General features: G+C 43.3%; 1 protein-coding gene across 1 annotated transcript; it reads left to right on the top strand.

The window, feature by feature from the left end:
* The first annotated feature begins 14,337 nt into the window (after window positions 1-14,337).
* Window positions 14,338-119,153, top strand: SYTL5 (synaptotagmin like 5). The gene is made up of 16 exons (XM_047765812.1): window positions 14,338-14,805; window positions 37,246-37,455; window positions 56,226-56,341; window positions 60,621-60,726; window positions 64,510-64,644; window positions 76,738-76,879; window positions 82,241-82,373; window positions 84,800-84,906; window positions 88,115-88,207; window positions 92,929-93,107; window positions 95,102-95,201; window positions 97,269-97,430; window positions 111,454-111,562; window positions 113,181-113,316; window positions 116,384-116,592; window positions 117,979-119,153. Exons 1-16 carry the CDS (start codon window positions 14,687-14,689, stop codon window positions 118,119-118,121), a joined length of 2,199 nt encoding a protein of 732 aa, XP_047621768.1. The 5' UTR covers window positions 14,338-14,686; the 3' UTR covers window positions 118,122-119,153.
* The last annotated feature ends 2,743 nt before the right edge of the window (window positions 119,154-121,896 follow it).

Genomic DNA, 121,896 nt, shown 5'->3' on the forward strand with positions numbered 1-121,896 from the left:
TCTTCCCGGACTGGTCATGTGTACTCGTGCCTGTTCATATTTATTGTCTTGCCATCCTACGGTGACCCCCTTTGCTTTTCCTAATTTCCTTTTCTTTGTGTTTTCAAAGCCAGGTTGGCATCTATGACTGGAGTGTTTCTTTCTTCCTTTTTCTTTTTTTTTTCCTTCTGTCTCCACTGCAAAGTAGACAAGCTCTTTGGGAACAGAGCCCATGCTTTCTACATCTGTGCGTCCCCTAGACCCAACAGTTTCTTGTATGAACATTTATTTCCTCTGTAACCCATTGCATCTGTTCTTTGGTTTTATTTTTTTCCAGACTGAACATGCCGCAGTGAATTAATCGTTACTTCAAAGATACATTTATTAATCACAAAACTGTATGACTCTACTGCTGATTTTCTTTCCTGTTCAGTAGTCACGCATGATAATCAGTGGATATATGCATTGCGTATCATGACGTATGAAGTTAAGCTAGTATGGCTAGAATGTAGTTTTAACAGGGATGACATTTGCTATTTTTTTAAACTGACTTTGTAAGTAATATGTCTGCATTGTAGAAACATGGAAACAAAGACAATTGCAGAGAAATTAAACTACAGCTATAATAATGCTGAGATAAACCTAATATTTTGACTTCCATTCTTCTTCTATAATATTTAGGTGTGTATGTATTTTCTTTAACACTTTTGGAATCATACCGTATAAGTAATTTTATATACCAAGTGTTTCCACTTACCTTCGTGTTATGAACCTTACAGCATGTTATCACATGTAAATGAGTCTTAGCATCATTAAAACTTCTGTTACTAGTAAAAATTGTGGAGTTCCTAAGCAATGGCCAAGAAGTTTGTAAATTCTTTTAGTCTTTTTAGGGCCACACCCACGGCATATGGAAGTTCCCAGGCTAGGGGGCCAACTGGAGCTGTAGTTGCAGGCCTACACCGCAGCCACACCAACGTGGGATCCAAGCCGCATCTGCAACCTACACCACAGCTCATGGCAACACCGGATCCTTAACCCACTGAGCAAGTCCAGGGATCAAACTCACATCCTTATGGATACTAGTTGGGTTTGTTACTGCTGAACCATGGCGGGAATTCCAGATTCTTGTTAGAAAGCCTAGGAAGCTAGAGAGAGACCTTTGGGTACTCAGTGAATCAAAAGGAATGGAGATATGTTTTTACGGATCTATTTTAATGACATTGCTAACTTCAGTGTAAGACCAGAAAGGACGGAGGGGTCTCAAAAATCTTTTGAACATCTTTTATGTGCCAGATACTGTGTTAGGCACTTTGCATGCACTAATTCATTTTAAGATTCACAGTAAACCAAGAAAGTGTATTTTAATATTCCCATATCACAGATGAATAAACCGAGGTACAAAAATCTATAGTAGCTTGTCTGTATTATTTCCTCAGGGAAGTAGAATTAATCCCATGAGTTTTCAAAGTCCCACATTTTTTGTCCAACACCAACTCTGAGGGGCTACATAGAGAGAGCGTGTGATTTTGAGGGCTTCGTATCAGCAGTCCTTTACCCTGTGGACCCTAAACCTTTGGGTGACTCCAGTTTACAAACTCCTAAAGTCACTGCCCTTTTCTGTTAGAATCTATATGTTTTTGCAAGGTGAACATACGTGTATTTTTTCTGTAGTCATGGTTGATCGTCTAAGGTATCAGCTGTCCTTCAAAACAGTTTATGACTCTCCTGCAAACGATGAGGCATCCACTCATCTTACAGAAATCTCTGAGGAGCCTTCAGTTTTACTCATCAGGCCCTGCATTGGGAATATTTTCTTCTCATGCTCTATTACCCTTTCCTGGGTCCCCGGAACCCGTGGAACCAGTTTTCTCCCAATACCCACCAGTACCCTGTGCTCCCATTTCACTGATCTGTGTGGAAAATAATAATGACTCTTAGTATTTTTCTCTCTTAACAGCTGAGCATCTGCAGCCCTGCTTACATCTCTTTGTGTGGTTAAAAGTGCCCTACACTTGTACTAGCCTGGAAACCAAAACCAGGGAATCCTGGCATACACACAGTTTTTTCCATTCCCATCAAAAATTGGGAGAACACATGACCCTTGATCTTCAAGTTCCTGGTAACCACAGCCTTACACATCCTGTATCTGAGGAAGTGAGATAAGTGATAAGTGAAGTTTAGTAAATTAACATAGCCACAAATTCTTTTTTTGTTGTTGGTGGTGGTCTTTTTACCTTTTCTTGAGCCGCTCCCGTGGCTTATGGAGATTCCCAGGCTAGGGGTCGAATCGGAGCTGTAGTCACCGGCCTACACCAGAGCCACAGCAACACGGGATCCGAGCCACGTCTGCAGCCTACACCACAGCTCACGGCAACACTGGATCCTTAACCTACGGAGCAAGGCCAGGGTAAAACCCACAACCTCATGGTTCCCAGTTGGATTCGTTAACCAGTGCGCCACGACGGGAACTCCTTTTTTTTTGTCTTGCATAGCCACAAATTCTTGACTTATTCTCATTCCTTTGGAATCTAATTCACCGCCTTCCTTCTGGGGTGGCTTTCGTGATTTATGTGACCAGTAAAACATGGCTGTAGTCATGTTCTGGACGTTCCAACGCTAAGTCCTCAGCTGTCTTACAGTCTCTGCCTGGGTTCCACTTGCTCTGGGCAAAGCCAGCCGCCGTGTAAAAAGCCTTGACTACCCTGTGGCCACCACGAGGGAGCAGCCACTCATAGGCGCTGTGGTCCCAGCCTCAGCTGCCAGTTATCTGAGCACGTTTACCCTTAACCCCCCACCCAGTCATAGGACTTTCAGCCCCACCTGCCGTCTGACCACAGCCTCCCAAGAGATACCAAATGCGTGCCTCCCAGTTAAGCCCAGTCCACCCACAAAACCGTGAAAGATAATGCTAACAGTTTTGTTTTAATTTTTTTTTTTTGGTCTTTTGTCTTTTTGTTGTTGTTGTTGCTATTTCTTGTTTCTTGGGCCGCTCCCGCGGCATATGGAGGTTCCCAGGCTAGGGGCTGAATCGGAGCTGTAGTCACCGGCCCATGCCAGAGCCACAGCAACGTGGGATCCGAGCCGCGTCTGCAACCTACACCACAGCTCACGGCAACGCCGGATCGTTAACCCACTGAGCAAGGGCAGGGACCGAACCCGCAACCTCATGGTTCCTAGTAGGATTCGGTAACCACTGCGCCACGACGGGAACTCCTGTTTTAAGCTACTAAATTTTGGGGTGGGTTGTTACTGAGCAACAGATAACTGAAACATGAAGACATGATTGTTTGAAATGAATAAGCTTCCCTTTCATAGAAAGTTTCCAAGGAAATGTTGGTCATTGCTCTTCTTCCTGCATCTTAGGTGATGGATCCTTCTCTTATTCTCATAGTCTCCCTGGTAATTTTTTTAAATGAAGGGAAACAGGTTTTTCTATTTATTTTGCATATATTTCCTCTAAAGGTGGCAGTCGAATGGAATTCTGTAATACAGAATTATTGGAAGAGAGAAGCTACTGTAGGTTGAGAATCAGGCAGCCATAGTAAGGAGGTCACCCTAATACTATGTCAGGGGTCCATTCCACTCTAATTCCACTGGTACCACAGTGGCGCCCACAGAGCCGCAATATTGTTCAAATTCTTCATCTCAAGCATCTTCCCAGAGTTTCGTTTCCTTTTTCCACTTTCCACTCTGTCTCGGCATAGAGCCTGACCTCAGGCTGATCAGCATTCTCTCCAGAGAGGAGGTGCTGTGTGTTCTCATTTTTCTTGTAGGTGTTCCTTTTCCAGGGTTTGTTTTTTTGTTTTCCTTTTTTTCCTTGTTTTAGGGCTGCACCTGTGGCATATGGAAGTTCCCAGGCTAGGGTTGCAATCAGAGCTGCACTTGCCAGTTGACACCACAGCCAGAGCAATGCAATATCCGAGCTGCTTCTGCGACCAACACCACAGCTCATAGCAGTGCTGGATCCTTAACCCACTGAGTGAGTCCAGGGCTCAAACCTACATCCTCATGGAAACTAGTCAGGTTCTCTTTTTTTTTTTTTCTTGCAGAAATAATTTATTTCAGGTCTCACATTCTTTGCTTTAAAATCTACCATTTCGTAGTTCCCGTCGTGGCGCAGTGGTTACCGAATCCGACTAGGAACCATGAGGTTGCGGGTTCGGTCCCTGCCCTTGCTCAGTGGGTTAACGATCCGGCGTTGCCGTGAGCTGTGGTGTAGGTTGCAGACGCGGCTAGGATCCCGCGTTGCTGTGGCTCTGGCGTAGGCCGGCGGCTACAGCTCCGATTCGACCCCTAGCCTGGGAACCTCCATATGCCGCGGGAGCGGCCCAAGAAATAGCTAAAAAGCCAAAAAAATAAATAAATAAATAAATAAATAAATAAAATCTACCATTTCTTTTTTTTTAAATTTTTTAATTACTCAAATGAATGTATCACATCTGTAGTTGTATAATGATCATCGCAATCTGATTTCACAGGATTCCCATCCCACAGCCCAGGCACATCCCCCCACCCCCCAAACTGTCTCCTCTGGAGACTCAGTGTCTGTGAGTCAGCATCTGTTCTGCAAAGAAGTTCAGTCTGTCCTTTTTTCAGATTCCACCTGTAAGTGACTAGTCGGGTTCTTAACCCACTAAGTCAAAACAGGAACTCCCAGTGTCTATTTTTTATTTTATTTTTTGTCTTTTTAGGGCCACTCTCTCGGTGTATTTACGTTCCCAGGCTAGGGACCAAATCGGAACTGTAGCTGCTGGCCTACACTGCAGCCACAGCAATGCCAGATCCGAGCCTCATCTGCAACCTACACCACCACTCAAAGCAATGCCGGATCCCTAACCCACTGAGCAAGGCCAGGGATCGAACCCACATCCTCATGGATATCAATCAGACTTATTACTGCTGAGCCACAACAGGAACTCCCCAGGGTATTTTTTTTTTATCTCATTCATTAGAACTCTGAAATAAGTCTTGTGAAGCTAAAGTCATGCAGTTGGCCATGATTATATTTCTTCTGGAGGCTCCAGGGCAGGATCCATTTCCTTGCCTTTTCCAGCTTCTAAGAGCTGCCTGCATTCCTTGGCTCATGGTCCCTTCCTCCATCTTCAATGACCTTCACTCCGACTTCTGCTGCTTTCCTTACCCTTCCTTTTCCGACTCTGCCATCTCCCCCTCGTAAGTGCCATTGTGATGACTTTGGACACATCTGGCTGATCCACGGTGATTTCCCTGCCCAAGGTCCTTCACTCGGTCCCACCTGCAGAGGTTGTGGTGAGGAGGACAGGATCGTCTTTGGGGCCATTATTCCGCCTCTTACAGATCCCTGAGCTAGTCGCAGAGGCATTGAAGCAGATAGTTGTGGCTATTTAGCCGTGAGTGGATGAAGGGGGCAAGGGGAGCGTGTTCCACGTGGAGAGTCTTGCAAGTAGGGACGTCTGGACACGAGGAAGATCGTGGATTCATTAGGGGAAGGAAGCGTTGAGTGTGGTTATGAGAGAGAGGGCTGGGCAAGAAGAAATCCAGGCGTGAAGGATTTTGTAACCAGATTAAGCAATTTGAACTTCCAAGGGCAAAGGAAAGACACCGAAGGACTTAGGCCTAGGTGTCACAGTCATTTCATGGGTGTTTTGGGGGACTCCGACGGAGGACCGTAAGAATGGAGGAGAGAAACGGTGATGCTGGAGAGCCCGGAGGGTACCGCCGCCCAACTCACGACCTGTCTAAAACCACCACCAGTTATTACCCACCCAAACTAGCATGTTTCCCCAACTCCCCTCTTGCTGGCAGTGTCACCTGCACTCTTCTATGATCAAATTCTTAACATTATTTTTGGCTTCTCTCTTGTGCTTCTAACGCTATCCGTTCCTACGCCTTATCGTTTCTTAAAAATGTTAAAAGACATAAATCATATAGCATTATATGAACATACATAAAATAATCATCAATGTGGAAATAAGCCCCTTTTCATGCCTCCTGCAATCCTTGGCAGTCCAGCTCCCATCTTTATACCGATTAACGGATCAGTATGCGTCACTCTGTGCCTCTTTCTTTATAGTTACATGTTTTATGTATGTATATGTATATTGACGACATTGCATTACAGACATATGCATTTATTTCTTTACTTATTTTAAGGCCGCACCTGAGGCATATCCAATTCCTGGTCTGAGGGTTGAACTGGAGCTACAGCTGCTGGCCGATATACCGCAGCCACAGCAATATTGGTTCCAAGCCGAATCTGTGACCTAGGCTGCAGCTTTCCCCAATGCCAGGTACTTAATCCACTGAGTGAGGCCAGCAATGGAACCTGCATCCTCACGGACACTATGTTGGGTTCTTAATGCACTGAAATCCCTACATACAAATGCATTTATTTATTTGTTTATTTTTCTTTTTTTATACCTATGCATTTAAAAGCATAAATGTCTGTGTCCTTTTAGCGAACAGTGTAGGTTAGATCCTTCCATGTCAGTCCTTTTTTTCTGGCCGTGCACACAGCAGGCAGAAGTTCCTAGCAACCTGTGCCACAGCAGTAACCAGAGCCACAGCAGTGACAACACCAAGTCCTTAACCCACTGAGCCACCAGGGAACGCCAAGTCAATACATATTGAAGTGAATACCTCACTTCAATATGGGACCATGGTATTGCTGTAACTTGAGGCTGTCTCAAAATTTTCACTCTTGATGCTTATTCCGCAGTGCGTATCTATACATTACCCTCTCATGTACGCAGAGGTATTATCTATAAAACGTATTCTTAAAAGTATCCAAAAGCAGGGAGTTCCATTTATAGCGCAGCAGAAACGAATCGACTAGGAACCATGAGGTTGCGAGTTCGATCCCTGGCCTCACTCAGTGGGTTAAGGATCTGGCATTGCCGTGAGCTGGGGTGTAGGTCGCAGACGTGCAGCTCGGATCTGGCGTTGCTGTGACCCTGGCATAGGCCAGCAGCAACAGCTCTGATTGGACCCCTAGTCTGGGAACTTCCACATGCCACAGGTGCGGCCCTAAAAAGACAAAAAAAAAAATCCAAAAACATTAAAAAGTTAATTAAAAGAACTTTATCGATGTACAATTGACATAACAAAGCTGTGTAGTTAATGTATACAAATTAATGAGTTTGGGGATAAGTACCCACCTTTGAAACCACCACTTCAGTGCCATAAACACATCTATTACATCCAAAAGTTTCCTTTCATTTGATTTATGTATGTGTGTGCGTGTATATATATATATGTGTGTGTATGTGTGATAAGGACACAGCATATTTTTAAGTACACAATGCAGTATTGTTAGCTACAGGTACTGGGCTCTACAGTAGGTCTCTAGGACTTATCTAGCTAGCATAACTGAAACTTTGTACCCATTGACCAAATTTTCCTTAATATAATAATTTTTTTTTTCATTGTAGCTGTTTTATAGTGTTCTGTCAATTTTCTACAGTATGGCATGGTGACCCAGTTACACATACATGTATAGATTCTTTTTTCTCACATTATCATGCTCCATCATAAGTGACTAGATATAGTTCCCAGTGCTACACAACAGGATCTCATTGCCTATCCATTCCAAAGGCAATAGTCTGTGTCTATTAACCCCAAGCTCCCAATCCATCCCACTCTCTCCCCCTCCCCCCTTGGCAACCACAAGTCTACTCTCCAAGTCCATGATTTTCTTTTCTGTGGAAAGGTTCTTTTGTGCCATATATTAGATCACAGATCTAAGTGATATCATATGGTATTTGTCTTTCTCTTTCTGACAGACTGCACTCAGTATGAGTCTCTAGTTCCCATCCATGTTGCTGCAAATGGCATTATTTTGTTCTTTTTGATGGCTGAGTAGTATTCCACATCTTCTTGATCCAGTCACCTGCCTTTGACCAATTTCGAAAGATTCAATTCATCCTCTAAAAAAGGTTGACAGGAACCATAAAGGCTCTAAGATTTTACCCTACTTTTCAAGCTACGAAGTAGGCCTGTCACAGTTTCATGTATGACAGTCAAAGATGTGCAATCTTGAGTCAGATAGGTGGATTTTCTTACTCATAGCACAGCAAGTCTCATCAGCTTCATCTTTGCCTTGGTTCCCCTTGCCCTCAAGTGCCCAGGTGGAAATTGTGCACGTGGTGGAGTGTGTAACAGCCGAGGGCCCCTGAACACAGGGAATCCAAATTTTTTTACAAGGGACTGCCAGCCAAGCTGCCCTCTACCTTTTAGGGAGAGTTTTGCTCTATGAAAGAAATCTTCTCTTGGCTCCAGAGAGAGACATGCCAAGTCTTACTGGTCACTATACGAACATTTCTGGAAGAATTGTCCACAGCAAAAGGCCAGTTAGTGCTTCTGCTCACGAGACATGTAAATATGGAAGAGACCCATAGAGAATTCTCCTTTGACTGAGGGTGGGACCTATTTCCGCTTCCACCCATGGGCCATAAACCTGCCCATTTCCACACAGCCTTACCCAACACTGGATGATAATGGATTTTTGGTTTTTCACATTTTCCTAATCTGATGGGGAAACTAAAAACAATTTTTCTTGCTATAGTTTGCATTTGAATTACCAGTGAGCTAAATAAGCATCTTTTCATGTTTATATGAGTTGCTCGTGAATCGCTAATTCTGTGGGCTACCTCTTTGTATTTTTGCCCCTTATTTTATTGGTTCATTTTCTTATATTTGGTAGGAGCGCTTTATATTTTCTAGATATGAATCCTTCTTTTCTGCCTCATATGGAACAGTCTTACTTTCCCAGCCTGTCTCTTGTTTCTTTTCACTTTCTTTTCGCTGGCTTCCTCAGGACAGATATTTAAAATTTCTTTATGGTCTGTTCTGTGGGACTTTTTCTGGCAATGTCCAATTTCGGAGGTCTTGGTAGTTAAAAAAATCATGCCGGGGAACGAACAGATATTATGACATAAGTGTGTCCTCTGATTTTTCTTTCAGATCTTTCTCGAATTTATTTAGGTTTTCTCCTAACCATTTTTTTTTTCCTTTTTTAAAGATAGACCTAGTCTTTGGTTTGAAAATAACAAAATAAGTAATGCCAAGATTAATGACCAAGAATAGTTTTCAAAACCTAGGGATCTGTGAAGGTTCACAATGAATATCAGATTATGAAGGATTCTGAGAAGTTGTGGGGTCCCGTTGTTCCATGGACGCACTGAGACACCATCACAAGACAGTTGGAGGCAGGATCCTTGAAACCAGACTGCTCTGAGTTACTTACTGGCTGTGAGACTTTGGACATAGTAATTTTTCTCTCCCTCAGTTTTCTCATGTATAAAATGGGGGGTATTAAAATTTATTTTGCAAGGGGGTCCTAAGGATTTGTTGAATTATCTTAGTATTAGCTCTCATTACTGTGGGACATTCTGAGGATACTGTTCCTGAAACATCATTATAAAGCTGGTGGTATTGTTAGTTGGCCTTCCTGTTATTGTTTGGGGAATCAATACCTTTGTGAAAGAGAAATTCAACTACTGCACTCCCATAGGCTATGCCACATAGAATTGCCCATATGAGAAGAAATTGCTCTGATGAAAATAAATGCCTGCAATTTCATAGCATCGACCCTTAAAGTCTTTCAGCTTGGGATTCCTAGTAAAAGAGCTATTCATTTTCCTCCTCACAGCATCTTTATCTCTCTGGCACCTCTCACCTTTTGACAGTGACATGTAGTCTTGCCTGCTCCTCTCTTTAAAAGACACTACCAAGTGAATTTTGTACCTGCTCTTTAGCTGGTTATTCTAGGCATCCTAAACATCCCTCTCAGTGTGCTGAAAATCCAGCGAACTGTTGTGTTGTCACACAGTAACAGGCAAACAAGAAATCAATTTTATTCGTGTTAATTTCCTCTTAAGAGCACTTAAAGAAACATTCTATTTTTAAAGCTGCATTTCAAGTACCCTATAATGAAGTACATTCAGATATACCCTTTCCTTTGACTGAATTATCAACCTCTATTAATTTTAAGTGTATTATACAAATCAGATGCTTTTAAAAAAAAAAACTTATGCCTCTGTGTGATGCTGTGAGAATTTTTGATGATCGCATCTTGTGTGATGCTGAGCACAGTTACTGACCTGTCCTGAGCCATCTATGCTCAAAGGCAGGAGAATGACATACAGACTACCTTGTCAGCTTTTCAAGTATTTTAGCTCAGTTCAGTAAGGCTTCTGGCCAGAGAAGGAAAAATCTGTATCTGAAATGTTCAAGGGAGAGAGATTTAGATCTGCTTAAGTGGTGGTGTTGGAGAACAAAATAAAAATGAATTTGTCTCAATCTAACTAGTGGTTCCTGGGCACATTTAACTAATAGAATGAGAATCACCTCTAGGTAAAATGTACTCATGCTTATTTGTACTCAAATTTTTTCCACTTGATAAAAGTGTGTACATAGTAGGTAAGCGATTCAACAAGAAGGGCTATGAACTAGCTGGAAAGAGATGTCAAAAAGTAGTGCATCTGATTATACTTTAAAAAGTAAAAAGATTAGGAGTTCCCGTCATGGCTCAGTGGTTAACGAACCCGACTAGCATCATGAGGATGTGGGTTCGGTCCCTGGCCTCGCTCAGTGGGTTAAGGATCCAGCATTGCCATGAATTGTGGTGTAGGTCGCAGATGCAGCTCGAATCTAGCATAGCTGTGGCTGTGGTGTAGGCCGGTGGCTACAGGTCTGATTGGATTCCTAGCCTGTGAACCTCCATATACCACAGGTGCAGCCCTGAAAAGACAGAATTTTAAAAAAGTAAAAAAAATTACACTTTAATAAATTTAAAAAGCAGCAGAAGTTGACAGAACATTATAAATCAATTGCACTTTATTATTAAAAAAAGGTACATACTTGGAGTTCCCTTGTGGCTCAGCAGGTTAGGAACCTGGCATGGTCACTGCTGCAGCTCGGATTCGATCCCTGGCCTGGGAGCTTCCACACACCACAGGTGTGGCCAAAAAATAAAAAGTACATACTTAAGTGAACAAACTACAACCCAGATTCTGGTGCTTCGAAGGCTTTGAAAGGTGATTGGGTCAGCATACCGAGAACGGGTCAAACATAGGTTCCGGCTAAACCAGACACAGAAGATTCCGTTGGCATCCATCCCTGAAGGGAGACCAGGACATCCACCCTTGAAGGGAGAGCTCTCGAGGAAGCCAACCTACAACTAGAAGAGTTCAGAAGGAAGGAAAATTCAAGCAAGAGGAAAGAGTTGTATGCTTTGAGTGATGAATCGCATGAAAATTTGCCAGATGGAGGCTTCATCCTCCAACATGGATCAGGTTTTACTGAGAACAAATAGGTTATTTTCATTTTGAGGCCCAGAGGCTTATGCCCTTGTCAGGGTCTGGGTGGGCACCATCAGCTTCTAGCTCCTTGGATCTTCTTCTCTGCCCAAGCTCATTGTCCCCTCTTCTCCATCCTGTGTTTTTCCAGAAGGACTGGATGACCATCATTTAGATTCCATGTCACTAAATTACACTCCCAGTCCAGCCCTGCCTTCTGGAGATACATCCTGATTTTCTTGATAAAATTTTGTCTATTATTGATCTCCTTGGTCATTCATTTACAATTTAGCTCTATGGGTCCACGTATAGAGGAATAAACATCCATTTAGGGCTAATTTTTCTTTTTCCTTTTTTTTAGGGAGTTTTAAAGGGCAAAACTATACAGCCAAGGTAAGGACAATCATAAGGTTCAGGTCAAGCATTTTTAGAGCTCCCAACCCTTTGAATACATTCTAAATACAATTCTTTTGAACAATCACATAAGATATTCTGCATCTGACATTTCAAATACACCTTATGTCTATTTTTTTTTTTCAGGGATGCACTCATGGCATGTGGAAGTTTCCTAGGCTAGGAGTTGAATTGGAGCTGCAGCTGCCAGCCACAGCCACAGCCACACGAGATCTGAACCACGTCTGCGACCTACACCACAGCTCATGGCAATGCTGGATCCTTAACCCACTGAGCCAGGCCAGGAATTGAACCTGCATCCTCATGGTTCCTAGCCGGGTTCACTAACCACTGAGCCACGAAGGGAACTCCATCAGATATACCATATGTCTTACGTGAACTTGACTGTAATGATAACATTCATTAACTCAGCTGCCAAGTGGTTTTTCTCTTTCTGCATGAAACCAAATGAGACATAGGGGTAGGAAAAATAGCTGCATTCTTTACCTGAGACAGACTGCAATCGATGCTGATATAAAAACGAAACCTGCCTGTGCCTGTGGGTCTGTTTGTACTTTGTAAATAAGTTTGGTTACCAGTGGAGAGGGCGAGGGGAGGTAAGAGGATGGGCTTAACATATACACACTACTGCATGTGAAACAGACAACCAACAAAGACCTCTTGTATAGCACGGGCAACTCTACGCACTATTTTGTAATAACCTATATAGGAAAAGAATCTGAAAAAGGATATATGTGTATGTATACACATAAATAAAATATACATATATATATAAAAAACACGGTCTACATGTATATACATATATAAAACTGAATCACTGTGTTGGACATCTGAAACTAACATGACATTGTCAATCAGCTATGCTTCAATTAAAGAAACAAAACCCAAACCTTTATGAAGAGCCCCTGCTGCTCTTAACCTTGGGGCTTCCTCTCGATGTCAACCTTGGGAGCCTCTGGCCCCTGCAGCCTCTCGGACTTTGGATATGGAGGAAAAGGCCTGGAGTAGATGTAGCGTCTTCGCTCTCTGAGACCTGGCCAGTTTCCCTCCCAGGGGGATAGCTCTTGGTCTATAGGAAGCAGTTCAGTTCGGAGTCATTTCAGCAACGTTCTGGTTTCCTGTACAATGTAGCGAACAAACACACGGGGACTTTGGCAAGTTAGAGAGGTCCTGATAAAGAGTCTGTCTTTTCAGATAGAAGCATTTGAGGTCGCCTTGACCCTATGGTAACTTGAAGGCCCCCAGAGTAGCCTTTGAGTAAGTATCTAGTTATGCGTAGAAATTGGGCTAGAACCAACTAAACCAAATGTTAACTTGCCTGCAGATTGTAGTTAGAGTCCTGGAGGGAAGCCGAGGGACAGTGTCATGGGATGATGCCAAGTCGTAAAACCCAGTAGGTCACGCTAAGAGCCATCATTCTTTTTTTATTTTTTTTATTTCTTGGACTTTTTGTCTTTTTAGGGCCGCACCTGTGGCATATGGAGGTTCCCAGGCTAGGGGGTGAATCAGAACCACAGCTGCCAGCCACAGCCACAGCTCACGACAATGCTGGATCCTTGACCCACTGAGCCAGGCCAGGGATCGAACCCACGACCTCGTGGTTCCTAGTCGGATTTGTTTCCGCTGTGCCAAGATAGGAACTCCAGAGCCATCATTCTTAAAGGGATGCATAGGGAGAATCCAGGTACCAAGCCAACGAAAGAATGTGCTTAAGAGTTAATATGAGGGAGAAGGCCTGGTGAGCTTATGTTGACAGAAGGGTAGGGTTTTTTTGGCTGCACCCGCAGCATGCAGAAGTTCCCAGGCCAGAGACTGAACTTTTGCCACAGCAGTGACCTGAGTTGCTGCAGTGACAATGCTGGATCCTTAACGCACTGCACCACAAGGGAACGCTGCCAGGGGGTAGTTTTAAAATAGCTATTTTGCAGTATCTAATACAGACCTGGAATAATTCACAAATAGCCATGTACATCATAAGATCTAAACCTATATTGAGAATAAAACATCACCCAGTGGGTGAAGTACCTGTGTTCTCTCCTCTGAGTGCATCTCTGTGACTTTCCTATGACTTTTCTTATATTATGCTACACATGTATGTGGGCTTAAATTAGAGGTAAGTTTTTTGAAGGTTGTTTCCTTCGTACATGTGTTATTGTGCTGCATGAATTCTTCTGCAACTTCATTTTTTTCATTGAGCATTGTATTTGTGAGAGAGATTTAGGTTGATACATGCAGCACTGGTTCATATTTGCTTTGCCAGCAGTGCTTTTTTATGCAGTCGTTCTAGTAGGGGGAGGGAGGGAGGGCAGGATGGAGCCACCTAAGGAACCTGTCCTGCTGTGGACAGTCCAGACCGTGCACCTAGAGTCCCAGAGCAGTGACCCATGTCACCCCTGGGTCAGCTGCCAGGGTGGTGATGGGGTCTGGCTGGTCGAGGAAGCTCATTATAGTGGAAGCAACTGAATTGACACAGAGAACCTGGAATCAGTGAAATCTCACTACTATTTGATGGTAATAAATGCAATGATGATTTCATAAGTCCATGTTTTTTGAGGTAGATATGTCACTGTTTCAAAAATTAGGCACTCTTACAAGTGCTGTGGGGGAAATGGCCTAATTAATCTTTCTCTCCTTTGTTTTCTCCATCTTTTCAGTGTTTCCTGGATTCTGTGCCAGCGGGTCTGATTCCTGCTCTGCAGCTTCCTGGATGAGAGTTGAGCATCATTAGGGAAACTCAGCTGCCACCAGACTACACAGCACTGCAAAGGCTGTGGAGATCTTTTTCAGTGAAAACAATAATGACTGTCTTGAAATGTAATCCCAGGAGAACCCGTTTTCTGTGCAGCCTGAAAGAATCCCGACCTACCGTCAGCAGCTCTTCGGAGACCTTCTAAAAGCCTCCCGGCATCAAGCACCTCGAGCGACTGGGTAGTTCAGGGGGACCTTAAGAATTGTGGACATCGATCCACCTGAACAGTTGAACCGCTGCTGCTCAGAGCTGCTGCTGAACTACCATGTCTAAGAACTCGGAGTTCATCAACCTGTCATTTTTATTAGATCACGAGAAGGAAATGATCCTGGGAGTCCTCAAGAGAGATGAATATTTGAAAAAAGTAGAGGACAAGAGAATAAGGTAAGGTCCTTTCATCTTGTCTGCCTTCCTGGACTGCTTTCTGTTTGTTTGAAGCGATTTAGATCAGAGGTGGAGCACCGGCAACCACACCGCAGACAAAGCATTGGTCACTGACTCCATGGGTTCCCGGCAGCAGCGCAAACATTCGAAAACATCTTGGGCACGTTATCATTTAGCCAGAAGGAAGGATGGATTTGAGCTGTAAATATGGTGTCGATGGGAATGCCTATTTGCCAGTGATATCATAACTGGTAGTTAAGGGGAAGGACTCCCGGGGGTTGAGTACCAGCTCAGGGATGTACTAGTTGTGTGGTCTGGAACAAGTGACTCAACTTCTCCACGCCTTGGTTTCCTTACCAATAAAACAAGGATAATAGCACTCATCTAACAGGGTTGTTACAAAGATTAAGGAAGATAATACACGTGTAGTAGTGCTTGGTACTTATGGGCACAATAGATGTTAACTGTCACTTTTGTATAATGCCGTTCTCAGGTCAGGCTTAGTGGGAATTTGCCTCCACCAGAGCTCAGAGAGGAAGGGGCTCTGGAAAGTGAAAAGGTCTCATGAGATCTGAGAAATCATCTGAATTTCTAGAAATAAGTTTCTGTGTGAGCAAAGTTGAGTAACGTGGGCAGAGATGGGGTTCATTTCCATTGTAGGCAAGGCTGCTATTTAGCTGGATCTCCAGGTGTGACCTCACCTATGTTCCAGCCAGCATCCCTTCTGATTGGTTACACCATCTGTTCTGAATGATCCCAGCATCATTCTGATTGGTTGCCACATCCTTTCTGACTGGTTGCTGCCTGTCTTGTCCTGCTTTTCAATATACTTGGTTATTACCTCTCGCCGCGGAGTAGAGGAGCAGAAATAGAGCTCCCCCCTCGGTTTACCTGTCCTCAGTCACTGCATGCTGTGTAACATGTAGCTTGGTGTATTATGTCTCTTTCAAAATTGCAATCAGAAGCTTACATTTATTTTACTTGAAGAGAAAACTCATCATAAGATTATCTTCACACGTTGAAAAAATATTTGGTGCGCCTAAAGGAACTACGATGTTTAGAATTGGAAATATGTGGAAATATTCTTGATTGATACGTACTTCATAGTTAAGAGCTGAGAATATTCATTTCCATCCTTCCGAGGTTTATTCAGCCGATCTTAAATGCTTTGCTTAAAATTATTGCACTGTTTTTATACCTAGAATTCAGGTAGCAGTGAAATGCATTAATGACTTTAAAGAAAGCAGAAATGATATTTTTGCCAATGGTAGTCCAGTCATGAAAAGTGACTAAATTTTCTAATGCACTGTGTAAACGTATTTGTTTATGGGAGCAAGGTACTAATCATTTATTTATTTATTATCTTTTTTAAGGCTGCACCCACGGCACATGGAAGTTCCCAGGCTAGGGGTCCAATCAGAGCTGTAGCTGCCGGCCTGCAGCATAGTCACAGCCACGGCAACACAGGATCTGAGCCATGTCTGCGACCTATACCATAGCTCGTGGCAACGCCAGATCCCTGACCCACTGAGTAAGGCCAGGGACCGAACCTCCAACCTCATGAATACTAGTTAGATTTGTTTCCGCTGTGTCACTATGGGAACTCCTACTCAGTTACTGATAACATTCACAGGGGAATTAACAGTCATGCTGTTCAGGAAAAAAACAATTTAATGACCAGATCCCAGGGAAGACTAAAGTATAATAAATAGGACATCGTTCAGAATATTTGTTTCTGGAGTTCCCGTCGTGGCGCAGTGGTAACGAATCCGACTGGGAACCATGAGGTTGTGGGTTCGGTCACTGCCCTTGCTCAGTGGGTTAAGGATCCGGCGCTGCCGTCCGTGAGCTGTGGTGTGGGTCGCAGACGCGGCTCAGATCCCGCGTTGCTGTGGCTCTGGCGTAGGCTGGAGACTACAGCTCCAATTCCACCCCTAGCCTGGGAACCTCCAGATGCCGCGGGAGCGGCCCAAGAAATAGCAAAAAGACAAAAAAAAAAAAAAGAATATTTGTTTCTGTCATTCTCAATAACTTTTGGTAATCACCTATTATGTACTCTTTTCTTATTTCTCTATTTTTCTTTCCTTGCCTGCTTTCCTGTTCTTTGTAACAGAATTTGGCCAAACCATGTAATACACAGCAGAGCTAGCAAGAACAACGTTGTTGATTTTCTGATCCTTTAAATGTTTTGAGGATGGCAGAAGAAAGGCTTTTACAAATCTAAGACATACTTTTATAGAAAATAGATGTTTTTAAAGCTGCAATGGTCTGCTCCCTTCTTTCGTTATTTATTTATTTTTTTTCTCGACAAGGCTCTTTACTTCTGCAGAAGGGCGCGGGCGCTCCAAAAAGTGTGCGCGCCGAACAAAGGACCCTCCCCGCTTCATCCCTAACGCCGGTGATGGACCTGTCCCCTTCCCCATGGGTCGGGTCAGGGCACACATTCTTCCCCCTTGGCTAATTTGAAACACGTTGTTACTGGGAGAAGAGGGAAGGGGGGGGTTGCAGGAAGGCATTTCAGCAAACTGGAGTCACCAAGGTTTCCTTTGATAGAAAAGACATTATGTTACTTTCCACAGTTCTCCCCTTTCATTTCTGATCAAATATTCTTTGCTTCAGACTCTTTGAGCAGGGTTTGGCTCTCATGTTCTATTGTGTTCATCAGGAGTATATTGGCTTGGTGGGGAGGGGGGCCCAGTTGCTTTGTTAGGGCAGTTTTTATTAATTTTTGAATAAGTCCTCTGGCACAAGGAATTATATAACATGTAACTAAGACATGAACACTGCAGCAATTTGAGGGGTAAAGATTTAGGCTCTTAGTCCATTTCATCATTTTTTTTTTTAACCAGTTTTCTAAAAGGTCTGTGAAGGGGTCATTAATACCAGAATTTTCTGAAAGCTCCTCTGCTAAGGTTATCAGTGCACATAGGGCCTTGGTGATGGTGCTATCTGGGGCAGTGTTGCTGGGAATGAATGTGCAGCACTGGATCTCAATCAGTACACAGGCTCCACCCTTTTCTGCCAGCATCCTGCTCCCTTCTTTATTAATAACACTGGATAATATTTAGTGCAGGTTTTTTAAATTTTCTTTTTAAGGCCGGATCTGAGCTGAATCTGCCACCTATGCTGCAGCTTGAGGCAGTGCTGGACCCTTAGCCCACTGAGTAAGGTCAGGAATCGAACCCACATCCTCATGAACCCTATGTTGGATTCTTAACCCACTGAGCCACAATGGGAATTCCTAGTTAGTGCCATTTTTTTTCTGTACTAGCTTTGTTAGTTATGATGTCTCATTTTGTTCTGAGCTGCCAAGGTATGAGCAAGGCCAAATGACACAAGCTGTGCTGCTCTTCACAGCTGCCTGTATTGAGAAGCCACGCCTAAGTGGGTGGCATGGTGTTTCGAGTGGATTGCTGTCGAATCACCCATCTGCATCTGTTGATTCAAATCTTAGTGACGCTAATGACATCTCTGTGTCACTTTAGACAAATTGCCTCTGGAGATCAATCTAGTTTTGTCATTTGACAAAACAGAAATAATAATATGAACTACCTCATGAGTTCATTGCAAGGATGAAATAAGCTAATAGTAGCAAGAGTTGAGAACAGTGCTTGGAGCGGTAAGGACTCGGTCATGACTGGCTAAAACCATTAGGCTTATTGTTGGTTTGTTTTGCTCTTGATTGATTTATTGATTTATTTTTGTCTTTGGAGGGTTGCACCCTTGGCATATGGAGGTTCCCAGGCTAGGGGTGTAATCAGAGCTGTAGCTGCCAGACTTCACCACAGCCACAACAATGCCAGATCCGAGCCACATCTGCAACCTACACCACAGCTCAGGGCAATGCCAGATCCTTAACCCCCTGAGCGAGGCCAGGGATCGCACCTGCGTCCTCATGGATACTAGTCGGGTTCGTTAACCACTGAGCCACGACAGGAACTCCCTGCCCTTGATTTATGAGTCGTAGTGAACATTGGCTGTGCTCCACTCCAATCCTTTAGGGTCCCGTTGTTGGTTCTGTTCTCATCTCCCAGTTTCCAAGTGTTTTATTTCTAAGGGCTGGCACCTACTTCCGACTTGAGAGGACTACCTTTGGGTCGGTGGAGTTGCCCACAAGTGCCAGATAAACTTGAGTTTCTGTCCCTACTGGGCAGCCCCAAGCCAGTGGCTGATGGGTACAGAAACCCCTTGCCTCAAGGCAAGACAGACAATGCAATGCACACTTCTGCCTCAGAGCTCCCCATGGGATCCTGCCCAGGCTGGCCTTCAGCTGAAGATCACACCCTTCCTTAGCCCCCCGCCCCTTCCCTCTCCTGCCTCCCTTGCTTCCACCTCCCCTACTCCCTGACGGCTTCCTCCTAAGAGCACTTCATCAATCACTTGCACAGGAATCTACACCTCTGGGTTAGTTTCTCGAAAACTCAACCAGGAGCTTGTCAGACCAGGAAGGAAATGGAGTCCTTCTTCCTTGATATCCTCCCAAATCATCAAGAATTTCTCGCGTAGCAGATGTTATTGTGAAAGTGAACTGCCGCACTAGTTATGGCGACTGTGGTTTTCACTGTGCTACCAAGGCGTAGGTTGATATTTTGGGGGAGAGTGGAGGAATAAGTAAGTTATGATAAATAAGATAGAAATTGGGAGTTCCCGTCATGGCGCAATGGAAACGAATCCAACTAGGAACCATGAGGTTGCGGGTTCGATCCCTGGCCTCGCTCAGTGGGTTAAGGATCCGGTGTTGGTATGAGCTGTGGTGTAGGTTGCAGACGCGGCTCGGATCTGGCGTGGCTGTGGCTGTGGCTTTGGTGGAGGCCAGCAGCTACAGCCCCGATTCAACCCCTAGCCTGGGAGCTTCCATATGCTGTGGGTGCGGCCCTAAAAAAAAAAAAAAAAAAAAAAAAAAAAGATAGAAATCGAAGGAATGGTTGCACAGAAGAGGTAACTTTTGGACTTAGCCTTGAAATGGGAAAAGGATTTTGACCTTGGCAAATACAGATCAACTGTGTTTCAGCTGTTGGTGAACCACAGACTTGCCTTCCAGGTCTGCTAAGAGGCTTCAGAAGAAAATGGAAGCCAACGACAGTTTTTAAGAGTTCTGATGATTACAAAGAAAACACTCATCTGGAAAGTTAGTGAATTGGAGTTGCTTGAGTAGGTGTCCTTAGAGATGAATGGATCCATCAAAGTGTGTAACAATGGTGTTGAGTCAACATTTTAGGTCCGTGGCCCAGCGGAGCTCCCCCGTCCGCATAGCCACTGAAGTATGGCGTTCCTTAAGGTGGGACTGGCCTCTGGGTGCTTCTCAAGGTGCTCTGCACACAGAGGCACGTGAGAAGCCCGATAATTACCTCTAGGCCTGAATTGTAGGCTAGGGAGAGACATCTACCAGAGCATTCTAGGCTGATCCGAGAGGCTCATCTCTATTTATTCTTCTCCTTGACACCAAGTAGGAAGGAGTATAGGAGATACCTAGACATAGGTTTCAACTCTGAGTCAGTATTTTAAATATTCTCTGTGGAGAACCAATCACTTAGATTTATCAATGGCTTTAATGCACTGCAAAGAGAGGGAAGCACTGCTGTAAAGAAAACTGAGCTATCCACAGGGATCGCCCGTAGCCCAAACCACCAAGCATTCAAGAAGTACAACGTGCAAATCTTTGTTGATCATTTTGGTCCTTAGGTATTTCTAACTTTGTAAGAACTCATCCTAACATATATGAGTACATGCCTCATCGGATCTATTTCCCCCCTCCCCCCAAAAAAGAAAGAAAGAAAACAAAAAAAAAAAACCTCATTAACAAATTCTCACTCTACGGGATCTTCTAAAAAAAAAAACCCTAAAAACAAATACTGTGAAATGTCCACTTTGTGGTATTGGCCTATATAAGAAATCTTCAACTTAAGCGACTGTTCATTTCAGCAGTTCATTCGGGGGCTCTATCCTCACTAAGAGGCTGTCATCTCCACTTGGCCACGATGCAGGAAAACACAGGTGGCCTTATGTTCTCTTGGGCACCTCTTCCTGGACTTGGGTCAGTGGTGAACTCTGTGCTTGTCTTAGTGCATACAGTTTTCTTTTCTTCCTGCCCAGTGAACTCTTAGTTTTTTGCTCAGCTCCAGCAGTGGAGTTTTTTTTGAGTGGTCATCCCTTGACTGGGATTCTGGCAACGATTATGGGTCTGTAGATGGACATAGGAACAAAGCTGACCCAGGCAGATGTACAGCCCAATTTTATGGAATTGTCTTTCTCACTGGAGGTTCAGTGAATTGTGTTATCCCAGTTGCCGTTGCATGTGAAAGGCAGCACAACAAGGAAACTGAGCCAAAAGACTGCAGACAATTGTTGCCAGCATCCTGATATACTAGAACCTGCCACACTTCTGGATTTCTTTAAACAATATATTTCAGTGATGTTTATAGCAGTTTGAATCAGATTTTCTGTTACGTTCAGCCAAAAGCATCCTACAATCGCCAAGATGCAGAAGTAACAAACACTCGTTGAGTACGTTCTATGAGCCAAGTGCTGTGTATCTATTGTTAGAATAATGGAGACGAATAGAGACACAAACTTAATGCGTTTTAGGTCCATAAACATAAAAAAGTTTGCAGTCATGGATCAGACTTTATCTGTGGTGTAGACCAAGGCTCAGCAAACTTTTTTTATAAAGGGCCAGATAGTGAATGGTTTAGGCTGGACAGGCATATGCTCTCTCCTGTGACTGTTTCACTTTGTCATTGCAGGATGGAAGAAGCAATAGACAATTTGTAAACAAGTGGGTATGGCTGTGTTCCAATAAAACTTTCTTTATAAAAACAGGCAGTGGGGCTAGATTTGGCCCCCGGGCTGCAGTTTGCTGACCTTTCATATTGAAAACAACACCTTGGAAAGTTCAAGCCTTGGAAATAGCTGCAGACACTGGAAGGCGCAATAAGCCATCTCAGGGAGAAGCAGGCCATTTATAGTCTAAGAGATAAGATGAGGTTGAACTAGAAACCATCAGCTGTCAGGGGTGGAGCATGGGATTCTGTCTCGAGGTTAGGTGATGTCACAGAGCCCTTCCGTCTCTAGGAGATTTTGATGCCTCACCCGATTTGTAGTGGTTCATGTGCTGAGACAGCTGCAGTGTGTTTCATTGCCTCTAGAGAAGGACAACAGGATGAATCTGGAGTTCCTGTTGTGGCTCGGTGGGTTAGGAACCTGACTAGTTACCATGAGGACGCAGGTTCGATCCCTGGCCCTGCTCAGTGGGTTAAAGATCCACCTTTGCTATGAGCTGTGGTGCAGGTTGCAGATGTGGCTTGGATTCTGCATTGCTGTGGTATAAGCCTGCAGCTGCAGCTCCGATTGGACCCCTAGCCTGGGAACTTCCGTATGCCTCAGGTGCAGCCCTAAAAGACAAAAAGAAAAAGACAAAAAAATAAATAAAATACCAAGAAATAATGGGAGGGTCTACAAAATTGCAAGGGACAGATCACAACTCCATATTCTCAAAGAGATGACAAGTATTAATATCCTCATTTATAGATGGGGGACCTGAGGTGCACAGTTCAAATAACTCATCCGAGATGGCATATAGCTAGTCAGTAGCAGAACTGTGGTTTGCGTCCCCTGAGTCTGGCTCCAGAGGCGAAAAGTGACTCTAAGGTCACTTTTAGCCGACCTTTCAAGAGGACAAGAAAAACTCCCTGGTGCACCTCCCACCAGAGAATGGAAATTCACAGATGGAGCCTCATGTAACACCCCTCCCTGTCATCCCTGAGGTATAGATACTATGATAATGGACTAGAGCTGTGGCAACCAAACCTTAGATTAAATAATTTGCCCAAATGGTAAATATCAGAGCCTAGGTCCTCTCATTCCATATTGCTTCCTTTTTTGGTTGGTTGGTTGGTTTTTGTTTTTTGGCCACATCCTTGACACGTGGAAGTTCCCCAGCAAGGGATCAAACACACCTGCACCAAAGCAGCGACCCGAACCACAGCATTAACAACGCCAGGTCCTTAACCCGCTGAGCCACCAGGGAACTCTCCACATTGCTTCCTTTTCCTCTTGGCTGGGCTGCTGATCTGGTAACCACACCTCTTGAGACCCTGTCGAAAGCAAAGCCCACCCATGGCTCTCGGAGACTCGGACCAAAACAGAAAACATTTATTTAGCCTGATACTTACTGACAGCTCTGACCTATGAGCTGTGTAACATTATCCAAAGTTATTGTGACTTTTATCGAAGTGTTGCTCTTATAGACTGAAAACTGACAAAGAGTTCCTTATGCTGTTCTACCCTTTATGCTGACTGGAAACCCAAGTGCAGGTGTATTATGATGTTTGTTCCACGCAGCTCACTCAGCTGAGATGGGCTAGTAAGCAAACCAGAGGTTAGGATCCTTTAAGAGACCTGGGAGCCCAGCCTGGAAGCCGCCATTCACCTTACGGCTGTGTCTTTAACAGCTGGACTGGGGAGGAAAACGAAGGAGGGAGAAACAAAAGGGGAACATGCATTTAAATGGGCCGTAGATAAGCTAAATATTTGTTTCAAATGGCTTTGAAGTGATTTCATGAATTCCATTCAGCCCAGAAGTAAAGGCAACCAGTAAGTGACAAACAGTAATATCCTCTTAATACTCTGCAGATGTTGGATCTGTGAGGCTGCTTGTGTTTGCAAATCTTATCCTTGCCCCAAAGACCAAAATTGGTTCAGCCTTCTCAAGAGCCTAAAGACTCTCTGTCCCCATAAAACAATGTGGAGAGTTCCCTGGTGGCTCAGCAGGTTAAGGAGTGGACATCTAGTTTGGGCAACACCTTGTTTTAATCCTAATAGAATTGCCATACAGTTTCTTAATGGATTAACAGCAACTCCCAGCATGAACATACTTGTTCTCTAATAGAATCCAAACTCTTAGTGAGTCACAAAGACATGAAAAAAAATTACGGCTATGCCTTAAATGAATTCAAAACCCTAGGGATTTTCCCAACATAGACCTTACTCATTTCAGTATCGACACACACATAGGGAAACTTAAATTTTGATGCTATAGCATTTTCCTTGAAGTGATTCTTATTGTAAGTCTCAATAGGCACAGGGTCCCAAATACCTGATAGCTGGTGACATTTCAAACTTGGGATTGTCCAAGTAATTAACCTTATACTTGCCATTCAGTTTTTTGCTTGTTTGAAATAATATCATCATCATAGTCATGAGTAAAACGGTTACCTAGGTGTGTGTATTGTTCCCTGGTGGCTCAGCAGGTTAAGGATCTGGCATTGTCACTGCTGTGGCTCTGGTCCCTGCTGTGGTTTAGGTTCAACCCCCCAGTCCAGGAACCTCTGCATGGTGCAGGTGTGGCCCCCTCCCCCGAAAAAAACAAAAAAGTGTGTGTGTGTGTGTGTGTGTGTGTGTGTGTGTGTGTGTGTGTGTGTAGACAGTTGACCTTTGAACAGTGTGGGAATTAGGGATGCTGACCCTCTATCCAGTCAAAAATTGGCTATAACTTACAGCTGGCCCTCCGAATCGGGGGATTCAACCAGTTGCAGATCCTATAATATTGTGGTATTTACTACTGACAAAAATCCTCATATAAGTGGACTCCTGCAGTTCCAACCTGTGTTGTTCACAGTCCAGCTGTAGATCTCTTTGATTCTTCTCCAAATTCCCCTTTTATTGTCCTTTCCTTGTGTACTGTCTCCAGCCAGAATCGGTATAGAGGACTCTGCCTTTAGGCAGCAGGAATGAATGTAGTCTGGTCCCGGAAACTACCTTTTTTTTTTTTTTTTTTTAAACTGTAAATTGAAGAAACACAGAACTATCAAGTCCATGTCATCTACCACACAGCTGAATACCTGTGGGGTAGGATGTGCAGGCTGGGAGACTCATCTCCCAAAAGTAGATCCATTCATAAGAGAAGATCTAATTAAACAAATACCAACTATATTCCTAGGGAAATGGGCACTTTATTTCTAAGGAAATATAAGTGGAACTTCACTAACAAAATGCTACCTCTGGAGTTCCCATTGTGGCGCAGCAGAAACAAATCTGACTAGGAACCATGAGGTTGCAGGTTCGATCCCTGGCCTCGCTCAGTGGGTTAAGGATCCAATGTTCCCGTGAGCTGTGGTATAGGTCGCAGACGCGGCTTGGATCCCGCATTGCTGTGGCTGTGGTGTAGGCAGGCAGCTGTAGCTCCAATTAGACCCCTAGCCTGGGAACCTACCTATGCCGTGAGTGCGGCCCTAAAAAGAAAAGAAAAAAAAATGCTACCTCTAACATTTTAAATTTCAGGTATATGACCAGTTTGTATCAACAGTTTGTATGAAGATTCCTATATTAATTAAGAGTTAGGGTTTAATTGATTTAAATCTGTAATAAGATTAGGTTGGCATGCATTTAATAACTTTTCTAATCATTCTATCATTGCAGAGTAATTAGGCATAACTGGTAAACATTTCATGCAAATATCTAAAATTGATAAAACTTTTGCACAGCAAAGCATTTAAGTTACAAACTCATAATGTGCTAGGATCTATGAAGGGTATCAATATCTACAATGGTTTTATATCATACATTCTTAACTCACAATTAAAGAAATATTTACTATCTTATACATTTTTCTTTATGGAAGTAGTTGTGTTTATTATGGAAAATTAGAAAATACATATATGAACTTTAAAAACTCACTTGGAATCCCTCTTCCCATATGTAGTTTCTATTTTGTTGAATTTCTTTTCTATTACTTTTCTGTGTTTATATGTAATTTTTACATAATTGGAACCACATTATATATGTAACTTTGTATCCACTATCTTTGCTTAACATTATTTAATGAGCATTTTCGATGTCTTTAAACATCCTTTCGGGAGTTCCCATTGTGGCTCAGTGGGTTAAGAACCCCACCAATATCCATGAGGATGTGGTTCTGTCCCTGGCCTTGCTGGGTGGATTATAGGAGATGGCATTGCTACAGGCTGTTTGCGTATGTCACAGATGCGGCTCATATTGGGCATTGCTGTGGCTGTGGCATAGGCTGGCAGCTGCAGCTCCAATTTATCCCCTAGCCTGGAAACTTTTCGTGTGCTGTGGGTGCGGCCCCAAAAAGCTAAAAAGAAAAAGAAAAAGAAAAACTGTTTTCCAGAAATGTGTCAATTTCCTTTTCACTAGAATATTTTTTTAATAATATCACTGCCAACATCAAAATTATTAGTTTGATAAAGCAATATACTATATTAATTTGTATATATGTGATTATTACTGCTTTTATATGATTGTTAGCCATTTGTAGGCTCTCTTCCGAGAGACTTTTGAAATTCATTTTGTCTGTTACTGTTGGATGTTAGTATTGTTTCAGCATTTGAAATTCACTTTGTCTGTTACCGTTGGATGTTACTATTGTTTCAGCATTTATTTGTATGAATTATTTTTGTCATATATTTGGGAAATACTTTCCAAGATTCAGCAGAAACTCATTGAGTACTTAATTATATGCAAGACATAAGAAATGGAAAAGAATGAATTTCTAATTTAACAGAAGCAAAATTATATTCTGTTGGATTGTGCAAAATCTCCATTTTCATAATCACTTAAATTGATGTATTCTTTGTGTGAAATACAAATAATATACATCTTTGTCAGGCGCTCTACAATTTGTATTTTAAAGCCAGGATTTGCAATCTTCTCTTCCTCTGTGATAGTATCTATATTATTTATGGGTATGGAAATTAGGGTAAGTTCAGCCCTGAGTGTCAGAAAATCAGAATACAGAGTTCCCATTGTGGCTCAGTGGAAACGAATTGGACTACTATCCATGAGGATGCAGGTTCGATCCCTGGCCTTGCTCAGTGGGTTAAGGATCCGGTGTTGCTGTTGCCGTAGGCTGTGGTGTAGGTCGCAGATGCGGCTCGGGTCCTGTGTTGCTGTGGGTGTGGTGTGGGCCAGCAGCTACAGCTCCCATTTGACCCCTAGCCTGGGAACCTCTATATGTTGCAGATGCGGCCCTAAAAAGACCAAAAAAAAAAAAAAGAAAATCAAAATAACAGTGATTTAAGTAAGAGATTTCACTGTTTTTTTGGGTTTTTTTTAAACCTCGATGAAGTCACAAAGGAAACAGTACAAGACTGGTAATGGTGGCTTCACGCTCATCAGAGGCCTGGGATCCTTCTGATTGGTTGGTTGCTCTGCCACCTTCAACATGGGCTAACAGCTGTTAAAGTAAAACAGTATACTGACAATTATTAAAATGATAAGGCAGACTCTATTCAGGACTACCTCAATAGATTTTCAAGACTATCACAAAAAATAAAAGAAGTAAAAACAAAGACTGTGCCAGTAGGGGAGAGAGATCAGATTCAATGCCAAATGCAGCAAAAGCAGCTGGGGGCTTATGGTCAATGGGTAGAGCAAGGGGGTCAATGAATGGAAAATGACTAAGAGGGGACATTGATGGTAAGCGGATTCTCCTTGCTGAAGGCAGGCCAGAGCCATATCAGATAACAAGGTTAGGGATTCTTGGGAGTTCCTGGCGTGACTCAGTGGTTAGCGAATCCGACTAGGAATCATGAGGTTGCGGGTTCGATCCCTGGCCTCGCTCAGTGGGTTAAGGATCCGGCGTTGCCATGAGCTGTGGTGTAGGTCACAGGTGCGGCTCGAATTCTGCATGGATGTGGTTCTGGCGTAGGCCGGCGGCTGCAGCTCTGATTCGACCCCTAGCCTGGGAACCTCCATATGCCTCGGAGGCGGCAAAATTAATTAATTAATTAATTAATTAAAATTAGGTCAAGGAGAGAGTCTGAGTCACACCTCCTGGTCCAAGTTTCCTGCTCCAGCACCCATCATTATGTCCTCATTCCATTCAGCAAGGAGAAGGGCAGAGGGCAGGAAAAAACCCAGGTTCCCTTTCCTTAGGGACATTTCTTAGAAGTTTCCAAGATGACCTGGTTTACATCCTGTTGGCCAGAATGTAGTCCCGTGATTCCATTTAGCTGCAAGGGAGTTGGCATCCTTAACTGGGACATGTAGTTTTTACTCTGGGTGACCATGTGACCAAGTCATATTTGGAAGTTTTATTGGTTTAAAAGAGCCAAAGTAATGTTGGGAGACAACCAGAAACCTGAGAAAATGGGTACAATTAAGATCATCTTATTGATCTGCTTTGTTTATTGCTCAGCACAGATCTCATCTTTTTTATGGACTCTGAAAGGATTTAGTTGGTAGAGATGGTTTTTTCCTTTTTTTTTTTTTTTTTTTGAGATATTGTGGAATTTGGAAATGCTTTTTCCAAATTTAAGACTGGAGGTGTTTTTTTAAAATTTATATTTAATAATTTTTTTTCTTTTTAAGGCTGGACCTGTGGGTTAGGGATCAAATTGCCAGCCTACGCCACAGCCACAGCAATGCAGGATTCGAGCTGCGTTTGCAACCTACACCACAGCTCACAGCAACGCCAGATCTTTAATCCACTGAACAAGGTCAGGGATCGAGCCCGCATCCTCGGCAGTGATAATTTTTAATGAAGCATTTGAGAAAAAAACCATAGCACATTAAGAACATGGATATTCATCTTCAGTGAATTTCAAAGAAATGGTGATTTGACATTGCTTGTACCATATACTGACTCTGAAAACTAGGGCAATGGCTGCAAGTGCTTTTTTTTTTTTTTTTTTTTTGTCTTTTTGCCTTTTCTAGGGTCCCTCCAGAGGCATATGGAGATGCCCAGGCTAGGGGTCTAATCAGAGCTGTAGCCGCTGGCCTACACCACAGCCGCAGCAACTCTGGATCTGAGCTGCGTCTGTGACCTACACCACAGTTCACGGCAACCCCGGATCCTTAACCCACTGAGTGAGGCCAGGGATTGAACCCGCAACCTCATGGTTCCTAGTTGGATTCATTAACCACTATGCCACGACGGGAACTCCTGCAAGTGCTTTTTGTAATAATCTTTATCTGTGAAAATATGAATTCCCATGAGCATCACCTAGAGAGCTAAATGGGAAAAATTAAGTACTGATAACTGTCTTTGCTGTACATATAACTCCTTCCTCCTTGTGGCATTTAAAATCATTTAGTTTACATAAATTCAATTTGGAGACCTTTAAAAAGTAGACTTCAGGTATCTGTTTATAAAAATGACAACTAGTATGTACCTGTATTCAGCAGCAAAAGTGGTTTTAAGGAATTTTTTAAGGGCAACATGTTCTCCTGAAATTATCTTTTTCGTGTATGAATGCCCAATTTCCTCCCATCAAGTCAGTTCTATCCTTTCATTGTCATGGCAGTAATCTTTCAAAGCCCAGTAATTTATCCTGGTTTTTTTATTTTTAAGAAATGTGGTTTTCCTGCTTCTTGCTGTACTGGTTGGATCTCTACCCCCTCACTTCCTGCGTAACTTACTATGTGCCTAGCAGGACTTGCTACTGTTTTTGATACTCAAGAAAGGTGTCCTTGGGGTTTCAGATTAGTAGAACACATATGTATTTGTTCCTTGTCAGGCCAGGAAATTGAGATGATATTTATTGTTCCCGGATGGAAGTCTTGGTTTGCAAATTACAAACAAGGTCCATGGCTGCTAGGATTTTTAAGAGGATAGTTGATCAACCAGTGGCTGGCTCTTCCCGTGGCTTGGTGAGGTCTCCTGTTCCTATGAGCCAAGTGTTTTCTTAGCGGAAAGCGCTTGGGGTCATCAGCAGACATAAGTGCCCTCTTCCTTGAGACAAGTTCTAAACACATTACATTGGCGCAAATCGCAAGGCATCTTTATCTTAGACCAGTGCTCTTTCAATTCTATTCCGTATTACCTCCGCCGAAGTATTGTTCTATCTGAGCAGAACTTTCCTTCGGGTATTGGACGGTCTTGATTCTTTGTAATATCCTCTGACATGAAAATGAATCAAAAGCTTTATCAAGGAGTTCCCATCGTGGTGCAGTGGTTAACGAATCCAACTAGGAACCATGAGGTTGCGGGTTCGATCCCTGGCCTCGCCCAGTGGGTTAAGGATCCGGCATTGCCGTGAGCTGTGGTGTGGGTTGCAGATGTGGCTTGGATCCTGCGTGGCTGTGGCTGTGGCTGGTGGCTACAGCTCCGATTCGACCCCTAGCCTGGGAACCTCCATATGTCGTGGGAGCGGCTCAAGAAAAAGGCAAAAAAAAAAAGCTTTATCAAGTTTAGAGCCGTGTTTGTTGAGGAACAGCTCTGTCGGAGAATATTTGTCAGGAGAGACTTTGTGATAAGAAGCTGTGTGCGCAGATGGCATTTGGTGGGAGAAGCAGAGCGAGCCGAAGAAACCTTTCATGTTTATTGAGGCTTAACTTTATGTTCAGCCTGGCCATGCACAACTAGGAAAGCAATAGCAGTTGTGAAGATAAACACAATATTCCTGGAGTTCCCAGTGTGGTACAACGGGATCGGTGGTGTCTCTGCTGCCTCAGGATGCATGTTTGATCCCTGTCCTGTGTTGCTGCACCTGTGGCATAGGTTGCAACTGCAGCTCAGATCTGATCCCTGGCCTGGGAACTCCCTCTGCTGAGGGGTGGCAAAAAAAAAAAAAATTTTTTTTTCTGAGCAACACTTTTTTTAATAATGATTTTTATTTTTTCCATTATAGCTGATTTACAGTGTTCTGTCCATTTTCTGCTGCACAGCAAGGTGACCCAGTCACACATACCAGAGCCACGCTTTTAATTGTTGGTGATGCCATGAGGGAAGTCTGGTGAGGGGAAAAGTATAGATTTGGGAATACAAAAAACAGGATCTGAATCCTGACTGCATTAATTAGTAGCCCTGTGGCACTTCCTCTCTGAGATTCCACTTTCTTTTTACTTTTTTTTTTTGGTTTTTCTTTTTTAGGTTCATACCCATGGCATATGGAAATTCCTATGCCACTGGCACAGCAATGACGGATCCGAGCCACACCTGTGACCTGCACCACAGCTCATGGCAGTGCCAGATCCTTAACCCACTGAGTAGGGCCAAGGGTTGAACCCACATCCTCATGGATACTAGTCAGTTTGGTTACCACTGAGCCACAATGGGAACTTCAGATTGCACTTTCTTATCTCCAAAGTCAGAATCATAAGGTCTTTCTCCTGGGTTGCTGTCCATGTTTAAGAGCATGACACGTAAAAGAGAGTGCCTGTCATTATTGTGGCTAAGTGTGGTGATAGTTAGGTTTTCATCAGAGGTTCTGCAGGTAGATGCTACAATCAAAATGAAAAAAGTCATAGTTTTATACTCAGAGTACAGAAAGGAGGTCTGTTCACACCTGGGTTTCCCTTAGACAAATAGGCAATAGCTCCTGTGTTGATGTGGTTGCCTCTGGTTTTGAATAAACGACAGGAATGCTGGGAGGCATGTAGCCATTAGCATCAGGCCGCTGTAATATTGGTCTGTCTACATATATTGTTTCAAGTGCTTTCTGTCTCATTGTTTCTGGCTTGACAGTATTTTTCGTCTGTCACTGTGGTTTTGCTCTCTTAAAGGAATGTGAAACTCTAGCTCTAGCCAAGAATTTAGCTTGCAGACCCTGCAGCGGAGGCTGAAGTAGAATCTGATAGCAGCATCTCTGCAAGTAGACAATAAAAAAAAAAAAAGAGCTCATATTTACTGAGTTCTTTTTGTGCTTGTTGGGAAACAGGTTTGGCTGTGGTAGCAGAGACACATGAATGTGATGGCTTAAACAAGATGGAAATACATTGCTCTCTGATGGAAAAGTCAGGGTTGGTTGGCAGCTTTGTGACATTGTCGTGGCGGCTCCATGATAGCATGGGTCTGGGTACCTTGTCTTTTGTGGTTCTACCATCTTGAGGGTTTGGCTCTTGATCCAAGAAGGCTCACCCCTCTGTTCCCACCCCAGCCTCTGGGATCAAGGGGCAGGGGGTACCCTTTCCCATTAGAGGCACGACCTAGAGGTTGCCTCTGTGATTTTCGATCACATTACCTTGGCCAACATTTAGTCTCACGGCAAAACTAAGTGCAGGGGATGCTGAGAAACATGCAGTCTTTACTCTGAGTGGCCATGAGCCTAGCTAGACGTTCCACTAATGGAGAAACGGAGACCGCATATTGGGAGACATACCAGAATTATCTATTCCACAACTGCTGTGTGCCAAGCTGTGCTCACACCATGCTAAAACTCATGATATCATCATCTTACTTAATGCTTAAGGGTTGTCATCAACCCCTGAGACTGGAACTACTGTGGGTTTGTTTTGTTTTGTTTTAACAGAGAAAGTATTTTGAGACAGAGAAGTTAGGTCTTTTCAAGTCTTGAGACACAGAAAGGTTAAGTAATTTTCTTAAAGTCACACGTAAGTGGCAAGTCCAGGATTTGAACCCAGGGAGTCTAACTTCAGAAGCCTTATGCTCTGGACCGCTCTGCAGTCCTTGCTTGCTCATTGTTTCTCTTGAGCCTTGATGTGTTCTTCTGGATGAGATTTGGGATTGTTTTCAAGGCATCCAGGAATCAAAGAAGCTTTGTGAAGCTTCTATGGCTTCCTATTCCAGGCAGCTAATTGCTTCCATTCTAAGATTCCTAGCTTATTTGATGCAAAATGGTGTTCAATACAGTTGGTCTAGACGGGGTAACAAAAGAAAAATAATGCCACACACAAGTGACAGGAATTTTAATGAAAGCAATTCCATTTCTTGAAAGGAATGTGTCTGTGCAGTGCTAAAGCAAGCAGTCTTTGTAACACATTGAATATTTTTGATGATGAGATAGAAAAAGAATGAATTCAATATATCTCTGGAATATAGAAATGAAAATATTCTATCATTCAACAACAGTTGAGATAGCTCATCTCTTTAAGATTTCAGCTACATGTAAGTCATGAATTCACATGCATCTGTGTAGCAACAAGGTAACTTAAAAAAAATAAAACTGAGTTTTATCAGTTTTATTTAACTGAGTTTTATCAGCTTTATCAGTTTGTTTTAAACACCCTGAGTTTATCTCAAATGAAAATTGGTATTAGGTGGAATTAAATGTCTTCAACAGCTTTTTTTTCTTTGTCTTTTTTTCTTTGTATTCTTCTCTTTCTAACAGTTTATTTGGGGCCATATTTATCTCAACTACACTTTTGCATCCATCTCCCATATTCTTTGTTTCTCTTCAGATGAGGACAACGAAAATGGCGAGGTTTTTCATATTTTCAGGAATCAAGATAGTTTTGCTTTCTGAACAAAAGCGTAGGTATGAGATTAAGGAAGATGGAAAAAGTTCTAGAAATCCTTGAGAGTGCTCTGTAGTTTTCTCAGGCTTGCATTACTTTTTCGAAGTGTATTTGATCTCAGTCTTAGCCAATTTTAATGTGACTTTACTCTTAGCAGATCCAACACTGTACATTTTTTTCCTCCTCGCGTTCTCTTTTGAATAATTACGGCTTCCTATCCTAAAGGCCTCTATAATTCACGAAGCACACTCCCATTCTTAATTGCTTCTGGCTCTCACAAACCCCCTCGGAGGAAGATAGGGAAAGAATTACCATCTTCTTTTTGAAGTTGAAGTAACTGAGACCCAGAGAGATTACCTGGGATGCCCAGCGATGCCTAGTATTGAAAATGAAAGCACTTAGGACTTGAACCTAGCCAGAACTCAGATCGGGACTTGAACCCATGGTCTTTAAATTAGAATCACTTACCTGGTATCTGTGCAATTCCTGTGTATCCTGGCTCTTTCCGTACCTCTAGGGGGCGATTCCTCAGAGCTCCCTGAGAGGCTGCCTTCCGGGCTTCAGTCCTCAGAAGGTCCATCAGAAAACCCTCATTTCTCGACTTTTAGGTTGTGTATTTTTTTCATTCTGCTTAATATTTTGTGTCAGCCTATGGAGTTCTGCCCAGCTTTCCCCACATATCTCAGAGATGGCTCTCAGAACGTGTGGAACAGTTAGCACGTGGACAATTAGTTGCCTTAAGAATTCCCCAGTTGGTGCATTTGGCCTTTCAATTCTTGCTGGCCTGTGGCCTGATTTATATTGAGTCTCGAGTCTTTTCAGACGCTAGAACTGGAAGCTAAGTGAAAGCTGATTGCTAAATAAAGTCCTGTGAATAGAACAGAAAGAAAGATGCAATATAAATGTTTGACTTTATGGCCATAATTTCTCCAAGTGGTCTCACCCGCTCTAGTTTAAGGAGCTACTAAATGGTTAAACTTAGGCCTCTGATCATGGCATTTTGTTTCTAGAAGAGAATTTGCCACTGGAGCATCCTGGAATACCCCTTTCTCTTAGTTTCTTGTTCTTTGGCCCACCAGCCTCCTGGGATAGAACTATACAGTCTAGGATTGTTCTTTGTTCTCTTCATTCTGATCACTTTGTTTCTTCTTCATTGTTGCATGAATTGTTACAGATTTTTGAGTAGGCACTGCTTTATTTCTTGAGTGCCCTGAGGCGTTTAAAAGTCTGTTATGATTCTCCAAATGATATCATTATAGTCTTAAGATTCTTTTTCCATATAGATGATGACATAATATTGGGTAGAGTTCCCTGTGCTGTACAGCAGGTCCCTGGTGGCCAGTCATTCCATGTACCACAGGGTGCATATGCCATTCCCAAACCCACAATCCACACCCCCCCCCATATGTCCCTTTTGGTAACCATAAGTTTGTTTTCAAAAATCTGTGTGTCTGTTTCTGTTGGGCAAATAAGTTCATTTGTGTCCTTAAAAGAATGGGGTGTGTGTGTGTGTGTGTGTATATTTAATGGAATCACTTTGTTGCAGAGCAGAAATCATAGCATTGTAAATCAGCTAGATTTTAATAAAACTTTTAAAATGAAAAGTGAAATCCCAACACATGCAAAAAAATGTGATTGCAGTCTTCCAATGAGAACTCATCTTGTTATTTTAAAACTTGTAGCTTTTACGAGGTTTTGAAGGTAAATTGTGTGGAGCTTTTCTTACCCTCAATTTCACGAGCCAGTTGCTCATAGGAAAAAAGCACATAAGGATGCTTTGTAAGCTCTAAATCGGGGGATTAGAAAAGCATGTGTTCTGGGTTCTTGTCATTTGAGTTCAGATGTCTTCTTCTTGACTGGCACCACAGATAGTGGGAGCCCTTCGATGTCCCGTTTTGACTCATTTTTGTATCTGAACACCAGAATGACTAGCACACAATAGGCGCTCAATAAATGCTCGTTGGGTGAATGAATGAGACAGTGAATCACAAATTTTGGAAACCTTATTCCTCACTTAAAAGATTCCCCATTTAGGAGTTCCCACTGTAATGCAAAGAGTTAAGAATCCGACTGCAGCGGGTTGCTGTGGAGGCGTGGGTTTGATCCCCAGCCCAGCGCTGTAGGTTAAAGGATCTGGAATTGCCAGATTCAATCCCTGGCCCAGGAACTTGCCTATGCTGTGGGTGTGGCCACTGAAAAAAAATTCCCCATTAATGACTTTCTCATTAGACTAGGAAGTAAAAGACCTAGTTTCTGGTTTTATCTCTACTACTTATCAGCTTTAACATGAGGCTCATAACACCTCACAGATTACTCTGAAGGCCCTAATGAGATCATCAATAGTTTTAAACATTTAAGTGCCTTATAATCTAGCACAGAATTGGGTCCTTAGCAGTATATATAGCTAACCAAAGTCATCATTCCTACCTTTGGGGAGATGCTAATCTAGCTGGGTATAACAAAGCACAGTACCACAAATGTATGTAGTATGAGATGTGTGGGGTGATTCTGGAATGTTTGTTTTCTGGAATGTAGAAATATTCTATTGAGGAAGGGATTGGAGCTGGATGAATAAAGGAATTGCACGTCTGTGAATCATTTAAGTAGAAATGAACCTGTCTTATAGAGTAGTGTTTTCCAAATCTGGCCATATATTAGCATATATAAGGAAGCTTTTAAAAATACCATTGCATAGGCTACATCTCAAACCAACTGTATCAGAAACTGTGGGGATGACACTTGAAAATCAGTATTTTTTTTAAAAAAAATTCTTCCCGAGTGAGTCCAGTATTGAGTCAGATTTGAGAATAAATGCTCTAGAGCTGTGTTCCTCAGACTCTAAACACCTGGAGATTTTGTGCAAATGCAAAGTCAGATCCAGTAGGTGTGAGGTGGAGCCTGAGATTCTGTGTTCCTGACAAGCTCTGAGATGACGCTGATGCTCCTAGAATAAGGGCCATACACTGAGAAGCTCTTTTCTAAAGTGTTTATAAATAGATCACATGTCAGGTAGTAAAAGAAGGGACATGGAAATAGCATTCATTTAGTGCCTCTGTGCCAGGAATCATGCTGGTATCTTTGCATATATTATCCTGTTTAATCTTAAAAACAGTCACGTGAGAATGTTCTTACTCCCATGTTAGAAATGGAGACCAAAGTTGAATGCAGAAATTGTTGTTGAAGGTTGGGCAGCTAATTCATGATGGAACCTGGATTCAAACAAAGGCGTATCTGACAGCAAAGCCCACGGTTCAGTAGAAATTGTTGGAAATTCTCAAAGGCTAAGCAGAAGTGTTTCCATCTGAAATGGTGGGCCAATGGCTCTGTAACAAACTCTTTGTTGATCTTTGTTGGATCCAGCAAGGATAGTGCCCACGTTGCCAAGTTGGATTCACACTCTTGCCTCATGTGATCTATCTAGGCAAGTAAAGAACGTGGTATTGTGCGTTCCTGTAGAGTGGGGTTGTGTTCCAGTGTTATGTTATCAAAGATACCCTGGAGAAGTTAGAAAAGAATGTAAATAAATCCTAATAGCAAAATAGTAGTGCCAGGGGAAGATAGCAAAATTCAAAGGTAAAACAAACATTGGTTTTCAGCTATTAATATCAAAGGATTATGGATTCAAGAGAGAGAAATTACTTTTTTTTTCTTTTTACAACTGAACCTGTGACATATGGAAGTTCCCGGGCTCAGGGTCGAATTGGAGCTGCAGCTGAGGCCTACACCACAGCCACAGCAACACTGGACTCTTAACCCACTGAGCAAAGCTAGGAGATCAAATCCGAATCCTCACTGAGGCAATGTCGATCCCATTGGGAACTGAGCCACAATGGGAACTCCAGAAAGTACATTTTTTGAAAGTAATTTGACTCTTAACTGCTTGATTCTTTCAAATGTTCTTCCAAATGAAAATATTCCTTAAATAAAGAAAGCTCTGCTTCTCTCTCTGGTTTGTTTTTGTTTTCTTCTTTTTCTTTTTTCTTTTCTTTTCTTTTTTTTTTTTCTTTTTGTGGCTGCAGCTACAATATATGGAAGTTCCCAGCTGGGGTTGAATTGGAACTGTAGCTGCCAGCCTACACCACAGTCATAGCAACATGGGATCCAAGCCGCATCTGTGATCTACGGTGCAACTCATGGCAACACCAGTCCCTTAACCCACTGAGCAAGGCCTGGGATCAAACCCATATCCTCATGGATACTAGTCTGATTCTTAACCCACTGAACCACAACAGGAACTCCTGGTTTGTTTGCTTGAAGTGATTTTTGCTACCCCTCTTCTTCCAGGAAGCTGAAAAATGAACTCTTGGAAGCAAAACGTAGAAGTGGGAAGATTCAACAAGAGACCAGCAGAGTCTGTGCTCACTGTCAGAGAAACCTGGGTTTAATATTCGACCGAGGAGACCCGTGCCCAGCCTGCTCGCTGAGAGTGTGTGCCCAGTGCCGGGTCTCCGGCCTTGATGGCAGCTGGAGGTGCATCATCTGTGCCAAAGTCGCGTGAGTTTCTTGCCTTTGTGTGGGAAGTCAACTTCGATGATTCAAGGGTTTGGAGTGGCGACAGCAAGAAAGTCAAAGAGAGTTTAGAATATAGGGATCAATCACTTTGGGGTGATACAAATATTCTAAAATTAAATAGCAGTGATGGTTGCACAAATCTGTGAAAGTACCAAAAAAAAAAATTGACTTGTACATTGTAAAAGGCTGAATTTTATGTTACGGGAATTCTATCTCCACAAAGCATTGACTGAAAAATTTCAATATAGAAGCATACACAGAAATTCTTGACTTAGTTGAAACACTAAACCAAAAGTAGAAAAACATTTAACTACATAAAAAAGAATGTATCTAATATATTCTTTATATATATATATATATGTATATAAAGTTATGTATAATATATATATATACACTGTAGGGATAGAGAATTTAGCCCAACCATACCTTGGCAAGGTGGGATGGAGGGGGCGGATGTGAGACAAAGACAGAACAGTATTTAAAAAAAAAAAAAAACCTATAAAACACAGTGAAATTGGAAGGCTCACAGAACGTGGTCTCCTTCTGCATCCGAAAACCACTCTTGTGCTCTCTTCTCTTAGCGCCCCATTTGGCTCCACATGGCTTCTCGGAAGGTACAAACTGTGGGCCTGAGACATTCTTAGTCATTCGGGGTGACGGGCAAGCTGAGGATGCAACCTCCAGTCTGCTCTCCACATCAGCTGGAGTAGTTCCTGCATTTCCTCAAAACCTGCTTCTGGAAACAGGGTGGAGGGGGGCGAGCCTTTTCATTGTCCTCCGTGTTTAGCCTGTGGGGCTGTCCTGGGCAGGATGCAGATCAAGAATCATTGTTCCCTAAGCTGAGTCAAAGTGGAATCCAAGCAGGGGGAAGTTTCTGCTCTTCCTGGGGCCTCCTGAACTCCATGCTTTTAAGATCTCTCCCCCTGAATTAAACTGGTTTGTCTGCTCCCTCTCAAGGTCCTTTCATCTCATCTGTTCTGGGAGGCGCCTAATAAGGTCACCTCAAGGCCCCTCCATGTTGCGCTTTCTTTCCTATAGTTGAGGCGAGGGATGCTGGCATCACATCCCAGGTACTTGGTTTGGTTTGCTTTCTCTTGTACCGTCACTAACTCATCCTCTTAGAGGAGTTGAGGCTGTCTTAGGAGGAAAAGTGGATAGTTTAGTAGCAGGAGTGAGTGACCTTCCATTTCCAGCTTCTCTGAATGAGCACGACTGTGTTCTATTGATGCCTATATTAGGAGTGTATTATTTAACCATTGCTATTTTTTTCCTATCCTTTACATCAAATTGATCCTCAATTGAGCAATTCATACTCTGTTGCCACACTCAGTTGAGATAAGCAGCTCTAAAGAAATGAACCATTTAAGTTCTTTCATTACTTTCTTTGGATACCTAAGTATCCAAATCCATGCTTGATTTCCTTAAGCAACCATCTTTCTTTTCCTGTGTGGGATTAGTGGGCTTATTTTCTGTATCCTGTTTTAAAAAAATATATAGAAAACTTGAGTCGCCTGGTGGCCTTACCGGGGTCAGCTTTGTCACTGCTGTGGTGTGGGTTCAATCCCTGGCCCACTTGCACATGCTGCAGGCGCAGCCAAAGGCAAAACAAAACAAAAACAAAAAACTTTGCCCAACTCCCAAAGGATGAAAAGGTTCTCCCATGTCATCTTCTATAATTGTTAATGTTTTAGCTTTTACCTTTTGACTTGCAATCTACTTGGAACTGATTTTTGCTTATCCTGTGAGTTAGCGATTCATTTTTATATTTTAATATGGATATCCACTTGACCAAGGAACATTCATTGAAATGACCATCATTTTTTTCACTGCTGTACGTTGTCACCTTCCCAAATCAAGTGTCATTTCTGACCTCTCCGTTATATGGATAACATTGTGCCAGTGCCACATTATTTTAATTAGTGTAGCTTTATAATAAAGTTTTCTATCCGGTAGACTTGCGACTTGGTTGTTTTTGCTCAAAATGCCTTGGCTATTATTGGCCTTTAGTATTTTCAAACTTATTTTAATTTTTAAAATTTTTAGTTTTATTGGCATATAGGTGACTTACAATATTGTATTAGTATCAGGTGTACAGCAAAGTGAATCCGTCACAAATATAAATACATCCATTTTTTTCCCATGTAAGCTATTACAAACAATTGAATAGATTTTCCTGAGCTATGTAATAGATTCTAGTTAATCATCTGTTTTATGCAGTAGTGTATATATGTTATTCACAGTCTCCCAGTTCCTCCCACCCCACAATGGTTTCACCTAAGCTAACATAAGATTCGTTGTTTAATCTGTGAGTTTTGTTTCTGATTTATAAGTAGTTCTTTTGTATCATTTTTTATTAGATACACATATATTTGTAGATGCCATATATATCTCAAATGATATCTGTCTTTTTGTCTTTTTGCCATTTCTTGGGCCGCTCCCGCGGCATATGGAGGTTCCCAGGCCAGGGATCCAATCAGAGCTGTAGTCACTGGCCTATGCCACAGCCACAGCAATGCAGGATGCCAGCTGCATCTGCGACCTACAACATAGCTCACAGCAACGCCGGATCTTTAACCCACTGAGCAAGGTCAGGGATCAAACCCACAACTTCATGGTTCCTAGTTGGATTCGTTAACCACTGAGCCACGATGGGAACTCTGATATCTGTCTTTTTCTGAATGACTTCACTTAGCACAATAATGTCTTGGTCCACCCATGTTGCTGCAAATGGCATTATTTCATTCTTTTTTATGACTGAATAATATTCCACATCCTCTTTATCCATTTCTCTGTTGATGGACATTTAGGTTGCTTCCATGTCTGGCTATTATAAATAGTGCTGCAGTGAACATCGGGTTGCATGTATTGTTTTGAATTATGATTTTCTCCAGATAGATGCCCAGGGGTGGAATTGCTGGATCATATAGTAGTTGTATATTAAGTTTTTGGGTTTTTTTTAAAACAAATACCAGGCTTGTTTTATTCAGTATATGGTGATGCAAACCTTTGATTTCTTTCTGGCTTTCTGCTTTTGTTCAGTTCTTGACTTAGGAGGAGGGAAGGAAAGGAAGGAGGAAGGAAGGAAGGAAGGGAAGGAAGGGAGGAAGGGAGGAAGGAGGAAGGGAGGAGGGAGGAAGGAGGACGGGAGGGCGGGGGGGGAGGGAGGGGGGGGAGGGAGGGGGAGGGGAAGGAAGAGGAGGAGAGGAGGGAGGGAGGGAGGAGGAGGATGGAGGGAGGGAGGAGGGAGGAGAGGATGGAGGGCGGGAGGAGGGGACGGAAGAAAGAAGGCAGGAAGGAAGGAGGAAGGAAGGAAGGAAGAGGAAGGAGAGTAAAAGGGACGGAGGAAGTGAGGACTGACATGTTCCGATTCCGGTAAGGGCGGGAAGGGGGAATGTAGTAAGGTATTCCGTAGGCATTGTATTGCTGCATTTGTCCTTTCTTCCTTTCTCCTTTCTTCCTTCTCTTTCTTCCTTTATTCCTTTCTTTTTTTTCTTCTTTATTCTCTTTCTTTTTTCTTTCTTTCTTTCTTTCTTTTCTTCTTTCTTCTTTTTCTTTTTTTCTTTCTTTTTTGCTTTTTAGGGCTGCAACTGTGGTATATGGAAGTTCCCAGGCTCGGGATTGAATTGGATCTACAGCTGCCGGCCTATGCCACAACCACAGCAATGCAGGATCTGAGCAGAGTCTGCCACCTACACCACAGCTCACAGCAACACCAGATCCTTAACCCACTGAGTGAGGCCAGGGATTGAACTCGCAACCTCATGGTTCCTAATTGGATTCGTTTCTGCTGCGCCATGACGGGAACTCCTATTTTCTAATTGTTGATGTGTAGAAATACAATTGATTTGGGTAGTCTAACCTCATATTTAAAAATCTTTTTAAATTCACTTAATTATAACAGTTTCTGTAGCACTTAACAGATCTTATTTATACACAATTGTATCGTCTTTTCTAATGTTTCTTTTTTCTTACTGTATTGCATATCTGTTTTCATTTTTATTGATTCCTTTCTTGTTTCTTTCTTTGGATTTATTTTTTGTTGATAATTTTTTATTCAGATGTTTTGATACTTGATTTTTAAGCCTTTGTTCTTTTAACATATACATTTAAGGATATGAATTTTCTTGTTTTCAGCTGCAGCCCACACATTTTTTTAATCTGTTATTTTTATCATATTCATTTCATTATATTTTCTAATTTCCAGTATCATCATTTTCTTTAACTGTGAATTATTTATAATTGTCTTTCTTAATTTATAATTTCATGGGGATTTTCTGTATCCTTTTTTGATATTGATTTCTAGCTTAATTCCACTGTGATCAGAAAACATACTCTGTATGATTTCAGTCTTTGAAATTCAGCCCAGAAAATGGGCAGTTTTATCATATGTTTCCTATTTCCTTGAAAGAAAATGATCTATGTTTATTTTATTGAATTAAATCATATTCGATATTTAATTAATTGTATTGATTTATGTCTTTTAATGATCTTTGTTAATTGTATTGTCCAAATATTCCATATCTACTGATTTTTTTAATCTACATAGTCTATCTGATATTGAGAGAAATATGTACTAACCCCTCTCAATAATGATTGAGGATTTTCTATTTTTTCTTTTAGTTTAATATTTGCTTTATATCTATATATATATTGATTTAAAGTCTTAAGTGCTTAAATATTTAGAATTGCGAGATTATTATGGATGTAAAGAAACCTTTATAATTATGAAAAGTCCTTCCTTTTCTTTAGTTATGATTTTTTTCCTTGACGTTTACTTTGTAATTAGTACGGTTGCAACAGCTTTCTTTTGGTTGATGTATGTTTGGTAAATCCTCTTTATCCTTTACTTTCAACCCTTCTGTGTCCTTATGTTTAAGATAAGTCTCTTATAAGAGCATATAATTGCGTGCACACGTTTTAAATCTAATCTGACAATTGGCTTTTAATTAGGATATTTATTCCATTTGTAGTAATGAAAGTACTCACATATTTTACTTAAAATCAACCACCTATTTACTCGGTCTCTTTCTGTCCCATCTATTCTGTTCTTTTACCTCTACTTATTTGCCTTCATTTAGGTTGTCCAAGTATCCTATTTATCTCCTCTAATATTTATACATTTTTGATCATTCATATAAAGATTACGCAAGAGATGATAACATACATCCTTGACTTGTTAAATCCCAGTATTAATTAGTACCTTTGGTTGTTTCAAGACAATACAAGGACCATAAAACCCTTTAATTCCTTTTACTCCCCTCCTGATGCTACCATTGTATATTTTAAATATCTGCACATCTATCTATATCTAGGTACCCTTGTATGTACACACACATGTATTTATACCTATAGATATATATTGTTTATTTTAGTTCATTCCAGAAGCTGTAACAGAATACCATGGACGAGGTAGCTTTTAAACAACAGAAATTTATTTTTTACAGTCCTGGAAACTGGGAAGTTCAAGATCAGGGTTCTGGCACATTTGTTATCTGGTGAGGGCCTGCTTCCTGGTTCAGAGACAGGAAGACAGGGCACATAGACAGGGCACATCTCACTGTGCCCTCACATGGCAAGAAAGGGCAAGGGAGCTATCGCCTCCCAAAGGCTTCACCTACAAATACCATCACTGGGAACTATGTTTCAATTTATGAATTATGGGGGGGGGGACACATTCAATCTGTGCCATACTTAATCCCACAAGATATTATGTTATAGTCAGTATTCACTTAGATTTACTACATAGTCACCCTTTCTATTGCTCTATATTCTTTATTAGTACATCTCTGTGTTTTTATCTGGAATAATTTTCCTTCGGCCTAAAGGGTACCCTTTAGTGTAGTTCTCCTACTGATAAATACTCTCAATTTTTATTTTTCCTAGCATGCCTTTATTTCACTCTTAATTCCAAACATGTTTTTGCTGATTTATTGAATTCTAGGTTAGAAGTTATTAACTTTCAGTAATTTGAAGATATTATTCCTTTGGTTTCTGGTTTCTAAGGTTTCTGTTAAAAATATCAGATGTCAATATATTAGTGCTCTTTGGAAGGAAATATTTTTCTTTGACTGCTTTTAATATTTTTACCCTTGCCATTGGATTTTTAACTGTTGCTATACCATAGCTAAGTGTGATTTTCTTTGTATTTATCCATCTTGGGGTTTCTAGAGTGTCTTAAATCTGCATCTATTCATGTCTTCTTGTCATATTTGAAAATTTCTCAGGTCATATCTCTTCACATATTGACTTTTCCCCATTCTCTCCCTCTTCTACTTTAGATACTCCAAATATGTATTTTACTTCAATTCAATACCTTCCGTATATCTTTTATACTCCTTTCCATATTTTCTATACTTTTATATCTCTGAATTCATTTTGTGTATTTGTGTCTGGTCTACCTTTCAATTCACCAATCCTGTCTTTCTCTATGTCTGATTTGCTGTTAAACTCCTCTACTTAATTCATAGATTCAGTTGTCTTTTGCAATTTTAGAATTTTCATTTTGCTTTTGTCATGTTTTCTAATTCTTTGTTGACTGTCTTATTCTTTTATTGTAATTTCTTGTATAAATTACTTATAAATATTTTAAAGTATATGAATTAATAGCTTTGTTATCTGCATCCCTTATGAGACTGAGTCTGTTACTGATATTATTTGTTGTTTCTCTTGATTTCTTGTTTTCTTGTAAACCTAGTAATTTTTGATTGATGAACCAACTATGGTTGACCCTTGAACAATACGGGGGTTTCAGGTACGACCCCTCCCCCTGCCACACAGTTGAAAATCAGTGTATAATTTATACTTAGCCCTCTGTATCTATAGTTTCATATCCCTGGATTCAACCAGCCATGGATTGTGTAGTACTCTAGTATGCATTTATTGAAAAAAATACAGGTTTAAGTGGACCTGTGCAATTCAAACTCATGTTGTTTAATAGTCGACCCTATTTGAAAAATTGTGAAGCTTTTAGTGAGATTGTATAAAAATATGTGTCGACTGAGAATGTACTTTTTTTTTTCCTAGCAGGGAAATAGGATAGGGCCTCTGAATATTCAAGGTTACCTTAATCAAGTCAGGATTTGAGCTAATTTCACAATTGGAGCCTTGGTCCCTGAGAGGGAGCTGATCTGTTTTTGGATCACATTTTTTCCTAGAGAATAGCCGTACAAGGTCTCAACATATACCTGTTAGATAAGAGAGGCAATTGATTTTATGTATTATAAATAGTGGAAATAAGAACACTTAAGAGGTTAAAATGTGTGTTCATAGACTAGAAATGAATAAGTATCAAAATTTGTTTTTTTCACCCACCTCTTTTCTTACTAGACTCTGCCAAGGTGACATTTCCCCTTTCAGGGCAATGAAGAAGGAAATGGAATTTTAACAAATGACTGAGAGTCTGAGGACTTATAAGGAATTTCGCAAAAAACGATTTCTCCAGTTCCTATACAGTATTATTTTATTTCATCCCTAATATTTAATCATTTCCATTTTTTATTCCATTCCTGTTTACCTCTTCTCTACAACCTAGACCTTCGTTTGCTCAGACACGGGTAACTAGGGACTGTGACTCATGAGCCTTTCAATCAATCAGGAGTTGCCTCAGGCTTCTCTGTATTGGGAGAGGAATTTTGTCTTTAATTTCTAAATGCCACTTGTAATTACTGACGCATACTTTTCAACACAAGACCCAAGGTGTTGTGTATTCATGTATTGCTCGTTGAAAGTTCTGCTCTCACCTCATCTGCTAGTTAGTATTGATGGTAACTGCAGGTCTCATTCACACAGAATTTCCCTTAAGTCTTAGCAGATCAGCATTAGGTTATATACATAGAAACGTTTAATGTGTTAGGTCAGTGGAATTTGGACGTTGTTTACAGTTATGGAAGTTAACCTACCCAAACTAATATAACCCCATCCTGTGTTTTTTTCCCCTTTACATTTATATGCTATATCCTTTACTTGTCTGGTTTATTATCTTTCTTCCTCCACTAGAATATAAGCTTCACAACCATGAGGGCAGGGATTTTCTCTACAATGTTCAATGAAGTAGTTCCAGTGCCCGAAAGAATGCTTATAGTAGGAACCCAGTGAATAGTTGTTAAATTGATTAGATGGATGGGTGAATAAACAAATGAATGGATAAATGATTAGATGGCAGGATCCCACTTAAATCATTTCAGACTTAAGCAAGTTACAGAACAAATGTGGTTTTCTTCTGTCAGGAGCTTGGAATTAACACACACACACACACACACACACACACACACACACACGCCATGCCAAATACATTTGCCTTCTAAACTGAGTAACCTTCCCGCTGACACAGGAAGATATAAGACAAGTTGTCAGAAGGGTATCAAAATAAACAATAAATTGAAAGTTCTGTGTTTTCCTTAAGAGATATGAATGCATCAGTAGCAAAGTTCCGCATCACTTGTACTTCTTTTGTTGGTATAACAGTGACTTAACAGTAAACCCAACCACCCACTTGTCCAATTGATCTCCTCTTTGACCCATCCATCCATCTTTCCTACAGCATTTATCACTAACCTGTTGGTAGTACTAGGGGGTAAGGATACAAAGGTGACGAAAATATGGGCTACCCTCAATAGTTTCATAGTCTAAGGAGGAAGATATCATTGTCCCATCAGTACAGAAAATTCCATATTCATGCAGTAAAATGTCCTGAGGAAGAAACAGAGCTTTCAGTGTGTGCTTCTTGTATCTCTGTTTGTTTATTTGCCACACCTGCAGCATGCGGAAGTTCCTGAGCCAGGGATTGAACCCGCACCACAGCAGCAACCCAAGCCATGGCAGCCACGGTGCCAGATCCTTACCCCATTGCACCACAAGGGAACTCTAGCTTTTTATACGTCTTCGTCAGCAACTTATAGTTGTAGCTTCTGTGACAGCTGGAAATTTACATGAGTGTTTAATTTGATATAAACAACATCCCGCCTCATTTTTAAAGCTGAAAACAGAAACCATTATTTCTCCAATATTCCAGCTGCTAGTCTGTGTGATCTCAGAGAGTATCTGTCAATGTTGGAAGTATCTTGTTTGCTATTCATGGAGTGGTTTTCGAAAAGGAAGCGTGAATGATATTTTATTGGCAGCGAACACCCTTTATTTGTTGCCAGAGAATGCTGCAGTGCCAGTGGGCTGTCTCAGTGTTCAATAGACCATAAAATTGAAATTCCCACCCTGACCTCTACGAGATGAGATGAGTCAGAAAGTGACTCATTCTCTAATCAGTTGGAAGCACAACCGTTATTGTCACTTACCTTGGATTGGGTAAAAGTAAAGAGATTTTATTGCTGCAGCACTGAAAACGATTACAGCAAAGCCTGATCGAGGGAGGTACCTGTTACAATGGGCTGAGCAGCCCTTGACATTTTCTCCAGCCCCTTCCGGTTCTAACAGGTTGGCTGCTGTGGGTCTGGTTTTAAAACCAGCTCTATAGAAACAGAATGAAAGGGACCCTGACACAGCCAGTTAGTTCATGTTGCTATCTTAATGAGACCTACAAAATTCCACATGATGATGTTAGCTGAGGCAGTCTTCATTCAACACAAAGACAGCCATAATGCTCCTTTTTTTCTAATTAGCACCCTGGTTGAATTCAGAAAGACCCAAAAGATAAAAGCACCCTGACAGGGAACCAAAAATTGAAATACTTCTACTATGATGTTGATGAGCTGATCTTATTTATATTCATGCCATGTGGTGACATTTCATGCTGCTCCGTGTCCTTGTGAGAGTCTTTGTCTTTTTAAAGGAGGAACCTGGAGTTTTTGCTCTTGATGAATTGGTCGTGATTACTGAAATAGATGAAACAGGAGTCTTGTCGGTATCTTGAAAGATAGTGGTATCTATCAGTGGCTGGAACATACACTGAGAGAGTGCGACAGGGAATGTATAATGATGTGTTATGAGAAAGGGAAATGTAGCCCCTGACATCTGGAAACAGGTCCGACATTTATATGAGCCTTGATCGTGTTAGGTAGGCTGCGGAGTTCTCCTGGAGGATGAAACGACCTCAGGGCACCGGCATCTCCCAAGATCGCTCTGCAACCGCGATGAAGTCAAACAGCACAGGAACACTTCATAATCTTGTATAAGCACAGACCAAAACAAGGTGGCTGGTCAAGCCACAAAGTATGCAGCTTCCTCCTTTCTTGGCTAATGTGAGCCACCAAGTACTTCCTTACCGATCTTAATGCCTTTTTCTAGTCTGTCTGCCTTCTAGATAAAACTTGAGAGACCACTCATAGCATTGTCCCGGCGTCCTGATACCACCTAATCGAGAGCCAGTTCCTGTTGCCTTGCGCTCTCCCCCAAATTACCTAACATAACTCCCGCTCCTTATCCTAAGTCCTTTCAAACACCTTGTCTCTGGGAGCCACATGGTTCTTCATGGCATGTGTTCTCCTTCATTGCAATGAACAAAAATCTGAACCTGTTCAATCATAATTATGTCCCTCGTGATCTTTTGGCCACATGGGTGTGGACAGTTGCCACGTAGTCATTTCAAAACCCCTCCTGGTTTAGCACATTGCTGTAATCTAGTTACAAGGGCAAGATGCACAACAGAATAATCCCACAGTGACCCACAGATCTGGGGGGTGGTAGGAAGCTGTTTTGGGTGCCCTGACATGCTGTTTTCAATCAATCACTTGTTCATCAGATACAAGAGCCCTCCCCCTTTTTTGGAATGCTTTATTCCCTGTGGTTTCAGATCTTAATACCTACATAGACTAGAGGGATTTTTTTTTAATGTGAAAATATCAGATATAAGAAGACATTCTACTTGTACTATTTAAACAATAATAAAGAATATCTATATTCATCACCCATTTTAAGAATGTGAGCATTCTTGGAGTTCCCAGTAGGGCGCAGCCAGTTGAGGATCCGGTGTTGTCTTGGTGACGGTGTGGGTTCCATCCCTGGCCCAGCACCATGGGTTTAAAGGAACCAGCATTGCCGCAGCTGCAGCTCAGATTCCATACCTGGCCCAGGAACGTCCGTATGGCACAGGTGTGGCAAAAAAAAAGAATGATAGCATCCTTGTTTTGCATTTTTCATTCCCTCGCTTTATTATATGCTTTTACTGTACTTGGCTGTACCCTTAAGTAATATTTTTTCTAACCTTTCATTTTTGAGTTTATAGAAATGGAAATTATACTATGTACACTATGAATTCTTGCGACTTCTTTAGCTCAACATTTTGGGTGCACTCTATCCATATTTATGTGAATATCATTCCATTCATCTTCACTATAATGTATCTATCATCTGTGTATATATATATATATATATATCATATATATCTATTCTCATCTATCGTCCTATAATGTATCTATTTTTCTGTTGATAGATATTTATATTACTATAGTTATATAATGGTACCAAAAACATGGTGCTGTGATATTCTTGTACGTAACAGCCTAACAAACATGTAGAAGAAGTTCTCTAGGGTAGGATTTTTTAAACTGTGGGTTATGACTCATTGGTGGGTCATGACCAGCATTTTTTTAAAAAGGAAATAGAATAGAAAATGTCAGTATACATATAATTATATATATATGTAAGTATACATATATATATGTCTGTGTATTTATTTTCGGAATTGTGCTATAAAACATTTTTTTTTTCTTTCTGATTCCCCCTTCCCCTACCCCCCACCTTGGGTAACCACAAACTTGGTCTCTTTTTCTATGAATTTGTTTGTTTATTTTTTGACGTCTAATTGACCTACAGCTCTATGTTAGTTCCTGGTACAGAAGGTAAGGCTGGTTACCATCTGTCACCATACAAAGATAGCACATTATTATCGACTGTATTCCCCATGCTGTACATTTCATCCCCTTGACTCATTTGTTTTGTAACTGGGAGTTGATATCTCTTCATCTCCCTCACCTAGTTCACTAGTCCCCTCACCCCCTTCCCTTCTGGCATCCAGCTGTGACCTCTGCCGAAATGTTTAATAAGAAGACTCCTCTAGGGAGTGCACCCAGGACTGAAACTGTAAGGCAAACGCTATGAGCATGTTCAGCAGTGTAAGATAATGTTAAATTGTTTTGTCTTGTTTTTTTACAATCATTGTGCCAATTTAAACTCCACCACCATTGTATAAAAGTTTCCTTTCCTTTACAGTCTTATCAACACTTGGCATCGTGAAATTTTTTTTTTCTTTTATTTTTTTAGGGCCACACCTGCAGCATATGGAGGTTCCCAGGCTAGGGGTCCAATCGGAGCTTCAGCTGCTGGCCTACGCCACAGCCATAGCAACACCAGATCCAAGCCACGTCTGTGACCTATACCACAGCTCACGGCAACGCCGGATCCTTAACCCACTGAGCGAGGCCAGGGATCGAACCCTCAACCGCATGGTTCCTAGTCGGATTCGTTTCCGCGGCACCACGACAGGAACTCCTGAAAAATTTTCATTGATGTCCAACTGGTAGCTGTACGTGAATATCTTACTATGATTTTAATTTGAATTTTGCTGATTACTAATGAGGCAGAGCATCTCTTCATAGGTTTCTTGGCCATTTTTGGTTCCTTTTCTGGGATATGACTATGTATTGCCCGATTTTCTGTTAAGCTGTTAGTCTTTTCCTTACTGACTTGAAGGTGTTTCTTATGGCCCCCTTTATTTCTGGAAATGCTTTTGCCTTTAGTCTATTTTGTCTACTATTAATACAATGCTATCATCTTTCTTTAGGTTAATGTTTACATGGTATCATATATATATATCATTATATCATATATATATAATTTGACGCTTTTCAACCTTTCTGTGTCCATATGCTTAAGATGAGAGTCTATGTAGCATGTATACTATTGTTTTTTTTCAGGGTCACACCTGTGGCATATGGAGGTTCCCAGGCTAGGGGTCGAATCAGAGCTGTAGCTGCGGGCCTACACCACAGTCACAGCAACATGGGATCCAAGCCACGTCTGAGACCTACACCACAGCTCACGGCAACGCCGGATCCTTAGCCCACTGAATGAGGCCAGGGGTCAAACCTGCATCCTCATGGATCCTAGTCGGATTCATTTCCGCTGAGCCATGATGGGAACTCCTGCATGTATACTATTTTAAATTATGTGTTAGATGTATCTAAATATTGGCTCTACATATATGCTACATGCATAATATATGTATATGTACGTATACATGCTGTACATAAGTGCTATATGTGGTTTTTAAAGTTTAATCTATTTTTTCTTAAACTATGGAGATTAGTCTACTTATATTCATTGTAATTACTGTAATATTTGTATTGTGATTGCTGTAATATTTGCTTTTATTTATATCACCTGTAGATTGAAATACTATGTTTTTCTCATTCTATTTTATCCTTTCTCCTAGGCAGATAGTATAAGAGTTTTTATTTTTAGTGGTTATTTGTATTTAATTGTGAAACAATTATATGTAATTGCAGAAATCATTAGTTTTCCCCTTCTTCTAATCAGTACAAGGAGCTTGATATTCTTATATTCGAAATGTCTTCACCCTTGCTTGTGTATACATTTTGTCCTGTGTTTTAGACCTTGCTTATTTTCAGTTCCACAATTTAGATACAATTTTTGTTTTAGATCAACATTTGTTTAAATGTATCTACATGTTTTAGCAATTTCATTTTTCACCATTCCTTTTTCTTTCTTCATCTACTTTACTTCCTCTTGAAGTATAGTCTTTTTTTTTTTTTTTTTTTTTGATGGCCACACCTGTGGCGTATGGAAGTTTCCAGGCCAGGGATTGAATCTGAGCTGCAGCTGCAACCTATGCCACAGTTGTGGCCACTCCATATCCTTTAACCACTGCGCCAGGCCAGGGATCAAACAAACCCAAGCCTCTGCCACAACCTGAGCCATTGCAATTGGATTCTTAACCCACTGCACCACAGCAAGTATTCCTGAAAAAATTTTTGATTTCACCCTTATTCCTAAACAGTAGTTTCTCTGGATATCCAATTCTAGATTGATAGTTTTTTTTTTTTTTTTCCCTCGCTGGCTCCTGGATTTCATTATTTCTGTTGAAAGTCAACTGTCATTCTAATTATCATTCCTTTGTATGTAATTTGTTTTTTTCCCTTCTAGTTACTTTTAAGACGTTCTCTTTATCTGTAGTGTTCTACAGTTTTACCATCGTATGTCTAGGGATTTCTTTTTACTTGACCTATTGGAAAGGAAGAAAGAAAGAAATATATGCCATCATCTCCATAGGGCCAGGGTCCTAGTTTGTCTTATTCGTGTCTGTACTCTTAGCCTTAGCACAGGGCTTAACACATATAGGAATGCAATAAATATTTGGTGTGTAGTGAATAAATTTATAAATAATTCTAATTTGTTTCCTTGTGAAAAATGAGAAATCGCATCTTGGAGTTCCTGCCGTGGCTCAGTGGAAGTGAATCTGACTAGCATCCATGAGGATACAGCTTCAATCCCTGGCCTCTCTTAGTGGATCAAGGATCCAGCCTTGCCGTGAGCTGTGGTGTAGGTCACAGATATGGCTCAGATCTGGTGTTGCTGTGGCTGTGATGTAGGCTGGCAGCTGCAGCTCTGATTCCACCCCTAGCCTGGGAACCTCCATATGCTGAGGGTGTGAACCTAAAAAGACAAAAAAAAAATCATCTTACTTCAGCATATCTAATAGAAGATGAAGGAGAAAAACAAACCTTTTGGTCACTCTTCTTTTTTAGGATAAGACTACCTATTTTTCCTCTATAAATCTCAGTAGAACATAACTTGATTGATTGTAGATGTAAATAAGCTTTGAAGGCAAAGTTTGAAGTCCCAGGAGTTTAATGCTAAAGAAAAGGAGGGCCTAGCAAATGCTGAATACTCGGTCATCTTTCATGGCAAATGACTCCCACTCACTTAATTTCAGTCAAACTCATTCTTCAGAGTGTGACGCGTATTGGAAACACAACGTCTTTAACAAGCCTGGTATTTCTGAAATGTTAGATTGATGTGGCAGAGAGGGGTATCACTTTCAGAGTGGGCGTCATGTTTATTTTCTTTCCTCTTTCACCCCTCCTTTATCCCTGTTACTTTACTCCCAACACAGACACACAAACACACACACACACCATCATCATATAAACATTATTCCTCGGCATCTGCAGATTTTCACGCTTCCTCGAAGCCTTGTTGCAGCTGGCAACTACAAGTTCTTTTTGGACAGTTTTGCTACATGCAAAGAAGGGCTGTCGGCATAAATCCTGTTTTTTGCCAGAATCCTTTTACAACTTCGGGGAAGTGATTTAACCTCTGTGAGCTTCGATTTCCTCCTCTGCCGATGGAGAAATCCAGCTGTTTTCTGGCTTAGAGTGAGGATTCTGGATATCCTGTATAAAGTGCCTGGCACAAGACGGGGTGCAGGGCACATACCCACTCGGTGTTAGTTTCCTGGTCTTCTGCTGAGCCTTCCATTTACCTCCAGCACCTGAGAAGGTGGCAAAGGCATAATCCCAAGAGATTGTTCTGATGTGACAGAGTTCTGCAATGGCAGATGACTCAAGGCCTTATCTGAGTTGAGCAAATAGAAGGATTACAGTTTACTGTTCTGACATGGGTCGTAAGGGATCATGACTAACAATTCTGGGAAGATCTTGTTTGTGTTAGGTGTTGGCAGCTCTAGCTGTATGTGCTGAAGATGATATGGAGGCCTATTTCCTGGCGCGCATAGACGTGATGTGGCCCACGTTCCCCTGTCATATGTGAAACTGCCACCGAGGTGCTGTCCACCTCACCCTATATCCCAAGAACATACCCCAAAAAACCCCAACCTGAGACTTGGGCATGCCACTCTCGGGTGTTCTTCAATCACTGATCTGTATTATTCCCCTTTTTCTTGTTTCTTTTTGTGTAAATCCCTTGTCCTATTGCAGAGGTTAGCAAAGTTTTAAAAAATAAAATGCCAGAGAGTAAATATTTCAGCTGTAGCGATCTCTGGTACACCTACTCAAACTTGCAGTAGGAGCAGAAAAGCAGCCAGAGACAATACATAAACAAATGAGTGTGGCTGGGTTCCAATAAAACTTTCTTACTAGACACTGAATTTTGAGTATAATTCATATAATTGTCACATGTTGTGAACTATTCTGTTGGTGCTTTTCCCCAACGATTTAAAATGTAAAAACCATCCCTGGCTTGTATGCCTTACAGAAGAGATAGTGGAGTCAATTCGGTCCACAAGCTATATAGTTTGCCTACTTCTGCCCTCTTGTTCCTCTGAATTTTCCAACATAGGCAAATCATTTCCTGAGTTGAATATTAAAACAAATATCTTTCTTTTTTTTCTTCTTGCGGCTGCACCTAGGCCATACGGAAGTTCCTGGGCCAGGGATCGAATGGGATCTGCAGCCGGGGCCTACACCACAGCCACGGCCATGCCAGATCCAGACCTCATCTGTGACCTATGCTGCAGCTTGCGGCAACGCCGGATCCTTAACCCACCGAGCAAAGCCGGGGATCGAACCCGTGTGTCCTCACAGAGAGAACGTTGTGTCCTTAATCTGCTGAGCCACAACAAATCAAGGTGTCAGCTAGCTGAGTTCTGGGAAGAATCCACTCCGATTTTAGTGGGCAGGTTCTCATTCCTTGTGGCTGTAGGACTGAGGCTCCCATCTCCCTGTTGGCTGTTAGTTAAGAGCCAGCCTTTGCTCCTAGAGCCCTCACTCTCTGGTCCATGCATGTGGACCTCTGCATCTCAGAGTCTCTTGTTTGTAATCTTTCTAAGTCCCCCTTCTGCAGCATCTCAGCATCTGACCACCTCCCCTTCTCTGACATCCTCCCCTCTCACTGCTTCCTTTGCGCCCACCCAGATAACCCAGGACCATGTCCCTATTTTAAGGTCAGGTGATGAGTAACTTCAGTTCCCTCTCTACAGCTAAGCCCCCGCAATACCTAGATTGGCATTGGATTGAGTAATTAAGGGACAAGAATCTGGAGGCAGCACCTTGACAATTTATAATTGCACATTTGCTACCCAAATTTCCAACATAAACAATGATATATAAGTCTATAGATCACTTGAGATATAGCCAGCAATAACTTAGCCCATCCAAGTATTTAGGTTTGGTATATTTTTTATAGCTTTGGAACTAATCCAGTAATCCTTGCTTCTCAACAGGTAATCTAGCCACTTGAGAGTAAATCTGAGCGGTACATACTATGGTCCTTCTGTGAATAATTTGCTCCAAGGATGACATTTTCACTTTTTTCCCCTAGTAGTTGAGCTGGATTTCATAGATAACTTACCTTTGTTTCCTATGTTCAGAAATAGTATTTCAGGAGTTCCAGTTGGGGCTTAGCGGTTAACGAACCTGACTAGTATCCTTAAGGACACGGGTTCAATCCCTGGCCTCGCTCTGTGGGTTAAGGATCCAGTGTTGCCGTGAGGTGTGACGTAGGTCACAGATGTGGCTCGGATCCCACGTGCCTGTGGCTGTGGTGTAAGCTGGAAGCTGCAGAGAAAAACTGACCTATTTTTCCGGAGTGAATTTTTTTTTTTTTTTACTATTTAAGATCCACTTATTAATTTCACAGTCGAATCAGTTACTGAATCTCATGGACTAGAAAGCTCTATTTGACTCTAAGCTGCTTTTCTTCAGCCACCACGTCAGACTCATCACCGATCTTGCTGATTCTCATCCTCAGTGCCCTAAAGTATCTTTATCTTTCTTTTCACTCCTCACTCCCTTGCTATCCATCTTCATCGTTTCCTATGGTATCTGTTGCAATAACTTCCTCATTGGCCTGCCTGCTTCTGGTTTCTCTCCATTGCAGTGTTTCCGAGGTTATGTGATCCAACCTGAAATTTAGAAAACACTGCCAGAGTCCCCCTTACTTGCCAAATGGCATTCCAACTCCTTAGCATGACATTCAAAGATTTCCATTATGTGACCCAATCCTATCTTTCAACCTCATCTTCTATTACAATCCTCCATAGAGGGGTTGGGACAGTAGTAGTTCATGAACACGGGCCATGTTGTAAGAATGGTAACTAGGCCTGTGTAACTGGGATAAAGGGTTTGTGTAATCATTGCAAATGGGTGTGATTGTTCAAAGGTCCTTCTTTTGCACCTTCAACATTCGATTGATTGTGAAAGGCAGACAGGTCCTTCTACCACCCATATTTTTAATTTAGCTCCTCCTCTCTGTTAGTCTTGCCATTGCCCTGGCTTGGGTCTTGCCATCCCTCTCCCGGACTGTTGCCATGGCCAACCGGTCTCTTTGCCCCATTCTCTCTTTACTCTAACCCAGTCACCATGGTACATCACGACGTCACCCTAAAATAGAGTCTGATCATGGCCCCTTTATAATTCAAAATCTTCATTTGTTCCCCATTGTTTCCACTACAGATTATCTACCCACTAATGCAGTGGTTAAGAACTTGAGCCATAGACCAGACTGCTTGGGATTGGATCCCGGCTTTACCTGTGTGGCACATCATTTTCTTGCTCTAAGTCTCAGTTTCTTCGTCTCTAAAATGGGGATGATAATGTTCACGAGGGCTTGTTATGTGGAAAAAATATATTAAGTACGAAAAACAGTGAGCAAGTACCTAGTACCTAGTACCTATTCAACTAATAGTAGCCATTATAATCACCATCAAATACTCCAAAGATGGAGATGGACTCTATAGATACCTGGCTATCTTTTACTTAATTCGGGATTTTTGAGAGTTTGTCCTTTGGCCAAGTTTTCTTACTGTTCTCTTCTCCCTTGAGTAGGCAGCTAAGGATTGTAACTGGCGAATGGTTTTTTGAAGAAAAAGCAAAGCGTTTCAAGCAAGTCAATGTCCTGGGCACTGATGTTGTCCGACAGTCCATCTTAAGAAGAAGTCCGGGTAAGGAAAGCAGAACTGTTTTAATCTTGACCTTCGTGGGCTAAATAACCTCCCTATGTTATGTAGCATATGAGCAGAGTTGAATTTGCTGAATCCCTTAGGTCATTTCAAGACTCAAATAGCATGAAATCTGTATCTGCCGTTCAAGGCTTGTGGTTACCAGGGGGGAGGGGGAGGGAGAGGGGAGGGACTGGGGGTTTGGGGTTCGGAGATGCAAACGATTGCCTTTGGGGTGGAGAAGCAGTGAGATCCCACTGTCGAGCACAGGGAACTATATCTAGTCACTAATGATGGACCATGATGGAGGATAAGGTGAGACAAAGAAGGTATATGTGTGTGTGTGACCGGGTCACTTTGCTGTACAGTAGAAATTGACAGAACACTGTAAACCAGCTAAAATTAAAATCATTATAAAAAAATACACAGTTCATACAAGGGAAGAGGAAGTCAGAAGAAAATCAAATCCACAGTGATTTTTCATATATCTGACATGTTGAGATTTTCAGAGAAGGCATTTATCTTCATCACAGACAGTTCTTTTCCAGAATGCACTTTCAATATTTTACTGAACAGTTAAGAAAGGAACATAAAACAGATGAATTGCATTTTTCACGTTGTGAAAGCAATCCTTGATTTTTCAACAGGCTATATTTCAGGTTTCATTTAAATGTTAACCTTTTCTGGGAGTTCCCATCGTGGTGCAGTGGTTAACGAATCCGACTAGGAACCATGATGTTGCGGATTCGATCCCTGCCCCTGCTCAGTGGGTTAATGATCCGGCTGTTGCCGTGAGCTGTGGTGTAGGTCGCAGATGCGGCTTGGATCCCGCGTGGCTGTGGCTGTGACATAGGCTGGCAGCTACAGCTCCGATGAGACCCCTAGCCTGGGAACCTCCATATGCCACAGGAGTGGCCCAAGAAATGGCAAAAAGACCAAAAAAAAAAAAAACAAAACATAAAAAAACCCCACCTTGAGAATGCTATTCTGTACATTCAGACTGTAACTTAATTGGTTAAATATTGAGTGAAACTGATGTTTAGGATCGTATTTCTTTTTCTTTTTTTTTTTTTTTATAATTTTTTTATTTTCCCACTGTTACAGCAAGGGGGTCAGGTTATCCTTACATGTATACATTACAATTACATTTTTCCCCCAGCCTTTCTTCTGTTGCAACATGAGTATCTAGACAAAGTTCTCAATGCTATTCAGCAGCATCTCCTTGTAAATCTATTCTAAATTGTATCTGATAAGCCCAAGCTCCAGATCCCTCCCACTCCCTCCCCCTCCCCCTCCCATCAGGCAGCCACAAGTCTCTTCTCCAAGTCCATGATTTTCTTTTCTGAGGAGATGTTCATTTGTGCTGGATATTAGATTCCAGTTATAAGTGATATCATATGGTATTTGTCTTTGTCTTTCTGGCTCATTTCACTCAGTATGAGATTCTCTAGTTCCATCCATGTTGCTGCAAATGGCATGATGTCATTCTTTTTTATGGCTGAGTAGTATTCCATTGTGTATATACACCACATCTTCCGAATCCAATCCTCTGTCGGTGGACATTTGGGTGGTTTCCATGTCCTGGCTATTGTGAACAGTGCTGCAATGAACATGCGGGTGCACGTGTCTCTTTTAAGTAGAGTTTGGTCCGGATAGATGCCCAAGAGTGGGATTGCAGGGTCATATGGAAGTTCTATGTATAGGTTTCTAAGGTATCTCCAAACTGTTCTCCATAGTGGCTGTACCAGTTTACATTCCCACCAGCAGTGCAGGAGGGTTCCCTTTTCTCCACACCCCCTCCAGCACTTGTTATTTGTGGACTTATGAATGATGGCCATTCTGACTGGTGTGAGGTGATATCTCATGGTAGTTTTGATTTGCATTTCTCTTATAACCAGCGATGTTGAGCATTTTTTCATGTGTTTGCTGGCCATCTATATATCTTCTTTGGAGAAATGTCTATTCAGGTCTTTTGCCCATTTTTCTGTTGGGTGATTGGCTTTTTTGCTGTTGGGTTGTATAAGTTGTTTATATATTCTAGAGATTAAGCCCTTGTCGGTTGCATCATTTGAAACTGTTTTCTCCCATTCTGTAAGTTGTCTTTTTGTTTTCTTTTGGGTTTCCTTTGCTGTGCCAAAGCTTTTCAGTTTGATGAGGTCCCATGGGTTTATTTTTGCTCTAATTTCGATTGCTTTGGGAGACTGACCTGAGAAAATATTCATGATGTTGATGTCAGAGAGTGTTTTGCCTCTGTTTTCTTCTAGGAGTTTGATAGTGTCCTGTCGTATATTTAAGTCTTTCAGCCATTTTGAGTGTATTTTTGTGCATGGTGTGAGGGTGTGTTCTAGTTTCATTGCTTTGCATGCAGCTGTCCAGGTTTCCCAGCAATGCTTGATGAATAGACTTTCTTTTTCCCATTTGATGTTCTTGCCTCCCTTGTCAAAGATTAATTGACCATAGGTGTCCGGGTTTATTTCTGGGTTCTCTGTTCTGTTCCATTGGTCTGTGTGTCTGTTTTGATACCAGTACTACACTGTTTTGATGACTGTGGCTTTGTAGTATTTCTTGAAGTCTGGGAGAGTTATGCCTCCTGCTTGGTTTTTGTTTCTCAGGATTGCTCTGGCGATTCTGGGTCTTTTGTGATTCCATATAAATGTTTGGATTGTTTGTTCTAGTTCTGTGAAAAATGTCCTGGGTAGTTTGATAGGGATTGCATTGAATCTGTAGATTGCTCTGGGTAATATGGCCATTTTTACAATATTGATTTTCCCAATCCAGGAACATGGAATATCTTTCCATTTCTTTACATCTTCTTTGATTTCTTTGATGAAAGTTTTATAGTTCTCGGCATATAGGTCCTTTACCTCCTTGGTCAGGTGTATTCCGAGGTATTTGATTTTGTGAGGTGCAATTTTAAAAGGTATCGTATTTTTGTATTCCTTTTCTAATATTTCATTGCTGGTATAGAGAAATGCAACTGACTTCTGAATGTTAATCTTATATCCTGCTACTTTGCTGAATTTATTAATCAGTTCAAGTAGTTTTGGGGTTGAGTCCTTAGGGTTTTCTATGTATAGTATCATGTCATCTGCATACAGTGACAGTTTTATCTCTTCTCTTCCTATATGGATGCCTTTTATTTCTTTTGTTTGTCTAATTGCTGTGGCTAGGCCTTCCAAAACTATGTTGAATAGCAGTGGTGAGAGTGGGCATCCCTGTCTTGTTCCAGATTTGAGTGAGAAGGCTTTCAGTTTTTAGGATCGTATTTCTTATGTATGCTGTAGTAAAAGTGGAACAGGCATCTTTTGGTCTATTCCTCAGGTATCTCGTCTTTCGTGTACTGAAGACAAATGTCCTTATTTTTAGGTCTGGTGGGAAGGACTGGGAGGCTTGGAACTGATTCCACTGCTACTTCTGGGTATCGCACTGACAAGGATGGGCTTTCCCAGATAGGTCCCATCAGGTGGGATGCCACAGAGGGGCGGAGTGGAGTTAGACGTAAGCAGTTAGGGGAGTTCCCATTGTGGCTCAGCAGGTTAGGAACCTGACTAGTATCCATGAGGACTTGGGTTCGATCCCTAGCCTCGCTCAGTGGATTAAGGATCTGGCATTGCCATGAGCCGTGGCGTAAGGTCGCAGACACAGCTCGGATCCCGAGTTGCTGTGACTGTGGCGTAGGCCGACAGCTGCAGCTCCAGTTTGATCCCTTGCCTGGAAACTTCTGTATGCTTTGGGTGTGGCCCTAAAAAGCAGGGGAAAAAAAAGAAAGAAGTAAGCCGTTAGCTATGGCTGCTTCCTCCACCAAAGCCTTAGCACCTTTGAGGGTGTAGACTGTCTCACCCGTCTATGCACAGGATCTATGCACCAGGGGCTCCCCCTCCCAGGAAATCTGGCATTTGTGTTCCAAAACCAGACCTTCATTTCTAGAATCCCCCACTAGTATTCAGCCTCTGGGGACTGGACGTCGTCATGAACCCAGGCTCCTCCGCGCTAAAAATATCTGTCGCAGGAAGATGTTTCTCCATCGCAATCACCTCTAGAAAGCTTATCTCAGCAAACCTCGCACAGATGAGTCCCTATCCTAGTCCTCATTTAATTCTGGAACACTTCACAGAGGAGACGGAACTGTGTGACTGGGAAACTTGGGATGGGAACGCCGTTGCCGAGTGTTTAGACTTGTCTCTCCTGTGCTAATGTACGCACGTAAATGAAAAAGAGAAAATTGCTCTATTTGGGGCCATTTTGTATGTCTGTTTGTCTTCTGCTTGTTTTTAATGAGGAGCTGAAGAAACACAAAGCCAAGAGCAAACGCGCCAGAAGGCAGAAAAGTCCGACACTTCGCCTTCTGCTGGGCACAAGGCCAGCCACGACGGACCCAGGAAAAGAGGGTAAGACAAACTTTGCAAGGGACTCTGTGATCTTTATTCCAGCCACCTGCGCACTGAGACTCCTTAGTTTTTCAGATTGAATATCAGTTAAGTGACTCAGAGAAGGTCAGAGGCTTGCCCGAAGTAACATTCCCTTCAGGATATGCAGTTTTAGTAGATAAAGGTCTCCTCTGACCTGTAAGATGTTTTTTTTCATTTGACATATCTGATATTTTTTCCTATTTTTTTTTTTGGCCGTGCTCCTGGCACGCAAAAGTGCCCTGGCCAGGGTTCGAACCTGCTCCACAGCAGTGACACCACCAAATCCTTAACACCGCCAGGCAACCAGGGAACTCCTGACATATCTGATCGTGTACCAAGTGGTTCCTTGTACTTCTGGGTAGAAGGTTTCCTGATAGGGCCAGTCATGTCTATAAAGAGGTGACATCTGTCTCTGTCGGAGCATGTCAATGGCCCTGCCCCCACCCAGCCGAAGTGCTGATATATGAAACACGGCAATCGAAGATCTATTCATTGGGCTTAACACACTGTGTCCCCTTTTTCAAATGCAGTCCTCCTGAAGGAAGCGATCGTTTGGCCACCTCACTAGCTTAATTGCAAAAGCCAAGAAATGTATGTGTCCAATGCTATGAGTAAGAGTGGGGGGCACACGGGGAAGCAAGAAGCTTCCGTCAAGGGAGCGTCGTGGGCCCCCAAATGCAGGTTATAAGGATCAGCAGGCGAAGTGTTGCTTCCCAGCCCTGCCTGTTGCAGTCTTCGCGTCTCAGGCCCACTTGATGGGCCTTTCCTGGTAGCCAGGCTTCACTCACAGGGGAAGCCACCGAGAGGGGCTGCCAGTGCTGGAGCCTTCATCCGTCTCTGCAGAAAATCTCTTTGGTTTTTTGGTGGTTTTTTTGTGGGTTTTTTTTGGCTGTACCTGGGGCCTGTGGAAGTTTCCAGGCCAGGAATTGAACCCGAGCCACAGCGTTGCCAACACTGGATCCTTAACCACTAGGCCACCAGGGAATTCCTGGTTAGTTATTTACTTATTCATTCATTCATTTATATTTTATTATTTTTTATAGCTTCACTCATGGCATATGGAAGTTCCTAGGCCAGGGAGCGAACCCGAGCCAGAGCTGTAACCTGTGCCACAGCTACAGCATTGCTGGATCCTTTAACCCACTGGGCGGGGGATTGAACCCATGTCTCCACAGCTATCCAAGCCGCTGCAGTTAGATTCTTAACCTACTGTACCACAGTAGGAACTCCTCCTTCTGGTTTTGTTTGTTGTTATTCTTTTTTTTTTTTTTTTTTTTTTTTAAAGAATCTTGCACTGGAGTTCCCTGGTGTCCTAGTGGTTGAGGATCCGGAGTTGCCACTGCTGTGGCTTGGGTTTGATCCCTGGCCCAGAAATGTCTGCATGTCATGGGCATGACGAAAAAAAAAAGACTCTCAAACTCAAAGTGGGAATGAAACCTAAATGTCCTTTGACTCAAACACCATGTCCTAGTTATCGGAGATGAATGGGAAAGATGGCCTAGAGTGAGCAATACATCCTATGGGTGGCGCCTCCAAATCCATTGTCACTCCTGCGGGCTCCCACAGTGCCGTGACCTTTGCATCCATCTTTCCATTGCGCTCTGATGCCAAGCCCCTTCTTACACAGGAATATAAAGTAAACGAATGGGTCTCTCTCAGTGTCCACTCATGCTTAATTGGAAGCTCTTCAAGTGCCGAACCCGTGTCTTTTTTGCTTTTGTGTTGTAGCAGCCACCATGGTGCCTGGCCCATCAAGAACAATCCTCAGTGGTCTGATCGACTTTAACTCAGGGCCCACAAGTGCTTCTGGGAGCTCTAGTTTGCAGACCATGGGCTAGGCGTCACTATGCAGGTTGCAGAATGGTGGGCATGGAGCTGGCAGTCGGTAAAGAGCTGAACAGCAAGAATGAATTGTGTACACCCTGAGTTGTCAAAACAGTCATACTGCTAGACTGAGCTCTGTTGGAACTCAAAACTGGGATTTGGGGAGTTCCTCTAGGAACCATGAAGTTGCGGGTTCGATTCCTGGCCTTGCTCAGTGGGTTAAGGATCCGGCGTTGCCGTGAGCTGTGGTATAGGTCGCAGATGCATCTCAGATCCCGCGTTGCTGTGGCTCTGGTGTAGGCCGGTGGCTACAGCTTAGATTCGACCCCTAGCCTGGGAACCTCCATATGCCATGGGAGCGGCTCAAGAAATTGCAAAAAGCCAAAAAAAACCCCTGGGATTTGATGGTTGTGTCTTCAAGGAATGTAATACCCAGTCAGGGAGAAAAAAGTTCAGGAGTCCACACCTGAAAAGTTAATACATATAGAAGGATTTTTAGGAAACTCTAAGATGACAAGATAGGCTGCCTGAAGGCTTTTCTTTTTTCTTTTTTTTTTTTTTTTTTTTTTTTTTTGGTAATAGCTGCACCCGTGGCATGTGGAAATTCCTGGGCTGGGGTTGAATCAGAGCTCCAGCTGCTGGCCACTGCCACAGCCACATTGGAACCAAGCTGCATCTCCAACCTGCAACACTGGATCCTTAACCCACTGAGCGAGGCCAGGGATCGATCCTGCATCCTCACGGACACTACGTTGGGTTCTTAACGCTCTGAGCCACAATGGGAACTCCCTGAAAGCCTTTCTAAAACAAGTCAAGGAGTTAATTAACTATGGGGATACAGTGCGGAAGTACATAATTAAATATTAAATAAGTGGCTTAAATAATCAACATGGGGAGTGCATGGGGGCCATTGGGAAAGACATCAAATTCTAATTGGGACTTAATGAGGGCTTGACAGATGGATGGGGTCCAGGATGACCAAAAGGAGGAAAAATGATTCCAGCGGGAGCACCCACCGGAGATGGAAGTGCAGCGGTCAGGATGCATGCAGGGTGGTTCTCAAAGCAGCATAAATTGACATTATACTAAATTCTATTCTCACCAAAAAATGTAATTTTCCAGTTAGATTAAAGCTTCTGTCACTTTGACGAGACACCCTTCCAAGGGTGTTAGAAACAGAGACAGCTTGGCAGATTCTATTAAGATCGTCTCAGAACCTTTGCAATGCCTTCCCCCCACCTGAGAAAACCATAGCTGTGAAATAAATGATCTGGTCTCTCCCAATACCATCACGCAAAGAATATAGCTTTGGTCTTTTTATTCAACTGACTTTGGAAAGAACTACATTTTGGGGTCTGCAGTAGCCTGGGTCGTGACTTGAATCTTGGTTTCCAAAAAGCTCTTTTGGCGCACGTTCCAAATAATGTCGTGAAAGGAGAAGGCGATTGCATTTCATTCTGCTATGTGCCATTCCACTGTTCAGACATATTACCCCAGGGACATGGGTGCAGTCACTTATGCCCCAAGAATCGGCTGGGTTGTGGTCCGTGCCAGGTGCCGCTCTAAGCTCCGGAGACTAGCAGGAATGCTCTCATGAAGCTGCCGTCTAAGAAGTTGCTCCCTTGATTTGTCCCAGAGAAGCATCCTCATTCCCCTCTCTGCGCGACGTGAGTTCAAGCTCCGTCTTCCCAGCATCCCCTAAACAGGCTCAGCCCAGGCAGTGCTTCTCCATCCTCAGGTGAGAGTGGTGGAGTTCCCAAAGTCAGTGGTGGTTTTCTTTGACACTCTGCTGCAGAGGCACGGGGTGTGCCCCAGCAGTTCTCAGCCCCGGGTTGGCTTCCCTGAAGAATTACTGTTGAAAGCACGAGAGATGGTATTCATGAAGTGCTATGTTGAAATGCTTTCTTCCTTACCTTGCTTTTTCATATGTAATTTCAGATTTCTTCTTAGCAAGTTCAGATCAGCAACCAGAGGCGAAATCATAACGCCAAAAGCTGAAAGTGGGCGGAGCTACAGCTTGGACCTAGACAGCCAAAATTTTCGGAGTTTAAGGTCAGCCCCCGGTTCAGACAGGTAAGACCCATACAGATTGGCCAGTCAGATAGCCTGCGGATAAGGCTGATGTGTTTCCATCCAAACAGTGTTCCTAGGTACCTATCAAGTCTTCCCTTTTAGAGACCTGCTAACATATAATATGAAAAGCCCAGGGGAATATATTTTAGTTGAAATGCAAAGCGCTTACCCTTCTTCTGGAATTTCAGCTATTGAAGTCATCCGTGTTACCTGTATGCTTGATGGTTTGGGACTCCGGCCTGCAGTTGCAATGGAGAGATCTGGGGAAAATAAATTATTTTCATTGATTGCTTGATCTTGGTCTGTTTCAGATCCTAAAAAAGAAACTTCTAAGTGTCATATACATTCCTGGCAGCTTTTAAAACATTAATCCTAATTTCATTTGAATTGCCTCAAAGAATTTTTTTTTTTGTCTTTTTGCTATTTCTTGGGCCACTCCCGCAGCATATGGAGGTTCCCAGGCTAGGGGTCAAATTGGAGCCACAGCCACCGGCCTACGCCAGAGCCATAGCAACACGGGATCCGCGCCGCATCTGCAACCTACGCCACAGCTCACGGCAACACCGGATCGTTAACCCACTGAGCAAGGGCAGGGACCTAACCCGCCACCTCATGGTTCCTAGTCGGATTCGTTAACCACTGCGCCACGACGGGAACTCCTGAATTGCCTCAAAGAATTTCCATAAACTCTACTTCTTTCTAGTTTTGGCACCTCTAATTTATTATCAGCGGGCCAGGTCTTCAGAACTTGTCCACATAGACCTATCACCTAGTAAAGAAAAATGAAGAGACAGAGAAAGGATAGCCAAGAGCACAGTCATTTCATGTCAGGCTTGATTTTCTTTATCCTGTTGGGGCATAAGTCAAGGCTCATTTCTATGATTGGTGTATTATATAAAGGCAACGATGAGAAAAATGTATCTACCCTCGTGTTTTACTGAGAGCACCGGTATTCTGCATACCTGTACCTTTTTCCCCCGATAGCAGGCCTGCAAACTAATGTCCCTTTACGTAACACTGCAGAGGAAAACATAAGCATAAAATAAATCATTTCTCTTCCATTATCACAAGATTATCACTGTGTGCATTGTTTTCCAAGTTTTCAAGGATGTGGATATATTTCTTTTATAATTAAAAAAATTAAGTCCTGGTTGCATTTGTCCTTGAACTAGTTTCCTTTGACTTCCCCTGGGCCAGACCCCTGTCCTTTGTTTTGGGGAGGCCATGACTGACAAGTCACAAATCACACACCACCTTGACGATGCATCACAACATGAAAGGGATTGGGAAGCACTGCCTTGAAGAGCATTCTGTTTATTATGGTTCCTATTTATATGCTTTTTTTTTTTTGTCTTCTTGCCTTTTCTAGGGCCGCACCTGCAGCATATGGAGGTTCCCAGGCCAGGGGTCCAATCAGAGCTGTAGCCGCCGGCCTTCACCACAACCACAGCCACGCGGGATCTGAGCCGCCTCTGCGACCTACACCACAGCTCACGGCAACACCGGATCCTTAACCCACTGAGCAAGGCCAGGGATCGAACCCTCAACCTCATGGTTCCTAGTCGGATTTGTTAACCACTGCGCCACAACAGGAACTCCATATTTATATACTCTTAAAACAAAAGCTCATCGGCCTCATGTGTCAAGTCCATAGCAACCAGCGAAGGGCCACAGAAGCTTTGTATAGGAAATCTTATTTTCAGTTTTGATTGTTGAATTCTTATCTTTTAGGCAGTGATCCAAATTATTTAGAAATGGTAAGCAGTCGGCTTTGCATTGCTGTTTTTGCTCAACCTCGTTGGAACTCTGTGGATGAACCATCTTGGCTCATATTTCAGATTAGCATTTAAAAGGGACATCAGATATATATAGATAGATAGATAGATATGATGGAGTCCCCTGTTAAAAACACAAAGTGTCCTGGCCCAACAAACAAAATTAAGCTATTCTATTTTAATTTGTCTTAGAGTTGCTCAACCAGAATAAGGGGCATGCTCTCCAGCATCAAAGTATTGGTACCATTCTTCCAGAATCTATCTGCCTGGATTTATTCCTTGCGTCTTGTCTACTGCTGGGTGTAAATACACTTAGCCCTTGAATAATGCAAGGATTACAGGTGCTGAACCCTCCCCTGACTTTACCCAGTTAAAAATCCACTTGTAACTTTACAGCCAGCCCTCCCTATCAGTGGTGCCTCTGTATCCGCAGTTCCACCTCCAAGGATTCACTCATCTGTGGATCATGTGCTGCTGTATTATGTACTGTTGAAAAAAAAATCCCTGTATAAGAGGACCCACGCAGGTAAAGCTATAAAGCCGTATAGACATGTTTTAACCAATACTGGTATATTGACCAAGGATTTCTTGCTGGGATTTCTGGAAGGTCACCCATAGGTATACTTTATCTTTTAAATTATAAATACGCTAAATGGTTTACTGATAGAATATAGCAATCAGGGGTGCTTTGGCTTAAGCAAGCCCAGAACAATGTTTTCCCATTAAGAACGAGAATCAAAATGTTTGGGAGATCCGTGGAGCAAAATGTCCTTTTCCCAGAACATGTATTTATCACAATGACTCATTAATGGATTGCCACCTTGAGGTGACTTATCCCCAAATTATTCCTTAGAAAGTTGGGGCAGGATGTGGCCCATCCTGTCTTCCCTCCTATCACTTAGAGATGTTAATTCCTTCTTGTTTGCCTGGAGCTGCAGTAATTCTGCAAAGCCAAGTAGTGCAATGGGCAGGCTTTTCTTCTCTCCTTGGGTTCTGCAAGCAGAACTGCAGCCTCCCCTCTCCCTCATTTGGAATATGGGATAGCAAATTCCCCAAAAGGGAATTGCAAGAGTCCGGTCTCCTTGGTCTATTCCCTGGCCTCGCTTCGCAATTAATTCCCCTTTCTCCTCCACGGTGCAGATTTCTTCATAGTTCATTGCTCTTTTCCTGGAGCAGCTGGGCTTGGGTGTTCTTTTTGAAAACTCATATCAGTGTTGGAAATGAGGTTTTAGCAGATGCCTGCTTAGACTTTCTTTCTTTCCAGTAGTTTCAAAGCAGGGAAATGTACGAATGGGTCAGGCAGGGCTCAGCAGCCTCTCTGAGGAACATGACAAATGGCCCTTCCCTGGTTGCTATGGACTTGACACCTGAGGCCGATGAGCTTTTTTTTTTTTTTTAAGATAATATAAATATGAACCATAATAAATAAACAAAATGCTCTTCAAGCCAGTGCTTCCCAGTCCCTTTCATATTGTGATGCATCGTCAAGGTTGCTGCGTGATTTGTGACTTGTCTGTCATGGCCTCCCCAAAACAAAGCCTCGGACAGGGATTCCTAAGGGAGTAATTTATTAATGGAAATGGTTCCAGGAGCATCCAGTAAGGGAATAAGAAAAGTAGAATAAAGAGGAAGATGAGCAATATGCCAGCTCCGGTGAGGTCTGAGTTTGAGCGCTTAGCTTGGGTCCTGCAAGGGATTATGGAGCATCATCTGTCTCTGGGTTTTTCCATTTTGAGGAGCTGTCCCATTGCACTTCTGTGCCAATCAGCCATTGACCATAGGTTCCCTTAGATAGGATTTCTAGATTTGGCAAATAAAGATAGAGGATGCTCAGGTTCTCAGATAAAGAACCCTTTAAAAAAAGGGGGGGGGGCAGCACCCACAGCACATGGAAGTTCCCAGGCCAGGGATTAAATCTGAGCCACAGCTCTGACCTATCCTGCAGCAACACCAGATCCTTTAACCAATGCACTGGGCTGGGGATAGAACCCACACCTCTGCAATGACCTGAGCTGCTGCATTCAGATTCCTAACCCAATGCACCACAGCAGGAGCTCCAGATAAAGCACTTTTAAAAAGCATATTCCATGAAATCTTATTTTCATTTACATACTATATAAATGTTAGTGTATTTTTGTACTAAAACAAATTCGCCATTATTTATCTGAAATTCAGATTGAACTGGGGATCAGATACACCTCACGACATGTTTTGGCTTTCAGTACTAAAGGCAAACCTCTGAAGGTCATCAGTCCAAGCAGTCAGTGGAGAAACACCCAGAAGCTAGAGACGGCTGTGTGGAGCCTGGTACAAGGGATCTGAAAGGATCTGCCTAGGACAGCAGTGCTGTCCCCTGAAAAACAGAAAGGAAAAGTAGCACTTGGAACTGAAAATTCATTCTGTTCCATAAAATATGGATGAAGGATGCTGCTGGGTTTCTCAGCAGCATTTCTCTCTTGACCGTAGAGACTACAGCCAGCATTTAACCAGGGGAACCTGTACGCTCTGATAACCAACTGCTTCCTCACATCCTTCACCTCCACCCCCTGCCCGGACACATTCCGGTTTTATCCAGTTGTCCTTAATTGCTCTCTAGGAGGCCCGGGACTGACTGTCACCATCTCTGTGAAGCTTTGCAAGCTGCCCTTGGTTGGCACACCATTCACAGCAGCCCCTCCGCTGCGTGTGTGGTACCTTCATGATGGAAAACATCGTTCTTTCCTCACATCTTTTATTCTGGGCAAAATGAGTTTATGAACCGCATTCTGTCCTTTCACAACACAGCCTTTTTTCATCAGAAGTCATCTTCCTGTCCCGAAGGTCATTTTCATTGCTATCTTTGCCATTCAGATGGCGATTACGCAGCATCCTCTGCCTACTAATTGGAATATGGCAACGTGGGAGTGTTTCAGCTCTTGAGTCAGGGCCCCTTTCACAAAATCCATATGGGTTTGTTTGGTGTTAGAGAAAAACTATGTAACTAGTTTGTAATGTGCTTAGCAAACTCATTCCCTTACTAGGCTTTAAAAATTTGTTCACACTTACAGTGCATCTCTAAAAGTAATAAAGCTGCGATCGTTTTGTGACTCAAAAGAATAAAGGCTGGCTCAGCAGGTTAAGAACCCGACGTAGTGTCCCAAGAGGATTCAGGTTCGAGCCTGGCCTCGATCAGTAGGTTAAGGATCCATCATGGCTGTAAACTGCAATGTAGGTTGCAGATGCAGCTTGGATCTGGTGTGGCTGTGCCTGTGGTGTTGGCTGCCAGCTGCAGCTCCAGTGCGCCCCTTAGCCCGGGAACTTCCATATGTTGTGAGTGCAGAGCTCAAACAACAAAAACCACCAAAATAAAAGATAAGTCTCTAAGGATTGTGCTCCAAAGGAAAATTACTTTCACCTCTTTCCTGTGCTTTTGCTTAATTTGTCCAGGGCTAATTCCTCTTTTTGCCTATTTTAACCTATTTTGGGTGAGCTTAGCACTTCTCAGTGGCAGCGGGGGCGGGGCAGGGGTGGGCAATCAAAGCCACAAGCTTCACACATATTCTCAGCCTATCACGATTCACAAAACCATGGTGGCCTGAGAAGAATGAACCTTACTTCTGTGACGTGATGGACCCATAATGGAACAGGCGAGGAAACGTGGCGTCACGAGAGTATGTAATTTACCCAAACTCTTGACCTTATCACTGGGAGTTACATGAGATCCGGGGTTGGCACGTACTTCTTCAGTGAGAAGGTTATATTTATAATTCATTCCATCCCTTTCTACCACATCCTTTGCCCGCCATACATACCTATCTTGATTTGGATTCCTGCAGAAGCAAACCCTGATATAAGGAATCAGAAGCAACTCATTTAGGATGTGGTCTTGGAAAAAACACAGATCGGGGAGTGAGGAAGAGAGCCAGGGAAGGGAACGGAACCCGGCAGGATGTGCCATTAAGCCAGATACCACTGCGGGCAACTAAAATTGGACAACTGTAGGAGACACTCTAGAACCCATCTCAAAGTTATCCGTTTAAGAGATCAGGGATCTGGGGTGTTTACAGACCTACTCCCTGTTCATCCTTGGTTGAAGGCTCATTCGAGGGCAGTAATTCTCCGGCACTTTGGACTTGTTCTGCGCACAGGAGCTCTGTGCTCTTGTGACCCAGACAAGTCCTCGGGTGTAGAGTTGTGGTTCTTCGTAGTAAGCAGGATTCTGTGGCTCGAGGTGAGTGTGGAGGGGAAATGGGCTGGGGCACCGGTGTCCGCTGCAACATCCTTCCCTAACTGCGCTCAGACCTCCTCCAAAGGTGCAGTGTGTCTGACTGCCAGAGGCTCAGCCCCTGGTTTATGTTTTCTTTATGTACGTGTAACTTTCCTTATTATAATGTCAATAACGTGAGATAGTATGGAGACTCAGCCAGACCCTTGACACTTAGGTTGACTCTCAACTGGCTTCTTAACATGCCTCATTCTTGTGGGCAAATGATTGGAAGCACGAAGCCACCTCTGTGTTGTGTTGTCATTTGTCTAATTGTTTGCCAAAGATTCACTGTCCTAGAAGGTTCTGTTTCTCCGAACTAAATGGAGCACATTTCCCTCCTCCAATATATTTGTCTTTTACTCACTGTTATGTAAGGTGTATTGGGTGCCATGCTACATTCTCATTGTTGCTAAGATCCAGTAATGGCCTTTCTTCTGCGAATCAATGAGGCTAGAGATAGATGAGTTGCTCATGATGTTTATACAGATAACTTCCACACACAGTTCTGCCCACATTATTAGCCTAGTGGAAAATGTGGAAGCTCTTAGGCATGGCTACTTTTCCATCCCTTCATGAACTTCCCCTTTGGCAGGGAAGATGGGGATGACTGAACAAATAATTTCAAGGCAATAGGGTATCACGAGAAAAGATAGCTGTGTGCTATGGAAAAACCAAAGACAGGCATTTAACTTTCCAGGGCATTCAGGGAAGCTTCATGGGGATGATCCCTAAACCATTTGAAGGAGGGAGGAGGATTTGGCCAGGTGAAGAACGCTAAGAGCCTAATAGAGGAAATAGGAAGTGCAAAGGAAAAGAGGCGTAAAGCAATTTTGCAGGTGCTAGAAGACAAACCGTTCAGGGTTTTCAGAGAGGAAAATTGAAATTAGTTTACAAGAGGCGAGATGGAAAGCTTAATTGGACCAGGCTATGGATGGCCTTGGCTACCTCGGCACCTTTTTTTGATAAGCAACATAGCATCCCAGGTAGAACAAGAGTTGAGTGAATCTGAACTACTGCGTACAGAGTAAGCGCTGGTTCCATCTAGTTACTGAAAGCTCAGTTCTCCTAAGCACTTGCTTGCCTTGGTGTCTGTGGGGGAGGGCAGCTGGCTTCCTTGCTCTTGACTTTGAATCCACCCAAGCTTTTTTAATGGCTACCGGCCTCTCCTCCAACTGGCTTTTGGTAATTATTCAGAAACAAGACACCAGAACAGGATTTTGTTGTGATTATAATTGACTAAAGTATTATCTGACTGAGATTTCTACCTGTTCTTAATTTCTTTTTCCTCGTACCCAGAGTTCTTCCCTCATAGAGACTGTCTCCTCCATTTTATTTTATTTTAAAAATGAAAATATTTATGACCGTGTCCACAGCATAATGGAAGTTCCCCGGCCAGGGGAGTGACTCCGAGCTGCAGCTGCAACCTGTGCCACAGCTGCAGCAACACTAGGTCCTTTAACCCACGGCACTGGGCCAGGGATCAAACCCTTGCCTCTGCCACAACCCAAGCCACTGTAGTCAGGTTCTTAACCTCCTGCACCACAACGGGAACTCCTCCATTTTAAAAAGTCTTTCGAAAGGAAATGGATTCTTTGAGGAAACCCTAAACATTTTAAAGCCGTCAAACACACCAGCTTTTGTTGTAGTAAATCAAATGATAAAGATTCTTTGTATCCCTCACACTTAAGATTCATTGAACAGAATTTCACTGAACACTACCACCTTGTATTATATTGTCCTTTCTCTGAAAAGGAAAAAGCATGTCATTAAGCCATAGGGATTGACCCTGAGTCACAGAAATGACCCAGACCACGGCAGTGGCAGCCACTAGGCCACCAGGGAATTCCATCGCTTCACTTTCTAACTACAACCTCCCTTGTCCGTCTATTACATGTTTATTTCGGACCTGAAATAACTGAAAGGAGTTAGTAATGCAGAAGGAATAGCGTGCGGTCTGTGTGCCATGTTACACGTTACACCCTAGCGTCATTGTCGCAGGGCATGGAGTGAAGGTTCTTGTTGCCTTTGGCTGGTCTTTAAGGGGGCTCTCAGCTCCCCACACAGGCACAGGTTCAGCCCTGTTGGCCCACTCTGGGAAGGTTGGATCCCAGGAAATTCTTTCCAGGTTTCAACTCCTGGGAGACCATTCTGTAAACCAGAAAAGCAACTCGTCACAGTCTGTGTCCCCTGTCCTTGGATTCTTTATCTAGAAATGGATATACCTAGGAAGGCATTATCAAGGCTTGGCGCCAATATGAAATTAGAGATAAAATGGAAGGCTTTTAAAAAGGTCATCTCGGAATCCCTGTCGTGGCTTAGCGGTTATTGAACCCGACTAGCACCCATGAGGACTCGGGTTTGATCCCTGGCTTCGCTCAGTGGGTTAAGTAAGGATCCAGCGTTGCCATGGGCTGTGGTGTAGCTCACAGATGCGGCTCAGATCTGGTGTTGCTGTGGTTGTGGTGTAGACCAGCAGCTACAGCTCCTATTGGACCCCTAGCCTGGAAAACCTCCATATGCCACCGGTACAGCCCTAAAACGCCAAAAAGACCAACCAACCAACAAAAGGTCATCTCATAAGCTAAAGTTAAATGAGACTCTTTCCTACCCTAAGCAATGTGTCTTCCAAGTAAGGCAGAATTTCCAAGCTTCCCAGACAGTGTCATGTTCCCCACAGTTTGGGCTCTATTAGAATGAGATACATGTATCTCTTTTCTTGTCAGTTTCTCCCTAAGCAAAGTTGATCTTCAAGGTTCGTTAGCGCTGATTTCTAATACTTCTAATTTAAATATCAATAACATGACATCTGGATCACAAATAGGTCTTTCTTAATTGAACTGTAAACTTCTCTAATTTAGACTTGAGGATGCTTTTATCCTTATCCTATTTAAGTGGCAAAGACTCATGTATCTCATGTCAGATTCTGCATTAACATCTAAACGAGGTTTCACCCAAATGTCTATGATATTCAGCCTCATAAGACTAAATCTTTTTTAGTCTAATCAACTGAAACAGTCAACTGAGAGAAAAATATTTTAAAGACTCTCGCAGGAAATGTCAGGGACAAATGCGAACGTATATTCCAATTTTTGAGATAATGCTTCCGGCAACCATCATTTCCAATAGCTAGCTTGTCGTCACAAGATCATTTTCGTTATTACAGGATGGCCTCTTAAATGTCATCACCACAGTCAGCTTCTACCAGAGCGTCTACATAAGTCACACTTTGGGTTCTAGCAAAGTTAATCCGCAGTGGAGACTGCCAACACCATCTGGGTCTGGGAGGACCCTCGGCACAGACATGAGCAAAAATACTCACATAAGCCCCTTGAGATCTGAGCCTCTTGGCTCATTTCTGCAGGATGCAGTCCTAGCATTTCTTGAAGGAGACTTTACCTAAAACAGTAGGGAGAGAGATGTTTGTGGTAGTATTGTCATAAGAGTAGAGAACCTGTGAGCACAGGGCAGCATCACTGGGCAGCTCTCTAAGCCCCTTAGGAGCTGGACTTTGGGGATGAGCAGCATCACTTGGAAAGATACGAATATAGTTAACTGTCGTCAAATGTGGAAATGTAGCACCTGAGATGAGAGGGCTCGAGAAAATCACCAGGGCACTTAGCCTTGCCAATGGTATTGATCTATTTAATCACCAAGTTTTATATTCTTTTTGTCTGAATCAAAAGACATAGTGGGAGTTCCCTGGTGGCTCAGTAGATTAAGGATCAGCATTGTCATGCCTGTGGCTCTAGTTATTGCTGTGGCAGGAGTTCGATCCCTAACTGGGGGACTTACACGTGCCATGATGGCAAGAAAGAAAGAAAGAGTCATAGACCCTTCCTGAGCAGAGTCCATAGTACTAAAATTTATTCAGAGTACCACTTCTAGAAAGAAGCAGCCAGGGACTGTTTCTGTGAAATATAAAAGGGATACTGCCCAGAAATTTTTTGTAGTCCTCTTCATCAAATTCCAAGAAACTAACTTCCAACTCTCTGATCCTTTCATGATCTTTTTAATGGCATTCTTCTCCATTCTCTCCATGTAGAACCTGCCTGGCTGTAACAATTTGATCTTGGTGAAACAGCGAATGGGCAGTTTGAGAAACTAGCATGAGCTCAGGCTTTGGGTAGGCAGACAATTCTGTTTTTACCCTCAGTTTGTCATAAACTAACCGTGTCACATATGCACACACACGTGTGCTTGTATGGAGTAATCGTTTCATCTCTCCAAGACTCAATTTCTTCATCTTTAAATAGGAATGTTGGGAGTTTCCTTTACGGCTCAGCAGTAATGAACTCAACTAGTATCCATGAGGATGCGGGTTCGATCCCTGGCCTCGCTCAGTGGGTTAAGAATCCGGCATTTCTGTGAGCTATGGTGTACATCACAGATGTGGCTCAGATCTGGTGTCGCTGTGCCTGTGGTGTAGGCCGGCTGCTACAGCTCTGATTTGACCCCTGGACTGGGAGCTTCTGTATGCCATGGGTGGGGCCCTAAAAAAAGACAAAAAAATAAAAATAGGAATGATAATAACTTATTAAAAGCTAGGGTGCTGTGGAAAGAAAAGTGTCTAACACCTAGGAAATGGTCAGTGGCACCTGCTATTTGTGTAATTATTGAGGGTGATGGTGGCTGATCGTATCAGTCAGGGCGTGTTTGATTTTGGGGGCATCTCTGGTGCAGAGCCTTGAAAAACCTTAGGAGCTGCGGTTGACAGCTCCTGTGGTCATTACTGACTCTTTTTTTCTGCCAGATTTATCTCCTAGTAATGACCCATGTACCATCAGACATTCTTTTTTTAAATATGCCCTTTCCACCGTTGCAGCAAAGGTCACTACAGCAGCTTGGATCTGATGCCTGGTCTGGGAATTCCATGTGCCATGGAGTGGCCAAAAAAGAAAAAAAAAACGTCCTTGATTCCTATAAGTCTCTCCTTTGATTGGCCCAACTGTGAGCTCTCATCACTAGTAACTATCACTACTGTGCTTTAACGAGAAGCTATTTATTATTATAGGTGCACTTATAACTTGTTGAAGTAGCACCTGAAAGAGTGAAATTCACAAGGGCTTATATTTTACCATTTTGCATATCTTGTGCTCACCAAGAGCAAAGGATAAAATAAGGACAAACACTTCTCTGAAACTGTAATTTGTTAAAACTTATTTCCTTATGAAGCGCCATTTAATAAGAAAATTGTGATCCCCTCAAGGCAGGAACTGGTGTTTCATTAATCCTTTTTGGATGGAATTGAATCCATTTTCACAAGCATGAAAGTGAATCAAACCCATTTACAAAATGTCATTATTTTTATCCTACATTTATTAAATGTGCACCATGTGTCAGTGACTAACCCAACTCAGAGAAATAAAATCTCATTTCCAGGCATCAATTAAATGTGTACTGAGTGTCTCCTTTGCATCCAGATGTTGTGAAGGTACTGGAGGTATCATGGTAAATATGTGGTGTCCTCTGTCCCCAGGGAGCTCACAGCCGAAAGAGGTACCGCAGTCTATGTATCTGTTAAGGAGCCCAATAAGCCGTGGTGTCGTCCACTGCTCCATAGTTTGGCAAAGACCGGAAGTCACCAGGAATTGAGCCGAGCCAAGGTTGACAAGGCCAGTGTGATAGATAGGAAAGCTGTGATGGGAGAAGCCGGGCTTCATCTGGCCCTTGAAGGAGGGGGAAGATTGGGAATAAATAGTGACAAAATGGGCTTATCAAGTGGGGAGAACTTGAGCAAAAGCCTTCGCTGTGGAATCATGAGCCTGTGCCTGGTGAATTGCAAAAATAGTAAAGAACCAGGGCTGGCTGGGAGAGTGCTGATGAGCAGTGAGGAACAAGCTGGAGAAGCAGAGTGAAGTTCATTTACAAAGGTGCTGGACTCACACACGGGGTGTTGAACCCTGTGAGCCCCTGAAGGTCTTTGAGAAGGAAGACACCATGGTAATTGCCATCCCGTCCACTGTGACCCTGATGTGGTTCGCGTGTCGCCATTGTTTTCTTGGAAGCTTTTCCCGAACTGTATCTTTGCTGCTCTGTGTCCACGTTCAAGTCCGAATCTTCTTTCTCATTTAGGGGAAGCACCGGTTCATCAGATCTCAACGAGCAAGAAGCTGCTTCCGGAACTCCAAAGAGCATCCGGAGCAACGGTGTAACCCCAGTCAGTCAGAGGTCACCAGCCCCAAGCACACGCAGCGCGACCTCAGGGAGCAGTAGAGTAAGTCCATGAATGTGCAGGAACATGCCCGGTCTGGGACTCAGCCTCCCCACCCCGGTCTGGCTGCGCTTCAGGTCTCTGGATCTCAGAGCGGGTTGTTTATTTTGTTTAATGACCGATGCTTCTTTATCAGAGCTGAACCTCCTACATCCTTAGCACCTGGCAGGAAGCCTAAAGTGAAAAGGAAAGAGAAAGAGGAGGTTCAAAAGTGGAATTTATTTGGTAAGGGTTTAAAGGGATAGATGGTTAGGATAAAACAGAAATAATGTTTAGCAGTCTCTGATTTTGATCTTCTGTGTTACTGCTCAAGATCTTGACTGCTCTAAAACATTTCCAAACTGATTTAAATTAGGAAGGTAGACTCTTAAAATGTTTTTTTATCATTTTCTTTTCTATACATCTGTTAAAATAAGAAGACGATACATATCGGAAACTTAAAGTACACAATGTACGTGTGTGTGTCTAAGTTGTTCTTTTGAATGAATGAACATCTACTAGATTTTTTGATTAAGCAGGAAACTCCATGTATGTATGTGACACCTATAGTTAAGAAATCTTTAGGGAGCTCCTGTTGTGGTTCACCGGTAATGGACCTGACTAGTGACCATGAGGATGTGGGTTCGATCCCCAGCGTCGCTCAGTGGGTTGAGTATCCAGTGTTGCCATGAGCTGCGGTGTAGGTCACAGATGTGGCTCAGATCCTGCATTGCTGTGGCTGTGGTGTAGGCCAGCAGCTCAGTTCCAACTTGAACCCTAGCCTGGGAACTTCCATATGGCACAGGTGTGGCCCTAAAAAGGCAAAAAAAAAAAAAAAGAAATCTTTATATATAAACTACAATTCCTTGATTCAGCCAATATATAATGAGGGCCTACTATATGTCAAGCCTTGGAGCAAAGACTTGAAAGAAGTGAAAGAGTTTAACCACGTGGGAGTCTGGGGCACGGTTTTCCTTCGTGCAGTGCCGGCTCTGATATTCAGCAAGTCCATCCCGGGAAGGCTCTTGCGGTCACTTACCGCTGGCCTCCATCTCGCATAGTCAGTGCCCTTGCCTGACCAGTGTCTAAAAGATCATTCCCGCCGCTGGAGGAACAGCCAGTGCAAAGACCCCGAGGTGGGAGCATACCTGGTGTGTTCAAGGAAGAACAAGGAGGCCAGCGTGGCTGCTGTGAGTGAACGTAGGCCTGAGTACTAGGAAATGAATTCAAAGCATGTACTAGGGCCAGACCGGGCCTTGCAGCCCCCTGTATGCCCTTCCGCGTTTACTCTGGGTGAGATGGGGGCAGTTGGAGGGTTTGGCGCGCACTGGTGATGTGATCTGGCTTCTCTTTATGCAGACACTGGGGACCGTTATGAGAAGCAGATTTAGGAGAACAAGAGTGAAAGCCATAAGGCCAGTTAGGAAGGATGCCGTTGTGTGACTGCAGCCGAGAGACTGGACTTACAGGGAGATGTAAGTGGAGGTTGTGAGCAGCCAGATTCTATCGGTATTTTAAGGAAAAGCAAAAAGGCACTCAGGCAGATGAAACAATAATAATAACAGGTATATGTTTTTAATTAAAACATTTTTATTCCAGTTGATTTACAGTGTTCTATCAATTTCTGCTGCACAGCAAAGTGACCCAGTCTTATATATATGTGTGTATATATACACACACATATACATTCTTTTTCTCATATTATCCTTCATCCTTTTCCATCACAAGTGATTAGATATAGTTCCCTATGCTCTACAGCAGGATCTCACTGTTTATCTGCTCCAAATGCAATAGTTTGCATCTATAACCCCAAACTCCTAGTCCCTTCCCTTCCCCCTTGGCAACCACAAGTCTGCTCTCCACGTCCATGAATTTGTTTCTTTCCTGTTGATAGGTTCATTTGTACCAGATATTAAATTCCAGATATAAGTGATATCATATGGTATTTGTCTTTCTCTTTCTGACTTACCTCATTTGGTATGAGAATCTCTAGTTCCATCCATGCTGCTGCAAATGGCATTATTTTAGTTTTTTATAGTTGAGTAGTATTCCATTGTGTGTGTGTGTGTGTGTGTGTGTGTGTGTGTGTGTGTATCACATCTTAATCCAGTCATCTGTTGATGGACATTTAGGTTGTTTCCATGTCTTGGTTATTGTGAATAATGCTGCATCCTGTTGAAATTGTATTGTATTCTTTTTCTTTTTCTTTTCTTTTCTTTTCTTTTTTTCTTTTACTTTTTTAGGGCCATGTATGGAAGTTCCCAGGCTAGGAGTAGAATCAGAGCTATGGCTGCCAGCCTACACCACAGCCACAGCAATGTGGGATCCAAGCTGTGTCTGCAACCTACACCACAGCTCATGGCAATACTGGACCCTTAACCCACTGAGTGAAGCCAGGGATCAAACCCACAGCTTCATGGATACTACTCAGGTTCATTACCGCTGAACCACAACGGGAACTCCACATGTATCTTTTTGAATGACAGTTTTATTTGGAGTGGAATTGCTGGATCTTATGGTAATTCTGTATTTAGTTTTCTGAGGTACCTCCATAGTGTTTCCCATAGTGGTTGTACCAATTTACATCCCCACCAACAGTGCAGGAAGGTTCCCTTGTCTCCACACCCTCTCTGGCACATGTTATTTGTAGACTTATTAATGATGGCCGTTCTGACTGGTGTGAGGTGGTACCCCATTGTAGTTTTGTAAACACTTATAGTCTGAATTATACTTGTTGATAAGATAAAAAGCATATTTAAAATTTTATCAGTATCGATATTAAGCTCAGCAAGCAGCGCTGTTCATTAGCCAGAAAAGTGCTGCATTGGAGTACTCCTGTGGCACAGCATTGTCAGTGCAGCAGCGTGGGTTGCTGCAGTGATGCAGGTTTGACCCCTGGCCTAGGGAATTTCCATATGCTGCAGGTGTGGCCAAACTAAAAAGAAAAGTGTTGTATAGTTGATGGCTGTACCCACCGCTTTGGCAGCCTAACACGGAATGCTGTTCAAAATATTTAGCAGTCATTATGGCAGGGGCACTGAGCAGTCAGAACCCATAGTGCCGCAGGGTTGGGCAGCAGCCTGGGGGGCCCTTCTATGCCATGCGCTAACCTGGATTGTGGGGAGAACTAGGATGGTGGAAGAGGGGAGCCCAGGAAAGGGAAGGTGGACTGGGAGTAGGGCTGTTTACCAACCGATACAGAAGCATGTAAAACTTATAACACCCAATACAGCTGTACCAGTGGGTAGCAGCAGGCAGTCCAATAACCAATAAGTTAATCAAGTTTGTTCTTAAACAAGGCTCATCTTCCTAAGTATCGTTGTTAGGAGGAAAAAAATCGTCTTCGTCATGTGCCAATCCTCTCGTAGCTAACAGCCTCTACAGGAATATTTCTTTCTTTTTTTTTTCTTTCTTTTTTTTTTTTGGCCGAGCCTGCTGCATGTAAAAGTTCCCCAAGCCAGGGATTGAACCCGTGCCACAATGGTGACTTGGGCCACTGTAGTGACAAGACCACAATACGGATTCTTAACCTGCAGAGGCACAAGGGAACTCCTACATGAATATTTCTTTATGCACCAACCCTTCGATTTCCCCAAGAGAAATTCCCTGCAATTGAATTGAGTATACGTACATATATATAGACAGAGCCTATGATGATCTGACACTTGCTTTCTAACTGATGTAGCTGGTCTTTTCTAAGAGAAAAAGAGAGAAAGAGAGACCTTACTTTCTGAAGCACATTTGCTCTTTCATGAGGAAGGGAAGACCCATGTAGAGTTAGATGGCGATCAAGGTAACAGCTTCTCAATTTCTCCCATTTCTCAGCATCTCTTTGTTTCACTGTTCTTGTCAGCCTTAGCATGTTAGAAGTACATTTTTTAAAATGGAAAACTCCTAGAACATGAAAATCTCTAACCTGTCCTCTGCTATGATGTAACTTACTAATTTTAGGCTTCACATCCTGAATCTCCAGGGTATGTATTGTATGTTAATGACTGTATGGTATTAATTGGACCACTAGTGCTCAATAGTAATGATATTCCCAGGGTGTCAGTTGGAAAATTTGTTCTCAACATATTTGCCACTAAGGAAGTTAGTTAGTCTTGCTTTGTTGGAGGAATCCATGTGTGACCAACGTTTTGAAGAGGTTTTGAAAACAGACCTGTTTTGACCTCTGTCATCATCTTGTGGTAAACCTTAGTAGTTTATGGCAATTAGCAAGGTTAGGGACCATATTCGTCTTGCTACAGGTCGTATGCGTCGGAGAATAATCAAAGACCAAAACGAGGCTAGATTGAGGCTGCACTGATTTGCTTGCTAAGCAAGTGAGAGTTCCGTCTGTCTGGAATGAGTTTTTTTTACATCTCCTCAGTGTCTAAGGTATGGGCTAAATATAGGACAGTGAGAAGCGAATTCCTATCTATAGGAGCTTAAGGCACCTTTTGATTGTTTACAGAAGGGGGAACTGACAGAGTCTTTTAGGTTTGATCATTCTCACACCATCGTGTCACCTACATGGACCGTTAACCTCATTCCAGTTCTTAGAAGTCCAAAATTCGTTTTTTAATGCTCAAGCCAACTTGAAATGACACACTTGTCAGGTCCCTATGAACACAGGCAAAGTTGGGACAGAATCTTCCTTTGTAAGGAAAGTAAGTGTCAGTCTGGATTCTGCCACATGCGCAAGCATGTATTAGCAAGCAAGTACCAAAAAAAGTCTCTTATTCCTGTAAGCTGGGGGCGTGTCCACTCTTTATCCTTTGATGCTTTAGTGCATTGCATGCAAGTTTCATTCCATTAATGATGTAAGCAACCGTGTTCTGATCATCCCATCCAAATGGGAAAGATGGCCTGGTCTGCTGTTAAGTGGGGACTAGAGGACATAAGGGGTGGTTGAGGAGAGAGCGTGGGCAGAGTGGGGACAAACATGGGACCAAACAGAGTTCTGACCTGTGTACTACTCTGAGGGTACGAAGCTTGCCAGATTCTTAGACATAGTTCATGTAAGTTTGGAGGCCACTGTGCCAATCTTCCCTGCTAACCGTATGTTAGAACACTCACTCATTTTGTGAATGAGTAATTATTTCAAACACACTTTGTGCTGGTTAACCACCCTCTTGGTATCTATTTTAGAGAGTAGTTATTGATAGTAAGTTTTAGTTATATGAACTCCTGACAAGGGTCCTCCTGATATCAGCCAGCGCCTCCTAAAGGGTTATACTGAGATATATTTCTAATTACGGTTATACTGGGATATATTTCTAATTATGGTTATACTGAGATATATTTCTAATTATGGTTATACTGAGGTATATATTTCTGTGGGAGGATTTGGAAGTCAATTACAATCAATGTAAAGCGTCTTTTTCATTTTTACCCCGTGAGAAGGAACATGGTTTTGAAAATTCCATGGATTTGGCTGCCACTGAAAGCACCTCTGAGGACCTCCCAAAGAGTCATCGCCGAAAAACTTCCGGCACACCTTCCATAGCGGTGTCCAGAGCCTCCCTCTCGTCAGGTGGGTATTTGCAACGTGACTACTTTGTTGTAAAAAAGACTAAGTCGGGGGGAATTGACTGCCTTGTGTGGCATTAAATGGGTGTTTCATGCCTTAGAAACGAATTGTTCATTCTTTGACCCAGGGCGGTAGGTCTGCTCCGTAAGATCGGCTTGCACATGGACCCAGGGGATACCTTGAGCCTCTTGTATTCCATGCATAATTCATGACTCTTGGATTTGGCAGGAGTATGCACTCATCACTGCCCAGTCTCAGAGCCATACCAGATGTCAGCGTACAAGTGCAGAAATACAGTTGGTTCATGTGATGCAAAAGGAAAGGCCACTAGGGGTTCTCTGGTGATGCAGTGGGTTTAGGATCCATTATTGTCACTGTGGTGGCTTCAGTTGCTGGTGTGGCACGGGTTTGATCCCTGGTCCAGGAACTTCCACATGCCATGGGTATGGCCAACAAAAAAAGAAAAAAGAAAAGGACACTTGCCCAGAGTTCAAGGAAATGGTAGTTCCAGTTCCATTGATAATCGTGACCAGAAATGCCCTGTATCTAGACAAAAGCATCATTATTCTACGGTTGAACTGAGTTCTTTGCAAGCAGTGTTAAGGAATTATTAATAACCCCTTTCATTTGTATGATACCTTCAAAAATATCACTTCATCATTACAACAACCCTGTTAGGCAGGTATTATTTATGTTGCGATTTTATTACCCGTGATGGAGTTCCCATTGTGGCACAGCAGAAATGAACCTGACTAGGAACCATGAGGATGCAGGTTCGATCCCTGGCCTCGCTCAGTGGGTTAAGGTTCTGGTGTTGCTGTGAGCTGTGGTGTAGGTCACAGATGCGGCTCAGATCCTGTGTTGCTGTGGCTGTGGCGTAGGCTGACAGCCATATCTCCCATTCGACCTCTATCCTGGGAACCTCCATGTGCCCCGAGTGGCCCTAAAAAGCAAAAAATAAAAAAAAATTAAAAAAAAATATTACCTGTGAATAAGGAAACTCTTTAGAGAAATATGTCATAATTAGAAAGTTTTTGTCCCATGTGTACATTTGAAAAGATAATATTTGCATAAAGTCTAAGGCTGGATTGGGGAGTCTGTCCTAGCTTGGTAGTTCCCAAAGGGTTGTCTAAATGTGTGTGGTTGTTACTGCATTTTTTCTTTTCTTTTTCTTTCTTTCTTTCTTCTTCTTCTTTTTTTTTTTTTTTTTTTCATACAGTCACACCTACAGCATATGGAAGTTCCCAAGCTAGGGGTCAAATCGGAGCTGCGGCTGCAGGCCTGTGCCACAGTCACAGCTATGCCAGATATGAGCTGCATCTGTGACTTACACTGCACCTTACGGCAACACTGGATCCTTAACCCACTGAGCAGAGCCAGGGATGGAACCCATACCCTCACCGACACTATGTCAGTATCTTAACCTGCTGAGCCACCACGGTAATTCCTATTATTGCATTTTGTTCAGGACTAGAAAATCAGTTCACCCATTAAATGAAAACATTAGGAAGTTTTCTGATGGCCTAGCAGTTAAAGATTTGGTTTTGTCAGTGCTATGGCACGGGTTCGATCCCTGGCCCAGGCACTTCCATGTGCGGTGAAAGCAGAAAATAAATAAATAAATAAAATTAAGCTAGCCTAGAAGCCAACCTCATAGCGTGTATTTCTACCTACTTCTACTCACCAGCTCCGTTTCTTAAGTATATACTCCCATCAGGTGCTATGCTAAGCACTTCTGCATTATTTCATTTCTCATTTCGAACATAACTGATTGCTCTCTTCAGTCTTTCTCCTTTATAAGCAACGCTTCTGTCTCAGCAGGGCTTTGACATAGAACTGTTTTATGGAGATAAACTGGGTCTTGGTAAGCTACCCACAGCATTACTGAGCTTTGCATTGTTCTTTGTATTTTTGAAAGCAAGAAATTCTGCCGATGGAAGAATGGTCTGGTGCCTAAAGAAACAGAGCTTCCTTTCCATTTCCCTATCGCCACTCCCTTTGCATGAAAGGAACTTGCTGTATCATTCATTGCATTTTGTGTCAAATACGAAAACACAGGAGAGTCTCTAAATATTTAAATAAAGCACAGTTAATCTTGTCTAACCTTAAGGGCCATTCTATGCAAGTTTTCCAAAGTCTGTGGGCAGAGCAGAAGCTTTGAACAGGTTAAAAAATTTGCGTGTTACAGTAGAGCATGTGACCTATGCTCACAGGAGAAATGAACACCTCCGTGTTGGTAATTTGGTCCAAGGAGAGTTGAAGATACTGGTAAAAAAAGGACTGTGTTAGCAGCAAGAGCATGAAGTTACTGACTCTGACTGTTGCTTTCATGACACTATCAGTTGGAATAATAATGAAACATTTGCACTGAAAAGTGAACTCTCCTAACGAGATGATTCCCGTCTTTCTTTTTCTCTTTCTTCCTCCAGACCGGAGTCAATCCGAGTTAGATTTGAGTGGATCATTTACAGAGGACTTAGAGGATCCTGTGAACATCAGAAGCAAGTCCGTCTCTGGGGCTTTAGACAAAGACTTGGTGAGTTGGATGCGGAAGACAGTCACGTGATCATGAAGAAAGGGCACAGTCTTGTTCCAAACCTGTCCACCTTGAGGGAGGAATCAGTCGAGGGTGAAGAGAGGGGTATAGGATAATTTTTTCCTATCAATCTTCACACCAAACATATAAAAACAACTGAAGAAAGATTTAGAAAGTGTACCAGGTAATCAGGTTAAGGAGTGAAGTTTATCTCTAAGTATCCACCTGTTGGGGATTTCAGTTCCTGGTTCAGAGCACATCAGTTAATCTAAACCTCGAAAAATAAGCGATCCCAGCATTTCCTAAGTCAAATAGTACTGGACTTATCTGACTGTGTGTGTGTGTGTGTGTGTGTGTGTGTGTGTGTGTGTGTACAGTACAGCAAAATGACCCAGTTATACATATATACTTTTTCACATTCTTTTTCTGTATAGGTTATTACAAAATATCGAGTAGGGTTCCCTGTGCTATACAGTAGGTCCTTGTTTGCTTTTTATGCAGCTGCGTGTTTATATTCATCTCAAACTCTATCCCTCTGACTGTATATTTTGTATGGACATTTCTATACCTCAAGTTATTCCCATAACCTACCTTCTCAATTTAGGCTAACTTATCTGAAAATTAATGGTTAAGCTGAGCTCATTTATGAAATGAGAAGGTTGAATGAAATCATTGCTCAGGTGCCCCTCTGGTTCTAATATTCTTATATTCTGATTGCTATAATTGCTATAATGCAATCTGAACTCCTTGGAAGCGATAACACAAATGTTAAGTGATAGGAATATAATTTTTCAAATGCAAACCAGGAAACTTAGTGCTGTTTACTATAGTATTAGAAAGAAGGAAAGTATTTTTAAATCTACCAGAAAAGCCACAGGTGGATGATAGTGAGATCAAATGGTTTCAAACCTTGCTGGGTATTCCACCTTTAAAGAACAGCTAATGCTAATGTTATTAAATTATTTCTCATCTTAGAAAACTCTGACAATCTTCAAATTCATAGTGTAAAGCCATTATATATATCCTTAGTACTCAAAATTTTTTGGCTTTCATCTTTTTGGGGGGCCACACCCATGGCATATGGAGGTTCCCAGGCTAGGGGTCCAATCGGAGCTGCAGCCACCGGCCTACACCAGAGCCACAGCAATGCCAGATCCAAGCCGTGTCTGCAACCTACACCACGGCTCACGACAAGGTCAGATCCTTAACCCACTGAGCAAGGCCAGGGATCGAATCCATGTCCTCATGGATATTAGTTGGGTTCGTTAACCACTGAGTCATGACAGGAACTCCTCAAACTTTTAAAAACCAATTTAAAAAATACCCTATGATATCACTTATATGTGGAATCTAAAATATGTCACAGATGAACCTGTCTGCGGAGCAGAAACAGACTTACAGACATGGAGAACAGACTTGTGGTTGCCAAGGGGGAAGGGGAGGGAATGGAACGGACTGGGAGTTTGGGGTTAGTACATGCAAACTATTATATTTATAATGGATAGACAATTAGGTACTTCTTACATTATTGGTACTACTTACCTTATAAGTATGCTACTGTATAGCATAGGGAACTATATCCAATCTCTTGGGATGGACCATGATGGAAGACAATATAAGAAAAGGCATGTATATATATGTGTATAACTGGGTCACTTTGCTATACAGCAAAAATTGGCACAACATTTTAAATCAACTATACTTTAATTAAAAAATAATTTCAAAACACTACAAGTTATATTAATTTATGAATATATGATATTCAGGAAAACCTAGCAGTGAATCAAAAATATTCCAATAAGTAAGTTTTGTTCTAGGTATGAGTGGAAGAATTAATCTATATAAGAATATCAATTACATAATTAATATTTCAGTATATTGAAGGAGAAAAGACAAAACTATGTCAATAGATGCTGAAAACTATGCTCAAAAAAGAGGATATAGGAGTTCCCGTCGTGGCGCAGTGCTTAACGAATCCGGCTAGGAACCATGAGGTTGCGGGTTTGATCCCTGGCCTCGCTCAGTGGGTTAAGGATCCAGTGTTGCCGTGAGCTGTGGTGTAGGTCGCAGATGTGGCTTGGATCTCCAGTTGCTGTGGCTCTGGCATAGGCTGGCAGCTATAGCTCCAATTGGACCCCTACCCTGGGAACGTCCATATGCCACTGGTGCGGCCCTGAAAAGACAAAAGACAAAAAAAAAAAAGGAATATAATTCCAACAGGATGCAAAATACGAGTTTTACCCAGAGTGAGAATGAGGGCCAGGGAAAAGAGGAGAAGCAGCAAAAGAAAGGTCTCTATAATGAAAAACAACAACAACAACAAAAACCCAGTATGCATAATATAATCCATTTATGTATGTGTGTATGTATTTAGCCTATTCATACCATCAAAAATTATTGAAATTTGATCATTAATATATTAATGGAGCTATCAATTTTAAATTTATATTTATTTTTATATATTGCTTGAAATATTTTTCTATGAAAATGTAGTGCTTAAATAACCAGGAAAACACAATGAGGGAAGAAAAGTAGAACCTGGGGTTTTGGACCAGAATCTAATAGCTAAAATATTTTATGCTGCTGGAGAGATTTTCAAGATACATTTCCTCACCGTGACAGTATACACAGCCCCAGGTCCACGCACACACACACACACACACACACACACGTCTGAGTGATTCCAGATTTCATGTTCTTTCCATAAAGCAAGCAGTCCTAGGAAGGAGGCCCCAGTCGTCTGATGGTGCTATTCAGGCTGAATGGAGGGCAGAAGAGAAAAACCTAGGAATGGGGTGATATCTAGATATTCGTATCTGATTTTTCAGGTATTTAAAAAAGAACGTGGGGAGTTCCCATCGTGGCTCAGTGGTTAACGAATCTGACTAGGAACCATGAGGTTGCGGGTTCGATCCCTGGCCTCACTCAGTGGGTTAAGGATCCGGTGTTGCCGTGGGCTGTAGTGTAGGTCGCAGACGTGGCTTGGATCCCTCGTTGCTGTGGCTGTGATGTAGGCCAGCGGCTACAACTCCAATTTGACCCCTAGCCTGGGAACCTCCATATGCTGCAGAAGCGGCCCTAGAAAAGGCAAAAAGACAAAAAAAAAAAAAAGAAGGTGATTTTATAGGTGAAGGGACTTTCTAGGAAAGAAATGAATCAAACCACTGATTTTTTTTTTTTGCTTTGTTTTTCTCCTCTCCTTCCTTAGGACTCCTTGGAAGAGACAGAAGAAGTCATTGATGATTTAGCGTCCTCTCGGTTTTCTGCAAACACCCACAGTCTAGCCAGTGGCCTGTCAACCGTAAGCAGTTCTCTAGCATGCAGTAGAAGATTCTTCTTTCCGGTTTGATTTTCTGTGCTTTTCCAAAGGACATAATTATGTTCTTGGAAAGCGTGTGACAGTGCATTCACAGTCATGGTAGTCTACTGCCTGCCCTTTGCCCACAGAGTTCCTCCAGTTAACGTTTGTGCGGGCTTATCCTAAGGCTACTGATTCCTTCCCTCTCCTCCTGGAAAACCTCGCCTCACCCAGGCGATCCCTAGAGCAGGCTCTCATCAGCTGACCCCTGTGCACGGCCTCAGTCCCGGCTGGTACATTTCCCTGCTGCCACTTGTTCTGTTCCCCAGCTGACCTGCACACTGCAGCAATCGCTTTCCTAAAACACCCACCCACGTAGGTTTCTCTCCTCCTCGCACATAAAGTCTGCAGCTTCTCACCGCCTATGGACTAAAGTCCCTTCTTCCTTTGGCATCTGAACCCTTCTTTGAAAGGGCTTCAGGAGGAGCCCCTTTGTCCTTTTACTCATCTGCATGCCTTGCAAGTCTTTGCTTTGCGGATTTCTGCCTGGTGCTCTAATACCCTTTTTTCTTTTGACCTTGGGGCGACTTCCTTAAAGAATTCTCCAGCAGGCTCTGACAGGAAGTGGACCTACCTAAGTGTGCCTGACGCTGACTCAGACACTGTGAGTGTTCTGTCTCTGCTTTTCCTTCTTTGCAGCCGTGCTGCACAAAATTCACGGTACCAGAAATCTACTTAGGCGGGCAGGTGTTCCAGCATTTATCTTTTTCTGACTTGTGTACAGTTAAGTAGAGGTTCTCTTTTGAAAGGTACAGGACATGATCAGAATCCAAGTATGCCAAAGGAAGACCATTTGGTAAAGATTAGAATCTGAGGACCAGTGAAAAGATGGATGGTCCAAAATGATCAAGGCACCTTCAGAATAAAGAGCTCTTGTTAAAATCAAAACATTGGCTTGGTTAAGAGCATAAAGTTTGGTTAGTCGTAAAACCCCCATAACTTCTTTGGTTTCTCCCACTTGTGGGTTCTTAAATTTTCTGTTATACATACGGGTCTCATGCTTACAGAGGACCCTCTTTGAGGAAGTGGCTACAGAGGGACGTGGTGCAGATACAAATCAGTGATACGAGGAGGCAGTGAGGTATTGGGGGGGGGCGCTCCTCAGAAATAAAAATCTAGAAATCTTTATGTTGTCAACCAGAAATTAATCGGTCCATCTAAGAAAGAAATGGGCAATTTTATCCAAGCCAAATTGAGGATTATAACCCAGAAACAGCATCTCGGGAACGCCAAGAACTGTTCTGCCCTTTAGAAGTCAAGGCATAGTTAGAGAAGTTTTGTGGTTTTGTTTTGTTTTTTTTTCCTCTTTTTTTTTAGGGCCACACTCGCAGCATATGTAAGTTCACAGGCTATGGGTCCAGTCAGAGCTACTGCTGCTGGCCTACGGCAGGATCCAAGCCGCGTCTGTGATCTACACCACATAACCCACTGAGCAAGGCCACAGATCGAACCCGAATCCTCATGGATACTAGTAGGGTTCTTAACCCTCTGAGCCATGACAGAAACTCCTAGAAGTTTTTTGAGACAGAAGACTGTACGATAAATGCTGTGTTAATGACAGTTTACACAATTCAGATCTAGGCACCATAGTGGCCCCTTACAAGATCAAGATGGAATGTTGCCTTCTTTTTGGTTTTTGTGGTTTTTTTAATTTTTTTTTTTTTTTTTAGGGCCTCACCCACGGCATATTGAAGTTCCCAGGTTAGGGGTCGAATCGGAGCTGCAGCTGCCGGCCTACACCACAGCCACAGCCACGCGGGATCCGAGCCGCAACGTCGAGCTACACCACAGCTCAGAGCAACGCCAGATCCTTAATCCACCGAGCAAGGCCAGAGATCAAACCCATGTCCTCATGGATACAAGTCGGGTTCATTACCCCTGAGTCACCAAGGGAACTCCCTGGAATGTTATCTTCTAAGGAGTTGTCTTATTGGTACCAAGACGATGTTGCTCGTTGTGGTTGAACAGGTATTCCTGCCGGTGGGGAAGGTTTAGTCAACGCATAAGGCAGATATTACAATGCAAAGTAGTTGGGGAAGAGAGGAGCCCAAGGGGCAGAAAAGAATATTTAAAATGTTTTTTCTTGTCTTGCCATAAAATCTGAATTTCATTCCACAGTGTCTTGGCACTGCCACCAATTTCTGTGAGTCAGACTCTTCTCATTTGTAACATGAGGGTGTTGGGGCTCTTAAAGCCCTTAAAACTCAAAGCACTGTCCATGGACCAGCAGTACTGCATCACCTGTGACAGAGACGTCAGGGGTTATCATAGAGCCCCTAGTGTCTCAGTGATTCCTTTATAGCACTCCTAGGCCAAAAGGAATGCTGGATGAGCGCATTTATTAAGTGGTGAGCTAGAAAAAAAAAAACCTTAATAAGTGCTGGTATCCTAACAACTTAGTAGCCATTTGAAAAAATAATACACACGACTTCAAAAATAATAATAATATTTTAATTCCATTCTTAAATAGCCCCTGATGGGATATGTGTGTCACATCTTGGAATCTGCTTGGACAGCATCACTTTCATTTCCTGTTCCACATTGATCTTGCTGCAATGCTTGCTTTTTGTCATAGCAACTGCCAAACAGTGTCATGTAGATAGGACCTCATTGAAGAGGATAAAGTGGGATTTTTGTTTGTTTGTTTTTTAGGGCTGAACCCATAGCATATGGAATTTCCCAGGCTAGGGGGTTAAACCAGAGCTACAGCCGCCAGCCTACGCCACAGCCACAGTAACATGGGATCCAAGCCACATCTGTGACCCACACTGCGGCTCATGGCAATGCCAGATCCTTAACCCACTGAGCGAGGCCAGGGATCGAAGCCTCATCCTCATGGATGCTAGTCAGATTCGTTTCCACTGCTCCACAGTAGGAACTCCCGATAAAGTGGAATTTAACGTTAACACCGTGAACTACTGTTCGTAGTTTGCCTGGTGTCTGGTAGTTGTCGCTCTGTTTCCCTTGAAATTTTACAATATCCTGAAGTGCCTCTGAGTTCGCTCTGGTGTTCTGGGATGCCTCGGCACACAGTTTAGAAACTGTGAAGCTAGGGATGTGTTAGAAAAGCAGAATATCAAACCCCCATCTGGGACTGAATAGATCAGAATCATCATTTTAACAAGGTCCCCAGGTGATCTCTATGCAATTAAAATGTGAAAAGCACTGCTCAAAACCACCTACTATCATAAACATTCTAATATTTTTTTTTTTTTAGGAATAGAAGAGACAAATTAGGTCAGTCACTGGCTCTCCTTAAGCTGTCGTTTCCACATAATTATGGGATCCTTGGTTTGCTCTTGCCTTTGACTTAAGCATGAAAGTGATGCCACAATCACCCACTTCCTGGTTTTTGATCAGTTTCCACTCTGAGCAGTTGGAGGAGGATAATGACTTTTGTTTTATATGTAAACAAAAAAATCTGAAAAGTAAGGATTCTAACCTCTTTTTGTACTCACCACTGTCCTTCCTTCTCAGTGGTTCATAGGTGGATATATATATAGTGTGTGTGTGTATTTATTTATTTATTTTGCTATTTAGGGTCGCACCTGCAGCATATGGAAATTCCCCAGCTAGGGGTCGAATTGGAGCTCCTGCATCTGCCGGCCTGCACCACAGCAACGCCAGATCCAAGCCGCATCTGTGACCTGTACCACAGCTCTCGGCATCGCTGGATCCTTAACCCACTGAGTGTGGCCAGGAATCAAACCCGAGTCCTCATGGATACTAGTTGGGTTGGTTACCACTGAGCCACATTGGGAACTCCTCAGACAGGGCTTTTGAAACTCCTGGGTCACTCACCAAAGCCTTCCAGGTGATCTTTTGTGACAGTCGTGTTGCTAAGACACAGAATTTGTGCTGCTGGCGGTAGGGGATAATTTTGTTACGTTTAATTTAAAATACACTCTTGTTATATTAGTGTCTCCTCAGATGCTTCATTCATTCTGGTCCATTTGGACAGGGCTTTCTTTTTACGTTTTTATTTTATTTCTTGGTCAGTGTGCTATTTTATTGTCTCGCCTTCTATGTTGTGGGTTGCTACTTTACAGAGGCGTACAGTGCTCTGGTCTCATACTACCCAAGTGGCCACACAGCTTCTCCGGGGAAATCCAGACCGCCCTGGGTGCAGGACGTTCTCCTGGCCTGCCCTTGTTAGAGATGCAGTTACAGCTTCCCCGAGACTGATGGGCTACTGATGGGCGATGTCAAAGAGCGAAGTTTGTGGCTGATGCTCACACTGAAACATGAGATGAGTTTTCCTTTGTCCTGATCAGTGCACTCTAGACCTTGACGTAGATTGACCTTGAGTCTACCAGTGAAAACGGAGAAAGCCACAGGGATGGCGAGAGGAGATAGCTTTGGAAACGCCTCAATGACCCTGTCTGCATTAGATGCGGTGGGTAATCAAAGAGTCTTCACTAACTCCAAAAGGAAGTGCCGCCCCTCTGGGCACGTTTCCTGCCTTCCTTATTAATGGTCCTAGATCTTGTTTTTCTTTCTCCGGCTTGGGTTTTATACACCACGGGGAACGCAAGGGAAACAAGTGATTTGGGGCTTCCTTCCTCCCTCCGCCCCGAAACGTTGTCATTGAAGGAAGGGGATGACTTCGGTGAAGAGATCGTTAGCGTAACGTTGGGTGCCTCTTTTCATCTTGTTTATTCCAGACCAGCCTTAACAGCATGATGAGTGTTTACAGTGAAACCGGAGACTATGGCAACGTGAAGGTCAGTGGGGAAATCCTTCTCCACATCAGCTACTGCTACAAAACTGGCGGGCTCTACATTTTTGTCAAGAATTGCAGAAATCTGGCCATAGGAGATGAAAAGAAACAGAGGACAGATGCGTAAGCACCTAGCACGTTCCCCAGACTGTGTCAGCCACTGCATTCTTTGTTAGTCTGTGTTTCTTTTGCAGAAGCGTCTCGGCATTCCTTCTCTGAAGGCTGCGTCTCCCTTGCTTTGCCAACGTTCTAAGTATTCTCTGAAGTGCAGGTATCATGGGTGCGTTTGTGGTTACCTGATTGTTCAAAAGCTGTTACGCGACGTGATTCAGGACTGACAGATTTGTCCTTTACACAGAGGCCGCTCTTTGAGATAGAAGGGCCCACACGTTGGCACACCCCAGGATGGTATGAGTATTCTGCTAATTGGTGTTCTGGGAAACGCTCCAGAGAAAATTACCATGCTGTTAGCCCAACTGAACACCTTGAACGGGCAATTATGAGGCTCTCAGGATTCCAAGGATCAGCCTGGGAGGGCAGCTGTGACCATTAGTGCTTTGGAAAGAGTAGATAGCAAGATGGGTCGGGGCTTCCCAGGACCACTGCCAGGTCTGAGGATTCACTGGGCGGACTCACACGTCGTCATAATCAGCAAAGGGCAAAGGCATATATGGCAGAGTTCTAAAGAATCCAGGCTGAAGCTTCCAGTTACCCTCTCCCGGTGGAGTCACACGGGAGGTGCTTATTAAGTCCTCCTGCAACAAGTTGTAACAACACACGTAAAGTGTGTTCTACCAAGGAAGCTCATTCAGAGACTCGCCTGGTCACATACCCAAATCCCAGTCTCCCAGAGGGAAAGCAGATGGTCCGCAGCAGCCGTATTACTTCCACCAATATCCCAGTCCCGGTGAGCCACTTCTGTTTGTTCTGGCAATAAGGAGAAGCTTCCTGAAATCCATGTTCCTACGTGCCAGCCAAGAGCCAGTCTTCCAGACAGGCACTTCTAAAGAGAGCCGTCTCAGACCTGCCGTGTTTACCCTTTTCCTACGTAATGATAACCTAGGTGCAATGAACAATGCAGCAAAACTCTTTCCCAAATAGACAAGTAAATGGATTCTGAGAGTAGATTGGTCCCCCGGCGACCTCAGCTAAATATCAGAGAGCTTCAGGGCCAGTATCATCATTTAGACTAGCGTGGGAAGGGATCATCCAAAGCCCCAAGAGATGGGCTTTAGGACTCTGGTAGCATCCTTGACATTCAGTCTTCCACATCTCATACTTTTCTAAGTCTGCCATGATGCCCCGCCCCAAGAGGCTCCTGGGACAGCTCAAAGCAAGGTATTGGGTGGCGTTGCTCTTGTGACTTCTTTATCACCATTTCTCTTCATCCCCCCCATTGCCATTGACTCCACTCATCAGAACTCCTGACATCTGGGTAGAAAGGAAACTGTGAGACCATCGACCATCTTAATCGATACTTATTGAGTAGGATAATATGTCAGCTCCTTGTATATATCTCAGCTGATTTTGTTGTTGTTGTTGTCGTCTTTTTTTGCCATTTCTTGGGCCGCTCCTGCGGCATATGGAGGTTCCCCGGCTAGGGGTCAAATTGGAGCTGTAGCCACCGACCTACACCAGAGCCACAGCAACGTGGGATCCGAGCCGCGTCTCCAACCTGCACCACAGCTCATGGCAACGCCAGATCCTTAACCCACTGAGCAAGGCCTCATGGTTCCTAGTCGGATCCGTTAACCACTGAGCCATGCCGGGAACTCCTATCTCAGCTGATTTAATTCTCACAATGCTGTTAGTTATTATCCCCACGGAGGAAACTGGGATCCAGAGAGGTTAAGAAGCTCTTGAGTTCACCAAAACCAGTGAGGCATGGAGTGATTTAAACCCCGCTGGCTTGACCCCTACTCTTTGCTGCTTCTCTCTTCTTGAAGGTCCAAAGTTATAGCTCAGTATTTCCTGTGATACTGACAACATTCTCTTTGGTCCTGTCTCTTAGGCTCCCTAGCCTATTCCCTTTGCCTCTTTTATTCACTTAAGTCCCTGAGCATGTCTCGCAAAGCAGATGTTCCCCAATCCTCACTTTCATTTTTTATCCCTCACAGTTATGTCAAGTCATACCTTCTTCCTGACAAGTCCAGAAATAATAAGCGCAAGACCAAAATCAGAACAGGCACCAATCCGGAATTCAATGAAACCCTAAAGGTAAATAAAGATTCTCTCCTAGGAACTTGAGTGATAACAGTTTACAACCTCGTTGGTTTAGAAGTAACTACGGAGGATTTGCATGTCGGCCTACATGTATTTTAGAAAAGGAGGAGTTGAATAAATTAGTGTGATACCCTCCACTTTCTGTTTTGGGGAATGAAAAAAAAAAAAAGTAAACTCCTCTTACTCTGTGTCTTTCTCTGCTGCTCCTGAAATTGCATCTTAAATAGGGATGACCCAGGAAAGTGACGTCTAACCTGGTACATTGTGTCAAAAAATAGGTTCCATCTTTGAGGGAACTGTATCTTTTCTAGTTCCCCCTAAAAGAAGTTTGTGAGAGTTTTGGCACTAACTTAGCAGGTCACTTTGTACACACTCCTTGTTCCGTTAACACAGCATAAATATGTAACGTGTCCCATTAGGGTTTCAGAATTTGCCTGAAGTTAGGCACGTGGTTGATGAATAGTAGAGATGCAGGGATGGAGTTGAGGAATCTCAGAGACAGTGGACTAGATAAGATACGACCCAGGCCCCAAGTCTAGAGAAATTACTTTTCCCCATGGACTTCTGTGTAACAACCTCTTCTCTCACCCTGGGCCAATCTAGCCTGATAAAAAAGATCCGGGGAGATGGGAGTGTAGACATTATTGCCAGTCACAGGGAAATGTCTAGATCTTGTGCCCAGAATAACGGAGTCAGGGTCTACCATAGGAGAACGTTGGTGAGGGGAAGCATGTGTCAGCAGGGACCCCTGTGGAAGCAGGAGCCAATATCCAAAGGATCAAAATGAGGAGTTCCTGTCATGGCTCAGTGGTTAACGAATCCGACTAGGAACCATGAGGTTGCGGGTTCGATCCCTGGCCTCGCTCAGTGGGTTAAGGATCCGGCGTTGCCGTGAGCTGTGGTGTAGGTGGCAGATGCGCCTCGGATCCCACGTTGCTGTGGCTCTGGCATAGGCTTGGCAGCTACAGTTCCAATTGGACCCATAGCCTGGGAACCTCCATATGCCATGGGTGCAGCCCTAGAAAAGGCAAAAAGGCAAAAAAAAAAAAAAAAGGATCAAAATGAAAATGAATGCATATAGGCAGAGGGTGCATCCAGCGGCCATGACAGGAGAGCAAAGATGAGCCCAAGCAGAAGAGATAAACAGAATCACATGGCAGATTCAGGAAGCAGGGAGCCAGGGTTAATCCTGCTGGGAACAGCAACGACAGGTGTAGACATAAATCCAAAATCAATAAACAGTCAGTCTGCTCCGTGTCCCAGGTGGTGTTTGCTCAGGACAAGCAGGAGATCTGAGGGTATGCAGACATGTGACCCTGGATTATGGTCTGCTGGAAGAGGAAAAACCACATCAGTAATATTTTCTTCCCACTCAGTCTGCTCTTAGGCTCACCTTTATAAAGTTTGGCATTTGCAAGTGCCACTTTTCTGGATTTGGGGGCTGCTTATTAATTTATAAATAAAATCAGAGCAATCAGAGAATTGATATTATGAAACCTTGCACTTAGAAATTAGTTGTTGAAAAGGAATTAGGTAAATGAAAAGCAAGTAAAACTGAAAAGGGGACAAGCTTCATCACCTAACTTTTTTTCGCAATATCTGAAGTTTATTTATTTTTTTATTTTAGTTTTATGGCTGCACCCACGGCCTATTGAAGTTCCCAGGCCGGGGATTGAATCGAAGCCACAGCTAAGACCTACACTGTAGCTGCGGCAACGCGGGATCCTTTAGCCCACCAAGCTGGGCCAGGGGTGGAACCCCCACGTCCACATTGACCCAAGCCACTGCAGTTGGAGTCTTAACCCACTGCACCACAGTGGGAACTCCAGCATCTGAAGCTTATTGACTCCCCCCCCCCCAATAGTCTGTTGATCTATCTTTCAGGACTAGGTCTCACTCAAAATGAGTTTATGGTATATAACCTGACATGTTTTTCTCTTGGGTTTTGGTCATATTACTAATGCATATGAGGTAAAAGGTGGTGGAAGTAAATTTCCACCTGTCCTGGAACTGGGCAGAGCCCTCCTTGAGGAGGGTGACATTGCGAATGTCATTTTGCAGTACACCATCAGCCACACCCAGCTGGAAACGAGGACTCTGCAGCTCTCAGTCTGGCATCACGATCGATTTGGACGGAACAGCTTCCTTGGGGAGGTGGAGATTCCTTTTGACTCATGGAACTTTGAAAATCCCAGTGATGAGTGGTTTGTGCTTCAGCCCAAGGTAGGAAACACTTCCAGGTGTGTCAAACAGTTAGACAAGTGATGAGCAAAGTGGATGTCACAGGCCTCCAAGAATCTGACGACTTCCTGTTGTCAAGTGATAACCTGAAAAGATGAGTGCAGCTAATTTGGGGATAATACCGTAAATCCATTTTTTTTTTTTGTCCTTTTAGGGCTGCACTCACAGCATATGGAGGTTCCCAGGCTAGGGGTAGAATCAGAGCTGTAGCTGCCAGCCTATACCACAGCTCACAGCAACGCTGGATCCTTAACCCACTGAGCGAGGCCAAGGATCGAACCCGAATCCTCGTGGATACTGGTTGGGTTCATTAACTGCTGAGCCATGACGGGAACTCCCATTAATCATTTTTTTTTTTTTTTTTTTGGTCTTTGGTCCTTTTAGGGCTGCTCCTGCGGCATATGGAGGTTCCCAGGCTAGGGGTCGAATAGGAGCTGTAGCCACCGGCCTATGCCACAGCCACAGCAACACCAGATCCAAGCCACATCTGTGACCTATACCACAGCTCACAGCAACGCCGGATCCTGAACCCACTGAGCGAGTCCGGGGATCAAACCCACAACCTCATGGTTCCTAGTCGGATTCGTTTCCGCTGCGCTATGACAGGAACTCCCCCAGAAATCCATTCTTGGGGAAATCCTTCTTTGATATAGACCATCTGTAAAATGCAAGCCACATGAGCATATGTGTTATTAACTTGACCTACTAAAAAATGTGCTCATCATTTGAAGGTCACCAGGTATAAACCAAAGAATATTATGATACAGTCCTATTAGAAAGAGCAAGCATTCATTTCCACATAGGCAAACATAGCTCCAGAGAGCATCATCCGTCTCCCAGCATTCTCTCTCTTCTTCCTCATTCGCCACAATCCAAACAGGAGCAAGAGTGGTCTTGCCTTGGCTCTTATGAGGAAGGAACCTGTAGCTAAAGTATCTGGTTTCCTACATTCCTCCTTTTGAGATTCAGAACCCAGGTCTTGAGTTAAATTCAGAAAAAAAAAAAAAAAATGGTGTTCCCGTCACGGCGCAGTGGTTAACAAATCCAACTAGGAACCATGAGGTTGCGGGTTCAATCCCTGGCCTCGCTCAGTAGGTTGAGGATCTGGCGTTGCCATGAGCTGTGGTGTAGGTCGCAGATGCGGCTCGGATCCCACGTTGCTGTGGCTGTGGTGTAGGCCAGTGGCTACAGCTCCGATTCGACCCCTAGCCTGGGAACCTCCAATGTGTCATGGGAGCGGCCCTAGAAAAGGCAGAAAGACACACACACACACACAAAAAATCTCAAAGCTGGTTCTAGAAATTAAATGCTGCTCTAGTATCATTCTAAACTAAACTTAACAGTACCTGAGATTCACTCTAGGCAACTGGGATCCCTACATTTACAGTAATTTTTGAAGTCAAAAGAGAGGTGGTAAAAAGGTCACATTCCTGTAACCCATGATTGTTCTTTATAGAGAGAGAGGCAAAAAGAAGATGATGAGGAAGCTAGCGGACTCAGGTCAGACTTCCTGGGTTCGATGCTGGCTTCACGCCTATCTGTGTAACCTTGAGCAAGTGACTTAACTTCCCAGGGGTTGGTGTTATCATTGGTGACAGTAACTGGAGATAGCTTATAGGGATGCCATGCCAAGAGGCGTGAAGAAGCCTGCTGTGTGATACTTGCAGTATCGTGTCAGTTACATTCTAACCTTCTCAATAAATACTAAGGTGTACGTATGCTGCATTGCAGTCCTTGTATTGCAGTCGGCAGAAACTGCAGCTTATATGGCTCTAAGAATAAAAGGGAAATTATCGGCCAGTGATTAGCAAGCATGGCTTGATCCAGATGCTCAACTCTTAACAAGGCCCTTGGTCTCTCTTCTGTGTGTTGGCTTCATTTGCAGACTTCACTCTGGTGGGTTTTCTAACTGTTGACTTTAGACTCAGTGTAAATAACTCATGGAACATCTTTAGGAGGTATAATTGGGCTATGGATAAAACAAAATAGAACAGAAATCTTTAAACAGAAAATAACCGCAAGCCCGTGACTCACATAAGTGTGATAGAGGTAGAAAGTACAATGCGGAGTGCCCGCTGTGGCGCGGTAGGTTAAGAACCCGACTGCAGCAGCTCAGGTTGCTGTAGAGGTGCAGGTTCAATCCCTGGCCCAGCGCAGCGGGTTAAGGATCCAGCCTTGCTACAGCTGTAGTGTAGGTCTTGGCCATGGCTCGGATTCAATCCCTGGACTGGGAACTTCCATATGCCGTGGGTGTAGCCCCCCCCCCCCAAAAAAAAGGTTAGCAACAAATAATTCCACAATAGCATAACATTTCTCTGACATTAAATATGGGAAATACTTGGTCATTACAGCACTAAGTCTCTTGGAATTGAATGAAAAGCCTCACCATAAAGGATAGCAATTAATTTGACTGAACGGTCTCCTATCACTTGCTTCCATTGGTGTGTAATGGGTGAGCATCAAAGAATCATAGTTAGAACAAATCCAATACATCATATGATGCCTGACGCTGATGAAAGACAAGTAATATGCATCTCAGTCCACGAAATGACCTTGTCTGTCATAAATTTAACATGAAAGCCCAGGGGTGGGGGGTGCTCTTTGGAACCAGCTTGAAGGGTTTCCACTCAGTTTCCTGGAAATGGTTGAAGGATTTGCACTAAGATGAAATCAGAGCTCTCCCAGGCCTCTCCTAGGCATCCTTTGTGCTTAGGGGCTACCAACTTTGCATGCTAATCACTTTCACATTGACATTGAGCAATCTGACGTTCTAGCCCTAAGGGAGAAGCAGCTCTCTGAGCCTGCCCAAGGGCAGAAAGTTCTGATGGCGTTGCCTGTCGGTGGAACTCCTTGGTTCCTCTGCCAGATGCCCTTGGATGCCTTTAACCATGTCTCTTGGGAATTTTACCTCCAATAGCCTGCACCGGAGACTCTCTATAGAAGACTCTGTCCTCAGGCAATTGTAGATGTTTTTCCCACATGGGCAGAGAGCCAGAAATTCCTAGGCACTCTTGTATCCCCAGCCACAAGGCAATTCTTAGCCAAGAACTAATAGATGGGGGGAGTTTGGAGTCAGACATGCTACAGTGGTGCCACGAGGTCACAGTGGGGGGAGTTTGAAAGCTCAGTACCGTTACTGAAAGTGGGCAAAACTCTGTGGAGTTACTTATATCTCCTCCTGGATCAGGCTGTGCCCTCACCTGGCTTCTTTTTCTTCCCCGACCTGTTTCCCTAACGCTTTCATTGGCCTGTCTTGGGAGCCCTTCCTTAATAAGTCACTTGTGTGGGGGGTGGGGCATGGAAATCCTATAAAATTGGATTGTTATGATCATTGTACAACTATTAATGTAATAAATTCATTGAGTAATAAAAAATAAGCCACTTGCATAAGGACGCTCACCTCCAAGTTGGCATCTGGGGAACGCAACATCAATTAGCGTCTCTAATCCGTGTCATCTTTCTCCGCCAAGCTTCCTCTGATGCGTATAGAGGAAAGCCTGCAGATTAGGCAGACTTGCTTAGATACCGTGCCTTCCAGAACTGGGGAGATCAGGTACCATCCCATGATGCCTCCTGCTTCTTGAGTGGCTTGCCCTCAGGCTGAGCTGGGCGCTGCGTGGTTGGTTATCAGCCGGCTCTGAGAACTGTCACTTCATTCTCCGTCTCCCGCCTCGTCACCTCATCACCTGCAGCTATAGGATGAGCAGCCCCAGAGACATATTTCTTGTCGATTATCCAGCTGACGAGCTGAAGGGTGAGCTACAGGGACCAATTGCCTTAGTAATAGAGGATCAGAATTAATAGTCCTTAAGCATTTGGAAATAGTGACATCCTCTGACAACGGGAAGACACCGCGGCTTATTGCTCATTGACTCTGTGTTGGTGAAAAGCCCCTTGACGCATACCTTTGTTTTTGCTAAGTGTCACCGTGCTCAGCCTGTAAGGAGGCTGTTGCAGACAGAGAAAAAAACTCAAGATGCCAAATGTGCTTACTGTAGAGTAGTTTCACGCTCTAACTCCCATTTCACTGTGTGACATGGGATTATTTATTAGCTATATAACTCAGTATCTTACTGAAAGGCATATCAAGTAGGTGAACAGGAAGAGCTTGTCCGTATAAGTCACCTTTCGTATGTTCCCAGAAGGTGCTTTTATTCCAAGGACCTTTGAAAGTCAACAGCAAGTTTAAGTGGTTTTCCAAGGAAACCTCCATCCCACCTTTAGGCAGAGTCAATGCGATGTAAGGCCCTGTAGAATGGGTGCCTAGCTATAGGGCTCTCCCTTTCTGTGGCACTTTGGCAGACCTGTGTCTAGAATTTATTACCCCACCTTAGACCTGTAAATATGCTGGGAACTCTGCTTCCTCCTCCGATGGAAAGTGGTGCGCTCTCTTTCCAAAGAGCAAAAGGTAACAAGCTTTTTTCCTTTTTCCTGATTATTCCATGCCCCCTGCTGAGTCAGATCCTTTCTCTGGTTCCCTACAGATTTGGGATGTGGTTTGAATACATCCTGGCCCTCACCCTGGGCCCCAGTGCTCCGTGGACTTCTGGGAGTAGAGGGCAGAGCCCTCCATCAATCACTGCTGGGGGAAGGAGTGTAAAACCCTCTCACTTGCTTGCCTCCAACTGCGCCAGCTCCGAGGCGAGATATGCCTTGTCCTCAAACCCCCCCCCCCCACCGAGGGACTGGGCAAAACATACCCTCTGTGAAACTTTGCTGATATCACAGCCTTGGCAAGCTTTTCTTCACTTTGTGGACCCACTTTTCTACTACCCATCCTCATAAAACGAACAGAAGTTTGTGTCTCAGGGTCTCCTGAGGACCCCAGAGCAGACAGCTTGTTTCCTTCTCCCGGCTGCTTCCTCCCTGTGTGCACGCCTCTGATCACACCTGGCTCCCCACCAGTCTTTTTTTTTTTTGGGGGGGGGCGTCTTTTTAGGGCCACACCCACAGCATATGGAAGTTCCCAGACTACGGGTCGAATCAGAGCTGTAGCCTCTGGCCTACGCCACAGCCACAGCCACAGCAACGTGGGATCCGAACTGTGTCTGCAACCTACACCACAGCTCACAGCAATGCCAGATCCTTAACCCACTGAGCGAGGCCAGGGATTGTGGACTGTGTCCTCTTGGATACTAGTTGGATTCGTTACCCCTGAGCCACATTGGCAACTTCTCCCCACCAGTCTTTAAACACATTCTATACAATCTCCACTATATTCTGCTCATACTGCTTTCTTAACCCAAACTAACCTTCCTCCCCTCCTCCCCCCACCTTCATCTGTTGTCATGTCTCCCATCCTTTAAGGACCAGACACGGGCAGCCTCTTTACCCCAATCTGGATTACTCTCTCTCTTCCCACAGTTGTTTCTTTGTACTTGTATTTGGAGCAACTGGCATCGTTTGCCTGACCCTGAGCTTGCTGCGTGGGAGAAGCCCTCATCTCCCAGCAATTAGGACCAACAAGGGGTCAGTCCATGGACGCAGTCACAGAGGTCAAACACGTACAAGCACACGCCCCCAAGGCATTGCTTCATCATGTATTTTAACTTCAACTAAATGTGCATTCATTTGCAAGTCTTCTAACGTAGGGACAGTTGGTTGTGTTTGAGTATGATTTCAGCGAGTGAAATTCCCAGACTACGGGAATTGTCCTAGCTCCCTGGCATAAATTCTGACCCTCCTGCATCATAATCCACAGTTTCTAGTATATACTTTCAAAGTCTACCAAAGGCCAAATCTTTCTCAATATTTTATCATCATCTTCCTCATTTTTAAAGCTGCAAGCCCAGATATAATCCAATAGCAAATTGATGTTCAAGTCTTTTGTTCTTCTAAGGTATTCAACTTCATTTTTTATAGTAGCAGCTGTCTTTTTGTACCCTTCAATTTATATGACATTCAGGTATATAATTAGAGCCACGAATATGCCTGGCATAAAGAGCTTCAGGGACTAATGCAGCTGACTTTCGATGAGCCTGTAGTTCAACTGATGGGAGCAGGCATCCTTGGTCTTTTATAGAGGACCCTGCCCTTCTGTGGGAGTGGAGAGCATTCATCTGATGAATCAGTTATATAAGGGCAGATGAATAGAGCTTCTAATGAATATGTATCTCCTGGATAGAATGAAAACACACTGAAAGTAGAGTCTCTCTCTCTCTCTTCTGTCCCCACACCCCTTAGCAAAATGCCTGAAAAGCACTACTACAAGAAGCCACTCCATAAGTGAAATTGAATCCAATTGGTAGGACTGCTTGAATTGAATTGAGTTGAATTGAATTGAATTCTGCCCCCTTTTTCTGTGGAGGAGCTGGCTGAATTACGTAAAATGGTAGCATGCCAGGAGAGGATGTTGCTTTGGAATTTCCTGGCAGGTATACCCCACATGCCCCCAAGGCATTAGGTATGTGCAGCCTGCAAGATGACTTCCTCCTCTGGATTTCGTTGGCATGTGATTCTAATGCCACAGGACGTCATCTTTATTATTTTCTCATCTCACAAGATTTGAGGACTGTATTTGTACCAAGTCACCAGTGTGTTTGAATTTCAGCTAGAAACCAATGAAACATGAATAAATCCCAATAATGCAAGTTTTTTTTTTTTTGTCTTTTTGCCTTCTTAGGGCCACTCCCTCGGCATATGGAGGTTCCCAGGCTAGGGGTCGAATCGGAGCTGTAGCCACTGGCCTACGTCAGAGCCACAGCAACGCGGGATCCGAGCCGCGTCTGCAACCTACACCACAGGTACGGCAACGCCGGATCGTTAACCCACTGAGCAAGGGCAGGGACCGAACCCGCAACCTCATGGTTCCTAGTCAGATTCGTTCACCACTGCGCCACAACGGGAACTCCCCAATAATGCAAGTTTTGATCTCTACTAATACACTATATATACTATATGTCAGTACGTGATACCTTCACACAGACTTTTTTCTTGCCAGTGTGTCTTCCTACCCAAAGATCTCAGCCAAAAGCAAACAGAGCTTGTACCAGTTACCTGTAGTTGTGCAGAAAACTACCCTCCACCTCAGTGGCTTAAAACAATAGTTTATTATTGTTGTTCTTGATTCTTTGGGATGATTGGACTCAGCTAGGTGGTTCTCACTTAAGGTTTCTCATAGGGTTGCAGCTCGATGAGAGACTGAGGCTGAAGTTCACGGAGGGCTTGACTGGGCTGCTTGTTCCAGTTGGCTGTCTCACACTTGATGTTGGCTGCCAGCTGGGAACTCAGCTTGGCCTGCCAACCAGAGCACCTAGTGTGGCTTTTCCACGTGGCTTGGACCGCCCGTCGTGGGTTCCCAAAGGGGGGATTCTCAAGAGTATTCATTCTTACGGAGTTCCTGTTGTGGCTCAGTGGTTAATGAATCCGACTAGGAACCATGAGGTTGCGGGTTCGATCCCTGGCCTTGCTCAGTGGGTTAAGGATCCGGCATTGCCGTGAGCTGTGGTGTAGGTCGCAGACGTGGCTCGGATCCTGCATTGCTGTGGCTGTAGGCCGGCAGCTACAGCTCCGATTAGACCCCGAGCCTGGGAACCTTCATATGCCTCGGGAGCAGCCCTAGAAAAGATAAAAAGACAAAAAGAAAAAGAATATTCATTCTTAGAGAAGAAGTAGAAGCTGTTAATCTTAAGACCCAAGCCCAGAAACTGGCACACTGTCACTTCTGTCATCTTCTTCTAGTCAAAGTGATCACAGAGCCCACTCAGATCCAAAGAGAAAGGACACATATCTCGCCTCTCCTTGGCTACACTGGCTATGGTATCAAGTAGTGACTTCTTTTATCTTCCACAAAGGCTGTCATAATTTTCCATTTGTGACTTTCAAATAAACTAAAATTTACTGAAACTATCAAACCATAAGAAATGTCCTTTTATAAGGCACTTGATTTTAAAGTAGTAAGATTAGGGAGTTCCCATGTGGCCCAGCAGGTTAAGAACCCGACATAGTGTCCATAAGGATGCAGGTTTGATGCCTGGCCTCACTCAGTGCATTAAGGATCTGGCCTTGCCACAAACTGGGGGGTAGGTCACGGATGCATCTTGGATCCCACATTGTTGTGGCTGTGGCCTAGGCTGGCAGCTGCAGCTCCAGTTCAACCCTCTAAGCTTGGGAATTTCCATGTGCTACAGGTGTGGCTGTAAAAAGAACAAAAAATAGTAATATTAAATATTAGGTGTATAGTCTGTTTGACCACCTAATACCATTTGTGCCCCTGGTACAATAGTGAGTAAAATACTTCAAATGATTTTCCCACTCTTACTAAGAAGTTTTACCACCACCAAGAGGAAAGAAAGTCAGGCAAGGATTCCTTTTCATAATGGTCTCAGTCTTTTTTTGCTGAGGCTTGAACAGCGTCTGGCTTTGTTGTGAGTTTGGGGGTGTCTGAATTCTTCCAGTCTGCTCTCTCTCTCAGAGGAGAGCAGTTCTCAGCCCCCGACTCATTGCTCAGCAGTCAAGTCCCTGCAGTTAAAGCCTGAGAAAGTACACTACTTTTCTCACTCTATTTGTGAAAAATCAAAGTTTGTTAACTCAATGGCAAGCGGAGACCTACACAACAGAAGCTCTGGCTGTGTGTTCACACTGAGGTTTTAAATTTTGAATTGGATTTTGAGAGGATTGTAGATCCACATGCAGTCGTAAGAAATGACACAGAGAGATCCCGTGGACTCTGTATCCCGTTTCCCCCAGTGGTTACATCTTGCAAAGCTATAGTGCAGTGCCATGACCAGGGCGGTGGCACTGATACAATCCACCCATCTTGTTCAAGTATCCTTAGTTTTTCACTTATGTGCTTGTGTATTTATTTTTGTGCGGTTTCGTCACATGTGTAGTTTTGTATAGTCACCACTACAGCCATGATACAGGACAGTTCCGTCACCATGAGAATCCCTCATGTTGTTTGTTTGTTTGTTTGTGTGTGTGTGTGTGTGTGTATTTTTGCCTTTTCTAGGGCCGCTCCCATGGCATGTGGAGATTCCCAGGCTAGGGGTCCAATCAGAGCCATAGACACCAGCCTACGCCAGAGCCACAGCAACGTGAGATCCAAGCCACGTCTGTAACCTACACCACAGCTCACGGCAATGCCGGATCCATAACCCACTGAACAAGGCTAGGGATCGAACCCGCAACCTCATGGTTCCTAGTCGGATTCGTTGACCACTGAGCCACGACGGGAACTCCCCCTCATGCTGTTTTATAACCACACCCTCCCCACTCTTGCCACCCTCATCCATAACCCCTAGCAACCATGAAGCTATTCTCCACATCCATCAATTGGTCATTTCAGAATGTTAGGTGCAGCCGATTAAAGATCCGCCATTGTCACTGCAGCAGCTTGGGTCACTGCTGTGGGGTGGGTCTGATCCCTGGCCTGGGAGCTTCCCCATGCCATGGGCACAGCCCCCCAGAAAAGAGAGAGAAGGTCATATAAATGGAATTGTATGGTATGTATCCTATTGGGCTGACTTTTTAAAAACTTAAAGTATAATTGATTTACAATGTTGTACCAACTTCTGCTGTGCAGCAAAGTGACTCAGTCATACATACATATATACATTCTTTTGCTCACATTATGTTCTATCCAAACAGACTGGATATAGTTCCCTGTGTTGTACAGCAGGACCTCATTCCTTATTCAATCTAAATGTAATAGTTTGCATCTACTAACCCCAAACTCCCAGTCCATCCCACTCCTTCCCCCTCCCCCTTGGCAACCACAAGTCTGTTCTCCATGTCTGTGGGTCTGTTTCTCTTCTGTAGATAGGTTCGTTTGTGTCCTTTTTAGGTTGCATGGATCAGTGATATCATATGGTATTTGCCTTTCTCTTTCTGACTGACTTCACTTAGTATGAGAATCGCTGGTTGCATCCGTGTTGCTGCAAATGCCATTCTTTCATTCTTCTTTATGGCTGAGTGGTATTGCATTGTATACATGACTTCTTTCACACAGCATAGTTCTCTAGAGAGTCACCCAAGTCGTCAGATGTGTCAGTAGTCATTCCTTTTTATGGCTGAGTAGTACTCTATGTTACGGGGCTACCACAGTTTTTTAACCGATTCTCTACTGAAGGACGTCGGGGTTGTTTCCACTTTTGTACTATTGCAAATAAAGAGGATAAAAATATGCAGATACAGATTTTTCAGTGTACACAGTCTTCTGCTTCCCTGGATAAATGCCCAAGAGTGCATATGGCTAGGTTGAGTGGTCGTTGTAAGTTTAGTCTTTTTTTTTTTTTTGAAATTTTATTTTTTTAACAGAATAAAATACATATATTTAAACACAATTACATTCATACAGATTATTATATCATGGATCTTAAGAAACAGATTAAGTGACTCCCTCTGGAGAAGTGGAATGGAAAATATGCTGAGACAAATAGGAAATCTATTCTATACTTTATCCCATTTTGTATGGCTTTCACCTTTACTATTTAGTATTATCTATTACATTCAATTTTTCTTTAAAAATTAGCATTATATTAAAATTGTGTATATTATGCAACTAAAATTTATAAAGAAGAAAGCCTTACATACCATTAAATATTTTATATAGCATAATAAAAAGAATAACTTAACTGGTAAGAATAGCAAAAATAATATACCCTCTGAAAATAAGTAAAATACAAAATGCATAAATTGGTTCAAAAACAGTGTAGCTATATAAATAATGTCCTCACAATTTGTTACATCTTATTGATTCTTCGTATAGACATTACACCATTCTAGGTGATGTGATAAACAAGACATTATAGACTTTACATTGTACCATGGAGAGAAATGGTTATTAATAATACAGTTGTAGAACTGTATTATTTAATTGGACAGTTGCATCATTTAATTATAATTATCATAAATTCTTTGATGGAGAGGAAGTCAGAATCAGATCTAAGAAGACTTCAGCATTCCAAGAATGATGTCAAATGATCCCCTTCGTGGTGGATTATGTACTTATTTACTATGAGATATATTTCTTCTCCAGAGATTCCTTGTTTGTGTATCAATTGTAGATTTTTGGTTTGCAGTTATTCTGAGGTTTTGATATGAGTCTATATGTACATGAAGTTGTTATAAGTTGTTGTTCTCTTAATTGCAAGTTCATCTCTAGTGTCCTGCATTTGTACCCACCTCTTCTCCTGATTTCTGATTTTGGTGGTATAATTGTACATGGATGATTTCATGTCTTTACTGTATATATACCTTTACTGGTGAGCCTTGTCATTTGTGGCATTTTTGTTTCCTGTTGCTGTCTTTTCTTTTCTGCCTAGAGAAGTTCCTTTAGTATTTGTTGTAAGGCTGGTTGAGTGTTGCTGAATTCTCTCAGCTTTTGCTTATCTGAGAAGGTTTTTATTTCTTCTTCAAATCTGAACAAGAGCCTTGCTGGGTAGAGTAATCTTGGTTGCAGGCTTTTTCCTTTCATCACGTGAAGTATATCCTGCCACTCCCTTCTGGCCTGCAGAGTTTCTATTGAAAAATCTGCCGATAGCCTTATCGGGGTTCCCTTGTATGTTACTTGTTTCTTCCCCCTAGCTGCTTTCAAGATTTTCTCTTTGTCTTTAATTTTGGTCAGTTTGATTAATATGTGTCTCGGTGTATTCCTCCTTGGGTTTATTTTATATGGTCCTTGTTGTGCTTCCTGGATTTGAGTGAGTGGTTCCTTTCCCATGTTAGGGAAGTTTTCGGCTATTATCCCTTGGAATATTTTTTCTGTCCCCTTCTCTCTCTCTTCTCCTTCTGGTACCCATATAATATGGATGTTTTTGCGTTTCATGTTGTCCCAGAGATCTCTGAGACTGTCTTCATTTGTTTTCATTCTTTTTTCTCTTTTCTGTTCTGCATCCGTAATTTCCACTAATCTGTCCTCCACCTGGCTTATTCGTTCTTCTGCCTCCTGTATTCTGCTGTTAGCTGCTTCTAGTGCATTTTTTATTTCTGTTATTGTATTTTGCATCTCTTCTTGTTTAAGTTTTATATCTTGTATCTCTTTGCTCAGTGTTTCCTGTAAGTTATCCATCTTTGCCTCCAGTTTATTTCCAATGTCTTGCATCATCTTCAGCATCAACAATCTAAAGTCTTTTTCCTAGATGCTGAGAATCTCCTCATCACTTAGCTGTTTTTCCCTCATCTGAGTTCTCTGTCTTTTCATTTTTATAGGTTTTTGGTGTGGTGACCTTTTTATAGATAACAGAGTTGTAGCCTCTCTTACTTCTGGTATCTACCGCCCTTGTGGCCGAAGTCAGTATGGGGGCTTGCTGTAGGCTTCCTGATGGGAGGGGCTGATGCCTGCCCACTGGTAGGTGGAGCTGATTTTAATCCCTCTGGTGGGTGGGGCTTAGTCTCTGGATGGGATTAGAGGCATCTGTGTGCCTGAGGGGTCTTTAGGTAGCCTATTTTCTGAGGGGTGGGGCTGTGATCCCACCTGGGTTGTTGTTTGCCCTGGGGCTTCTCAGCACTGACTGACAGGTGGGGCCAGATTTCCCCAAAATGGCCACCTCCAGAGAAAGGCAAGGCTGAGTATTCCCAAGAGCTTTGCTTCCAATGCCCTTCCCTCACAACAAGCCACATTCACCCCTGTTTTCCCAGGATGACCTCCAAGAACTGCAGTCAGGTTTGACCCAGATTCCTATGTAGACCTCGCTCTGCCCTGGGATCCAGTGCACATGAAAGTCCGTGTGTGCCTTTTAAGAATGGGGTCTCCATTTCCCCCAGTCCTGTGGAGCTCCTGCACACAAGCCCCACTGGCCTTCAATGCTAGATGCTCCAGGGGCTCTTTCTCCCAGTGCCAGATCCCCACACGTGAGGGTTCGATGTGGGGCTCAGAACTCTCACTCCTTTAGGTGAGTCTCTGTGAACCAGTTAGTTTTCAGTCTGTGGAGCTTCCCACCCGGGAGGTATGGGATTGTTTATATCATGAAATCGCCCCTCCCACCTCTTGATGTCACCTCCTCTTTTTCTTCTGGAGTAGGGTATGTTTTTTAAGGTTTCCAGTCCATTTGGGTGAAGATTGCACAGTCTTTAGTTGTGAGTTTTGTTGTTTTCAGGAGAGAAGTTGAGTTCCAGTCCTTCTATTCCGCCATCTTAATCCTGTCTCTGTACGTTTAGTCTTTTAAGAAAATGCCAAACTGTTTTCCAGAGCAGCTCCCCCACTTTACAGCCCCACCAGCAATGTTTGAGTGAGCCGGTTTTTCCGCATTGAATTTTAATGATGCGAATGACTAGTATAGCTTTTCATGGTTGGTAGCTGGCAGCCCAACTCGAATGAGACAGTCCTGCCTCTTTTTCCCTTATTGATCACCTAGGAAAGCCTTGAGATATCAAGGACAGACACAAGTATCCTTTGGGGTTATTTTCAGTGACATCTCTATTCGTACCTCTTACCCCAAATTATTACATATGTTCAGTGATGGGTCCAATCTTCCGTGTGTTATAGGCACTCAGTGTCCCCTGATTCACCAAATGTCTGTTAGGTATATCGCCTCTAAAATGCCTTTTACTTTCATGTTAAAAAAGTTATACACAAATATCTTCACAGAGTTTTCATTTATTCTTTCTCTCTCTCTCTTTTTTTTTTTTTTTTTTTCTTTTTAGGGCTGCACCCGCAGCATATGGAAGTTCCCAGGCTAGGGGTCTAATCAGAGCTGTAGCTGCCGGCCTCCACCACAGCCACAGCACCGCCAGATCTGAGCCATGTCTGGGACCTACACCACAGCTCACAGTAACGCCCAATCCTTAACCCACTGAGCGAGGCCAGGAATTGAACCTGAGTCCTCATGGATCCTAATCGGATTCTTTTCCGCTGCGCCACTCAGGAACTCCTTCACAGAGTTTTGTAGCCTCTCTTTTCTCACGCCTATGGCATCTCTTAAACCAGTTAAGTGCTGCCAGGGTTGAATGGGAATACACGGTCACATTTAAGCCTCCGAGTCAATAGTGTACATTCGAACATGGGTTCCCAAATTACAAACCAAGCCTTCTCACTTTTGCTTTTCCCCTGTCTCCTCTTGGCCAGGTGGAATATGCTGCTGATACTGGCCTTCAGTACAAAGGGGAGCTGACAGTTGTTCTGCGTTACATTCCGCCAGAGGAGAACATGGCACTTCCAGTAGAACAACTTCAAGGTAGAGGAAAAAAAGAAAAATCAATGACGTTGGCCAGAGACTTTCCCTTTCTAGAAGCGTGGGAGTAGGGATCGGGGCTTGGGAGAACTGTGTTCCTTTTGCATTATACCGATGAGATGGAAGGGGTTAGATGTCACTGTCTTTCAAGAAGACTTGAGAAGTCGATCTGTACGTGGGGAAGGGTGTGGGATTCTTACAAGGCAAAGACCATTCATACTTAGAAACTAATCTCGATGTTGAGATTTGTTTCCGGGAAGTCCTAGAGACCTAGACTGTTCCCCAGGGTGGAGTGGGAGGGAGATGGGGACCAGTCTGCTGAGAGGGGAAGTGCAGGATGCTACTGTATGCATTTATGGCATTCCCAGCTACTCAGGGCATCTTGGGGAAGAATTAATCTGGAACACAGAATGCAAAGAAAAAAATCCAAATGGAGTCAACGTTTAAATCCCTCATGGCAATTCCTTGTCGGCTCAGTAGGTTACGGATCTGGTATTGTCACTGCAGCAGCTTGGGTCACAGCCATGATGCGGGTTTGATCCCTGGCCTAGGAACTTCCGCATGCCGCAGGCACTGCCAAAAAAAAAAAAAAAAAAAAATCTTTTGCCCTCCTTCTCCCATGAATGCCTCTAGGCAGCTTCCTTTATCTTTCTCTTCCCGTCACCCTCATCAGGGTGACCCTGTGCAAGGAATTTACTCTCTCTCGGCTTTGGCTTCCTTATGTCACAGGGATATTGCAAGGATTAAATAGGTTCATTCATGTCAAGTGCTTAGAACAAGGGTAAAAGGAAGGTGATGGTGATGGCGCTTGTTATGTGTGTTGAGCATATTTCATGTGACATGGGAAGAACTTTCTCTCACCCCAAAATGCAATGGTGCCTGGCCTGTAGCCTTTAGAGCTGGCCTGGCACGCAGTCGACAACGTACAAGACCAAAATATCCAGGACAGACGTTAGGCATTTTCTCTTTGGGGGTCTTGGCACCTGCGTGGCTTTCACTGGAGCTGTTTCTTAGGGAGAGCAGGGACGTGGCCCAGGTTGCTCTCAGGATCTTTTCCATTTTATCCCTTTATACCTTACAGGGTAATATTGAATTTTTTAAATTGATTTGTTTTATTTTTTCCCACAAGTACAAATGAAAGAATCTATCTGGAAGGAATCCAGTGCGGTAAGAACATTTAAGTGACATGGAAGCGTATACAAATGTAAAGACGTTATCGCTCAGCAGATGTAATAAATCTCTTTTTTTTTTTTTTCTTTTTAGGGCTGCACCTGTAGCACATGGACGTTCCCAGGCCAGGGACTGAATTGGAGCTGTGGCCGCTGGCCTACACCACAGCCACAGTAACCAATACAGGATCTGAGCCACATCTGCGGTCTATACCGCAGGCATCAAACCCACATCGTCATGGACCCTATGTGGGGTTCTTAACCCGCTGAGCCACCATAGGAACTCCAAAATAAACCGTGGTTGATTTCACTTGTGAATTTCGAAATGGAACCCATGATTCAGCCTCTTCCTTTCCCTTCTTTTCTCTCCCCAACCCCCTCCCTCCCTCTTTCATTCTCTTTTACTTTGCCTCCCTTCCTCCTTCTCTTCTCTCTTTGTCTCTCTGATGCAGGAAAGAAGACCTTTAAACGAGGAAAGAAGAAGGATGCGCCCATCAGCTCTGGAGGACTACTAGAAGTGTTCGTCAAAGAGGCCAAGAATTTGACAGCGGTGAAGTCAGGAGGCACTTCCGATAGCTTTGTGAAGGGGTAATTTTGTTTGAGCTCATTTTAGAAGGTGCTTAATGGGGATGAAAATGTCTGTGGTCCATGAGACAGCTGGGGCTGTGAGGCTTCCTTGTTGCTCTTGTTCTGCATGTGTCCATCCCTCGAATCCTGGTGATTCCATCTAACACCACGCGGGGGCGCTCTCCTTGTTCTAGCCCTCAGCCCACTTGCGGCATATGTCCAGGTTTCCCATGACTCCCACCCTCAAGACTGCCAGACGTTCCTGTGAGATTCATTTCTCGAAGGAGGAGGGTGTGTGATTTTTCTACATGTGATGTGTTTTTATTGTGCCTGGTTATCATTTCTTGCTGGCAGCACACAGCACCAGCAAAACTATTGGATCCTTGATATTTTGCCCCCTTGGGGGAAAATTTTCAAAAGCGGAGACGTCAGAGCATCTTCCCTAGAGATATTCATGGGGGAGGGGCCTTGGGGAAGCTCCAAGACTGCCTCCTGGGCACTTGTGCCCACTTGGTGGAGCACAGGGCAGTTTCTCGAGGGAACACAGCCCTTTTAAGGGACATTCTTACCCATGCTAGGCAACCCAGCCAACCAGTCTCTCCTGATTCCTATTTGAGATTTTTCTCCTATAATTAGAGGAACTAGAACCAGAAGGATGTCATTCATTCAAATAAACACATAAATGCCCATGTTCCCAGCCCTAAGTCATGCGGTTCCAAAAAGAAGACCTGGTCTGGGAACTCCCATCATGGCACAGTGGAAACAAATCCGACTAGTATCCATGAGGATGTGGGTTCGATCCCTGGCCTCGCTTAGTGGGTCAGGGACCTGGCGTTGCTGTGAGCTGTGTTGTAGGCCACAGACGCAGCTTGGAACCCATGTTGCTGTGGCTGTGGTGTAGGCTGGCAGCTGTAGCTCTGATTTTTTTTTTGTCTTTTTGCCTTTTCTAGGGCTGCTCCCATGGCATATGGAAGTTCCCAGGCTAGGGGTCTAATCAGACCTATAGCTGCCGGCCTACGCCAGAGCCACAGCAACGTGGGATCAGAGCCATGTCTGCAACCTACACCACAGCTCACGGCAATGCCGGATCCTTAACCCACTGAGCAAGGCCAGGGATCAAACCCGCAACCTCATGGCTCCTAGTCGGACTTGTTAACCACTGCGCCACGACGGGAACTCCTGTAGCTCCGATTTGACCCCGAGCCTGGGACCTTACATATACAGCGAGTATGGCCCTAAGAAGCAGAAAAAAAAAAAAAAAAAAAGAAGAAGAAGAAGAAGAAGGAGAAGACCTGGTGTGTGTTCTCACAAAGCCCTGCAAAACCCATAAAGTAAAACAGATTTCCCTGATGCCAGCCTTTTGGTTAATTCCTCGAGGCAGGTGCCAGTATTATTCCTCTCCTCAATCCTTAGCAAAGTGTAATTTTCTCCACAAGGCAATGAGTCAGGCCTTCACGCTCACACATTCTACCTTTGGTGAAGGCCATAATAACGAGCAGCAGGTGTCCGGTGGGGCTTCCCCTCCAGTGAGTGTGGGCACCTCAACCCCGGCCCATCTGTCCTCGCCTCTTTCTCACTGTACATTTAAGCACAGAAGAAATGCTTTAGGTGGGTCCTGCCATTCAAACTTGCCCCACGAGCCCTACCATCCCATTCAGGCCACTTCCTGCCCACTGGTGGGATGGTGAGATGGCTCCTTGACTGTGAACTCACTGTGGCCTTGCGTGGATGATCTAACATCTTCTGCAATAGTTTTTACTTTATCATGTTGAACATGTATGAAGCAGAGATAATAAAGGACAGTATCTTTGTTCTCTCGGTATATAGTTGTAAAAGCGTAGGAACTTCTACGAAAATCTCTCCTGCGTTACGCTTAAACATTGAGCTGATTTTAAAGGGACCTCAGATTTTTTGTAAAAGAGCATGAGAGAGCAAGAATGGATCCTTCTATAAAATTTAATATTATAAAATGTATCAGTTAATGTTAGGTCTCTCTGCAAACCAGCCTAACAGTGGGTTAAACAAGACCAAAGTTCTTCCCCATGATGGAAACCAAGCCTAAAGGTAACGCATCCCATTGGCTAAAACTTAGTCACGTAGCTATATGAGCAGCAAGGGAGGCTGGAAAGTGTAGTCTTTCTTCTGGGCGATCTTGTGCCTGACTGACAAAATGGGATTGATTTATCGATTTATGTATTGAGAAGGCTAGGGAAAGAATGAACAGTGGGAGATAAGCAGTCTCCAGTTGGTACATGAAATGGAATCTCGTGTGTTACAGTGTATCTTCTTTCTTTATGCTCATGTGTGGTATTTTTCATATTTGTTTAATGTACTTATTTCATACCCATAAGTCTCCTTCCCTAAAGCGTGCTCCCTGATCCATCAGGTATTACGATCAAAAAGAGAGGAGAGAAAAAGAGACACAGAAGGGAGGGAAGCTGATAAAATTATGTTACTAGGCAGGTGAGCAACTGCAGGTAACGGGGGCTCAGCTCCACTGAGGAAGCAACGAGGAACTCTGGAATATACCTTAGGATTGTCCCTTCAAGGGACAGGGAAGCTGGAAGACTCCTCCAGCAGTATCTCAAACTCATCGGTTGAGGGTTGCTCCCAGGGACAGTAAATTCTCAGGAATCCCAAGGTTTCTGACACTTAAGCTGGGTCAGCTCACACAGCACCAGACAAAGTCTATAACGGGAGAAGCCAAGAGACACAGGTGCTTGAGGTGGAAAGCTGTCAGCACACCAGGAAGGGCTCATCTCGGCTTCCGGTCAACTCAGAGGTGGGCCAAAGATGATGGAAGGCAGGACATCATGACCTAGTGTCTCCTGCAGGAGGTATTTTCATTTCAAGATGAGGGAAGGACCCACAGAGGATGAGAAAGGAGAGTGTGAGCATTTTGCTATCGCCCCACCTAAAAGAAATAATAAGCCATTCCACTAAATAAAGCCAGATTTAAGCATATAAAAACCTGGGAGAGAAAATCAAATACACACAGCAGGAGTTATGGAAAAACGAAGTGATCTGGCAAGGGCGCCCTTTCCTGTTTACTGTCTCACTGATGGCTTGATTGCATTTTCTCCTGCAGCTACTTGCTCCCTGATGATAGCAAAGCCACCAAGCACAAAACTCTGGTGATAAAAAAGAGTGTTAACCCCCAGTGGAATCACACTTTCATGTTCAGTGGCCTGCATCCCCAGGATATAAAGGATGTTTGCCTGGAACTCACCGTCTGGGACAAGGAGGCCTTTTCCAGCAACGTCTTTCTGGGAGGAGTTCGTTTGAATTCCGGAAGTGGTGAGGACCCTGAGATAGTCTGTGACTGGGGATGGGGCAGGGAGGTGGTTCCTGCAGGTGTGATGTGCTCTAGGTGTATATGTCGTTGCAGTTTCGTTGGCATCCGAGATTACCCCGGATACTCTGTTCCTTTAGCCAAGGATCGGTTCCATGTTAAAATAAAAATACTACTACCTGGGAGTTTGAGGTTGATAGATGCAAACTATTCCATTTAGAATGGAGAAGCAATGAGGTCCTGCTGTACAGCACAGGGAAGTCTGTCCAGTCTCTTGGGATGGACCAGGATGGAAGGTAATATAAGAAAGGGAATGTATATGTATGTATAACTGAACCACTTTGCTCTACAGCAGAAATGAGCACAAAATTGTAAGTCAACTATGCTTTAATTAAAAAAAAAAAAAAAAGAGATCCTACTATGGCACAGTGGGTTAATGATCTCTCTTGGCTCATTTGGAGGCGCTGGTTCAATCCCCAGCCCAGCACAGAGGGTTAAGGTTCTGGCATTGCTTTAGCTGTGGTGTAGGTTGCAGGTGCGGCACAGATTTTATCCCTGGCCCGGGAGCTTCCATATGCTGCAGGGGGCGGCCGAAAAAGAAAAGAAAAGAAAATACCATTCAGTCCTTTCATAAACTATCATTTACACTTTAGTCTAAGTGGATTTCAACTACTTTCTTGGGCCTTCACGTTTTGCTCAGGAGAGGATCACAAAGATAGCACAGACTTGTGATCAGGTAGAGAATGGCTTCAAAAACCAACTTTACTTCCTCCCCTTCTCAGTTTTGTCTAGGCCTTGCAACCATTACTCAACACTAGTTAACACTAGTTAAATTGAAAGGAAATAAATCCTTTTTTTTTCCCTAAAAATTAATGACCCCCCTCACAAACTCTCATTATCCCAACACTTCAGCCAGACATAGATAGTCTGCATGCCCCAGGGTCAGCACCCCTATGGAGAAGGGCCTGTGATGCTTTATTCATTTAGCCATTAAGCAGAGCCAAGACTCTCTCTACCACGAAAATGAAAATGCCCAGGTCACAGAAGTGGCCCTGTTTGAAAGGGAGAGCCTTGGAACCCAGGTCAGACTGTTCTTCTGTCACGTTATCTCAGTCCAGGTGAGCCAGCTTTCTGCTTGAACTACCAAAGTGAGGAAGACATGAGCCCCTAGGGCCGGCCTGATAGGTTCTTCATCATCGAGGCAGCAGCGAGTAATGCAGGCAGCAAAGGGATGTATTGCCTCCTAACGCCACGCACTAGCTGTGAGAAAGGACAGCAAGCCAGCCAAGGGCTCTCTGGTGAGCAGGCCCCCGTCAGAGGTTGCTAGGTGCCTTGCAGATGTTCAGAGCATTTCCTCTGTCAAGTGCGACGCTCCCCTTTGCCTTCCGCAGGTGTGAGCCGTGGGAAGAGCGCTGATTGGATGGACGCTCAGGGGGAGGAGCAACGCCTCTGGCAGAAGATGGCGGACAATCCTGGGACTGCCGTGGAGGGTGTGCTCATGCTCCGTGCCAGCATGGGGAAGAGGAAGCTCTGAAGGTACCAGTTCTCCAAAAGGAGGCCTCCAGGGATTGTCTGGTTGTCATTTCCTCCCATTAGCCAGCTTGGGACCTGAAGTCTGCTTCTCTGCCGTTTCTCACCTGTGGGTACTGGGACATGGGGGAGAGATGTCACTGCTGTGAACATTTAGGGTCTTGCCAAGTCTTAAAAAGTACGTACCTCTCTATGTCATCGGGCCAGTGATTTTTGTTGTGGTGGTTGTGTTTTGGCCATGGCCGTGGGGTGTGGAAGTTCTCCGGCCAGGGATTGAACCCACACCAGGGTGGTGATAACGCCTGATCCTTAACGGCTAGGCCATCAGTGAACTCTGGCCAAGGCTTTTTTGACTGGATGATAGAAAGTGTTACCACACTGTCCTATCACCAAGCAAACTGTCCAATGATTCATAGGCTTTGTACCATAGGAGAAATGGCACGTGCTTATTTGAAACTACTGTTGAGATTGGGGGGGGTCCCCAAACTTTTTCCAATTATGAGTTATTTTAGGTTTTCTCCAGGTTTGAGGGCAAAGGGGAGCCACTTGGCATGTAGACCACTTGAAGAGTAAGAAGAAGGGATACTGGCTACCCTTCCCTCACCCTGGGAATTCCCATAATCCAAAGACAGCATTGTGAGCATGGTTGCTGGGACAGGGGGGTGGCCCTGTTCTTGCAGAAAACTTGGGGATTGACTGGATTTCAAGTTTTCACGATGAACTGACAGGTTTTTCTGTGGTGACTATGTAATCGATAATCTAAATCATCCCACTTTGGGGAGTGAAGAGGGCTGAGCCATTGCCCAGAACAACAGGTATGAACCTTGACTGACCTGGGAAAATTGGGATGTAGGGTCCCCCTAGTCAGGATCTAGCTATGAGAGAGCCCTGTTGTAAACGTTTACTTTATAAAATGTTCTAAGCTGTCAACGAAAAGGGAATAAGAAATAATCCACCTTTGGAGCCCCTGTCACATCCCATTGCTCAAAGGTATGCCATGGGCACAGCCAAAAACAAAACAAACAAACAAAAAAAAAAAACAGCCCAGAAAACAAAAAGCATAAGATCATCACTACTTCCTCTATTGGAAAAACAAATTGTCTTCAGCTTTGGTGTGATTTGGTATGTCTTCAATGACGTTTTTAGGGGAGATGAGAGGGTGATGATGGTGAAGCCTGGAGCCATCTCTAGAGGAGACAAAATGCAGTAGATGTATCCACTAATAATAAAAGTGGCAAAATCAATCAATTCCAAAATGTATGACTTGAACTCAAGACCAGCATGAACTTTATGTATCAAGACCTTTGCCACATTTAGAGCAATGCTTCGTATCATGATTTCATAAAATCCAGCATCTACCTGGGTATTTCCACAATGCAGGAAGGACCCAGACAGGTAGAAGTCTGTTAGAAACCTGCTGGTGTGGCTCTCAGAAATACAGAGTCAGTGGATCTTTTGGTTACTCTTTTTTACTAGAAGTACAAAGAATATTTTTAATATAGGTGATACATGTAGATGGCGTAAAATTTGAGTCACTCCGAAAATTGTGAAAAGTAAATCTGACCCGTCCTCTTCCATATCAGAATATATTGACAGACCCATTTTTTTTTTTTTTTTGTGGCTACAGGGTATTACATTACAGGGATAGTTTGTATTTATTTAACTAGTCCTACCATTCATCATCCAGGTCTTAAATATTAGCCTGCTCAGGGAAACCTCCTGATCCCCCTCTTCCTGACGAGGTCGCAGCAGCCTGCCTCTATTTCCCCTTCAGTACGTAGATCACAGTTATATTATTCATGTATTGAGTTCCTTAATGCCTGTGTCAGTTAACCCTCACCACCGCATCCCTAGAATGTAAGCTTCATAAAGAGCAGAGACGCTATTTCGGTGGTTCCACAGCTATATTCTTCGTGCTTAGTGGGTAGTTTGAAAAATATGTGTGGTAAGTGAAAATGAAAACAAAAATGTAACATCAGAGAATGTTAGACCAGTAGGCATCTTTTGAAACCGCTGTTTCTAACTTCTAGTTAACAGATGAGAAAACTGGGATGCAGATAGATCAAGAAAAATCTCCGAATGGAGGTGGCTCAGTGATAACGCACCCAACTAGTATCCAGGAGGACATGGGTTCCATCCCCGGCCTCGCTTAGTGGGTTGAGGATCCTGCGTTGCCATGAGCTGTGGTGTAGGTCGCAGACACAGCTTGGATCCACAGTTGCTGTGGCTGTGGTTGGTGTAGGCTGGCAGCTATAGCTCCGATTCGACCCTAGCCTGGGAACCTCCATATGCTGTGGGTGTGGCCCTATAAAGACAGAGAAAAAAAAAGAAAGAAAAATCTCTGAATATGATCATTGATTGGTCTTTTAAAAGCAGCCTTTCTACCAGTGCTTTAGTTACAACCCTAGACAGCTCATTCCAGCCTCTCCTGGCGTAGATAAAAGCGCAGAGTATGTGTGCTCTCCAGCCCAGCATCTCAGCATCTCAGAAGGAGAGAACACAGCCTTGCCTGGAGAACCTCACTCCTTGTTTGGAGCAGCCTTCGATTTTCCCTCAGTCAAATGAAATTGTAAAGGGACACCTTGATCCGTTTAGTTTGTAAATAGCACCTGCAGAATACATGGAAGATGTGGTGTATCAGTTCTCATTTTGCTTATGTTGTTACTGTCACTGGAGTCATCAGGATATAGATTTTCATGGTTACAAAAGCACCACCAACAAAGATATTTCAATGGGATTTTTTTATTCTTGGCCTCCCTTTCCTTAAGAGACTTAGACAAATATATGATCCATCATCATTAAATACTTAACTAAAGGATGAATTGAGCCTGCCTGATTCGCAGTAATATTAGCCTCATCATCACCTGCTACCACAAGGCTTATATTAGGCAGGGGAGGAGAAAGCTGTGGGGAAAAGAAAGGGCAAACCCCACTTTTAGAAGCGAAGCTGATGAAGATGTCAAGTCCCCAAAGCACCTCAGAGTGAAATACTATGGCATTTGGGGCTGTGATCAGTGTTTGTTTTTTCTTCCATGTAGATATTGTCACATTAAACTGAGCATTGCCTTTAGAAGTTGGCAGAAGGGCTTTCCTCCCACAATGTTATCCTTTATGGCCTCTGAAATTAAAGAAAACAAATACAGTGAGGCAGTTTATAAAGGCAAAACCATAACAAAAGTTGGATCTGGCAAGTTCTGAGCAAGAGCCATGGAAATTGGGCCACATCGAGGATTCCAAAGGATTATCTGAATCATCTGGGGTGTAAATTTAATACATTGATTCCAGAGCATGGCTCCAAACCTACTGAACAAAATCTCTAGACGACTCCAATATTTTTATCAAGCTTCTTGGGTGATTCTAACACAAGGAGATCACAGTTTGAGAAAACATTTCATTAGGGGACAAATTAAATTGACTATATTATTTGGACCAAATCTGCATCATGATGACAGATTGGATCGCTAACTTGGACATTACTGATTGCAAGGTAACCATGGTGAGGTAGAAGGAATCTAAACGTGAACTCAGATTGATCTTAGTTCATGCTTTGCCTTGACTACTTACCAACCATGTGACCTCAGTCAAGTTTAGCCAGTCTAGGCCTTGATCTATTCACCTATAAAGTAGGGATAATTGGGCTGTCTTGGAGTAATTGGCGATATTCCATGTGGCCATATGTATAAATATGCTTTGTAAATTTTACCCCACCATGGGGAGGAAAAAAAGTCAGTATTAGTGAGTTAGTGAGAGAAATCTGTGGTTCATAATCTCTTAGGCCC

Source organism: Phacochoerus africanus, chromosome X (genome assembly GCF_016906955.1).
Source record: "Phacochoerus africanus isolate WHEZ1 chromosome X, ROS_Pafr_v1, whole genome shotgun sequence".
Taxonomy (NCBI): Eukaryota; Metazoa; Chordata; class Mammalia; order Artiodactyla; family Suidae; genus Phacochoerus; species Phacochoerus africanus.

Bases quoted from the DNA above. Each gene is read 5' to 3' on its own strand.
- SYTL5 (XM_047765812.1), top strand. From the start codon at position 14,687: ATGTCTAAGAACTCGGAGTTCATCAACCTGTCATTTTTATTAGATCAC. The intron at 95,202-97,268 runs GTAAATAAAGAT...GTCATTTTGCAG, and splicing joins AATTCAATGAAACCCTAAAG to TACACCATCAGCCACACCCA. The intron at 97,431-111,453 runs GTAGGAAACACT...CCTCTTGGCCAG, and splicing joins GGTTTGTGCTTCAGCCCAAG to GTGGAATATGCTGCTGATAC.